At 47.9% G+C, this 144,179-nt stretch overlaps 3 protein-coding genes across 3 annotated transcripts; all 3 read right to left on the bottom strand.

The window, feature by feature from the left end:
- Nucleotides 1-35,020: 35,020 nt before the first annotated feature.
- LOC137677096 (multicilin-like) lies at nt 35,021-90,539 on the bottom strand. Its single transcript, XM_068424278.1, is given in 6 exon segments — nt 35,021-35,126; nt 40,098-40,149; nt 88,990-89,278; nt 89,281-89,384; nt 89,840-89,954; nt 90,483-90,539. Coding segments are annotated over 6 exon segments (723 nt in total).
- A 5,311-nt stretch (nt 90,540-95,850) lies between these two features.
- On the bottom strand, nt 95,851-100,962 carry LOC137677112 (dynactin subunit 3-like). Its single transcript, XM_068424302.1, has 7 exons — nt 100,855-100,962; nt 100,653-100,737; nt 99,608-99,694; nt 98,630-98,713; nt 97,806-97,864; nt 96,996-97,055; nt 95,851-96,260 (listed from the first exon to the last, which is right to left on the bottom strand). The coding sequence occupies exons 1-7, from the start codon at nt 100,945-100,947 to the stop codon at nt 96,171-96,173; spliced, it is 558 nt and encodes a 185-aa protein (XP_068280403.1). The 5' UTR covers nt 100,948-100,962; the 3' UTR covers nt 95,851-96,170.
- Nucleotides 100,963-105,738: 4,776 nt separating this feature from the next.
- LOC137677128 (AT-rich interactive domain-containing protein 3A-like) lies at nt 105,739-139,552 on the bottom strand. Its single transcript, XM_068424315.1, is given in 7 exon segments — nt 105,739-105,881; nt 106,686-106,775; nt 106,953-107,217; nt 107,522-107,768; nt 107,977-108,160; nt 112,013-112,085; nt 139,274-139,552. Coding segments are annotated over 7 exon segments (1,266 nt in total). The 5' UTR covers nt 139,538-139,552.
- Nucleotides 139,553-144,179: the final 4,627 nt, after the last annotated feature.

The following is a 144,179-nucleotide window of genomic DNA, read 5'->3' as shown; positions in this document are numbered from 1 at the left end:
GCCTATGGTGACGTGACTGACATCGGGGGAAGCTCGATCTTGGTTTTGTATATATTTGTATATATTTAATTATTCTATTATTATACTCTTTTTCATTATTATAGTTTATTAAAACTGTTTTAACTTTCCAACCCATAAGTCTCTTTCCCTTTTCCTTTCCCTTTCCCTTCCCTTTCCCTTTCCTTTCTGGAAGGGGGGGGGAAGGAGGATTAATAGAGAGCATCTGCCACCAGTTTAATAGCCAGCCCAGCTTTAAACTGTGACAGATATAGAATACACCTGTGGGCCAGCCAGGGTCAGCTGCCCCAGATTTAACTGCTGAGGGCCTTGATCACCATGGCTGGCCACAAACTGAAGCCAAATCCCAATAAAACCAGGACAATGATCCAATTCCTTAAACCAGTATTACAATAAAAAACTAAAAATATATACAGGGTGTCTCAGAGAGATAACATTTTTTTAAATTAGATTATCATTTCCTTGGTGTCAAAGAAACAGATGATGCAGCAGACAAAGATAAGCAAAGGGAGATCTGAATTGTTATTAGAACTTTTTCTTTCTTAAAAAAAAATTAGCTTAGGCCTTTGGCCAAGATACAGGCAAAGGCTCAGATCAGCTCACACAGGATATGAATCTCTTCACCAATCCCTAATAATATGCATTTCTTCACAATGTTCACTGAGTTGAATGCTCTGATGCCAGTTTTCTGTTTGGTTTGTAATTCTTTATTTACAGTCAGGTGGAAATGCAGCTGATTTTTTTACCAGCCACTCAAGATTATTATGTTCTTCTTCCAATGTCTGTGAAATCTATCCTTCCAAACACACCCAGTGTTACTCTTCTTCAAAACTCTGTTGCAATAATGATAAGAAATGTCTTACAAAAACATAACTGGAAAAAACTGTTCCTCCTTTACATATCCCAGCTGTTCTACAGCAGGCCTTCAGCTTTGAGAGGCACTTTCTGCATGATTTATATAGACAGCTTGACAGAAAGCTAATCAGATCGCTTGGATCTGTGTCCATCTAAAATAAGTGCAGATATTTCTATGGAAAACCAGATGTGTATACAGGGAAGTAATCTTTTGGCTCACAAAGAGACCACACACATTCACTGGAACATGAGAAGATTTTATTTTCAATGCATCCCATCCCTTTATGCTACTAGGCAGTGCAAGTTAGTCATCAATTACTATATCTAAGAAGATTACTAGATTTTCATATGGTTTTAGCCAGGACTGACCATTCCAAATGGTTTTAGGAAGGACTTGGGTTTTGGTCATCCCACAATGTTATCTCAAAGACTCCCACTTACAGGAAGTTGTTGTGGTCCTTGATGTAGAACTCTGAATATCTTAGTTCTAACTCAACTCCTGCTTGTAAATTACAGTGTAATTATAGGTAAGAGACTTCACTGTAGAGATGAAAGACTGATACATGAAAGAGTGAAGACAATAACGTACTCATCTTTTAAAAGATGTTACATTTTAAGGAAGGAAGGATGTTTTACATATATTACTTCATAGGAAGTTCTTATCACCTCACAAAAAGATTTTATTAAGTTTCTCTGTGGGGTAGATTCAGCTAAGATTACTAAACCGATTGAGCTGTGTATTTTAACAATCCTAAAATTTACAGACTCTCCAATGAGACTGGGGGGGGCAGGGGGGAAGAAAGCACTGTTGTTGAAAGGAGGATTTTCCAGACTGTTTTGCTTATTTAGAAAGGAAAGTGATTGCCCCAAGGACCAGGTTTCCCAGAATGATGTAAAAGCATGGTCTTTTTGCAACATCCAATGACCTTCAAAAATACAATTATTAAAAGATATCAACCAACAAGCCTGTTAGCCCAGCTGTCCTGATACTACCTCCTTTTATTAGAAGTTGAGCTTGGTACCCTCACAGAAAATTCTCAGTAATATTAATTAAGGATTATAAACCAGTATAGGCAAGGGCATTGAGTATGCATCTGTGAAGCATCCTTACTTAACAGTTATGGTCAAAAAAGTAATCACGTGAAAACAGCTATTGGCATCTTCATTACTGACCTTGCATCTGGTGCAATCAAGGAAAGGAGAGCATAAGAAAAAGCATAGTCACTAACAAACTTTACAACTTAATATATGAACAGTCACAATGAGATAGCACTAAAATAGGGAGGTGTTTTTGACTGTAATGTTATAGTAATAACTTTTACTAATACAGACAAGTATCACCATGCTTCACATGAGAAGTCAATTTTCAAGAAGTTAGTGAACAGAAACAGGTGAGTGACTGGTGCCTAGGTTTATTTAAGATGACCAAAAAGCAATGGATAAAGCCAAAAAAAGAAAAAAACTGGTGTGTCGGTGTCCACTAGCAAAAATGAAGGGATAAAGCATACAGTGATAAAAAACAGCACCTAAATGGGAAGTGATCTGAAGTCTTTGTTTCACGTTAGACAGATTCCATGTGTTCTTTCATCCTTGGCCAAGAATCTGACCTTCTATTGTCATGACAAAAAATTTTATTCTCAGAAAGCTACTTTTTGGCAAATTTTTCATAGCACCTCATTCTGTCTACATGACAAAATGAACAGCTACATCCTACACAACTGGAGAAATTATCTTCTTCACACATGGTGTTAAAGAAAGTGGAAAATGGAGTCATTCACGCTTTTCATACGTATTTTTTATAATATACATTTTCCTTCAGAGGTAACATGCATCTTGAGGGCTTCATTAGCTTGGTTTTGATTTTATTTTGCAGCTTGAAGGAAAGGGAGAGAAGCTGAATCAAGTAAATGATAAAGCAATTGCTCCTGACATTTCTCTAGCAGAGATTTCCTAAACGGACCTCCTCTTGTTACTGTTCTCCATGTCAATAAGGTAGTATCCACATAACAGATTCCAGGCCAAAGATATGGTAACGGAATACATCAGGAAAGTAAATATCCTACCTGTGCATTTGAATGTTGCATTACTCACCTGTTTCTTTCCCACTTCAGCTCTCCTGTTATTCCTCCCTTCCAAGCCTGCTGCAGCATGACTGCTAGGTACAGTGACAACAGTTTTCGTGATGGAGAGTTTCTTAGGCACCTGCGGTGTCACTGAAAAAAAAAACAATTTTAATGGAAACAATTCCTTTAAAAAACATACATGTTGCCACTTGTCTGCGGCAAGCTCCGTTCGGTTGCTGGCTGGCCTGAGGCTATCCGCACCCCAGGGCCATTGAGCACTGACACCAATGTAAGGATGCAACAAATGGCGTTTATTTAACTGCGCAACAGCCTTATATAGTCGTCTTGTCCCGTACGAACTCGCACGATACTTGCACATCCTGCTCCTTTCGCCACGCCTACCTTCCGTTACAGCCCGAGATTTTCCGGTCGCCGTACCCTAATCTACCTACATTTCCCCCTCCCCATGCTTCAAGTCATGCGAAGTAAAGAGTATCGCTGATTCTGGAGCCTTGCGTCAAAGCGTAAGTGTAGCTGGCGGATACAACATCCCGAGCCCAGGTTCTCCAGTAAGATTCCCCTGCAACTCCTGAGATGCAAAGCAAAAGCAAGCTAATCATGAGCGCATTGTTCAAAGCTTTTGTTTCACTCAGCAACGGTCGCCGTTCCTCATCTTTCTTGGCGCCCCGCCGCTTTACCAGACTCTCTGTACTGTCATGACTCCTCACGTCTGAAGGTCGAGGCTGGTGCTGTTTCGGCTTCCCCCACAGGTACTCCTGCAAAACATAAAGCTCGGACAGCGTACATATTACTTCGGGTTAGGATTTTGTTTTAAATCAGGGCGCAAACAGCGTGTAGGGACCCACTGTATAACATCATCCCGTTTGATGGCGGCATACCCCCTCCCGTGATGTAGCAGCTCCCAACCTGTTTCCCACTCCGCTGTCCCAGGGAACCGAACCTTGACTGGGGGGCCCACTTCTGGCACCCCTGGACCCCAATGTCGCTCAATTGGGGCACGCTCTTGGTCTCCCCAGGCAAAATGATTTAAAGAATAAAGAGGGCGATGTAAAATGTGAGATTGGTAGTTGACAGGAATTACGTCTGGGAATCCTTCCCCCTCCCCAAGAATCTTAATTCTGTGTTTTTGTTTCTTACTTAAACCTGGTTCCCTGTGTCTCGCAGAGCCCAGTCAGAGAATCCCAGCCTTGGTTACCCATAAATCCTGCTCTCTGTTGTTGAGCCACAAAGGTTGTATTGACCATTCGTTGCACAGTTTTCTGCAAACATGCAAACAAACAGGGTAACACAAGTAGGATAATGCCTATTATAAACATTCCCATAAGCAGACTCTATCTACAAAACATGCAGTTTACTTCAGAACATACTGTTATTCTCTGTTATTCTAGCTGAAAGGAAAACTACTGACAGGAAAGCTGATTCTGTTTAAAGGTAACACAGATCAGGCCTTTTAGAGCCTACTCTGAGGCCTACTCTTGCTAAACCGTTGCTAAACCATCCGGTATCAATTTCCCCCTTTGGAAGTAGTTAGATTTATTATCTCACTACTTCCATATACTATTCTCAATGATTGCCTCAACACAACCCACGCAGATCCCTATGATAATTATAATCACAACTATATAAACTATTCCCTCTAATAATGTGGCTAACCATCCTTTTAGAGACAATCCACCGTACTCCTGCGCCTGTAGAGACAGAAACATAACCTCGACCCATTAGTAATAGTTCCCCTGGTCCCAACCACTCGTTAGTACCTGGTTCCCTATACCACACTTTGCCTTTGTTTTTCACATAGCTTGCTCCCTGTCGAACTGCCACCCAATGTATTACAATTGGGGGTCGCTCCTTATCTCCTGCTAAAGTTAAATGGTTAAGTACATAAACAGCTTTTGCAAGTCTCTCAGAAGGTTCAGTCACCTCTCCCCCTTTTTGTTTTTGCAGAAGCTGTTTCAATGTACTATGAGCACGTTCCACAATCGCCTGACCCGCAGGCGAATGAGGAATCCCGGTGACATGTGCAATACCCCATAGTTGACAAAATTGACGAAAAATCTGTGAACAGTACGCTGGTCCATTATCAGTCTTAAGTTGTTGTGGAACCCCAAGACTTGTAAAGCAAGCAAGTAAATGTCATTTGACATGACGACCTGTTTCCCCAGTTTGTGCTGTTGCCCATATTATATGTGAAAACGTATCAACAGATACATGAACATATTTGAGCCTTCCAAATTCTGCAATGTGAGTAACGTCCATTTGCCACAGTTGCAACGCACTCAGTCCTCGAGGATTTACCCCTATTCCAATTCCCATGCCAATTTTCTGACAACTAGGACAAGCACTAACTAATTCACGTGCTTGTGCCATGGTGAGGTGAAATTGTTTCGCTAACATTTTCGCTGATTGATGAAAGAATTGATGGGATAGGTGTATTTGTTCAAATAAATTTGGTGATATTTGCGTATAGGATACAAGTGTGTCTGCTTTATTATTTCCAATGCTCAAATTTTGATCAAATTGATGACTACGACTGTGGGTGACAAAATAAGGTATCTCTCTGAGGTTTATTGCTTGATGCAACTGTAGCAAAATAGTGTAAAGTCACATATTTCTTATTGGTCCATTTTACAAAAACCTGATATATCTCAAAAAATTCAAGTGTCTGCAATGAGTCCTCAGTAAATTCCTGAGAATTTACAATGTTTCTATTGTCCATCCTCTTGCCAGGTAATAACTGCTGAATGTGATCGCTTTCCTGCATCAGTAAAAACAGTTAGTCCAGTCATAGGTATCTCTGATCTGATAGGTTTTTCTTCCCAATCCTGTTTGCAAATAAACTGTAGCTTTTTATCTTTTGGCAAATGTGTTAACAATTGTCCAGTAAAGTCCTGTAAGGCCATTTGAAAAAGAGTTGACTGATTTGTTAACCACTGTAGATATTCCTTTCTGATAGGTAAATAGATAGCATCTGAGTCTAGTCCGGTAATGTCTGTAATCCTTTTATGCACTTTGACAAGCAATTGTGCTATTGCTTCCACTCTGGTACAAATTGTTGTTTTAGGATGAAAAACCAAAGAGTCCACTCGAGCATTGCCTTCTGCAATAAACCCAGGCAAATTAGTATGATTTCTTACATATAAAACATAAAACAATGCAGTTCGGATTTGAATTTCTTGCCACAGAGCTCGCAGCAATTCAAAAACACACTGATTACATATATGCTCTATAACAGATCTATCCAATTGCTTTATAATGCCAGCTACATATGCTGAATCAGCAATCAAATTAAAGGGAATGGGAAAATTCTGAAATATTTTTAATACAGCTCGTAATTCTACCACCTGAGGTGAACCCTTTTGTTGTATTACCATAGATTCCCACTTGCCATCAGAATACCAGACAAGGCCCGCCTTGCCTCTGTTCCCAGATCCATCCGTAAAAATGGTAGTTCCATCCACAGGAGTGTCTGCGCACCACACTCCTGTGGCAATTGGAAGTTCCACACTCAATTTTATAACAGGATGGGAGGGCAAGTGGTAAACAACCTGTCCCGAGAAATTCTCCATAGCTGTTTGCAAAGCAAAGCTATTAGCCATACACCACTCAAAATATTGAGCTGCAAAATAGGAACGGTTAGTGATGCAGGGATCTCTGGCCACAAGCTCCCGACATCGCATCCGTCCTTTGATGAATAATCTGTGCCAATAGCTCTGTAACGAATCTGATCATTCTGAATTCCATTGACCACTTATTGCATACGGAATTTGCCTATCAAACAAAGTGATAATTTGTATTTCCTGATTCAAATCAATACGATGTACAAATTTGGAATGTAGCCTGCTTTCTATTTCTGTAATCAGTTGCTGTATCTCTGAAGTAGTGTGTCGTGGCGCTGTTAAAGTTGTGTCCCCTGCTAACAATTGGAATAGAGACTGCAATTGTGACGACGTAAGCCCCAAGTACGGCCGCAGCCATAACTTGAGCCTTATGTTCCACAGTACCCACTTTTGCACATGCCTTTATCATAGCATTCAAATCTGTTTTTCCAGGTAAAGCTTCAATGATCTTTTGACAATCAGCATTAGCATTATCCCTGTTTGCCACAGGTCCAAGGCTTGGCAGCCGCACAGGTTAACCCCGTGTGGAAACACCAGTCCTGCGCTCCCTGCGGTTTGGGCTGCGAGTTAACTGCATAGGCCTGGAACTGGTTGGGAAGATTCATTTGTGTCAGCATACGGTTCCCCCCCCGCATTCTTTCTCCAGTTTCCCTGCATTCTGCAGCTGGTTGTTATCAGCTGACCTTGAGCATTATACTGAGACCTGCACAGCTTCACAAAATGCCCTAGCTTCCCACAGCAATGACACATCAAAACAGAGTTATCTCTCCCACTCAGCTTCAACTTCTTAAGGCAGTTTTTCTTAAAGTGACCTTCCTGTTCGCATGTATAACAACGATGAACTACCTTAATTGCCGCCGCAAAAGTTTTTGCTAAATGCTCCATCTGAAACGTGGTGGTTCCTACTTTCTCACAAGCATCCATTAGCTCAGTTAAGGTGGCATTACTATTTGCCATCCCTGCAACAACTTTTCTGCAGTCCTCACCTGTGTTGTCTTTCGCTAACTATAGTGGTAATGCTTCTTTTACAATTTTCCAATCTAACAGTTGCCAAATATTTCTTCCCTCAGGACCCGCACCCACAATCACCGGATATGCCCGTGGAATCACAACTCCTTCTAATAACACATCTCGAATGACCCCTTTCCATTTCACTCCTCCCTCACCTCCCCCTCTTCCCCTGTATACGCGGGCGGACGCTGACCCTCTCCCTCACCTCCCACATTACCAGATGGACGCAAACCTCCCCCCCCGCCCTGATCTAAAGGTGGAGTAGGGAGTTGTAAAGGAGGTTGAGGTGGCCCTAATACTTGTCTCGAACACAGAGGGGGGTTTTTGGGGGAGACATAGTCACGTGTCCCGAGGCGTTGGCTGAACGATGCTGCTGCAATTCCGTCTTTAATTCTTCCAGTCGTCTACCAAGCTCTGTCATGTCAAGTTCGTGTCCATTTCGTGATGGTAACAGTCCTTTAAGTCCTTGTGACTCTGGTACTGCTGACTCTGTAAATGGCGAATCCGGTAAAGGTGGGTACAAAGCATGTTTACCCTCCTTCTTGTCCTCCTGCTCAGCCTCATCCGTAGAGAGATCAATGAGAGGGAGGGGGTTTCGGAGGGGGTTTCTGCCAAGTCTCCTGTTCAGCGTCTGAATCAATTAGTTCAAATCGAGTTCGTGTTTTAGGGCGCACTACCGGTTCTGATGGATCTGTATCTATTTTTCTCACTTCCCGCTCCTCAGCTTTTTTCGGAGCCGTCCGTACCCACGGTGATAAAGGAGCTGCCACCGGTACAGCCACCGGGGCCGTGGGAGGTGTTGGTCCCGCAAACAGTGAGGGGGTAGTAGGCGCCTGTGGTCCTAAAGCCATAAAAGCTGTATGTGTGACTTCTCTCTCTGCTTTTATTCCTTTTAACGCTTCACTAACCAGCCTCCATGTAGCAGACAATTTAAAGGCTTCCTTATCACCACTTGACACCGCATTCCAGAGAGAGTCACCAATCTTCTCCCATAAAGGCACTTCAAAGACATCATTAAAGGTTGTAAAATGTCCTTTATCTTTTGCCCAAAACAGTAACTGCTTTAACGCAGCTTCGTCATATTTAATTCCTCTCTCAGAGAGTATATGTTGGAGGAGTTTCATCACTGCCACTTCTGTCTTAGTCAGGGTAGACCCCATGTAAACACGTCCGAGCCGCATCCCATGTCGCCCAGTCCTCCCGCGCAGTCCGTAGCAGCCACAAGATAACTCCCCATGTTTTTAATTCTTTGGCAGAACCCGCTGCCATAGCTCGCTCAGCGAGCTGCATCGAGCACCGCTCCCAGGTATTCGGCTGTAAACAATCAGCCGGTCCTGCCACCGCCCCCCCCCTTTAACGAGACGGTCCACACACTGGGCTACGTCTTTCGATTTCACAGAAATCTTAAATTCCCCGCCCAGTAACGAAATCACCTTTATCAAGGTTTCCATGGTTCGCGAACCCACTCCGACCGCCTGCGGTCCGCCAGTCCAGCAATCACGTCGGGGTCACCACTTGTTGCCGCTTGTCTGCGGCAAGCTCCGTTCGGTTGCTGGCTGGCCTGAGGCTATCCGCACCCCAGGGCCATTGAGCACTGACACCAATGTGAGGATGCAACAAATGGCGTTTATTTAACTGCGCAACAGCCTTATATAGTCGTCTTGTCCCGTACGAACTCGCACGATACTTGCACATCCTGCTCCTTTCGCCACGCCTACCTTCCATTACAGCCCGAGATTTTCCGGTCGCCGTACCCTAATCTACCTACACATACACAGGGATATTTGTTAAGTACTTTTCAGAATAGCACTGATTTCTTAGTAGCAGTACTCTAAAAGCAGATCTGACACACTAAGTGGTACAATACAAATACTGACATTTGAGCTAGTCACCCTGCTTTCCCTTTATTGTCAGTGGAGAGAAAGAGTCATTGCTACAGCACTATTAATCTCATCCTAAAAAGAGATATCTAAAAAAGGTCAGACTTATCAGTCCCTTTATAAAGAGTCCGTATTTACTACTGCAGCTCAGATCCAGCCTTAGATTTATTGACTGGTTGCACAAGATCCTACCCCATAGGAAATCAGTATCTGATTTCCCAGAACCATGCAGGCTTTCATCACTACTGGTGGAGACAGCATGCGGGACTTTCTGTTCTAGAAACTGAAGTAGGGAAGACTTCATCTTGGTTTAGAACCTGAATTTCCTAGAGCTGAGCATGCAGCTGCGGTATTCTCCTTAGCAGAAGATAGAATTGCACTTTGTGCCCAACAGCCATGGCATCGTAGGACCGCATCCTGAACACTAAACAGCATCTTTTATTTGCTGTCTAAAAATTTCAATTATTAACCAAGAAATGAGCCTTGTTTAGTTCCCTAGATCTTCCAGGAAGCTCTTGTACATGCAGCATGTAAACCCTTCCCCACTTTCCTCTAGCACTGCTGGAAATAGGAGTCAGTGAGTTCAAAGGCTCATTTAGCCTTTCCTCAGCTCCCTCTGTTGTTGATGGAGAGAAACAGCCTCCTCTACAGTCAGTTCTCCAGACCAAGTGAGAGTACTGAAAGTTTTATCTGTGCTCTGAGTGGCCGTCAGATAAGTCTCACCCTAAGGTGAGTGTCCCTTGGCCGCTGTCCCTTTGTCAATACCTGAAGCCTTACACATTAGAGGGGAGACAACAACACAGAGCAAGCTTCTCCTTCAGCGAGTCATCTCTAAGTGTACGCTACACCACATCCAGGCATGCAGACTGATCCAAGTTCTGCAGTTATGGATGGGTCTGCGGTAGCTGTGCATAAGGCAAAGGAGAAGCAGAAGGAAGGGAAGGAGAGAGGTCTGCATGAATTCTCCTACTGTCCTGTCAGTTATTGTTAACTATTCCAGATATGAAGGTGCAGCAACAAACCCTGTGCACTGTTACCAGCCCAGCGCAACTTAAACCCAGTCCAATACAGCCCTCATCATAGAGGCAAAAAGGTTGGTCTGCAACAGACATTACTTGGTTGGAGATGAGACTTTCTTTTCTCTCTTTTCTTTCACCCCCTCTTGATGTCAGCTGTCTGTATGACCTGCTGTCCTAGACTGTCTGCACACTGGTAACAGGAACCTTGGGCCCAGCTTTCCTCTCATGACAGCAGTGTAATTCTGATGAGAGGAAGCTGGCCCTGTGCTTGCTCTGCCTGTGAAGGTCTGCACAGACTGCTGCTGCTGCACACTGCCATAGCCAGAGAATGGGACATGGGGGAACACCAACTCACACCTTACACTAATTCCCTGCTCCGGGTTATTTCAGAAGTCCCTGCATGAGGCCTGCTTTTCACAATATGCTAAAAATACTTATCTGGTTGTTTGGAAAAGAGTTCTGTTCTATTTTATCCCCATTAGGACCTAATTCTCACAATTTGCACACTTGGAAAAGAAATGTTTGCTGCCTTATTTGCTGGTGTGCTCTGCTTGTTTAACATCAGATTTTATTGGTAAACCTTGCTGCTTGTGAAACATGTTATAAAAACAAAAAAGGGGGAAATGTGGGAAGCCACGCAGCTGTGTCCTAGCAATCAAGAGATAAAACGTCTCCAGGCTCAAGGAAAAAATGGACTGCTAATGGTTCCAGAGCAGCGGCCACGACATCAACCTTCTCAGATACTGTGGCGAATTAACAACTCTGCAACATTCCTCAGCTACTCCATCATACAGCAGGACCCTTCAAGAAGGTGTTTAGCTGGATTTGTGTTCCCTCAGAACAAGCAGGCATAGATTGTGAAAACTAATCAGCGCCTGAGCTCCATCCAGCCCGCATCAACATTGGGAAGCAGTCCGCGGCAGCCATCCACTATATGAAAGTGTTCCTTTGCATCCTGTCTGACCTGGAGTCTTCCCAGGTGTGCTGATGAGCTGGAGCCGCCCGAAGGCACAAAGATCGGTCATGCAGTAGGCCCTGTGCGGCTCCTCTGTGCCGCCTCTCACGTGCAGCTGCTGCCATCTTGTGACAATAGGGCTGCTTGCCACCGGAGCCCTGGCTGCCTGCTTCCTTTTAATGGAGCTCTTAAACCTGTAGTACGTGGTCCTTCCTGAGTCTGGGACCTGCACAAGTGAAGGGACACAAACCACCAAAATTAGTCATAACTTAATATAGTTCTGTCCCTTCACGCTGTTTCAAGTTTTCCTCTGCCACTCCACGTGGGCTCGGTCTACCTCAGAGCAGTATGACATGGAAATGGATGTTGGGCTGAAGATGGCTCCAGCAGTCAGTCACCTGGGTGAAGAAAGAGTGAGGGAAGATAAAAGGAAAAAAAAACCCAAAAAAACCCAGAAAGAAACAAATGTTCCTGGTCAGGTAAGTACCCCTGAATCAACTGGCAATGACATCAGGTGAAGGCAATAGACAGAAACATAAATTAAGGAAGGTGAAATTTCAGGTAAAACTTGGGAAGCCTCAAGATCAACTAAGACAAGGACATAACAAGTGGCATTGTTACCGAAAAATAATAACCAAGAAAACTCTAAACCAAATGATAGTTTAGAAAGCCGACATTGGTTTATTGCAGCTGGGTGCATGGGGGATCTCTCCTCCTAGCATGCACACCTAGGAACAAAAGCTTGCTCATTATATGCATTACAAATGTGAATATTCATATAATTCCAAGAAAAGCCCACCTATTCCAAGAAACTTATGCATATGCTAATACATTATGTAATGCATTACGTAATGTCTTTACACATGCGTACTAAATTGGGGAAGGGGTCTTGGGTGGTCTCTGGGGGTCTCTGGTGGTCGCAATCCCCATTAATTGTGCTTCTGTGCAAGCGTGGTCGAGGCCTTCTTGTTTACAAGTACATGTGTTCTCAAGAAGAAGATATCGTTTTGGACTTCTCTCTCCTCTGACACAAGAGTTTGTGAATCAAGTTAATTTAGACATCACAAAGTTGTTCTTTGCAGTCTTGTTTTGTCTTTTGGCCTTATAGAATTAGCAGAGACCTTTGTTTTTCTAAGACTAAGCGTAAACAGCATGAATCATTGTCTACTAGAACATTGTTATCAGTCCCATAAGCAGACTCTATCTACAAAACATGTAGTTTGCTTCAGAACCTATTGTTATTCTCTATTATTCTAGCTAAAAGGAAAATTATTGACAGGAAAGTTTGTTCTGTGTAAAGGTAACACAGAGCAGGCCTTTTAGAGCCTACTCTGAGGCCTACTCTTGCTAAACTGTTGCTAACTCTGAGGCCTACTCTTGCTAAACTGTTGCTAAATTGAACCGTCTGGTATCAATTCCCCCCTTTGGAAGTAGTTAGATTTATTATCTCACTACTTCCATATACTTTTCTCAATGATTCTCTTAACACAACCCACGCAGATCCCTATGATAACTATAATCACAACTACATAAACTATTCCCTCTAATAATGTGGCTAACCATCCTTTTAGAGACAATCCAACTAATTCTTGCAGGATTTTGTTGAGCCAACTATTTTCTGCTGCATCCCTGATTGCCCTGCTGTCTTTTGCTACTCTCTTCATTTTATCCAATTGCTCTTGCAGGTTATCAGTGATGTTTGGGATGTGGATGCAGCAGTGCTCTTTGTCTAACTTAAGATATCCACACACTCCTTGTTCTTTGACTGATAGCAAGTCTAAGGCCAGTCTATTTTGCAGAGTCATTTTAGTATTGGCTTGGATCTATTTGTTAACAATTTGGAATCCCTTTTGAGTGGCTCTTGATAAAGATTCTACTTGCCATGTTTAGATTTTCTATTAGCATCTGATTTTCTAAAGCCTTCAGTCCTGGTAAAAGGCAACTTTGAAATCCCCATTCAAGTTGTGACGCCAGGGGACAGGCTGACTGGCTGAATGAGGAATTGGGATGCATGCTGTTACACTAGTAAGATTGCGCATTCTACCAAACCCTTGTATCAGAGTTCTCATTTATATCTGTATATATATAATATATATATATTAAGTTCTCATTTATGTCTGTATTGGCCTCTCCATCTGTATCAATTTCTGCATTTCCGAACATCACTGCAAGGGAGATAACCCAGAACCTTGTGATCCCCGGGTTAATCTTAAACGTAAAGGTCCCTCTTGTTTTACAGTCCATTCTGGTGATGAGGCTGGTTTGTTCCTGCTGTGATGTATCCACAGAGTGACTCCTTCGAGCTTGACAGCTGTGTAGGTGGTGATCAAAATCTGGAAAGGTCCTTTCCACTTCTCTTTTAGCGGTTCATCTGACCATGCCCTCAGGTATACCCAGTCTCCAGGTTGGTATTGATGCACAGGCACGTCCAGGGATAATGGTGCGCTCGCAGTGATGTACCTGTGGAGAGAGGACAAAACCTTTCCTAGAGAGATAACATATTCTTTCGGATAATGTTTCCCCATGATCTCAGGATCAACTCCTGTTTCTGTCACCTGATAGGGTTTACCATAAATGATTTCAAAAGGACTAACCTTTTCTTTAGTTTTAGGATTTGTAGCAAAGCTAAGGGTAAAGCACCGGACCATTTTATCTGAGCCTCTTGGCAAATTTTTACTCATATGTTTATTTAAGCTATGATTCATTTTTTTTTCTACTTTTGCACTTGATTGAGGTCTCCATGGGGTATGGAGGTCCCTTTTTACCCCTAACACTTTAGCCAAACTTTGAACAGCTTCTGATACAAAGTGTGGGCCCCTGTCTGAAGATAGTCCCATAGGTACCCCAAATCTTGGTATTATTTGCTTAAGTAATATTTTTGTTACTTCTCTTGCCTTGTTGGTGCGACAAGGGAAAGCTTCTAGCCAGCCTGAAAAAGTATCTATCATTACTAAAAGATACCGATACCCATTTTGCCGCAGTAATTCGGAAAAGTCTATTTGCCAGTAGTCTTCTGGATTGTTTCTTCTCTTTTTTACTCCTGATAAAGGTCTCTGCTGGAGTATGTTTGTTCCATCGCCTGCAAACAGTCGTGTTAATTTTTCCTACCAGAATCTGTAGTTAGAAAGGTTGCTGGATTCAGGATGCTGGTTACTTCCAGTTCCACATCATCTTGTTCCAGAAGGACAGCTTGATATTTCAGCATCCGGCTCGGTGACAGCCAGTGTCCTCCTTTTTGTTCTAGAACAGTTGTAACTACATGGGGCACAAACACAGTTAGCTTTTGCCTGAGCGTCAATTTTCAGGCCTCTTGGATCAGTAGTACTGTAGCTGCCACTGCTCGGAGGCATGCTGGCCATCCCTTACTGACATTGTCTTGTTGTTTTGAAAAGTATCCCACAGGTCTTTTCCATGATCCTAGTTTCTGGGCCAACACTCCTAGGGCAATATGCAGTCTTTCATGTACAAATAGTTCAAATGGTTTTTCTAAGTTCGGGAGGCCCAGAGCTGGAGCACTCATTAAAGTCTGTTTTAGTTTTGCAAATGCACCTCTGAGTGCAAACAAGGAGGTTTCCTTTCCCTTGTACAGCTTCATATAAGGGTTTGGCAATGAGTCCAAAATTCATTATCCACAGGCAATATTATCTGGCCATCCCGAGAAATGCTCTAAGCTCTTGTTTCATTTGCTTTCATCTTACCGGTCCGGCATCTGGTTTTGACTGGATGGTTACCGGTCCTGCCGCTCGGGATCGTCCTGGTGTTCCTGAAGCCCATATGAGAGGTGTCACAGCATCTTCTGGTATCTCCTGTAACTCGTCTTCCTTCTGTAATATAAAAACTTGAGCATCCAAAGCTTTATTTTCAGGGATATGGTTTTGGATTTTTCCTTTTGTAAAAGTAATTTGTGCATTCAATTTACTTAGCATATCTCATCCTAACAGCGGCATGGGGCAATCTGGTATGTAGAGAAATTGATGGGTTAACACCCTTTTCTCAATTCCAAATTTTAAAGGCTGGAAAAATGACCGATCTTCTTTCTGCCCTGTGGCACCAATAATTGGCATGCTTTGATCACTCAAATTACCCTTGCATGTATTTAATACTGAATAGATAGTTCCCACGTCTACAAAAAATTTTACTTTCTCATTTTCCAACCTTACTATAACCAGGGGTTCTGTTGGGGAGGGTTTCGATTCTTCCCCTGGTCCTCCTCAGTCTGAATCTAAAGTTATCATGTTAGCATCTTTCCTTGGCATTTCCCCAAGGCCTCGCTGACCTAATTGCGGACACTCCTTTTTCCAGTGCCCTTTCTGCTTGCAGAAAGCACACTGTGTTTTGTTTTTTTTTTTTAATTGCTTTGCAGCACCTGGTACTTCATCGGAAGATTTTTCTTCCCTTTGGCCTCCCCCGATAATTCCGTTCTCTAACCCTATTATTTTCCTGGGCTATAGCTGCTGCCAGTTGCTGGTTGTTTTTAAACACTTTTTTCTTTCTTTCTTCTTCTACCTTTTCTCTGTTGTTATACACTTTCCAGGCATTTTCTAACATTTTGTCTAGTGAGCGGGCATCTGCCCCCTCCATTTTCTGCAGTTTCCATTTTATATCTGCACTAGATTGTCCCGTAAAAATGTGTATTAAAGAGACAGCATCTACATCATTTTCTGGATTCCGATCGGTGTATTTTCTTGCAGTCTCTGTTAGTCTTTCAAGGAAAGAGGAGGGATCCTTATCCTTTCCCTGAATGACCTGATACAATTTAGACCAATTCTTTGACTTTGGAATAGCATTCCGAACACCATGCAAAATTCGGTCAATAACAACCTCTGAGCAGGAACGTTGGGGTCCCAATTAGGGTTATTGGGAGAAAAATGTTCATCTAGCCGTCCTGCTTGTGCAGCTTGAACATGCACTCGTTCAGCCTCCTCTCTGGCCTTGGCCAAAATAAGTCGTTTTTCCTCGAAAATCACTAAGTTATTCAAAATAATTTGCAAATCTTTCCAATCTGGATCATGATTTTCAATTATAGTTTCCATAACCTTTGCTACCCTTTCAGGGTCCTCCCTATATACTCCTGCTATCTTCCTCCAGGATTTTAAATCCGATACAGAAAACGGCACTTTCACCCAAACTGGCCCCTCCTGGTCCTACTGCTTTGTCTGAGAGGGGCTTGTATATTCAGCATTTCTCTGCCTAGTCCTACCTGCTACCAGGACTGAAACCTGCTTCACCTTCACCATCGGTACTAGTCCTGAATCACTCTGTTCATTATCCCTTCATCCCTTCTCAGGTCCAACTAACATTTGAACATCCTCCTCGTTCTCCTCCTCCTCTCTTTCTTCTTATACTTGTTGCACCGCTTGCCGATGCTGCATGCTGAACAACAACGCTTAGGCACTTTCTTTTTCCTTGCCTCTAACGCCTATACTTCACCTTCGCTTACAATCAAACCACATTCCTTTCGCACATCGTAATCATCCCGTAATTGGAAGAACAAATTCACATACGGCATCTCATCACACTTTCCCTCTCGTCTACAGAACAGCATTAATTGCAGTATTGTGTTGTAACTTATGCTCCCGTTCTTAGGCCATTTCTCCTTATCATCTAGGATATACAAAGGCCACCAGTGGTTACAATATTCTACAAGCTGCCTCTGGATGAGAGAGTCTCCCCCCACACACCTTTTTCCAATGTTTCAATATACATCCTAGAGGAGATTTTTCAGAATCCCCCTTCCACCAAGGGTTTGTTACCCATTGCAAAATAATATCAGAACACAAAAGCAGTGTTAAAACACAGAGACGGAAAAGCAACGACTTAACACAGACACAAAACCAACGACTTAACACACAATAACAAGATGCTGGGGACTCAAACCCCTTATACCATTTTCAGGTGACTCGAATCCCTTATACCACTTTCAGTGGGACTCTAATCCACCCCTTCAGTAGACTGTTTGTTTCCCATTTTACAAAGTTTCAAAATTAACACGAATACACGAACAAAGTTATACAAGTACCACAATTACCACAATTACAAATAAATCTGTCACAGTTCAAAGCCAGACTGGCTGTTAAACTGATAGCAAACAGTAAACGGCAAACACCGCTCGCCCCCCCCTTTTCTCCTTTCCCTCCCCCGAAGGGGAAGGAACGGAGAACACAGAGAGAGACTTGCAAGCTGAAAGTCAAAAGCAGTTTTGCTAAACAGCAATGAATATATGAATATATACAAATATACAAAATCAATATTCAACCCAAAATCCGGACTCTAGGCATCCCCGTAGTAACGTACGGATTATCACAGTTGTGCACACCAATACCAATAGTTTAACAACGAGCACTTAATTCAGGTATGACTTATTTGTAAGCAACCAAGTTAAAATACCGGTATCAATACTCACAACCAATGTCGTTAATATCCCAGACAGCTGTTAGCTGTCTCGGAAACTCACCCGACCAGGGAATCGGAGGCTTCCCGAAAATACTCCGGTGCGCGCTGGAGTCCTCACGATTCCTCTGGTCTGTGGAGACTCTGGAGAGCTTGTCCCATATGGGTTGCCAAATTCTGTTACGGGAAAGTAGTAACCAAGGGAGATCCCCCTTGCACCAAGCGCTGTAATAAACATACCTGCTTTATAACCCTTTAATGAGTTATAGAGTTTGATTCCGCGTTTCAGGAGAGCAGTGGATGTTGTCTACCTTGACTTCAGCAAGGCTTTTGACACTGTTGTTACCGGAAAATAGTAACCAAGAAAACTCTCTAAACCAAATGATAGTTTAGAAAGCCGACATTGGTTTATTGTAGCGCTGGGTGCATGGGGGATCTCTCCTCCTAGCATGCACACCTAGGAACAAAAGCTTGCTCATTATATACATCACAAATATGAATATTCATATAATTCCAAGAAAAGCCCACCTATTTCAAGAAATTTATGCATACGCTAATACATTATGTAATGCATTACGTAATGTCTTTACGCATGCGTACTAAATTGGGGAAGGGGTCTTGGGTGGTCTCTGGGGATCTCTGGTGGTCACAATCCCCCTTAATTGTGCTTCTATGCAAGCGTGGTTGAGGCCTTCTTGTTTACAAGTACATGTGTTCTCAAGAAGAAGATATCGTTTTGGACTTATCTCTCCTTTGACACAAGAGTTTATGAATCAAGTTAATTTAGAAATTACAAAATTTGTTCTTTACAGTCTTGTTTTGTCTTTTGGCCCTTTTATAATTAGCAAAGAACTTAACAGAGACCTTTGTTTTTCTAAGACTAAGCGTAAACAGCATGAATCATTGTCTACTAGAACATTGTTATCAGTCCCATAAGCAGACTCTATCTACAAAACATGTAGTTTGCTTCAGAACCTATTGTTATTCTCTATTATTCTAGCTAAAAGGAAAATTATTGACAGGAAAGTTTGTTCTGTGTAAAGGTAACACAGAGCAGGCCTTTTAGAGCCTACTCTGAGGCCTACTCTTGCTAAACCGTTGCTAACTCTGAGGCCTACTCTTGCTAAACCATTGCTGAACCAAACCGTCTGGTATCACTGTCTCCCACAACACCATCATAGGAAAGCTCAGGAAGTGTGGGTTAGATGAGTGGACAGTGAGGTGGATTGAGAACTGGCTGAATGGCAGAGCTCAGAGGGTTGTGATCAGCGGTGCTGAGTCTAGTTGGAGGTCTGTGGCTAGCGGTGTTCCCCAGGGGTCAGTACTGGGTCCAGTCCTGTTCAACTTATTCATCAGTGACCTGGATGAAGGGACAGAGTGTACACTCAGCAACTTTGCTGATGACACAAAACTGGGCGGAGTGACCAATACACCAGCAGGCTGTGCTGCCATTTAGTGAGACCTGGACAGGCTAGAGAGTTGGGCAGAGAGGAACCTCATGAAGTCCAACAAAGGCAAGTGTAGAGTCCTGCACCTAGGGAGGAATAACCCCGTGCACCAGTAGAGGTTGGGGGATGACCTGCTGGAAAGCAGCTCTATGGAGAAGGACATGGGAGTTCTGGTGGACAAGCAGCTCACCATGAGCCAGCAATGTGCCCTTGTGGCCAGGAAGGCCAATGGTATCCTGGGGTGAGTGTGGCCAGCAGGTCGAGGGAGGTTCTTCTCCCCCTCTACACTGCCCTAGTGAGGCCACACCTGGAGTACTGTGTCCAGTTCTGGGCCCCCCAGTTCAAGACAGACAAGGAACTACTGGAGAGAGTCCAGCGGAGGGCTACAAAGATGATCAGAGGACTGGAGCATCTCCCTTATGAGGAGAGGCTGAGGGAGCTGGGTCTGTTTAGCCTGGAGAAGAGAAGACTGAGAGGGGATCTTATCAATACTTACAAATGCCTTAAGGGTGAGTGTCAAGACGACAGGGCCAGACTCTTCTCAGTGGTGCCCAGTGACAGGACAAGGGGCAATGGGCACAAGCTGAAACATGGGAAGTTCCATCTAAATATGAGGAAAAACTTCTTTACTTTGAGGATGACAGAGCACTGGAACAGGCTGACCAGGGAGGTTGTGGAGTCTCCTTCTCTGGAGATATTCAAAACCCGCCTGGACATGACCCTGTGCAATATGCTCTAGGGGAACCTGCTTTGGCAGGGGGTTGGACTAGATGATCTGCAGAGGTCCCTTCCAACCCTAACCATTCTGTGATTCTGTGGTGCCAGCCCCGCCGCCACACACCCCCACACCGCTCCCCGGCGGCCGTCGGCGCTCTTTAAGCAGCCCGCAGGCGCAGCCGGTGAGGTGGGAATTCGCAGGCGGCACCGCGGTCCGGTCCGGCCCGGCCCGGCCCGCCCCGCCGGCGGAACACAGCGCTCCCGGGCTGCGCGGCGGCCCCAAGGAGCGGCGGCGGCTGGCGGCAAAGCATCGTGGCGCGGCGGGTCCCACAGCCCGCGGGGAAGGAGGAGAGGTGGGGGATGACTGCGGCGGCCGGTGCCAAACGGCCCTGGTTCGTCCCCGGGGACGGGCAGGCCGCGAGGACATCACCCCGTTCAGCCGCTCTCCTGCCCCTGCCGGGGCCGGTGGGTCGTCTCCACAGGACTGTGCAGTGTGGGGCTCTCGGGGTAGCACCGCCTGGTCCCCTTCCATTTGCTTTAACGTGATAGGCAAAGGCAGAAATTGTAGGAGAAAGTGTGAAGAATCATTTTATCCCAGCAGATGAGTTGCTTATGCGCTTTTTTAATGGAGTGCAGATGACAGGAGGATTGTACACAAGGAGCCAAAGGGTCTGAAGGCGATAACAGACGCTCGTATATCTCGTACATCCTTGACTGATTAAGATAGTCCCCAAAACTAATTAACACATCAGCAAAAAGAGTGATAAAGCGAACTTTGAATGGACTAGTCTCATTAGCATAGTAAAACCACACCTCTAGAGGAGAAAAAGCCCCCTACCCACATAAACCCACCCCTCGTGGAGCATTCGTGGTAAATTTAAAGAATACTGTACCTTTAAGCAACGTAAAAACTAAACTAACCAATGATTATAGGGTAGGTGTTACCAGTAGGCATTACTAACCATTTGTAACTGTATAACTGTGTACCCCAATTGCATTCGGGTGTGCTAGCTTTGTGGAATTACCACCTAGTACCCACCTCTGCGCAGACGTGGAATAAAAGAAATACCTCGACCTTGTGTGTATTGGCTTGCATACCGGGTGAAGATCCCACTTTTTGGGCAACAAAATGATGGAGGAGAATATTTTTATTGATGCTGGAATTATAGTCAATACTTAAATATCAGATGATAGAGCTGTTTTGCCAAATCAAAGTAAAACTATTTCAAAAGTGTCATTTTATTATGTCACTATGTATTGGTAAGGACACAGCTAAGCACATCCAGGCTATGAAGTGGCTGAGTCACTCAACATCATTTTAATGCTTTCTGTCAAACAAACAAACACAAGGCATTGCTAGAGTACCATCACAAAGGATTGTTTGCAAGGCTTCAGATGTTTGTTTAACTGAATATGAACTCTTCCTACAAGAGTACCGTTAAGCAAATGTGGCCAACTAGCATTACCCTACCTAACAGCAGCTGCTGGCATGTGCTGCAAAGCCAGCTCACTTTAATACTCAATGAATCAGCAACACTCAAGCAAAGTGTACTGTTACCTATCAGACCAGTGTTTGGGCCTCTTTCATTGCTTTTGCTCACACTGAAATTTTCTTTCACATGAGCAAACCTGTAACTATGCAATTTTACATGAGACTAATTTGTTTGATAGTGGGAGGAAAGGGGTCACAATCTGAGAGCTATATGGTTATAAACTGGAATAAAAGCCAGAAGCCTTTCAAAGTCAACAAGCTTTTATATGAGTGAATTAGAATTAGAATTAATTAAGCTTCAGTGGAGAAAATATGCAGCCCCTTAATGCAAAATAATTATTATTCAAAAGTTGTCCAACAGCAAATTCATTAAAAATATTTTTGCAAGAATATAACAAAATAAAGTGAAAGGGTTGGGGCCCCAAGAACAAGGAGGCTGTTGTAAATGCCTTAATTACTCAGCTATCCTGGGTGCTCAACTAAACAAAGGAAAGCCTTTGCAATTTGGAGAGCAATAATGGCTGTAAGATAAGGAGGCTCCAGGATGTTCTCACTTCAGATGGCTGGGCCTTGGGAGGGGTGAATGCACAGGAACATAGAGAGAAGGGAGTTGCAACAGCTGCCTCGAAGGACATGGCCTACGTGATTCCAGGGCTGAGTTTGCGCAGAAGCGAAGGCCAGTCAGAAGACACAAGCCTTCATCTGAAGACCCCCCCGACGACCACCAGGGAAGATGACTGCGCATGTGGAGTGGACATTTGCATATCTCATGGTTATATAAACGAGTTCTCAGAAATCCTATGACTATGTATGACTTTATGGTATATAGTCTCTGAAAATCTGACAAATTGGCAGAGCACTCATGGTGGATAATCCCCAGTGCTGCCCGGCGCTGCAATAAAGAATGCCTGCTTAATAACACTCCAGTGTTATTGAGTTTTCTTTTGGACTCTTTACCCAGCCGCACCTAGCTTCCCACTTCGGTGAGGAAAGTTAGAAAGCAAGGGGGTTTGGAGATCTCCGATTTTTGTATCAAAAGCATGCTAATTATATATATATTCACCTGTCTCAAAGTCAAGTAAAATATTTGTGAGAAACGAGCCTCAGTCTGAAACGCCAATCATAATTTCGGTTTATTGTAAAGCAAAGGCAAAACAGCGCTGGGCAGCACGGGGGGTAATCCCACCAAAATCGTGCGCGCCTTTCACAGTAATTCATTTTGTATTTATGTGGTAAAGTGTTACATATTCATCATAATTTTAAGGACGCCTATACATATTCATGACTGTCCCGGAAAGGTGGTCTTTATTATAGCGAGCCCCAGGAAATCATTTCCATAGTCTCCACCTTTAATTCCTCCTGGTTGCGCACGCGCAGTTTCTCCTGGTGGTCGTGGGCCGGGGTCTCAGGGATGAAGGCCTTATGTCTTCCTCGCTGTGCACTTTTTACCCCAGCTGCAAAACCTGCTGAGATCAGCTTTCTTTTGACAGCAGTTATGTGATTTCCTTGACAGGTCCCTTCCTTGTATACATTCTACTCTATCTTATCTTATTTTTTTCCTGTGGTTAGTAGTTAGTTCCTATCTAGGGTCTGAGACTATAGATTTATAGCTTAAGCTAAACAATGGTCCTGATGGTCCTGTTATTAACCCTTAAGTGTTAGTTTCTCCTCATCACAGTGGCTTAGTATTTTGTGGTCACTTACTTATACATTGCCAAGAAGTCTCTACTTTTTCCTCTTTATTCTGACACGAGTCATTTTTCACTTCTCACAATCCCTCCCCCTTTTTTATTATCTCATTGACTCGTGTCTTTCTTTCAAATTTGTTTAAAATTAAACTTAGAGTTTCATCTTGGTTTGGTTCCGGTAACATCTTCCGTAGTACCATGATTTTATTAGCGTTTCCTTTGCTGACTTGTTTTGGATTTATAGGTATGCTCACAACCTGCATCCCTTGAACTACAGAAACAATCAATCGAATAAAACATGGAATCATACACGGTAAAAAGATCAACCCTGCAACAGTAGAAAGAATCCCACCTTTTTCCACCACGCCTTTCCCAATAGATTATCCCACCAGTTGTTGTCCAGCATTGATTCCCATTTTTGTACAGGTACATGAGCTAGTTTCCGGATATCTTTAGCTAATTCGGTTACAGCCTGTCCGTTATCATCAATTTGTACACAGCAATCTGAAGAATTAAATTTTCCACAGATTCCCCCTTCTTCAGCCAATAGATAGTCTATAGCAAGTCTGTTTTGATAAACTACTGCTCTAGTTTGAGACTGTTGTTTCGTTATTAATTCCAAAGCCTGGGCAGTTTTATTGGTAATAATTTCTACTACAGCCTGTAACCGGATTATTCTATTTAACATGTAAATAGGGGTGCAATAACCCCAGCTTCCATCCTGAGCCCAAGTAGCCGGCCCATAGGTTTGAATAATTCTTTCAGGTGGCCATTCATCTCCTCCCCAAGTCTGGGCTCCCCCAATAGCATCCCTCTTTCCCCTTTTTAGGGTGCCGAGGTCTTCATAGACGGGGACACCTAATTTGGTTCCTTGTTGTAATGGTAATAAGAAGAATCCTGGTTGAATTATTCTGATTGTACAACTTCCTTTCCAGTCTTTAGGTAGTTCGGTATATGCTCGTTTCCCGCATATCCAGAACATACCATCTGGGGCTCTCCAATTTATACTTGTATCACTTACATTGTTCCAGTATGTTCTCAAACTTTCTACTCCTGCAAAGGGGTTAGGTCTCTGTGTTTTATTACACCAGAAGAGGCTGGAATCGTTATCAATCGTACAGTCATCCTGATTCCTTAGTGACCAGTATCCCGAAGGTGGTTCTGGCCACCATGATTCACTGGAACCATTTGTAGTCTTTATTCTTTTACATGGGGTTTCTCCCATCCTTGTTTTGAATTTGTTTCCCACCCGCCTTATACATTCCTCCCCGATTACCTCTGAACTCAATATCCAACCCTCCGGTCTATGTTCTCTGGAGATTTCAGTGTTATTCCATTTTAATATATCTGACACACATAGGCTACTTCCTTTCCATGGCCATTCTTCGGTCATTAGGGCTCCCCCACAAATCCAACATTTACTTATGTTTAGAGCCTGGCTTATCCTTTCCATTAAGTCGATAAACAAGTTTTTCCCCAAACCAGGGAGTTGGAGTTCCCTTTCTAATTTCTCCTTTATTCCAGTGTACAAATCACTATATTTGGGAAGGGAATTAGAGTGAATAAGTTCTTTCACTCGTGTTTTAATATTTTCCTCCTTTTTTTTGGTCCTGGACACCACCACCGTCAGAAATGTCCCAATGTCCTGTTTTTGTAAAACAAATCCATTCTTCTCCCCTCGGACAACCCAACCCCAATTTAGTTCCCCCTTTTCCTAGATTCTGTCCTACCCAAATTTCCAAATTTCCAAATTTCCAATTTTACAAGTTTCTAGTCTCCTCTGGTCGTAGCATTGTTTGTTTATGTGAGTATGATAAGACATGGTCGGGGTCGGTTTTTTTCTCCAAGTCGGACTGGCGTCACACATTTATGACAATTATTGCTCCAGCCAACTGGGATGTGTATTAGGATCAGCAAAAGGGGTCCGGTATAACATATGCTCCCACGCCTCGTGCCCTACGGGGGTGCTGCCCGCGGCCGGCTTTCCCATGGCGAGAATAGAGGTTAACCCGGTCTTGCCCCCTTATGCCTGATATTTCCTTTGAGCTTGTTTCCACACAAACTCCTTGGCGCAATATAGTAACGTCCTGTACCAGTCTTTATCGAACACTTCCCAAGTTTCTGGAATTAACAGTTCCCACCCACAAAATAGTTGTTTAATTTGTACTTGTTTCAATGGGTCCCTAATCCAGTAATTAGGTCCGGGTTGGTGTCTGCAACATTTCCTGCAGTAGGGGTGTCAATTGTAAGATACACAGGACCACCTGATGCTACACCCTATGCATTCACATGTAACCCAACATATGTGTCCTGTCTCCGGATGTTCTATGCAAGGAATTCGATATGGTTGTGGGGGTATTAAAGGATCGCCCTTCTCAAGGTCACAAGCTAGGGTAAAATTCTAGTAAAAGGGATGGTCCTATAAAGTCCCGAGCCCCTGGTTTGAAGAGGAATTTCTTCCCCTTCCAAGGAGCAAATTCTGTTCTCCTTAGAGTTTTGTTCAGGTGGAATTTGGAACCTGGAGTATAGGCTGGGTTAACTCCGTGGCTTAATCTCTTGGATCCCTTTGTTCAGGATCCTGTATCTCCCACCTTTTGAAGTTTCTCTTGACAGCAGGGAGTTAGTTCATACAGGTTGCTTATTCAATTTAAGCTTTAAATCTCCTGGGGTTGATGTTAACGTCCACTCTTGCGGTGGGTCCACAGGTCCTTTCAGTCTAGTTGCGTGAGTCCATCCTCGCTCAGCCGTACGCACTGCAGTTTCCATAGTTAGCAGTACCTGAAAAGGACCTTCCCATTGTGGGGTTAAAGTAGTTTCTTTCCAGGTCTTTATCAATACCCAATCTCCTGGATTTAATTGGTGTATCTTAAAGTCCAAGGGTGTTGACTGAGCTATCCTGCCTTGTTCTCTCATACATTGTAATCTTTTTGCTATGGTCTGGATATATGTTCTAATGTTTTTATCGATTCCATCATAATTATCTTGTCCTCGGTTGGTAGCCAAATAAGGCCTTCCAAACAACATTTCATATGGGGATAGCCCTGTGTCCGTTCGAGGTTTTGTCCTTATCCTTAATAGTGCTAGTGGTAGACATTTTACCCCTGACAACTGCGTTTCCAACATCAATTTTGTCAAAGTCTGTTTTATGGTTTGGTTCATTCTTTCTACTCGGCCCGAGCTCTGGGGATGCCACGGGGTATGTAATTCCCATTTGATCCCCAAGTTTGCTGTTATCGTCTGTATTATTCGGGAGGAGAAATGAGTCCCTCTATCCGAGTCAATGGAGTTCACAAGGCCGTATCGGGGAATTATTTCCTCCAACAATACTTTAGCTACTACATTTGCAGTCGCTCGTGCTACTGGGGTTGCCTCTACCCAATGTGTTAGGTGGTCTACTATCACCAATAGGTATTTCCACCTATTTACTCTGGGCAGTTCTGTAAAATCTATCTGGATTTTTTTCAAACGGCCTAAAGGCAATGGATCTGCCTCCAGGAGGTGTGCGCCGCATCACCTTTTTATTTACCTTTTGGTATGTAAGACATCTGTTTGTTACTTGTTTAGCTATCTCAAATATTTCTATACATCCATAGTCCTGTAAAAATTGGTCACATAAAGCCTGTGTTCCCCGATGTGTATGATAGTGGAGTTTAGTTAAAACTTCTCTCGCTAGTGGTTTTGACAGCATCTGTCTCCCATCTGCCAGGGTCCATTTCCCTTGTTCATCCTTTGTTCCTCCCAATTTTAGAATTTCTTGTTCTTCCTTATCTGTAAATTTTGGCATCACCTCAGGTTCTACATTCTCCATGATTATCATGATCTTTTCCTCTCCGTGGTTTGCTGCCTCTTTTGCGATCTGATCAGCTAAATTGTTTCCTCTTATTAAGTAGGAGGTTCCTTTCTGGTGTCCCTTTACATGTACTACCACTATTTCCTCAGGTAACTTTAAGGCTTCTAGTATTTCTTTCACTAAACCCTCGTGTATCAGCGCCTTCCCTTTTGAGTTCAACAGTCCTCGTTCTTTCCAAATCTTCCCAAATGTGTGTACAACCCCATAAGCATATTTCGAATCAGTATATATAGTCCCTTTCTCTCTGGCCAGTAAAAGAAGAGCTCGATATAGAGCGTACAATTCACAAGACTGAGCCGACCAGCTGGCAGGTAACTTTCCCTTTTCAATCGCTATCATCCTGTTTCCATCTATTATTGCATACCCCGCTATTCTTTTTCCTTCTATACACCTACTGGATCCATCAATAAAATATTTCTTCCCTTCATCCAATTCAGTATCTATTAGGTCCTCCCTTATTTTTGTCTGATAATCTATTAATTCTAAACAGTTATGGATAATTTGTTCTTCAGCTTTCCCAAATAGGAATTGAGCCAGATTCTGACTACTTGTTACAGCCATTTCCAAACCAGGGCTATGAATCAGAATGGCTTCATATTTCAGTATTCTGGCATCTGTCAGCCATTTTTCTACTTTCTGATTTAGTATGTTTCGAACCGCATGAGGGGTATAAACTATCAATTTCCCTCCAAAGGTAATTTTTCGACTTTCCTCCACTAACACGGCAGTGGCGGCTATTGCCTGGAGGCACACTGGCCAACTTCAACTTACTGGGTCCAGTAGTTTTGATAGATATGCTACAGGTTTTCGCATTCCAGCCCATTCCTGGGTGAGCACCCCATGAGCAGCCCCATCCTCTACGTTTACAAACAATTGGAACGGATGGTCTAACGAGGGGAGGCTTAGAACCGGAGCATTTATTAAAGTCTCCCGGATCTTCATCAAGTGTTTATCATCTTCCTCATCCCATCCCACAGGTTCTTCCTCTGTAAGTTTTTTATATAAGAATTTAACCAATCCACTATATCCTTCTATCCAGATTCGACAGTATCCTAATAGACCCAATAGTTTTCTAATTTCCCGTTTTGACGTCGGGGTGGGAAGAGATAATATTCCATTGATTCTTTCAGGGTCCAACCTTTTTGTTCCTCTATCCAGCCAGTGCCCCAAATATTTTACTTCCTGCTCCACAAATTGAAGTTTCGTCTTTGTCACGGTTTAAAGCTGGGCCAGCTATTAACCAGGTGGCAGATGCTCTCTGTTAACCCTCTCCCCCCCCCACCCTAAGGGAAAGGGAAAAGGGAGAGAGACTTATGGGTTCGAAAGTTAAAACAGTTTTAATAAACTATAATAATGAAAAAGAGTATAATAACAATAATAATAATCAAATATATACAAATATATACAAAGCCAAGATTGAGAGCTTGGAAATCCTCCTCAGGCAGAGTTGCTCCCCCCAGCACGGGCAGAGGGGAAAATGCAGTACCTCCCCCCAGCACAGGCAGAAAGGAAAAGGCAGTAGCTCCCCTGCCATCACACCTGCAGGCTTTTAACTGGAGAATTGGCAAAGCTGGTACCAATCAGTGGGAGACAGGAGGGCCCCTCCCTCCTGGGCCCCACCTCCAGGAGGCAGTGGGTTAGTGATAAATAGGAAAGTGAGAATGACATGTATGGGATGGAATACCTCGTTGGTCAATCTTGGGTCACCTGCCCTGTCTGCTCCCCCCTGCAGCTGTGACCCCCCTTTGGCTCTTCACTCATAAGCAGTGAGGAATTTAGCAGTGACCTTGGTTTCTCTAAGACTAATGGGCCTGGTTTGGGCCAAACCAGGACATTCCACCCCTTATTCCATACCATTCACGTCATACTCAGATCACCACTACCTTTTCATTTTCAAATATATATACACATATCACTAGTTTATGATTCATCTCTATACAAAATGTCCATTAAGTTCATTTGGTTCAGGATTGTGGGTTTCCATCTGGCTAGCAGTCTCTCTTTTGTCAAAAACTTCTGCTACTGTATCACCCCACACAATGATGTCATCAATGTATTGCAAATGTTCTGGAGCTCCACCCTTTTCTAGTGCAGTCTGGATCAGTCCGTGGCAAATAGTAGGACTGTGTTTCCACCCCTGGGGCAGTCGATTCCAGGTGTACTGGATACCTCTCCAGGTAAAAGCAAACTGCGGCCTGCACTTTGGTGCCAAGGGAATAGAGAAAAATGCATTAGCAATGTCTATGGTGGCATACCACTTGGCTGCCTTTGACTCCAGTTCGTATTGAAGTTCTAGCATGTCTGGCACAGCAGCACTCAGCGGTGGCGTAACCTCATTTAGGCCACGATAGTCCACAGTTAATCTCCATTCTCCATCAGACTTTCGCACTGGCCATATAGGACTATTAAAGGGTGAGCGAGTCTTGCCAATCACTCCTTGATTTTCTAATTGTCTAATCAGTTTATGAATGGGGATCAGGGAGTCTCGATTGGTGCGATATTGTCGTCGGTGCACCGTGGTAGTAGCAATTGGCACCTGTTGTTCTTCAACCTTCAGCAACCCCACAACAGAAGGATCTTCTGAGAGGCCAGGCAAGGTAGACAGCTGTTTAATGTCCTCAGTCTCTACAGCTGCTATACCAAAGGCCCATCTATACCCTTTTGGGTCCTTGAAATACCCTCTCTTGAGGTAGTCTATGCCAAGGATGCACGGAGCATCTGGGCCAGTCACAATGGGGTGCTTTTTCCATTTATTTTTAGTTAGGCTCACTTTGGCCTCCAATACAGATAACACTTGAGATCCTCCTGTTACTCCTGAAATACTGATAGATTCTGCCCCTTTATGATCCGATGGCATTAGGGTGCACTGTGCACCAGTGTCTACCAGGGCTCGATACCTTTGTGGTTCTAATGTGCCAGGCCATCGAATCCACACAGTCCAATAAACTCGGTTGTCCCTCTCCTCCTCCTGGCTGGAGGCAGGGCCCCCCTAATTAAGAAATGGATTCGTGCTGCTCACAGGGACTGGACCTTCATTTCTCCTATTCACACTTGGGAAAAAGGGATTTGAGGCCCATCTCCCCTGACTGGGGTCCTGCTCACTGGTAACTGGAGCAGCCATCCTCCTAGAAAAATTCTCTCTGGTATTTCTTTTAGCTTGCAACTCACGTACTCGTGCCTGTAGGGTACTGGTAGGTTGTCCATGCCATCTGCTCATGTCCTCCCCATAACCACGCAGGGCAAACCACAGGATACCTCGTGACGTGTTCCGTTTCCTTTGAGCTGGTCCTGTAGGAGAGCGTTTTCTCTTAACAGCTGCAACGCGGGCCTGTGTAGGTAGAGAGTCAAGTTTATTCTCTATCCTGGACAGTTTGTCTGACAGTTGTTTAAATGAGTCCTTGTTTTCCTTAGTCAGTTTTTCCACAGCCGAGACACGGGCCTGCAGTGGGGAAGAAATACTATCTTCATACTGTCGCATACAGTTAGCCATTTCGCCCACACTAGATCGTGCCATAGCATCTTCTCCCCATACTAATATTGACAATGTATGGATATGTGTTGGTGGAGCACTCTTCACAACCTTACAGAACATGGATCGGTTGCATTCCACTTCATCAGGATCTACAGGATCTACAATGTCCCGTGGGTGTCTATAAATGATCTCTTGCACAGCCAGTTCTCTAAGGTAGTTAATACCTTTTTCTATAGTGGTCCATTTGCTTAGGTGGCTCATAACATCATCTTTATAGGGATACCTGCTCTTTACAGCTGACAAGAGTCGCCTCCAGAGACTGATAGTGTTTGACTTTCTTGCGAGCGCCTTATCAATACCACCATCTCTGGACAGGGATCCCAACTGTCTGGCTTCTCTGCCATCCAATTGCATGCTGTCTGCCCCATTATCCCAGCATCGGAGCAACCAGGTAATAATAGGTTCACTGTCATAACGGCTGAAGTCTTTCCTTATATTTCTCAGGTCCTTCAGGGATAAGGAGTGGTAGGTTATCTCTATGTCCGAGTCCTCTTGTGATAGTTCTGCTTTAGAAGGACCTTTCTTCTGTGATGGGTCTGCTTTAAAAGGACGATCGAGGAAACCCCCATCTGTGTCAGGCCCTAACTCTGCCTGAGAAGGGCCCTCACCTGGGTCATATGATGGCTCTGCCTTAGGAAGCTCCGAGTCATCATCCTTCTCTTCACGAGCTGATTTCTTTTGGTATTTCTTCCTGGTTACAGGAGCAATTGGTACAGATTCGATAGATGCTGGGGTCTGAGTAGATGCAGTGGCTGTCGTGGGAGTGCTGAGAGTCTGAGTAGCTGCAGTGGCCATCTTGGGGGGTGTAGCAGCTGTGGTACAGGCTGCCGAGGTTTCAGTGGGTTTAGTGGCTGTAGCGGCAGTACACACTGTAGGATCTGAGGCTGTAGCGGCAGTACACACTGTAGGATCTGAGGTGGCTGCATAACACCTACAACTGTCCCTGCACCGATATTTAATCTTATCCCACATCAGAAACACATTCAGGACAACCAAAAATAAAAACATGCCACCTAGACAGCACCATCCTAATTTCGCAAAATCTAGTGGAATCAGCTTGGCAGAAAAGGAGAAGGTACTATTTCCCAAAGTAAAACTGGAAGTGTAATCATTAACAGAATCAGCTAAAGGACGCCTGGAGCATGCAGATGAAGTTGCTGCTACTGATTCGCGATTAAAGCTGCCCATCATTGTGTCATAGAGATAAGAGATCGGAATATTAACTGCCCAGTTTATCACAGCATAAATCAGTATCAAGCCCCATACCAAAACAATACATTTCGACCAGCACCCACTGCTAAACTGCATGTAAACATTCATAAGAAGCAAGCAATAACACAGTGCCCATGGCAGGTAAGGCATCATTGCAATACTCAACTGTGAAAGAAACTCCATAAAAAGATGAGATAACACAGCATTCAAAAATGACATCACCATCTTCACTATCTGTTTTAACTTTCCAACCCCTCGTAAATCTCAAAGGAAGAAATGTGATATTCTCTCAGCTGAGCTCTCCGGGTCTCCTCCCCCCAGAGCCAGGATTCAACTTATCAGAGCAACCTGTTGGAGCTTCTCTCGAGCCCCAAGTTGGGCACCAATAAATCTGTCACTGTTTAAAGCTGGGCCAGCTATTAACCAGGTGGCAGATGCTCTCTGTTAACCCTCTCCGCCCCCCACCCTAAGGGAAAGGGAAAAGGGAGAGAGACTTATGGGTTCGAAAGTTAAAACAGTTTTAATAAACTATAATAATGAAAAAAAAAAGAGTATAATAACAATAATAATAATCAAATATATACAAATATATACAAAGCCAAGACTGAGAGCTGGGAAATCCTCCTCAGGCAGAGTTGCTCCCCCCAGCACAGGCAGAGGGGAAAATGCAGTACCTCCCCCCAGCACAGGCAGAGGGGAAAATGCAGTACCTCCCCCCAGCACAGGCAGAGGGGAAAATGCAGTACCTCCCCCCAGCACAGGCAGAAGGGAAAAGGCAGTAGCTCCCCCTGCCATCACACCTGCAGGCTTTTAACTGGAGAATTGGCAAAGCTGGTACCAATCAGTGGGAGACAGGAGGGCCCCTCCCTCCTGGGCCCCACCTCCAGGAGGCAGTGGGTTAGTGATAAATAGGAAAGTGAGAATGACGTGTGTGGGATGGAATACCTTGTTGGTCAATCTTGGGTCACCTGCCCTGTCTGCTCCCCCCTGCAGCTGTGACCCCCCTTTGGCTCTTCACTCATAAGCAGTGAGGAATTTAGCAGTGACCTTGGTTTCTCTAAGACTAATGGGCCTGGTTTGGGCCAAACCAGGACAGTCTTTGACACTTTTAAACCCTTTTGACCTAGAAAATTTAATAAGCCTATGGTAGCAATTCTGACCCTTTCTTCTTCGGTTCCTGTGATTAATAAGTCATCTATATATTGGATAACCTCAATCCCTTCTGGCTTGTCAAATCCTAATAATATTTTCTCTAGGGCTTGTCCGAACAAGTTCGGAGACTCTGTAAACCCCTGGGGAAGGACAGTCCATCTTAATTGCTGTTTCCTTCTAGTGTCAGGGTCCTCCCATTCAAAAGCCAAAATGTCCCGACTCTCCTCTGCTAATGGACAAGCCCAAAAGGCATCTTTTAAGTCTATCACACTATACCATATGTGGGAGGGGGGTATATGATTCAGTAACATATAGGGGTTGGATACTACAGGGAATCTTGTAATAGTCTGCTTATTCACTTCCCTTAGGTCCTGTACCAATCGAAAGGTACCATCTGACTTCCTAACCGGTAAGATAGGGGTGTTGTGGGGAGACATACAAGGTTCCAGGGTGCCATCTCTGATTAGCTTATCTATGATTGGTTTCAATCCTTGTCTTCCTTCTCTCGAGATAGGATACTGTCTAACTCATATGGGGTCATTTGGACGATCTATTTTTACCTTAATTGGTTCTATGTCTAACTTCCCTTTCTCTCCCTCAGTTGCCCATACCTCTGAATTTATTAACTCTTCATCCTCCATTCTTAAGGTCATCAACCTGACCTGCATCTTTCCTTCCTCCGGGAATATCCCTATTCCTAGTTGAACTTGGAGATCTCTTCCCAAAAGATTATATCCTGCCTCGGGAACCAATAATATGTCTCCTATTGTAATTTTAGTCTCACTCTCTATTTGTATCTGCTTTATTATTGGTACCTGAAACCCCTCCCCTTTTGCCCCTATTACTTGGATTCTATCTTTGCTAATTTCACATCCTTTTGGAGCTCTCATAACACATGTTCGTTCTGCCCCTGTATCTACTAAAAACTCGTAGATTTCCTCCTGGGGTCCGATTTTTAGTTTTATCAAGGGCTCCATTTTATGTTCTTTCCCCAGGAGGAAGAGCCCCTGACACCCCTAATCCTGTTCAGCCTCTTCGAATATCTTTCTATCTTCGTCTTTCTTTCTTTTTGGGCAATCCCTCCTAAAATGTCCAGGTTTGTTACAATAAAAACATTCCCTAACGCTTCTTGTTGACCTTTCCCTTTGTCCGTTGTCCTGACCACTTTGTGCCTTATCTCTCAGCGTTCCCTGATTCCTTCTGCCTTCCTTTGGTGGATCCCTAGGATTCTGGGATCCCATTATCTCACTAGATTCTCTCATAGTAGCAACTAATATTTTAGCCTTCGCCTTTGCCTTCTCCGTATCCCTCCGGACATATACCCTCTGTGCTTCTCTCAGTAGTTCCTGTAATTCTCTATCTTGCCAATCTTCCAATTTTTCTAACTTCTTCCTTATGTCCTGCCACGCGTGTGTTACAAAATTTACCCGTAACAACATTCGTCCCGCTTGGCTATCCGGATCTATCCCAGAATACTGCTGCATGTTCCTCCTTAACCGTTCTAACCAATCCGTAGGGGTTTCATCTTTTTCCTGGTGACTATCGAATGCTTTATTTACATTCTGCCCTCTGGGCACCGCTTCCTTGATTCCCCTAATTATCAGGGTACGATAATCTGCCATGTATTGTCTATCTGCTGTGGCATTGTGATTCCAATTAGGGTTCACCATAGGCATCTTTTGATCCCCGGGTGGGCCCTGCTGGTTCTCTCGTTCCCAAATCCTCATTCCCGCAACCCTTATCATTTGTCTTTCCTCCACCGAAAACAAAATACCCATTATTGATTGCATTTCCTCCCAAGTATATATATTCGGTCCTAAGAACTGGTCTAACTGTTCTGCCAGTCCTAAGGGATCTTCTAATAATTTCTTTATCTCTTTCCTAAAATTTCGTACCTCTGTGGAGCTTAGAGGGGCATTTACATATCCTATGCCCCCTTGGGCCCCTCCCAGAGGGACCTCTCTCAACGGATAGATTAAAGCCTGATTATTTACAGTGTTTCCTTCTGGTTGCTCTGTTTCTGTTTCCGACAGACCCTCGTGTTCTTCTATCACTAATATATTCGCATTTCCTCCTTGTCTGTTCCTCCTTGGTCGGGTGTTATGTGACATAGGAGGTGCCGCCGGGATCGGGGCCGGAGACGCCGCTGCCGGGGCCGGAGCCGCCAGGATCGGGGCCGGAGCCGCCGCTGCCGGGGCCGCTGTGGCTGGGTTGTAAGGGGGGGGTAAGTGATTGAGAGGGTCCCATTTTGATTCCTCAGATTCTGGTTTTTCCTTGAGTTTATATATGCCGGCTTGTTTTGGCCAAATTTCCCCCTTCCAGCACGCGGCGTAATCACTTTCTTCCTGACTGAAGGGTTCTTTACTGTTTACATGTAAATTAAGAGCCTGACAGATCCACCCTTCAAAGGATCCGTACTGAGGCCAGTATAAATCATCTGATCTTATTTTCTCTCTGGCCCATGCTATCATACAATACTGTATCATTTTAACTTTATCCTTATCCCAGGTACTGGCTTCGTTGTCCCAGTTTGCAAGTTTTACCCCCAATGGACTGTCTGGGGGTATGTCTGGTATATTTTTGCTCCCTTTCTTCCGGGGATTCCCCCGCATGGGATTTGTTCCTCTACTAGAACTCTGTCCCATTATTCCCGAGGTCCCTTCTTATCCACCCGTCCCGGCACCGACCTTTTCCCAAGGTCCTAGAGGAGAGGAGTGAGTGGAGGCAAGTCTATGGCCGTGGCAAAAGGCGAGTGCCCTCCTTGCCTACCTTGCCTCCACAGGTGCCTCTGAGCAATAGATATGAAGCCCTAGTGGAATACAGCTGGTCCAATGGGGATGTGGTGGAGAGGCAACCTATATCAGAGGTCCCACCACAGTCAGAAAAACCTGACGGGCGTATAGCTACCTCCTTCACAAGGAAGAAGAGAAGAGTTTTAGTGGTTGGAGACTCCTTCCTAAAGGGATCTGAGGGCCCAATATGCAGAGCTGACCCCCATCACAGGGAGGTCTGCAGCCTGCCTGGAGCCCGAATCAGGGATATCACCAGGAAACTCCCCAACCTGGTGAAGGCCACAGACTACTACCCCCTGCTGATCTTCCAGACAGGTGGGGAAGAAGCTGCATCCCGTAGTCTGAGGGGGATGAAGAAAGACTTCAAGGCCCTAGGACAGTTGGTGAAAGAGTCTGGGGCACAAGTTGTTTTCTCCTCCCTCCTTCCATTTTCAGGTGATGACGTGGGATGGAATAGTAGGATTCTCTCTATTAATGCCTGGCTACGAGACTGGTGCTACAGGCAGGGCTTTGGGTTCTTTGATAATGGCTGGTTTTATAAGACACCAGGCGTGACCGTAATACATGGGAAAGGTTTATGCCGTAGGGGCAAAAGGGTTCTGGGACAGGAATTAGCAGGGCTCGTTCAGAGAGCCTTAAACTAGATTCGAAGGGGGATGGGGTAGTAGCTGGGCTTGCACCACTGGGGCAACGCTCTAGTGTTGAGGTAGACCAGGAGGCCTCCCATCCCCCTGGGGTGAAATCAGTGTGCTCAGCTCGCTCCCTGAAATGCCTATACACCAATGCACGCAGCATGGGGAATAAACAGGAGGAGTTGGAAATCCGTGTTCGGTCGGGGGGCTATGATCTAGTGGCAATTACAGAGACTTGGTGGGACAACTCGCATGACTGGAATGTGGTCATGGATGGCTATGTCTTGTTCAGGAAAGACAGGCCACTAAGGAGAGGTGGTGGAGTTGCTCTTTATGTGAGTGAGCAGCTAGAATGTATTGAGTTCTGTCCAGGGGCGGATCAGGAGCGAGTTGAGAGTTTGTGGGTGCAAATTAAGGGGCAGGCTGGCAGGGGTGATACTGTTGTGGGTGTCTATTACAGGCCACCAGATCAGGATGAGGAGGGTGATGAGGCCTTCTACAGGCAGCTGAGAGCAGTCTGTCAATTACAGGGCCTGGTTGTTGTGGGGGATTTCAACTACCCTGATATTTGCTGGGAGGCCTACTCATCCAGCCATCCTCAGTCCAGGAGGTTCCTCCAGTGCATTGATGATAACTTTCTGATGCAAATGGTGGATGAGCCAACTAGGAGAGGAGCGCTGCTGGATCTGATCCTCACTAACAAGGAGGGTCTGGTTGAAGAGGTGAAGGTTGAGGGCAGCCTTGGTTGTAGTGAACATGAGATGGTAGAGTTCAGGATCTCATGTGGCAGGAACAGAATAGCTAGCAGAATCACAACCCTGGACTTCAGGAGGGCCAACTTTGGCCTTTTCAAGCAATTGCTAGGGGAAATCCCATGGGACAGGGTACTAGAAGGTAAGGGGGCCCAAGATAGTTGGTTAGCATTCAAGGACTGCTTCTTCCGAGCTCAAGATCAGAGCATCCCAACAAGTAGGAAGTCAAGGAAGGGTACCAGGAGACCTGCATGGTTAAACAGGGAACTGCTGGGCAAACTCAAGTGGAAGAAGAGAGTGTACAGATCATGGAAGGAGGGGCTGGCCACTTGGGAGGAATATAAGTCTGTTGTCAGAGGATGTAGGGAGGCAACTAGGAAAGCTAAGGCCTCCTTGGAATTAAACCTTGCAAGAGAGGTCAAGGACAACAGAAAGGGCTTCTTCAAATACATTGCAGGTAAAGCCAACACTAGAGGCAATGTAGGCCCACTGATGAATGAGGTGGGGGCCCTGGAGACAGAGGATAAAAATCTTCTGCTCCCCAAGTAAAGCACAGCTGTTTGCAGGCCGAGGGTCTTCCACAGCAGCAGCTGCTGAATCACTGAAAGTGCATTTAAAGGACCAAGGCTGGGCAATTATACAGGGCCCTAGTACCACCATACAATTTTTGGGAATAGATTGGCATGTACTTCTCCTCTTATTTTACATCTTTTGTTAATATTGGATTCTCGAGTTCTTGTATTTCAGGCATCTTTGATGACTACCTGTACCTTCTCTAGAGGAGATAGCATTGGAACGGTTTTATTGCTGTCACAAACTCAACATCGAACTGAAGTTCAATCTGAAAAAAGCACATGCCCTGGATACATTTCTGCAAGGCCAACATGTAAATACTTAGATTTTGTGTAACTAACTCATCTGCTTTTTATATTAAGGGAAGATCAACAGCTGCAGATCTTTTAACGATGTGTCTCATTAGCATGCCAGTAGCTGTATTATACAATTATATTATGCTAAGTGATTGTGATATTAATGTTTTTCCTTTGCTATTTTTTCTGAGTAGGTAACGACTGTATGCCAATGAACATTACAACATTGATTGACAATGGACTATTTCCTCCTCCAACACCATAAATGCAACCTCAACATCACTGATGAACCAGCCAGCACAGAGGACAACATTCAACATCTCCAGGACTTATAGCATCCAATGGAACAATCTACTGATTATGCCTGGCTGGCTGAGTGGTTTCATTCCCTGACAGGATGATTGGGACACTTGATTTACAGTATTATTCTATAGATATATATGTCTATTCCTTTTCCTATATGTAACCCGGTGGATAGATGATGGTAAAGCTGTGGATGTGGTCTATCTTGATTTCAGTAAAGCGTTTGACACGGTCTCCCACAGCATCCTCGCAGCTAAACTGAGGAAGTGTGGTCTGAATGATCGGGTAGTGAGGTGGATTGTGAACTGGCTGAAGGAAAGAAGCCAGAGAGTGGTGATCAATGGGACAGAGTCCAGTTGGAGGCCTGTGTCTAGCGGAGTCCCTCAAGGGTCGGTACTGGGACCAGTTCTATTCAATATATTCATTAATCACAGAATCACAGAATCACAGAATCACAGAATGGTAGGGATTGGAAGGGACCTCGAAAGATCATCTAGTCCAATCCCCCTGCCGGAGCAGGATTGCCTAGACCATATCACACAGGAACGCGTCCAGGCGGGTTTTGAATGTCTCCAGAGAAGGAGACTCCACAACCTCTCTGGGCAGCCTGTTCCAGTGTTCAGTCACCCTCACCGTAAAGAAGTTTTTCCTCAAATTTAAGTGGAACCTTCTGTGCTCCAGCTTGCACCCATTGCCCCTTGTCCTGTCAAGGGATGTCACTGAGAAGAGCCTGGCTCCATCCTCTTGACACTTGCCCTTTACATATTTATAAACATTAATGAGGTCACCCCTCAGTCTCCTCTTCTCTAAGCTAAAGAGACCCAGCTCCCTCAGCCTCTCCTCATAAGGGAGATGTTCCACTCCCTTAATCATCTTCGTGGCTCTGCGCTGGACTCTCTCTAGCAGTTCCCTGTCCTTCTTGAACTGAGGGGCCCAGAACTGGACACAATACTCCAGATGCGGCCTCACCAGGGCAGAGTAGAGGGGGAGGAGAACCTCTCTCGACCTGCTGACCACACCCCTTCTAATACACCCCAGGATGCCATTGGCCTTCTTGGCCACAAGGGCACACTGCTGGCTCATGGTCATCCTGTTGTCCACTAGGACCCCCAGGTCCCTTTCCCCTACGCTGCTCTCCAACAGGTCTGCCCCCAACTTGTACTGGTACATGGGGTTGTTCTTGCCCAGATGCAGGACTCTACACTTGCCCTTGTTATATTTCATTAAATTTCTCCCCGCCCAACTCTCCAGCCTGTCCAGGTCTCTCTGAATGGCTGCACAGCCTTCCGGCACATCAGCCACTCCTCCCAGTTTTGTGTCATCAGCGAACTTGCTGACAGCGCACTCTAATCCCTCATCCAAGTCATTAATGAATATATTGAATAGAACTGGTCCCAGAACCGACCCTTGCGGAACTCCGCTAGACACAGACCTCCAACTGGACTCTGTCCCGCTGACCACTACTCTCTGGCTTCTTTCCTTCAGCCAGTTCACAATCCACCTCACTACCCGATCATCCAGACCACACTTCCCCAGTTTAGCTGCGAGGATGCTGTGGGAGACCGTGTCAAACGCTTTACTGAAATCGAGATAGACCACATCCACAGCTTTACCATCATCTATCCACCGGGTAACATCCTCATAAAAGGCTATCAAGTTGGTTGAGCAAGACTTCATTGAGTTGACATTGAGAGTTGAAACTCTCGCTTCGTCCCTTCGCCGGCCGATCTCCTCGCGGAGGGACGGAACCGCGGCTAGAAGGACTCCACTCTCGCTTCGTAGATTTCGGACTGACCGATTTACGTCTCACACACACACCACGCACTGACCTCTTTATCCGCCCAACCGAATAATAGTTACAGTCCTTTTTCTTATTCGGGTCTTCATGCACAAGAATTATGGGCCAAGCTGCAGCATCCGGGAGCTCCAACCTTGCCTTTGCCTTGCAATTATTGTGTTCTATTATCCGCACCACGTTAGGATCCCAGGGTCCGAGCCGGGCCACCAAAATCGGCGGGGCGCCTCCCGTATGTGGTCTCCGGGAACCCACCGTAGTGGGGTAATCACGTCGGGGTCACCAAATTTGTGAGAAACGAGCCTCAGTCTGAAACGCCAATCATAATTTCGGTTTATTGTAAAGCAAAGGCAAAACAGCGCTGGGCAGCACGGGGGGTAATCCCACCAAAATCGTGCGCGCCTTTCACAGTAATTCATTTTGTATTTATGTGGTAAAGTGTTACATATTCATCATAATTTTAAGGACGCCTATACATATTCATGACTGTCCCGGAAAGGTGGTCTTTATTATAGTGAGCCCCAGGAAATCATTTCCATAGTCTCCACCTTTAATTCCTCCTGGTTGCGCACGCAGTTTCTCCTGGTGGTCGTGGGCCGGGGTCTCAAGGATGAAGGCCTTATGTCTTCCTCGCTGTGCACTTTTTACCCCAACTGCAAAACTTGCTGAGATCAGCTTTCTTTTGACAGCAGTTATGTGATTTCCTTGACGGGTCCCTTCCTTGTATACATTCTACTCTATCTTATCTTATGTTTTTCCTGTGGTTAGTAGTTAGTTCCTATCTAGGGTCTGAGACTATAGATTTATAGCTTAAGCTAAACAATGGTCCTGATGGTCCTGTTATTAACCCTTAAGTGTTAGTTTCTCCTCATCACAGTGGCTTAGTATTTTGTGGTCACTTACTTATACATTGCCAAGAAGTCTCTACTTTTTCCTCTTTATTCTGACACGAGTCATTTTTCACTTCTCACATTATCTATTTGCTAGTAGCCTTAAAATAACTAGGATCCTGAGATTAAGTCAGTGGTAAATAAAATCGAGAAATAAACAGAAGTGCCATGGGGAAGTCTGAATTGCTTTGTGTTTGCTAAGAAGGATGCATTGGATTGTTAGACAGATATTATAACATCAAGGATATCTTTAAAACTCACTTCTTCACTTGAAGTGCCTGGTATTTTGGAAATTATGTGATAGGTAAAAGCTCTGTTGTCACTTAAAAATTGTAACTGAATTTTAAACAAAGGAGTTTTGTTTTAGAAAAGCTGTCCATGGCTGAACATATTGCTTCTGAGTATCTTCAGTGAAATGAAAAGGTCATCTTGGTTAAGTGTCTTAATTTCTCTCTCACTGCAGACTCATTTTAGGCTCCACATTATGGAACCTATGCAGCCAATTGCTCAGTTATTTCACTTAGGTACCAGAAACGCAGGTGAATTTTCATAGCTCACTGTAAAAATATTCCCAAGACAGTATGTAGAAACTGTGAAGTTTGTCCCTTCTGGCAGTAGATTGTGCTGATATGTTGTGCTTGGTACATCCTTGAAAACCAGGATGCATGTTCTCAATCCCATAGTAACTTATTTTTTTCTCATCTATTATCCTTGAGGTCTTTTCATTCTAATTTGTCATCATTGGCAGACTTCAGAATTTATCAAGATAAAATACCAGTTTATAGTTTGAAGGTGAGATTTGGGCATCAATAGTGAGCCTCACGTTATCAGAGAATTAAGCACTGACTGAAATAACACATTTCAGGAAAAGTTGGATTCATCACATACAGAGTGCTGAACAAGCACCACTAATACTTGTAGGGCCCAGATATCTCAGGACATGATAATGAGGGTGCCCCTTGCCAAATGATTGCTGACAAGAGGTGATACTAGCTTACACCAAGTTCTGGCAAGTAAAAAAATCACAAGAGCTGGTCATAGAAAATTGTCTTAAAGCAATAGATCACAGGTTGTCTCCGTTTCAGTGAAAGAGAGAGGTAAACAAAACTACTGTTTAGATAAGTTTCTAGATTACCAACAGGAAACTTTTACTTAAACCAAAAGCCTAGTTAGAGAAACCTTCCTGGCTAAGGAGCACAGACCTGAACAACTCTGTTTTAGTTTGCTGCCAGCCATGGTATGTGGGTTTCCATGGTGATCAAGGCCATTAGCAGTTTCAAGTTAGCCAGGTGCTTAAACTAGGAGGAGCGAAAGCCAGGGCAGCTGGCCCAGGCTGGCCAATGGCAGTATTCTATAACATAAACGTCATGTTCACTATAAACTGGAAAGTTTGCTGGGGATGGCTCTCTCCTCAATGGTTGCCATCCCTGCAGGGTCTCGCCTGTCACTCTGCTCCCTAGGCCTACTCTCCCGTTCGTTGTGACCGTCGTGCTTTCGCTGGAGCTGTGGTGCTCGCAGTGTTTGACATCTGGTATTCACTGATGGGAGTGCGCAGCTCACGAACACTGTATGGGCTGAGTATAACCCTATGTATTTTATATTAGCATTAGTATCAATATTGGTTTTCTTATTTTATTAAATCTGTTTCCATTTCAACCCACGATTCTCCTTCCTTTTCCTGATTCCCTTTCTTGGCTGGGGAGGGGTCATTGGGTGATAGAACAGCTGGTTATTGTTTAGTCCTGGATGCAGGCTAAATGGAGACAACTACCTACAGGGGCCTCAAGGTTAAAGCACTTCCCCGCAAAGTGGGAGATCCAGGAGTCCTGCATCCTAAATTGAGGCATTGCAATGCCTCAACCCCCACTGGGTTGTTACCTCCCCATGTAACATTGACACTTGGACACTGGTTGTCAGGTGTGTGGTTATGTTTTGGAGCATTGATTGCTATGATCTGATCTCTTTCCCCATGGATTTGTGAAAGCAGTTGTGAGCAGTCTGTCTCTATTATAATGGAAATACAACCTTGTGTGCTACTGATTGCCTTCTCATTTGTCCCTAACTTCTGCCTTCACCTTTTTTGCCTTGACTGTAAATACTACTGCTATATTTCTTGCTTTTTGTGTGTCATCTCTCTTTGCTACTAATTTTTTGTTCTATGATTTTAGTATTTTCTCATTGAAAAATCTTGAATATGAGCATTAAAAAACAGTGCAAATCCTTCAGTACTTTTCTCCATATCCTGTTTTTTCGGTCTTGATTCTCACTGAAGAACTTGTCCTTGCCATCATAATCACTTCTAAATCTAGACCATGTGTATTTACTGAAATGTAAACATAATTGACACACATTCATTATTTTGAAATTATGACCTACTTGTTAATTTGCACTGTACTGAACGTTAGTAAAATGCCCCCTTTGTTACATACGTATATTTGCTTTGCAATAAAGCATTCTGGGAAGTGTTTAATTTAAACAAAGTTATTTGGTTAGATTATGGGGCAGTTTTCCAAAGCATCTGACACCTCTAAGATTCATTTGATTCACTAATTCTTTCCATACGTTGCTTAAGGCTTGGAAGAAGCAGCATCCTGTCAAACAGAAAACCTTACTCATTGATCTGGAAGAAGAACATAGGCAATTCCACAGATGCCAATAGAGTTTCACATGTTTACAACCAAGGCTCCCTCTGTAATAGCAGATGGGTGAGGACTTAGGCCAACAAGCAGACAAAATTCAGGACTAAAACCCATTTCTAGTCCTCTCTAGATGGATCCACTAGTTGGCAGCAAAAATTCAGGTCTGATATCTGCTGGCTCTTTGTTTATTTTATTAAAGTAAGTCAGACCGATGTGTTTGCTTGCTTGTTGGTGTGTGTGTGTGTGTGTATGCAGAAGGGAAGGAAGGTCTATAAAAAGGTTCAAACTGGCTGAGGTGCACCTCCATTTTCCAGTTCCTTTCAGCTTCATGCACTAAGGTGAGTTCTGTCACTCATGTATTTGGTTACTTTCATTCCTGAAAACATTGTGTTGGCTGCTCTGATATTGTTTGACACCTTCCTGGGAGGTACCAGTGCAATAGTTATGATCTTGTTTTGCTGTCACAACTGTACTACCATAACCAGTAGAAGTTACACACAATATATGAGAGTCCCCCATCTTCTACAAGACATGCTCCAGGAAAGTTGCATAGAATGTCCTTACCTATGTCTGCAGTAGCAAGTAGTGAGGAGTGGCTTGAGTGGACCTGGGAAGTGAACCAGCTGATGCTGAGATCCAGGGTCCACTCTGTACACACTTGAGGGGAGAGTAACTGAGAACCAGCTCTATCCCAGCCATCTGGACTAAATGCCCATTAGCAGTTGAGGCAAATTAGATGAGCTCCTGGAGGACATCTTTGGTTTCATTTCCAGGAATCCAGTTGACAAGCTTCAAGATTACTGTGCAATATGAAACCAAGGTAGGGAAGATGGGATCAAGGATGAGACTTATTTCAAAGATGCATTCTTCAGCTGGACTAAAGTGATAATGTTGTTGTAGCCCTTATACAGATGAATACTGTCAGTGAAGAGCTTTTGAAGTGCCATCTCCTGTACAGCTGCCCTTCTTCCCCAGATAGGTACCCTGCAGAGTGAAACAGGGGAGACAGCAGAGGAGGAAAAACAGAGTCCAGCTTTCTCTATGCCTGATTTCCTACTGGTGCAAATTAGACCTTCATGCAGAAAAGCTACTGAGTATCAGTGAATAAGGACCCACCGCTCCCTCTGTATGCTTCAATAGACTGGAGCCAAAGTGAACAGAGAAACTCTTCTATCAAGATTTAGTTTATTCCCCAAGTGATTTTGATACAGTCACTCCCCCCAAAAAAATCAGTGTCACGGTTTAAAGCTGGGCTGGCTATTAACCCAGTGGCAGATGCTCTCTGTTAACCCTCTCCCCCCCCACCCTAAGGGAAAGGGAAAAGGGAGAGAGACTTATGGGTTGGAAAGTTAGAACAGTTTTAATAAACTATAATAATGAAAAAAGAGTATAATAACAATAATAGTAATAATCAAATATATACAAATATATACAAAACCAAGATCAAGAGCTTGGAAATCCTCCTCGGGCAGAGTTGCTCCCTCAGCACGGGCAGAGGGGAAAATGCAGTAGCTCCACCTAGCACAGGCAGAGGACAAAATGCAATAGCTCCCCCTGCCATCACACCTGCAGGCTTTTAACTGGAGAATTGGCAAAGCTGGTACCAATCAGTGGGAGACAGGAGGGCCCCTCCCTCCTGGGCCCCACCTCCAGGAGGCAGTGGGTTAGTGATAAATAGGAAAGTGAGAATGACGTGTGTGGGATGGAATATCTTGTTGGTCAATTCTGGGCCACCTGCTCCATCTGCTCCCCCCTGCAGGCGCGACCCCCCCCTCAGCTCCTCACCCACAAGCAGTGAGGAATTCAGCAGCGATCCTGGTTTCTCTAAGACTAATGGGTCTGGTTTGGGCCAAACCAGGACAATCAGAAAAAATAAGATCAAAATGCCAAGTAACAAATGCCCACCATAGCTGACTCCAACAACTCATGGAAAGTTGTTTAATCAGTATAACCAAGGAAAACAGCCTGGTGTACTCGAGAAGTTCATGCCTTCCCATCCTGCATAGCCTGATTCAAAGTCCACAGAAGGAAGTGACAGCCCCATTTATTGTTTTGAAGGGGCTGTGACAAATATGAACAATCCAGCAAGAATATTAGAGAACTTCTGAAGAGATTCAACTGGACCATGGAGATTTCCAAGATAATATCTTAGTAACTAATGAGGAAACAAACAGCTGAGACATTAATTATTTCATAATCTTCAGGCTTAACCTCAGATGCTGAACTTAATATATGCACTAACCAGCAGTGTTATAAGTATTTGAAATTAAATGAAATTTAATATAAAATCATAAGAAGATAAGTTTAATAGAATAGGTATAATAATAGAAGAAGTGCTGTGTTCTGCTTTAGAATCTATAGAGTGAGCTATAGGATTGTTAAATTTTAAACAGGTAACCATAGACACCCCACTAGGTAAGTTACTGGACTTTTTGTTTTGTTAGGAGACCGACATGGATGCTAGTTAAATACAATGAACACCAGTAATGCTACTTGGAAATCCCCTTACCCTTCCTATCTTGATTTAAATATTAAGGATATCGGCCAGTAGAGCTAAGCAATGATTATAATAAAATTAAAATATTGATGTGATTGTATGATGGGTGAAACCAATCAATGTAGAGGTTATGTAACAATGACTTGACTGAAAAAGTATATAAAAATCCTTAAATTTTGATGCTAAGGTGGACATGTAAGGTGGAGCTATCCCCTGTGTCCCCAGCGCTGCAATAAAGGTGTGCCTGCTTCTTAATACTACATTGATGTTAAGAGGTTTTATTCCCGATTTCGGTGACAGTTTTGGCGACCCAGATGGGACCTTGCGAGTGAGACTGAAGGAGATCGAGTGCTGATCAAGCTCCAGCCGGCACCGAGGAATTCTCAGAGGAGAAGCATCACCCTCGACTCACGATAGCTCCTCGCAATGTCCCTTGGAAAGGTGAGGCACATCTTTACAAATTCTGGTCTGGTTCTGGATAGCCTGCCCGTAAGGCGCGGTGAAAGCTTCACAGGGTTGGGGCTCAGGGCGCCCGCTTTGGGTCTAATCAGCTGTTGCTGAATTAGATGTTGGTAGTCTGCCCGTCAGTCATAAGCGAAAGCTATTGCAGGGTTGGACATTTGGTTTTGGTTTTGGTTGCCTAGGCATTTGGAATTTGGGAAACTCGAGTTTTGGTTTTTCTGTCGGGTGATTGTGTAATTGTGAATTTTATTGAGTGTGTGAGTGTGTGACTGAGACGTGCATATAAGCACGAAGCGAGTGCGGAGTCCCAATCCGCAGTTCCAACGTCCCGCGAGGGGCTTGGTCGGAGACAGACGAAGCGTTTGATTTGGGTTTTAAAAAAAAAAAAAAAAAAAAAAAGAAAAAAAAGAAAAAAAAAGAAAAAAAATTGGTAACATGGCATCAGGATTTGTAAAATTGTTTAAGAGTAAAAGTGCAGGAAATTTAATATTGGATGAAAAATACCAAAAACCTCACCGTTAGGATGTTTGCTATCACACTGGGGAGAGTTACATGAGGACTTGCGTAAAAGCCAAATGACAGAGTATTGTAATAATTGGTGGCCATTGTATGTTTTGGAAGATCAGGAAAAGTGGCCAAGGAATGGAACATTGAAATATAACACTATACTACAATTAATGCTGTTTTGCAGGAGGGAAGGAAAGTGAAGTACCGTATGTAGATTTGTTCTTTTATTTGAGACAAGGAACTGATTGGCAAAATGAATGTAAATTAATTAATCGGGACAATCTAGTAATGACACTAGCCTCAGAAAAAAGGAAAATTAAAAGTTGTTGTTCTGCTTGTGATATTGGCAAGAGATGTATTAGGTGTACTGTACCGAGAGAAGATGAAGTGGAATTAGAAATAGCACCCACGGGGAGGAATGCAGATAGAATAGAACAAAGGGTAGATGAACCCGATAGCACAGGATGAGAGGAGGAAGATCCTGGAGAAGGTTCGTCAGGAATTTATTCACCAATAGCCTGACGTGCGGAAAACAGACTCCACAACCGGCAAGGTTGTAAAGTAGGCATGTTTATTCAGCGCTGGGCAGCACGGGGGGTAGACCCACCAAAATCGTGTGCACCTTCGTGGTAATTCAGCTTGTATTTATGTGGCAAAGTGTTACATATTCATCATAATTTCAAGGACGCCTATACATATTCATGACTTTCCCCGAGAAGGCAGTCTTTATTATAATAAGTTCCTCCTGGTGGTCGTGGGCCGGGGTCTCAGGGATGAAGGCCGTATGTCTTCCTCGCTGTGCACTTCTCACCTTTTCTTCTTGCACGGGCGTGGTAACATCTTGGCTCAAACCGCAAGACCAGTTCTCGATGGGTTTTGTATAACCTTAATGTTCTGCAACTTGTTCTATTGAGATACGCTTAGGCAGTTAATTTTCACATCAGGCTGATAAGATAAAGAATTAAAGAGTTCCTCAACCCCTAGGACAGCTCACAGGCAAAGAATTTCTCAACCCCCAGGACAGCTCACACCCAGATCAAATAGCAAGTAAAAAAAAAAGGAAAAGGAGTTATGTCCCTTATCAAGCCCGAAGAACTAGGCAACAATCCCAATTAATAGCTCCTTTAAGACAGGGAGTAGGGCAGCAGGGGCCAGTGTATGTAAAAGTGCCGTTTTCTGTTATGGATTTGATGGCATGGAAACAGGCAGCAGGAATGTATAGGGAGGATCCAGAAAGGGTAGGAAGGGTCGTAGAAACAATTATTAAGACACAGGATCCTGATTGGAATGATATACAAGTGATATAGGATAATTTATTGGATATTACAGAAAAACAGATGGTGTTAAAAACTGGAAAGGCACAGGCAGAAGCTGCACACACAAATGGCTTGCTTACCGGAACACTGGAGCAAAATTTTCCTACAGGAAACCCTCAATGGGATCCGAATGTAACAGAGAACAGGAGGAAGCTAAGTCAGTACCAAAAGTGGGTGCTGTATGGGGTGAAACATGCAATGCCAAGAGCTTTAAATTGGTCTCAATTATATGAGGTGAAACAAGACAAAAATGAATCACCCTCAGTGTTTTTAGAGACTGAAAGAAATGGCCAGGAAGTTTACTGATTTGAAATTAGAGACAGAAGCAGAACAACAACAATTGGCTTTAATATTCATGGGACAATCAGCGCCAGTTATAAAGAGGAAACTGCAAAAATTAGAGAGGGAGGATTCGAGAAGTTTAAATGAAATGCTTGAAACAGCTTGGAAGGTATATAATAACCGAGAAAAGGAGGAAGAACAGAGAAAGGAAAAGAAAGAAAGGATTAAAGAAAGCAGACTGATAGCTGCATTAACAGGAAATGTTACAAGAGGCAGAGATCGAGCTAGGGGAAGAGGAGGCTTTAGAAACTGGAGAACGAGGGTCAAATACCCTCGGGATTAATCAGTGTGCGTATTGCAAAGAGGAGGGGCACCAGAAAAGAGAATGACAAGATCAAGAAGCAAATAAAAGAGAGGCAAGGAGAATGATGACTTTAGATGAATGAGGAGGACAGGAGGGGAACCCAGCTGAACCTCTGGTTACAATTAAGCTGGGAAATGAAGGAGTCAAATTTCTGGTGGACACTGGGGCAACATATTCTGTTCTAAATGTTTGTAAAGGAAAGTTGGGAAATAAATCTGCTAAAATAATTGGTGCCACAGGGAAAGAAGAAAACAAGCCATTCCTACAACCCCTAGACTTAAAATTTGGAAGTAAAATTATCACACACGAATTCTTGTATATACCAGATTGTCCGATACCTTTGCTAGGATGAGATTTGTTATCTAAATTAAACGCACAAATAGTTTTTGAGGAAGGTGAAGTCTTTCTGAAAATTCCAGAATCAAAGACAGGAGAAATATTGATGATACAAGAAAGGGTAAAAGAATTAGAAATACCCCAGGAAATAGATGAGGCTGTTATACCAACAGTCTGGAATACAGACATACCTGGGAAGTCTAAGGTAGCACAGCCTGTAAAAACAGAATTAAAGGATCAAGCAAAACCAGTAAGGATTAAACAATATCCAATTAAACCAGAGGTGAGACAGGGAGTTAAAAGAATAATTGACAAGTTTTTAAAATACGGAATTCTAGAAGAATGTGAATCAGAATATAACACTCCAATCTTATCAGTAAAGAAACCTTCAGGTGAATACAGGTTAGTTCAGGATTTGAGAGCTGTTAAAGACATACATCCTGTCGTGGCAAACCCGTACACACTCTTAACTGCATTAAGAGAAAATTATCGGTGGTTTACAGTGCTTGATTTAAAGGATGCTTTCTTTTGCATACCCTTGAAGAAGGAAAGTCGAAAACTGTTTGCTTTTGAATGGGAAAATCTGCAGACAGGACGGAAGATGCAACTGACATGGACAAGGTTACCCCAAGGATTTAAAAACAGTCCGACGATCTTTGGTAACCAGTTAGCAAAGGAGCTTGAACAGTGGAAACAAAGTGATTCAGAACTAAAACCTGGACATTTACTTCTACAATATGTAGATGACATCCTGATTGCTACAGAAACAAGATCCACTTGTGTAAAGGTAACAATAGACCTTTTAAACTTTCTTGGACTAAGTGGGTACAAAGTATCTAGAAATAAGGCTCAAATAGCGAGCCAGACTGTAATTTATTTAGGATTTGAGATCACTCAAGGACAGAGGCAATTGGGAACGGACCGTAAAGAGGCAATTTGTGGCATCCCTGAACCTAGAAATGTGCATGAACTGAGAGCTTTTCTAGGAATGACGGGGTGGTGTCGACTTTGGATAATGAATTACGGTCTGTTAGCAAAACCGTTATATGAAGCTCAGAAAGTTGTACCGTTTGTGTGGGGCCCAGAACAACAAAGAGCCTTTCAGGATTTAAAACGGGCCCTGATGACTGCACCAGCACTAGGACTTCCAGATTTGACTAAGGACTTCCAACTGTTTGTTCATGAGAGACAACGTCTTGCACTTGGAGTGTTAACTCAGAGGATGGGAAGCTGGAAGAGACCGGTAGGATACTTCTCCAAACAACTGGACACTGTAAGTAAAGGATGGACAAGTTGCCTTCGAGCAGTTGCAGCCACGGTAATGCTAATACAAGAGGCACGAAAATTGACTTTGGGGAGAATGATAACAGTATATGTACCACATATGGTAATCACCATTTTAGAACAAAAGGGGGGTCACTGGCTATCCCCTAGCAGAATGATGAAGTACCAAGTGATTTTAACAGAACAGGATGATGTGATTCTGAAAATTACTAACCTTGTCAATCCTGCAGTCTTTTTGAGTGCTGTACAGGAAGAAGGGCAACTAAACCATGACTGTCTAACGATCATAGAACATGCATACTCCAGTCGGGAGGATCTAAAGGATACACCGTTGGAGGATCCTGACTGGGAACTGTATACAGATGGCAGCAGCTTTGTGGAAGATGGAATTCGATACGCAGGATATGCGGTGACAACTGAAAACTCTGTCATAGAAGCAAATTCTTTACCTTGCACAATCTCAGCTCAAAAGGCAGAATTGATAGCCTTGACAAGGGCGTTAGAATTGAGCAAAGAAAAGAGAGTAAATATCTGGACTGATTCAAAATATGCCTTTGGTGTAGTATATGTCCATGGAATTCTGTGGAAAGGAAGAGGATTACTATCTTCCAAGGGAACAAGTATAAAATACAAAGAAGAAATTTTGAAATTAATACAAGCAGTTCAGAAGCCAGCTAATGTAGCAATCATGCATAAAGCCCACCAGACAGGAAACTCAAAAGAAACAATAGGAAATAAACTAGCTGACAGAATGGCTAAAAGAGTAGCAAAGAAAGATGCCTTTCAAATGGCATTAATTCCTACTAAGACTATTACCCTACCTAGAGAAGAACCTAAATATTCACAAGAAGATGAGAAGTTAACAAATTTATTGAATGCAAGGAAAAATTTAGCTGGATGGTGGGTGACAGCAACAGGTCAAGTGGTGATTCCACCACTTTTGATGAGGGAAATAATACAGACAAAACATAGGGAATGTCATTGGGGAGCAGAAGCATTACTAACTTCCCTAAAGAGACAAATTGTATCAGTAAAGATGCTAGAAATGGCAAGGAAGACGATTGCTAAATGTGAGGTTTGTTTAAAGAACAAGCCATTAGTGAAAAAGAAACTTCCAATGGGAGTGTTAAAATCAGGAATGGAACCAGGAGATTATTGGCAAATAGATTTTTCGGAATTACCTAGACAAAATGGGTATCGATACATTCTGGTAGGGGTTGATACTTTTTCAGGATGGCCAGAAGCCTTTCCCTGTCGGACAAATCAAGCAAAATAAGTTATTAAATGGTTGTTACAAGAAATCTTTCCGAGATTTGGAGTACCTATTGGAATTTCCTCAGATAGAGGTCCACATTTTATTGCAGAGGTAGTGCAAAATATCAGTAAGGTGTTGGGAATTACTTGGGATTTACATATACCTTGGAGGCCACAATCTAGTGGAAAGGTAGAAAGAATGGATCAAACAATAAAGAGACAAATCAGTAAAATATGTCAAGAAACCAATTTGAAATGGCCTCAGGCTCTTCCATTAGCCCTGTTACAGATACGGATCCAACCAAAAGGTGAAACATCAATTAGTCCGTATGAACTGTTGTATGGAAAACCTTATGAATCTCCTGAACCAAATGTAAATATGTATTTAAAAGGGAAACAAGATGTATATAACTATTTGCTTTCTTTAGGAAAATATCTAACTGCGCTTCAGAGTGTGATTGTGTGGAACAGACCTCTGTCTAGAAAATCCTGTACGTGATTTTCAACCGGGAGATTACGTTTATATAAAGATATGGACTTCTGAACCTCTTCAGGAAAGTTGGAAAGGACCTTTCCAGGTGTTGCTGACTACATTCATCGCCATAAAAATCGCTGAATCAAATGCGTGGATACATTATACCAGAGTGAAGAAAGCTCCGCCGGCGTGGAGGATTGTTAAAAGGGATGCTGAAACTTCAAAATTGACTCTGAAATATGCCTAACTTTGGATATCAGTTTGTAATACTTGTGAAATTAATATTGATTTGGGAATTATTGTTAGTGGGAGCCTGGTTTGAGATAAAAATTGGACAACATGGTGTAACAAAAGGGTATGGGGACACAGACCTTCAAACAGAAACAGATCAATTGATATATCTCCCAAGGAAAACTCAGGAAAAAAATTTGATGTTAGGATTAATCAAGGAGTTTGCCAACTTACAAAATGTGTCACAGATTACAGCTTGTTTACCAATACCAAGGGCAGTGGGTGAACGAATTCCATGGGAAATTTTAACTATGAATTTGACTAACTTAGAATACAAAAATGGGACAATGACTTGTAGACAGGAACCTAGGGAGACTTGGGAATTACAAAAGGTTAAAACTGGGGAAGAAGCACCAGTATATTCAACCATTTGGGAATGTAAAGGACGATTTGTAGCACAACCCGGATTATATGGAGATTTAGCAAATAAGGGATGGTGTTATTACCCTAAAATGGATACAAGAAACACCAGTGTATGGATATCAGAAACAAAATGTGAAAAGAATAATCAAACTCAACAAAGAAAAGGAATAGTTTGGGATTCAATCTGGTCTATGACCATACTATCCCAATTCCAATATATGGCAAATGCTTCCTGGTGCTTTGTTTGGGATGGATCGATTTTTACAATATGGCCATCAGTGGATAATAAGGGAAGTTCTATTCGGGAACAGGAAGGTTTTCCACCCTGGTGGAATTGCAAAAAGGTTTACAACTGTAGCACAATAGACTGGGCAATCCAGGAAGTTCCCCCTTTAGCAGCAGCTTTAAAATATGGGTGTCTATGTCGAGGCCTTAAGAATGACCTCCTATTGACTGATGCATATACTCCATTAAGAGCCAAGAGATTTAGTTGTAGAAAAGATACAATTCAGAGCCCAGGACATTTAGTTTGGGCGATGAGTGATGGAACTTGGACAACCCACTTACCTTTAGATGGGAAAGTAAAATAACAATAGGCATGCCAACATTATGCCCAATTTGGAAAAAGTCTCCCTTTAAGGGAGCACTTGAAAATTTGAAACTAAAACGTGTAAAAAGGTCAGAAGAAGAAAATAAATGGAATGAACCATCAACTGGGGTAAAAGTGAGCTGGTTTTTGGAATCTCTGTTAACTCCTTTATCAACATACAGGAATAGAGAATGGATATATCAGTTAACAGGACAGGTAGAGAAATTGGCAAATGTGACCAGAAAAGGATTTAAAGACTTAAATTTACAATTACAGGCAACATCTAGAATGACTTTACAAAATAGAATGGCATTGGATATGCTCTTACTTAAAGAACATGGGGTTTGTGGATATCTGAAAGATAGAGTAGACCACTGCTGCATACATATCCCAAATGTGACTCAAGATGTGGAATATGATTTAGATCTATTGGAGAAAATAAAAACTCATAGCCAAAAACTTCAACAGGACATGCAAGAAAATTGGATAGACAGAATTTTCAGTGGATTGGGATGGAAATTGAGTTCATGGGCTAAATCATTGATTAGCACTGCATTAGTTTTGCTAATAGTCTTTATGACGATTTTTCTGATCTATTATTGCCTAAAGAAACAAATAAACAACAAGACTGCCTTTAATCGGATGATTATCCAAGCAGTGACCAGACCACAAGATGAAAGATAAATTATTTTAAGGCTCCCACCAACAAAATTGAATGAAAATGTATTAATAGGTAAACTCTAGAGATAAAGGTGAAAGTCTTGAAATGATTTTCAAAACTTTCAAAGGGGGGAAATGTTATAAATATTTGAAATTAAATGAAATTTAATATAAAATCATAAGAAGATAAGTTTAATAGAATAGGTATAATAATAGAAGAAGTGCTGTGTTCTGCTTTAGAATCTATAGAGTGAGCTATAGGATTGTTAAATTTTAAACCGGTAACCATAGACACCCCACTAGGTAAGTTACTGGACTTTTTGTTTTGTTAGAGACCATCATGGACACTAGTTGAATACAATGGAGTTACTGGACTTTTTGTTTTGTTAGGAGACCGACATGGATGCTAGTTAAATACAATGAACACCAGTAATGCTACTTGGAAATCCCCTTACCCTTCCTATCTTGATTTAAATATTAAGGATATTGGCCAGTAGAGCTAAGCAATGATTATAATAAAATTAAAATATTGATGTGATTGTATGATGGGTGAAACCAATCAATGTAGAGGTTATGTAACAATGACTTGACTGAAAAAGTATATAAAAATCCTTAAATTTTGATGCTAAGGTGGACATGTAAGGTGGAGCTATCCCCCGTGTCCCCAGCACTGCAATAAAGGTGTGCCTGCTTCTTAATACTACATTGATGTTAAGAGGTTTTATTCCCGATTTCAGTGACAGCAGTAACACTGTTTCATGTACTTTGCGACTGGGGACTGAATAAACCAAATTAAAGCTTAGCTCCTAGGACTGTGTTCACCTAATTCAATGTGATTACATAAAGCTGCATCTCTCTCTGTCTAAACTACTTCAGAGATACCCATCACCATCATAATCTAGGAGCTCTCAAAAAATTGCAATTACAAGTACCCTCCTATCCCCTCCCTTCTTATTGAAAAGAGACAAGTTTATGGCCACTGTCCTTGTCAGAGAACAGCTGGGAGCAAATCTGAATAGAGGTGGGTTCCACACTTAGTTCTGAAAGTCACACAGGGAATAATTGTGCTTTTTCTTTTACCACCTAAATCTATGGCCCAATTTGCCTCCATTAATAGTTCTGTCCTCATGGATCCTCCATCAGTGAGTTGTCAATTTCCTTCTTCTGCTGAAAGCAGCTTTCATGGGAAACTATGATTGCAGATAGAGAAACAATGTCTTGGGTAATCAAGATTATTTCTAATTAGGCTTTCTAAATCAGGAAAAAGACAATGAGTGAGGTACATGTTCAATGGAAATCCTGTGCAGAGAGATACTGTTCTGGGAGATTTGGTGGTTGTTTTCCTGTCAAGCTGAATCATTTCAAAAATTGTGGTAAATGAGACTAAAGTTACAAATGCAGGGTCAGATACTGGATGTGCAGTGAGGGGCAGATGTTTTGGGTTTTGCCAACAGGCCCATTGGACCTTCAGTGGCAGTTTGTAATCTGGCAGATCCCAGGGCTGCAGCCCAGTCTAAGGTACAGAATGGAGCACCTATACATGGATGAGGCTGTGATTCACCCATTTTTCTAACATTTTTGTCCCCTGTCAGAGACAAAGTCCATGCTTTTGAAGTTTTCATGTTTTTAATTTTGCAAAGTTTTTGGTGGTACAAATCTGTCCTGGTTTGGACTAGGACAGACTTTTCAGTTAAGTTTCTTTTAAGTGAGTCTACTTTCTGAAGTTGACTACAAGGGCCTGTTGCCGTGGGAACTAGGGTCCCTGTTGGGTCTCTTTGTCCCACAGAGGAAAGGACTGTAAAAGTGTCACACCTGCGGGGAGGAGCAGACAGGACAGGTGACCCAAACCTGACCAACAGGGTATTCCATCCCACCCACGTGATATACTCAGTTAAAAGCTGAGGGACCACGAGGGTCGTGCTCTCTTCCCCTATGGCCAGCATCCGGAGAGGACCCTGCCCACACTCCTGCCTTCACTCCTGAATCCAGTTCCCGCCTACTGCCATGTCTGGTTTGGGACTCCCCAGCGCCTGCCCTGCAGCGTCAGCAGTGACATGATCATCATGGGGGGAGCTCAGTAGTGGTTTTGTATATAGTTCATTGTTTATTATGCTCTTTTTCCTTGTTATTGTTTATTAAAACTGTTTTAACTTCCCAACCCATAAGTCTCTCTCCCTTTTCTCTTTTTCTTTTCCCCTCTGGGGAAGGAAAATATTAATAAACAGCATCTGCCGTCCGCTTAACAGCCTGTCCAGCCTTAAACTGTGATAAATTCAAAACAGAACAGAGTTTTCTACATTTGAATCAAGCCTTGATTTGCATTTTTGAAGTGCTTCTACTTCTTCCAGGAAGAAAAGCATATGCAAGTGAGATGAACTTTACTTATTTGATAACTCCACACATGCCAGAAGCGGCAATTTAAGCTTCAAAACTTTGATTGAGTGTCTGTCCTTTGTTGGACATTTGTTCAAATGCATTCGTAAGCTCTCAGGGTCTGTGTTGTAGCTGTTGACTGAAAATAGTGTAACAATATACTGAGGTGTGTCTTTGGTACAATAAACAGGTTAATCTGTCTAAATCTTTTGTTAACATGGAAAGAGTTTAGGGCTGTAATGTAATTTTTTATCACTTTATTTAAACAGCTGTATACTGTTCAATAAATTGTAAAGAATGCTTTTGTACTGTTTAGTTTAGTTTAAACATATTAAATATCTTTTTTTACAGTAAAAAAAATCACCTTACATAACCTTAGTGATTATTAATATACCTTAACAAATCTTTGAGCACATGAAACTACAGCTCAGTTTTCTATTGCAGCCACTGAAAGTATCATGACAGTAGTGGAAACTGAATTTAGTATCCTGTTGGGGGATATTATTGCAGCTAAGGGAAAGAATCAAGAGCTGAAGTCAACAAGCTCTCCAAGCAAGGCCACAGGCCTATCTCCTGTGTGCTTCCCACAGAGCCTCTGCATACTTGACAGTAAACATCACTGTGAACAGTGCTGGACTTGGCACCTGCAGGATCACGTTAGAGCACAGGGGGATGGTGAAAGGACTGACCAATGGGAGGTTGCAAGGGGGCGCGTGGACAGCGTGTGGCAGAAGCAGGGTGACCAATCAGGTTTTGCATGGACAGTGCCTGGCTGCATGTACTGCAAAAAAAAAAGGGGACTTTTTTTTGTAATAAACGGCTTATGCTTGATTCACATTGGATCGTGTGCTGAGTCCTTTTCTCCACAACTGGTGACCCCGACGTGATCGGCCGGCCGGCGAGACACGTTCGGAAGAAGGTTTTTTGCTGGTGGATCAGCAGCGGGCAGAGCTGCTTACCTGGGAACTTAGTAAGGAGACACCGTGGAATCGGTGAGCCACCAGGGGCACGATGGGGGGTACTATAACTAAGGAAGAGAGTACCGTTTTATCTATGTGGCAGTCAGTTTTAAAACAACGGGGGGTAAGTCTCCCGGACCCATCGTTGCGAAAAATGTTGTTGTGGGGGAAAAAGCATGGATGTGATACATCTGCTACTACTGCCTTTAGTTTAAGAGTATGGGAAGGATTAGGATCTGCCCTTTTTGAGGCAGCGACAAAGGGAGATAAATCTGCCACGGAACTGTTAACGACATGGAGTGTAATGAAAGAGACTGTACAAAAAGTAAAGCAACAGCAAGACAAGGAGGAAAAAGGAGAAAATACGGAGTCTTCTAATCCTCCTGTGCCATGTATCAGTGGCGTTGGTGCCTCCGCAGGCGAGAGGCGAAAACAAACAGACACGGCGCTGGTAAAAGTAAAGACGCCTGTACCTACTGCTCCCCATGCAGTAGCGGAATACTACAAGAATTTAGAGCAACCATCTCCTTCTAATCTGCCGCAACTGCTCAGCGAAATAATATCAGAAGCTGTCGACAATGGTCACCCTCCCTCCCTCCGCTTCCGACTTCTTCTCATCCGACACCGGCTGCGCCTCAGACTGGCAGCGCTTCATCCCCCTCCCTCCCGCCCTCTGCACCTCCGCTCTCCACAGAAGGCTCCTCTGCTAGAGAAGAAGAATTATCACAGGCACTCAATCGGCTAAGTATCACAGAGGGCCTCTCTTGTAGACCTAAGATTAATGCCCCTCCAGATAAACTCTTTAGCGTGCCGGGAATTACTGTGTTCCCTCGGGACCCTGGGAAATTTTGGGAGGCTGTAAAATCATCGGCAGCTCAGAAGGGGGAGTGGGAGGTGGTAGAGAAACTGGGAGGCGTGGGAGGTGATGCGGGTGGATCTGCGTCTGGTCCTTCTGTTTATCCTGTGATTTTTAATGATCCTGCCACGGGTGAGCCTCATACGCACGCTCCTTTTTCGTGGAAAGTTGTACAAGATTTGCAAAAGAGTGTAGCTCAATATGGTATAAATTCTCCTCCAAGTATGCAAATGTTAAGGTTGTTGACAATGGAGACTTTGACTCCTTGGGGTTTTAAGCAGCTGGGAAGGATAATTTTCCAGCCTGTGCAATTTGCAGTGTTTATGTCAAATTGGAGAAGTGCTTCTGAAGCTCAGGCGCTGGTAAATTTGCGATACAGTCAAGATGATCCTCAGTATGGTAATGGAGTAGATGTCTTAATGGGAGGGGGGTCAGTCGGGTTAGAGCCCCCCCCCCGCCCTCCGTGCCGCCAGAGCCCCCTCCCACCGCCCAGGGAACAGCAACAGCACATTGATCCTTCTACCGTCCCGTTACCCGAATCTGAGACTGAGCCACCCTTAACAGACCTTTCTGAAGAGGTGGAAGTGGGACATAATTGCTGCAGAGCCCGAGGGTCAGGAAAGTCAGGCGGTAGCGTGGAGGAGTTGTTCGCGCTGTGGCCAGTCGAGGTTACTGTGTCTGGCCCGGACCCAGCCAAGTTCTGGAGAAAATTAAGAGAGCACGCACTTGCGGACAGTGATTTCAGGGCCGCGGCTGCTATGGGTGGTGGGGTATTGGCTTGCTCGGTATATCGAGGGGACAGAAGCGGCCCACCCGAGTGGGAGCCATTCAATTGGGGAGTGATTTGCCTTAGACAAACGAATACAAAACGGGGCTGCTAAAGAAGCGTTGTTGTTACAGTTAGTGAAGGACAACGCAAATGAGGATTGCAGGAAAGTTATTGCAGGGATGGAAAATTGTAACCCCACCTTAACCGAGCTAATGGATGCTTGCGGGAAAGTAGGAACCACCACATTTCAGATGGAGCATTTAACAAAAACATTTGCGGCAGCAGTTAAGGTAGCTCATCGTTGTTATACATGCGGGCAAGAAGGTCACTTTAAGAAAAACTGCCTTAAGAAGTCGAAGCTGAGTGGGAGAGATAACTCTGTTTTGATGTGTCATTGCTGTGGGAAGCTGGAGCATCTTGTGAAGCAGTGCAGCTCTAAGTATAATGCTCAAGGTCAGCTGATAACAACCAGCTGCAGAGTGCAGGGAAACTGGAAAAAGCGTGCTGGGTATGAATGCAATTATATACTACTGTAAGACAAGGACCCAAGGAGCTCTTTTTATCCTTTGTTGAGAGGCTACAAGAAGCAGTTGAAAAGCAAGTTTTTGATGTTGGTTTACGAGATACTCTAGTTACGCAATTAGCTAGGGATAATGCTAATGCTGATTGTCAAAAGATCATTGAAGCTTTACCTGGAAAAACAGATTTGAATGCTATGATAAAGGCATGTGCAAAAGTGGGTACTGTGGAACATAAGGCTCAAGTTATGGCTGCGGCCGTACTTGGGGCTTACGTCGTCACAACTGCAGCCTCTATTCCAATTGTTAGCAGGGGACACAAATTTAACAGCACCACGACAGACTACTGCAGAGGTACAGCAACTGATTGCAGAAATAGAAAGCAGGCTACATTCCAAATTTATACATCGTATTGATTTGAATCAGGAAATACAAATTATCACTTTGTTTGATAGGCAAATTCTGTATGCAATAATTGGTCAATGGAATTCAGAATAATCAAATTTGTTACATATATTGGAATGGTTGTTTCTACCTTCAAGAACAGAGAAAACTGTCCCCATGATTGCAGAGCTATTGGCACAGATTATCATCAAAGGACAGATGCGATGTCGGGAGCTTGTGGCCAGAGATCCCTGCATCACTAACCGTTCCTATTGCAGCTCAATACTTTGAGTGGTGTATGACTAATAGCTTTGCTTTGCAAACAGCCATGGAGAATTTCTCGGGACAGGTTGTTTACCACTTGCCCTCCCATACTGTTATAAAATTGAGTGCAGAACTTCCAATTGCCACAGGAGTGTGGTGCGCAGACACTCCTGTGGATGGAATTACCATTTTTACGGATGGATCTGGGAAAACAGGCAAGGCGGGCCTTGTCTGGTATTCTGATGGCAAGTGGGAATCTATGGTAGTACAACAAAAGGGTTCACCTCAGGTGGTAGAATTACGAGCTGTATTAGAAGTATTTCAGAATTTTCCCATTCCCTTTAATTTGGTTACTGATTCAGCATATGTAGCTGTCATAGTAAAGCAATTGGATAGATCTGTCATAGAGCATATATGTAATCAGTGTGTTTTTGAATTGCTGCGAGCTCTGTGGCAAGAAATTCAAATCCGAACTGCATTGTTTTATGTTTTATATGTAAGAAATCATACTAATTTGCCTGGGTTTATTGCAGAAGGCAACGCCCGAGTGGACTCTTTGGTTTCTGACCCCACAAATTCTACTGCAATGACTGTACAGGTGCTGGACATTAAACAGCAGGCACATATCTCACATGAGTTTTTTCATCAAGGACATCGGGCACTGCGACGACAATTTCATTTGTCACACAGTGATGCTCGGAATATCGTGGCTATGTGTCCTGATTGTCAACAACTACCATGACCTATGCAGATACAAGGAACTAATCCTCGTGGACTGCAGGCCTTGGACATTTGGCAAACAGATGTAACTCACATTGCTGAATTTGTCAGGTTAAAATATGTTCATGTAACAATTAACACTTTTTCTTCTTTGATTATAGCTACAGCGCAAACAGGCGAAAATGCTGGTCACATTATTTGACACTGGCGGAAAGCTTTTGCAACTGCGGGCATCCCTAAACAGATAAAAACTGATAATGGGCCTGCCTATCATTCTGCTAAGGTGCAAGATTTCTTACAGGTTTGGGGTGTTACTCACGTTACTGGCATCCCTCATTCTCCCACGGGACAAGCAATCATCGAGCGAGCACATCAGACCCTGAAACGCATGCTTTTAAAACAAAAAGGGGGAATGAGTGGTGAGACACCTGAGGAAGTTGATGTCACAGACTGGGTTGATATCACAGCATATAACCAAAACTATGCTCTTTGTTTAAACATAATGAATAATCACAACTCGGAAGGATGCATGCTACAGGGTTTTCCCTCTATGCATGGCTCGTGTTGGCAAAGGGCAGTTATTGAGACTTTGAACTACCCTGCACCTGGATACGTACAAGAATTAGATCTCGCAGGCAGTGTTGCTCCATGGACCCTGAGTAATGTAACTCACTTAAAGAACTGCAATAATGTCCGCCCACAATTACTGCCTTATAATGGCACCGGTGGTGTGGCTTTTGGGGATCCATGGTACCAGTGGTTTGTTGCCCAAGGAGAGAAGGACATGTGGTTCACGGGACATCAAAACATTACAGGGGAAATGTTAGGCTGGCCTAAGACTAACACAGGTTATTTAATGTCTGATAGCACAGGGGGTCATCAACTACCCCCAGGCATTTTTCTCATTTGCGGAGATAGAGCATGGGATGGCATACCTCGATGGCCTGTAGGAGGACCGTGCTATCTGGGAAGACTTACCTTAATCACACCACACATGCGAGACTTGATAAACCAGACACAAGCTCGCCGCCAGAAAAGGGCTACCACAAGGTTTGATGCAGAGTGTAATGACAAAGTAGAAATACCATCTGTGGCGGCAACCATAGCTTTAGCTTTCTTCATGCCAGGTGGAGGGGTAGCAGTAAATGCAAAAAATATAAAGAGGCTTGCATGTTGGGGAGAAAAGCAATTTAATTTAACGTCAGCTATGCTATCAGAGATGCTGCAGGATGTGAATAGTGTTAGACACGCAACATTGCAGAATAGAGCAGCCATTGACTTTTTGTTACTAGCCCAAGGCCATGGTTGTGAAGATTTTGAGGGAATGTGCTGCTTTAACTTATCCGACCACTCAGAGAGTATACACAAACAATTGGCCCAAATGAAAGAAAACATGAAACATATCACAAAGGAGACAGATCCATTATCCGAGTGGTTAGAGGGCCTGGGACTAGGAGGGTGGCTTGCTAGATTGATTAAAATACTATTGATGGGCTTGCTTATGCTTTGCGTTATCACACTTGTAGTACCATGTATCCTTAAGTGTGTCGGGCATGATAGAATCAGCAGTGAAAAAGGTATGGATGGTTCAAGAACTTACAGGATCTGCTGATCCTATGATGCCTGAGGAAATGGTGGGAATGAAGGAAATACGGATGTATCCATGATCTTTTTAAAACAAAAAGGGGGAATTGTTGGGGGATATTATTGCAGCTAAGGGAAAGAATCAAGAGCTGAAGTCAACAAGCTCTCCAAGCAAGGCCACAGGCCTATCTCCTATGTGCTTCCCACAGAGCCTCTGCCAGACTTAGCACCTGCAAGGCCACAGGCCAATCATCTCCTGTGTGCTTCCCACAGAGCCTCTGCATACTTGACAGTAAACATCACTGTGAACAGTGCTGGACTTGGCACCTGCAGGATCACGTTAGAGCACAGGGGGATGGTGAAAGGACTGACCAATGGGAGGTTGCAGGGGGGTGCGTGGACAGCGTGTGGCAGAAGCAGGGCGACCAATCGGGTTTTGCATGGACAGTGCCTGGCTGCATGTACAGAAGCAAATATGTTATATAAGTGAAGAAAAGGGGGAGTCGAGGGCGCGGCTCTTGGGTGCTGGGTGACGGTCCCAGAGTAACGACACAATCCCAATATGAGTATGGAAGTTCTCCGTTTAATGATTATACGTACAGGATATATATAGACTCTAAGCAGAGAGCATGCTGATCACGCACCAAAGCCCGCGTTTCCATTGGTAAAGCCTTGCTGTCCACGCGTACTAGTAGCATATACGATTGGTCTATAATTTTAGATACACGGAGCGATGAGCACCCCCTCCCCTTTTCCTGTTTCTCTTATCTGTTTGTTACAACTGCCAAGTTCTTGTTTTGTTGCATTTTTGCAGCGTTCAAGGAGAGTCCAAGGTGACTCGCTCCAGGCCTAACTCTTGCTCAGAGCCTGGATTGCTCAGACTGCTCAGAAGCATGAAATCATGCCCCCTCTCACTTAACCAAGCCTCCACAATTCCCCCTTCTTGTTTTTGAGCAAGCCAGGCCTGATTAACAATTTTCGTTACAGATTGCTGCAAGCAGGAAAATAAGCAAGGCACTATTAGCAAAATAACCATGATTATAAGCGCTCCCATAATAAGCATTTTTATCAAATCCATCAACCACCCTTCAATTCCAAAACTACCAAGCCAATTATCCACAAACCCATGACGTTCCTGTAATTTGCTCGTCGAGCTCATCAAGTCTTGAATCTGTCTGTGAATGGACTGCGAAGAGTCATTCAAATCCATGCAACACATCCCATCAAAATCCTGATAGCCATGTCCATGCATAAGCAAAAGAAAGTCTATGGCAGCTCTATTTTGCAAAGTGGCATGCCTAACACTATCGACATCATTTGCCAAGGCTCCTAAGACCTTGGAAGTCTCATTGACCCTTTTTCCACTCCAACAAGTTAGCCTTCTTAACTGCGCTATGGCATGCGCCGAAGCAACCCCCGGTGCAAGGAAAGACGCGAAGATTGCTTCCGTTTTTGACCATAACTCTACCTCCTCCTGGCAGTCCTCACGAAATGAGGACGTGCTCCGCCTTTGTCTAAGGCGGTGTAATTGAGTGTGATTTAATATCAATTTTTGAGAGGGCATTAGTAGGCTTAACTTACCCAATGTGCATGGACCTCCTATCTTTTTGCTGGGTAGACCAGGCCAGGCTCTATCTCCACAAATTAGGAATAGGCCTTTTGGTAGCTTTCTAGGAAATTTAATGTCTGGAATCTGCCACTGAGTGCCTGGGTTTGGTCCTTCCCCCTCTTTTCCATAGGTCCGGTGACACCAGACAGTGTCATTTCTCCATACTTCACCACTAGGGGTTACATTTTGTTTCCCAGTGACGTTGTTCCAGTCCGTATAGTTACGACCTTCAGAATAATTAAAAAAGACACAAGCCTCTGCCCCTAGAGTCCCCAATATATCCAATTCTTGGGGCTCTAGTGGACTGACTGGTAATAAGTCATCCCGTACATCCCAACTGTTGATGCATTTTACTGCTGTCTTACACTTTGTTTGTAAAGCCTCACTTCGTCCTGACAACACCTCTTTACTCTCTGATCCGTTTAGGGGCATCCCCACTAAACAGGTGTGGAAGGGTTGTTCGGGTTGAGCTAAAGAGGCACAAAATTGCGTTTGATTCAGTGTTTTCATTAGTGTAACCCAGATATTGTTACTGCCTTCCCAAGGTGTTTTGGGATGATACACAGTATCATGTGCCACTGCCAGCGGTAACAGGATTAAGAGGGACCAGACCAGTCTGAATTTCTTTTGGCCCATCTTGTCCTTCGCTTCTTACACTCCTTTTTCGTCTTCTCCCACTTCCTTCTTTCAACTTCCCACTCCACTGGTATACAATTACCGTTACTACATTCAATAGCCACCAGTAAGACTACTTCCCCAAATTAAACCACCCTGCTTGACAGAATTGATATTCTTCCTCGGTCAACGGTTCTGTACCTGCTTTTAGCACTTCGTTTCCCAACTGTATCTGTTCTTTCAGACACTTCCTACACCATCGACATGCATATGACGCTCTCTTCCAAAACCTCTTATCACATGTAAAACACCTAAGCAGAACCCATGGATCACATTCAATACCCCATATGTTATTGAGACACACTAGACACTTGATTTCCCTCCTGTTTGTAAATAAACCGTAGCTTTTTATCTTTTGGTAGATGCGTTAACAATTGTTCAGTAAAGTCCTATAAGGCCATACACCACTCAAAGTATTGAGCTGCAATAAGAACGGTTAGTAATGCAGGATCTGTGGCCACAAGCTCTCGACATCGCATCCGATCTTTGATGATAATCTGTGCCAATAGCTCTGTAACGAATCTGATCATTCTGAATTCCATTGACCAATTATTGCATACGGAATTTGCCTATCAAACAAAGTGATAATTTGTATTTCCTGATTCAATTCAATATGATGAACGAATTTGGAATGTAGCCTGTTTTCTATTTCTGTAATCAGTTGCTGTACCTCTGCGTTTCACTGTGGTTCGGGTTGCGAGCTGACTGCTTAAGCCTGGCCTTTTTCCAGTTTCCCTGTATTCTGCAGCTGGTTGTTATCAGCTGACCTTGAGCCTTGTACTTGGATCTGTACAGTTTCACAAAATGCCTCAGCTTCCCACAGCAATGATACATCAAAACACAGTTATCTCTCCCACTCAGCTTCGACTTCTCAAGGCAGTTTTTCTTAAAGTGACCTTCTTGTTCGCATGTATAACAACAATGAACTATCTTAACTGCCGCCGCAAAAGTTTTTGCTAAATGCTCCATCTGAAATGTGGTGTTTCCTACTTTCCCGCACGCATCCATTAGCTCAGTTAAAGTGGGGTCACGATTCGCCATCCCTGTAATAATTTTCCTGCAGTCCTCATCTGTGTTGTCCCTCGCTAACTGTAGTAACAATGCTTCTTTTACAATTTTCCAATCTAACAGTTGCCAAATATTTCTTCCCTCAGGACCTGCACCCACAATCACCAGATACGCTTGTGGAATTATAACTCCTTCTAATAACGCATCTCGAATGCTCCCTTTCCATTTCATTCCTCCCCCCTTTTCCCCTGTATACGCGGGCGGACGCTGACCCTCTCCCTCACCTCCCACATTACCAGATGGACGCAAACCTCCCCCCCACCCTGATCTAAAGGTGGAGTAGGGATTTGCAAAGGAGGTTGAGGTGGCCCTAATACTTGTCCCGAACACGGAGGGGGGTTTGGGGGAGACAGAGTCACATGTCCCGAGGCGTTGGCTGAATGATGTTGCTGCAATTCCGTCTTTAATTCTTCCAGTCGTCTACCAAGCTCTGTCATGTCAAGTTCGTGTCCATTTCGTGATGGTAACAGTCCTTTAAGTCCTTGTGATTCTGGTACTGTTGGCTCCATAACTGGAGACCTTAACAGTGGTCGTTTAGTGCCGGAATGTAAACTTTGTTCAACAGACCCAGGAAACGGCGAATCCGGTAAAGGTGGATACGAAGCAGGTTTACCCTCCTTCTTGTCCTCCTGTTCAGTCTCAACTGAGGAATAATTCCCCTGTCCTGTAAGAATGTCCATAGTTACACCATGCAAGGGGTCATTTGGATCAGTCATTCTCCGTGCAGCTTCATTGACTGCTCGTTGTGCCCATTCCGACCCCCACAAAAGGAATTGGGTAAGTGTTAGCAACAGTTTCATTAAATTCCGGGAGTCGTGTGGGCACAAAAGATCAGCAGAAAAAATCCAGGAAACTATATTCCTTGTAGCATCTGATTTCACTCCATATTGTGTAACTGCCGCCTTTGCTTGTTGAAGGATTTTCCAATCAATCGGTTCCCAGGTAGCTGCTCCATTCTGCTGTACCACAGGGAATGCTCCTATTCCACCCAAATCAGCTACTGCGCTCCACTGTCCCTCCAGGATGGCATCACGAATCACTCCGCTCCACCTTGGTGCATGCGGTGCAGGTGGGGGTGGGGCATTGTTGGTATTGTCCCTGTTTTGTAATCCTGGAGCAAATGCTCCCGATTGTTGCAGCTGTATCTTTAAATCTTTCAGTCCCTCCGTTAGTTGTTGCAATGCTTTAGCAATGTCCGTTTCCGGGTTCCCACGGTCATGTGGCGGTGGCGTTGCAGACCGTGATGAGTCAGAGGATGAGGGGGGTGGAGGAATTAGCGGGGGCGCGGAAGGAGGGGGCCTGTCTTTCTCTCCTCCCAGACCCAGCAACTGGGCAGGGTCAGGAGGAGCCGGCCACTCCTCCCTCTCCTCCTCCTCTTGCACTTCCTTCTTTCTTTCAGTTGAGCTGCTGGCTCTCTGAGCACTAACTTCCTCTTTCTCCTGAACTTCTGCTTTCAGAGTGCTGCTGCGTAGCTGCTCAGTGCTAAATCCCGGTTCTATTGCTGCCCGAGCCGCAGCGACAGATGGCTGAATCAGGGCCGACATACCTTTAACCACTGGTAGCCCAAAAAATCGCGCTACAGCCCCAGGAACTTTCACCTTCTTTATAGGGGGAGTAGGGACTGCCAGCATCTGAGCTGCTGCACAGGCAACCTCCCTCTCTGCCTTCATGCTTTTAAGAGTCTCTATCACATTCTGCCACAATCTGCTCACTTTCTTCACCTCCTTTTCTTCAGGATCTTTATCAATAGTCTTTTTCCACATCACATCCCCCATTTCTTTCCATTCCTCCACAGAGAATACAAGCGCCGTGTCCTTAAAACGCACCCAGCGCTGTCACAGCTTTATCAATTTAATTAGTTGTTTTATCGTTGTCTCATTTCCTCTCTTAGAGAGATACTAATGAGCAACGTGGAGGCAGCGTCTATCTCCATATCTGCCCCCCGTTTTGGTGTCTGTCTGCCGGCACAGCACCAACCAGTGTCTGCTCTACCTTTTCTTTCAAGCAGCACCTATTCCTGGGAGTGGAGTGATCAGCTCTTCCAGTGTCTGCTCTGCCTTATAGACTCAAGCAGCACCCTCCCAGCCGTTCTTTCCCAGCACCCTCCAAAAAATTCTGCCTACCGCAGTTATGAAATTGAGCTCACGGCGAGAAGGACGTCCTTTTGCTCCGTGGTAACCATCCTCTGCTACCAGTTGAAGAAAAGGGGGAGTCGAGGGCGCGGCTCTTGGGTGCTGGGCGACGGTCCCAGAGTAACGACACAATCCCAATATGAGTATGGAAGTTCTCCGTTTAATGATTATACGTACAGGATATATATAGACTCTAAGCAGAGAGCACGCTGATCACGCACCAAAGCCCACGTTTCCATTGGTAAAGCCTTGCTGTCCACGCGTACTAGTAGCATATATGATTGGTCTATAATTTTAGATACACGGAGCGATGAGCACCCCCTCCCCTTTTCCTGTTTCTCTTATCTGTTTGTTACAACTGCCAAGTTCTTGTTTTGTTGCATTTTTGCAGCGTTCAAGGAGAGTCCAAGGTGACTCGCTCCAGGCCTAACTCTTGCTCAGAGCCTGGATTGCTCAGACTGCTCAGAAGCATGAAATCATGCCCCCTCTCACTTAACCAAGCCTCCACATATAAGGGGACTTTTTCTTGTAATAAACGGCTTATGCTTGATCCACATTGGATCATGTGCTGAGTCCTTTTCTCCGCAGTTTCCCATGTCTGTTCCACCTGTGCTAAAAGAAGATGAATCATAAGGAGTAAATTTGCTAATTCATGTTGTATTTGTTGCCACAATAGTAGACAACTGAGCATCTGCAAAAAAAAAAAAAAAAAAAAAAAAAAAAAAAAGAAAAAATCCCAAAGGAGCTATGAGTCAAAGTTGAATTGTTTGGATAACATCCAGTGGAAAGTAATCAGACATAGAGAGGCTACAATATTTCAGAGCATCTGCTAAACAAATAAATATAAATTATGATAATCCTTCTAGTTTTGAGCATTTACAACAATAAACAAATGTTTTCAGCCAGATTTTTTTTTCTGATGACATATTCATATGCTCAACGTTTTTATTTTCCTAAATCAAGGTTGTGTAAGAGTTCATACAAAAGTAACAGCATAGTATTTAGAAATACTTTCTGCAGGTTCATAGTTCTTCTTGTAGGTGTTTATTTTGGCCTTAACCCAAAACCCCAAAATGAGAGGTAAAAAGAGTTAATTTTGAGGATGTTGAATCTCTTGCTGACAGGGAATTCTACTTATGGCAAGTATTTAATGTAAAACAAATATTTAGCTACAGATCTTGATTCCACCTGCTCTGAGACTTATTCAAATTTAAAAGGGATTGTCCTGGTTTCATTGGGATTTGGTTTCAGTTTGTGGCCAGCCATGGTGATCAAGGCCCTCAGCAGTTAAATCCAGAGCAGCTGACCCTGGCTGCCCCACAGGTGTATTCTGTATCATTGACATCAAGTTCACTATGAAAGGGAAAGCTTGCTAGGAAGAGGTGGGGCTCTTCTCCCTGCTCCTAAATGAAGACAGGGATTTTTTTGTGTTGTGTAAAAAATTGGATGTATTCTATTTAATCATTTCAAAAGGCAGCACTGAACTTTAGGGGTGAAAACTAACATTATAATTGTACACTGCCTCAGTTTTAATGCTGTACAATCCATACTGAAAACACTAGAAAGCTTTACAGTTCACAGTTATTTCACCCATTTTTCATTTCCCTCCTTCATTTTTATTCCCAGCAGTTGCCTCTACCACCATGCTAGGCTTGTAGGATTTGGAGGGAGGGGGCAGGAGCTGAACATGGGGTTACAGTGTCTGACCCACCAGTTCTGGGTCTGTTCTGGGCCACGGTGTAAGAACACAAGATGAGACGACCAAGGAGCGGGCAGAGTAGGCTGCCTGAGACTAACTGCTAGCACAAAGGGACTGAAAGCCTAGAAATGGTTGGCAAATGAAATGCGTTATGAATTCTTTTAGCAATAAAGTCACCTGCTTGGTATCTTTCCTTCAGAAAATGATTCTCTTAAAAATGCGGTATATTATTCACAGTGCTATGAACCCAAAGGTCCCTGCTAACCAATTTGGAGTATAACACAATAGGAATTTAAAACCCCAAAACCTGCAAGGGATTCCTTAGAAATACCTTTCTTTTTTTTACTAGAGAACTGAACATAAATGCATTTTTCTGGAAGAGTTCAGTGATTTGAATTACGTTTTTAATGTGCAGATTCTGACCAACTTCTAAAGCTTTTTCAACCAAAAAAAAAATTTGCTACAAAACCTACAATTTGTTTTGCAACATGCTTTCTTTCCTCCTTCTCTTTCTCACACGCCTCTCCTTACCCTTAGCTCCAATATTGGCTGGTTACAGTCCTCCAAGAAGCAGGATGAGTTCAGGGCACAGAGAGGAGACAATACATGGTTATGAAGAGTGACCTGAGCAGGTTGCAGGAGACCAGGATTCTGTCTCTTATTTTGTCACAGACACGAGCAGTGACCTATGTTAAATCATGTTGCACCTCTGTGCCTCAGTTTCCCAACTGTAACCTGGGTATAAGATGGTCCCCTTTGCATTACTCCTATTTTTTTTGAATCAAAGAGTCTCCAGGCTTTCTTTCACTATGTGCACGTGCAGGGCACCGTGGCCTCTGCATGGTATTGTGGCATAGCTTAAAAGAATGGCAATCACATGGGTTAGAGGAGAAAAGTGTCTCTAATAGGTCTCTGGCTATACTCCTTCAGCACTATCATACATGGGAGCTCACCTGATGTCTGGGGCAATTCAGCTGTCACCACAAATCCCCAAGCAGTAACTATTAATCATTCACATTGCAAAGTGCTGAAAAAGGGGCTGTGTTTTAAGGTACCGAACCAGCTGTACGCATCACTACAAAAAGGCTTAAGAGTACATTTCTACTGTTCAAGGATATAGAAGAGAGAATTAGAATTGTTAATATTTACTTACATTAAATGCCTGCAAATGTGGTCAACCAGAGTTGAGATTTCCCTGCAATTCCTCCAGGGTGTGGAGGCTCTCTGCTGAGTCAATGTGCCATCAGTGTGCCCCCCTCTGAAAGCTGGAGCAGTCCACTCAGAGGGATTCAGGGAGATCCCAGGTACATGGGCTAAAGCTGTTTGAAATTGTAAAGCATCTTCTGAGGTGAGCTTTGTGCAAATAGAAATATGAGTTTCAATACAGGAGTCACTGCCTGAAATCCTGAGACCATTAAAAATGTAACCATCTTCTGCGGGCTTGGTGTCTGTCAACCTGTGACAGAGAAACGTACATGGAGGATGTCTGGGACATACCCTCACAGGCCATTGCAACAACAATATACTGGGTGAAAAAGAGAATAAGCTTCAAAATTTCCAGCTACTCCATTTTAACAAGTGAGTTTTAATTATAACTGCATTATCCATGCAAGAAATCCTGAGACTTTACCAAAAGTGATCACAATGTGTGAATAAACTTGAAGACATTTATTAATTTGGGGATTTTTCATAGTATTTTCTTGAAGAGTATGAAGTAAATATTGAACATAAATAGTCACTTCCTATCAGAGTTTGAACAGGTGCTAGGTGCAAGGTAGACTTTAAGACTGTTTCCAATACACCTATGAAATAGTTGTGCCAAAGCAAACTACAGCCTCTTTTGACCTCATTAGCTTTAGTTGTTCGTTAAGACTGTGCAATGCAAATGTAAATAACGACCACTGACCAGAAGTAAGTCAATGTTTAGAAAAGATGAAGAGGGCTGCTGCTGTCATATAAAACTGACTGTAAAATGTTTGTCTTTACCCTGAAGTTAGATATAGGGGGAATTTTCTTTAGAAAAATATTCAAGAAAACAAGGGGAGAAAAGTCAGTGTCCTGCTTTGACCTAAAACAGAAGCAATTTTCCTTTCAGAGACTTTTCCTTTCAGCTAAGCTGCTTCTAAGTAACTGCACTTTCTGAAACTAACTGCATGTTTTGCAGACAGTGTCTGCTCCTAGGACTGATAACGATCAAAGTTTATAGTTATCACTGAGGTACCGGTAGGGATGTTATGCAGAAAGGCTTTTGCTTCTACTTATTCCTAGAGAAACCAAGGTCACTGCTAAATTCCTCACTGCTTACGAGTGAAGAGCCGAAGGGGGGTCGCACCTGCAATGAGGAGCAGACAGGGCAGGTGACCCAAAATTGACCAACAAGGGTATTCCATCCCATACACGTCATTCTCGGTATAAAGCTGGGGGATGACGAGTGTCTCGCTCTCTTCTGCTATGGCCGGCATCTGAAGAGGACTTTGTCCATTTTTCTCCTGCCCTCGATCCTAATCCATGCGTTCCTGAATCCAGTTCCTGTCCATTGCTTAGCCCAGTCTGGGCCTTCCCAGAGCCTGCCCTGCAGCACTGGTGGTGACATGATCATCATCAGGGGAGCTCGGTCTTGGTTTTCTCTATATTTGCATATATTTAATAATTTCCATTATTATTATTATTATACTCTTCTATATTGTTATAGCCTGTTAAAACTGTTTTAACTTTCCAACCCATAAGTCCCCCTCCCTTTTCTCTTTTCCTTCCCCTTCTGATGGGGGGAAGGAGTTAATAGAGAGCGTCTGCCATCAGTTTAATAGCCAGCCCAACCTTAAACTGTGACAGATTTATTGGCTCCCAACGTGGGGCTCGAGAGAAGCTCTGACAGGCTGCTCTGATAAGTTCAAATCCCAACTCCGGTGGTAGGAGACCCGGATAGCTTAGTCGAGGGAGTATCAGATTTCTTCCTTTGAGAATCTTGAGGGGTTGGAAATTAAACCAGACAGCTCACATCATGTCGTTTTTTAGCAAAGTGTTATCTCGTGTCTTTATAGAGCTTTTTACAGAGTTGAGTATTGTAATGCTGCCTTACCTGCCGCATGTGCTGTGTTGTTGGTTATTCCTGGCTAAAGTTTACGTGTGGTTTAGCAGTAGGTGCTGGTCAAAATGCATTGGTTTTGGGGTTTGATACTGATTTATGCCGTGATAAACTGGGCCATTACTATTCTGATCTCTTATCTCTATGACACAATGATGGGCAGCTTTAACTGCAGATCAGTAGCAGCGACTTCATCTGAGTACTCTGGGCGTCCTTTAGCTGATTCTGTTAATAATTACACTTTGAATTTTACTTTGGGAAATAGTACTGTTCCCTTTTCTGCCAAGCTGTTTCTGGTAGATTTTGAGAATGGTTGGGGCTATCCAAATGGCATGATCCTATTTTTGATTTTTTATTAATGTGTTTCAGGTGTGGTATAAAATTAAATATCGATGCAGGTGTAGGTGTTATCTAGGCATCTCAGCCGCTGCAGCCCCCATGATGGCCACTACATCTACTCAAACCCCGGCAAGGACGAGGGCCAGGCCCTTGCCCCCCAGCGAGCCTCAGCACTCCCACGACAACCACTGCACCCCCCACAACAGCCACTGCCGCTGCATCTACTCGACCTCCAACAACAGGCACTGTGGCTGCTGCAACTCCAATGACGGGCACCGCAGCTATGCCAGCCTTGGCAACTTGCACTGCAGCCGCTGCAGCCCCTGTGATGGCCACGGCATCCACCCTACCCTGACAACAGGCACCGTAGTCACACCAACTCCGACAACAGATCCTGCAGTCACTCCAACTCTGACAATGGGCACTGTAGTTACTTTAACCTCGACGATGGGCACTGCAGCTACACCAACCCCAGTGTTTGCCACGGTGATTCTACCCCCATCTGCTACTAGTGCTCAGTGCAGATGCAGGTGCTCTGTGGCTACTACAACCCCGTTGGGAAGTGCCACAGATGGAACACAGAACCAATCCAGGCCAGTATTAGTTGCCCCTGTAACCAGGAAGAAATACCAGAAGAAATCAGTTTGTTTAGTGATGGACGACGATGGAGATGAGGGTCCTTCTCAAGCAGAGCCATCCCAGGGGGAAGACTCAGAATCAGAGGTAACTGTCCACTCCTTATCCCTGAAGGAGTTGCGAAATATGAGAGAAGATTTTAGCCGCCATGAAGGTGAGCCACTTATCACCTGGTTGCTCCGACGCTGGGATAATGGGGCCAATAGCTTGGACTTGGAGGGTAGAGAAGCCAGACAGTTGGGATCCCTGGCCAGAGACGGTGGTATTGCTAAGGCAATTGGGAGAAAGACAAACACTCTCAGCCTCTGAAGATGACTCTTATTAGCCATAAAGAGCAGGTGTCCCTTTAAGGACGATATTGTATGCTGCCGAAGTGGACCACTATGGAAAAAGGTATTAAGTACCTGAGAGAATTAGCTGTGCGAGAGATCATTTATAGTGACCCAGAGAGAACTGTAGATCCTGATGCAGTGCAATGTGACCAACCTATGTTGCGGAAGTTTGTGCAGAGTGCACCATTGACATATGACCACACGTTATTGACAGTATTGATCTGGGGAGGAGACGAAGAGACAGTAACTACTATGGGTGAGGTGGCTAACAAAATGCGACAGTATGAAGACAGTCTTTCTTCCCCAATGCAGGCCTGCATTTCAGCTGTGAAACAAGTGACTGAGAAAAACAAGAGCTTATTTGAAAAACTGTTGGACAAACTGTCCATCAAACTGTCAGACTGTCCTGGTTTGGCCTAAAACAGACCAATTTTCCTTTCAGTGATTTTTACTTTCAGCTAAGTCTCTTCTAAGTAACTGCACTTTCTGAAACTAACTGCATGTTTTGCAGACAGTGTCTGCTTCTAGGACTGATAACGCTCGAAGTTTGTAGTTATCACTGAGGCACCGGTAGGGATGTTATGCAGAAAGGCTCTTGCTGTACTTATTCTTAGAGAAACCAAGGTCACTGCTAAATTCCTTACTAATTACGAGGGAAGAGCCGCAGAAGGGTCGCACCTGCAGGGAAGAGCGGACAGGACAGGTGACCCAAAATTGACCAACAAGGTATTCCATCCCACACACATCATTCTCAGTATAAAGCTGGGGGGACCATGAGGGTCTCACCCCTTCTTCTTCTGGTATGGCTGGTGTCTGAAAAGGACTCTGTCCGTTTTCCTGCTGCCCCTGATCCGTGCATTCCTTGAATCCAGTTCCTGTCTGTTGCTGGGCCCAGCCTGGGCCTTCTCGGAGCCTGCCCTGCAGTGCCTATGGTGACGTGACTGACATCGGGGGAGCTCGATCTTGGTTTTGTATATATTTGTATACATTTAATTATTTCCATTATTATTATTATACTCTCTTTCATTTTTATTGTTTATTAAAACTGTTTTAACTTTCCAACCTGTAAGTCTCTCTAGCTTTTATCTTTCCCTTTCCCTTCTGGGGTGGGGGGGGAGGAGGGTTAATAGAGAGCGTCTGCCACTGGTTTAATAGCCAGAACAGCTTTAAACCGTGACACAGACAAACTGACCAAGATGATAGAGAATAAACTTGACTCTCCACCTGCACGGGCCCGCATCGTAGCCATTAAGAGAAGGCGCCCTCCTACAATACCGGCTCGAGGGAAACGGACTGTGCCATCAGGTACCCTGTGGTTTCCCTGCGTGATTATGGAGAGGACATGAGAAGATGGGATGGAAAACCTACTACTGCCCTGCAGGCACGAGTACGTGAGTTGCAAGGTAAAAGAAATACCAGAGAGAGTTTTCCTAGGAGGATGGCTGCTCCAGTTTCCAATGAGCAGTTCTCCAGTCAGGGTAGATTGGCCTCAGATCCCTATGTACCAGATGTGAATAAGGGGAATGAAGGCCTAATCCACGTGAGCCACATGAATCCATTCCTTGATTAGAGGGGCCCTGCCTCCAGCCAGGTGGAGGAGAGGGACAACCGAGTTTATTGGACTCTGTGGATTCGATGGCTTGGCACATTAAAACCACAAAGGTATCGAGCCCTGGTAGACACTGGTGCACAGTGCACCCTAATGCCATCGAATCACATGGGGACCGAATCCATCAGCACTTCTGGAGTGATGGGAGGATCTCAAGAGTTATCTGTATTGGAGGCCAAAGTGAGCCTAACTAAAAATGAATGGAAAAAGCACCCCATTGTGACAGGCCCAGATGCTCCGTGCATCCTTGGCATGGACTACCTCAGGAGAGGGTATTTCAAGGACCCAAAAGGGTATAGATGGGCCTTTGGTATAGTAGCTGTAGAGACTGAGGACATTAAACAGCTGTCTACCTTGCCTGGCCTCTCAGAGGATCCTTCTGTTGTGGGGTTGCTGAAGGTTGAAGAACAACAGGTGCCAATTGCTACTACCACGGTGCACCGACGACAATATCGCACCAGTCGAGACTCCCTGATCCCCATTCATAAACTGATTAGACAATTGGAAAATCAAGGAGTGATTAGCAAGACTCGCTCCCCCTTTAATAGTCCTATATGGCCAGTGCGAAAGTCTAATGGAGAATGGAGATTAACTGTAGTCTTTTGTGGCCTAAATGAAGTCACACCACTGCTGGGTGCTGCCGTGCCAGACATGCTAGAACTTCAATATGAACTGGAGTCAAAGGCAGCCAAGTGGTACGCTGTGGGGTTCCCACAGGACAATGGTGGGAACGAGGTATTGAACGAGCTATGTCCAGGCATGTCCAGGGGGTGGTAATGGGGTGGTAATGAACTAGCCAATCATAATAAAGAACAAGGACTTTGGCTATGAGAAAAATAAGATATGGGGAAGTTGAAAAATAAGAAAGAATGCTGCACCTGCAAGATATAGCTTTTTAGCATAAACCAATCAGAACTAATACAGAGGCGTGTGAACAAAGCATACTAACCAATCATAATAGAAATGACATGTACACAGAGTGTGTACAAAAACAGAATAGTATAAATGTAACCTCAGATACGTAAATAAACGAGATCTGCTTAACGATCATATTGGTCTGCATGCATTTACTCCGTGCCCTCTCAACAGTACGCCACCATGGCCATTGCTAATGCGTTTTTCTCTATTCCCTTGGCACCAAAGTACAGGCCACAGTTTGCTTTTACCTGGAGAGGTATCCAGTACACCTGGAATCGACTGCCCCAGGGGTGGAAACACAGCCCTACTATTTGCCATGGACTGATCCAGACTGCACTAGAAAAGGGTGGAGCTCCAGAACATTTGCAATACATGGATGGCATCATTGTATGGGGTGATACAGCAGCAGAAGTTTGAGAAAGGGGAGAAAAGAATCCAAATTCCCTGCAAGCTGGTTTTGCCATAAAAAGAGGCAAGGTCAAGGGACCTGCCCGGGAGATCCAGTTTTTAGGGATTAAATGGCAAGATGGGCGTCGCCAGATCCCAATAGAGGTGATCAACAAAATAACAGCTATGTCCCCACCAACTAACAAAAAGGAAACACAAGCCTTCTTAGGCGTTGTGGGTTTCTGGAGAATGCATATTCCAGATTACAGCCAGATTGTACGCCCTCTTTATCAAGTGACCAGAAAGAAGAATGATTTTCAGTGGGGCCCTGAACAACGACAGGCTTTTGAACAGATTAAACAAGAGATTGTGCATGCAGTAGCCCTTGGACCAGTCCGTACGGGACAAGATGTTAAAAATGTGCTCTACACCGCAGCTGGGGACAATGGTCCTACCTGGAGCCTCTGGCAGAAAGTGCCAGGGGAGAATCGAGGTCAACCCCTAGGATTTTGGAGTCGAGGATACAAAGGCTCAGAGGCCAACTACACTCCAACTGAAAAAGAAATATTGGCAGCATATGAAGGAGTTAGAGCTGCTTCAGAAGTAATTGGTACTGAAGCACAGCTTCTCCTGGCACCCCGATTACCAGTACTAGGCTGGATGTTCAAGGGTAAGGTTCCTACTACTCATCATGCAACTGATGCTACATGGAGTAAGTGGGTTGCATTAATGACACAGAGGGCTCGAGTAGGAAACCCTAATCGCCCAGGAATCTTAGAAGTGATCATGGACTGGCCAGAAGGCAAAGACTTCGGAATGCCACCAGAAAAGGAGGTGACACGTGCTGAAGAAGCCCCACCATATAATGAACTACCAGAGGATGAGAAGCAGTATGCCCTGTTCACCGATGGATCCTGCCGTCTTGTAGGAAAGCATCGGAAGTGGAAAGCTGCTGTATGGAGTCCCATACGACGAGTCACAGAAGCCACAGAAGGACAAAGTGAATTGAGTCAATTCGCAGAGGTAAAAGCCATCCAGCTGGCTTTAGACATTGCTGAATGAGGAAAGTGGCCAAGGCTGTATCTCTATACTGACTCATGGATGGTAGCAAATGCCTTGTGGCGGTGGTTAAAGCAGTGGAAGCAGAGCAACTGGCAGTGCAGAGGTAAACATATTTGGGCTGCTGAACTGTGGCAAGATATTGCTGCTCGGCTAGAGAAAGTAGTCGTGAAGGTACGTCATGTAGATGCTCACGTACCTAAAAGTCGGCCCACTGAGGAACATCGAAACAACCAACAAGCAGATCAGGCTGCTAAAGTGTTCCAAATAGATTTGGACTGGGAACATAAAGGTGAGAGATGTAACATAAAGATGGGCTCGTGACCGAGGGGTGGGCTTAACCATGGACTCTATTGCACAGGCTATCCACGTCTTTGAAACGTGCGCCGCAATTAAGCAAGCCAAACGGTTAAAACCTTTGTGGTATGGGGGGCAGTGGTTGAAATATAAATATGGGGAGGCCTGGCAGATGGACTGTATCACACTCCCTCAAACCCGCCAGGGTAAACGCTATGTGCTTGCAATGCTGAAAGCAACCACCGTATGGCTGGAAACATACTCTGTGCCCCATGCCACTGCCCAGAACACTATTCTGGGCCTCGAAAAGCAGATCTTATGGTGACATGGCACGCCAGAGAGAACCGAGTCAGACAATGGGACTCATTTTAAAAACAGTCTCATAGATAACTGGACCAAAGAGCATGGCATCGAACGGGTATATCATATCCCCTATCATGCACCAGCTTCTGGGAAAATTGAACGATACAATGGGCTGTTAAAAACTACCCTGAAAGCAATGGGGAGTGGAACCTTTAAAAATTGGGATAAGCATTTGGCCCAAGCCACCTGGTTAGTTAACACTAGTCCCCGTGGTGCATGAAAGGAATTTGTTGGGAAAAACTGTCTGGGTTCTTCCTGCTTTGGGCAAGGGCAAACCCATTCATGGGATTGCTTTTGCTCAAGGACCTGGATGTACTTGGTGGGTGATGCTGCAGGATGGTGAAGTCCGATGTGTCCCTGAAGGTGACCTAATTCTGGGTGAGAATACTTAATTCTGAACTATATGATGTTAATTGCTACATAATATTAACAGTGTTCAATAAGTGTCTTTCAGGTTAAGGCAGTGGTGATGAGCTCGCTTCATCAAGTAGCATCCAGTAACCTCCTTGAGATTGACATCTTTATCCTGCAACGCATGGGCATGAACCACAACAAATCTCATATCATGTCTCCTGCCCTGAGAGACTGCTATCACAGATGGAAACCCACAATCCTGAACTAAATGAACCTAACAAACTTTTTGTATAGAGATGAATCATAAACTAGTGATATCTGTATATATTTGAAGACAAAAATCAGTAGTGACCAAAAAGCAGCCTTAAACCGTAACAGTCGGTGAAATTCCATTTCTCTGCAATCACTGAAGAGAAGAGCCAAAACTAATAGGAGTACTTTATTACTGCTGCTACAGCATCGTAGCTGTGTTAGTCTGCTCTCTACACTATTACCAAGTGTCCGAGCCACCTCGGCGCCTGCCTGCTGCCACCTAGGGTCTGTGGCAAACTGACAGGAGCACCAGCTGGATATTTCTTATGGACGTTAGCTTCATATGAATGGAAGTTGTAGGAACCCATGTGGTTCAAAAATGGTAGTCAGACCAATTAAATATCACCAAATACATGCCTGTGTTTATGTACAAGTTGATATGAATACTAAAGCAAGGGCATTTTTATTACAAACACGTGGTGAGTAGCTCAGAACCATGATTAGGCAATGTTTTCTCTTTATGACCCATTGAACAACCTTGGCAACCCCCACAGGAAAATGCCATGCCGACACTCAGCCTTGGGTATTGCCTCTAGACCCAGAAACGGGCAATATTGCTGATAAGCTTTCACAAGCTATAATTATACCAAAAGCTCTATGGCTTTTCTAAATACATCCATCCAGGTCCCTTTTGCATTTGCCATCTTGAAGAGACCTAAAATTACTGAGTTAATATACAACTATTTACTAAAAGATAGTTCCTCTTTTTAGTATTTCTTTTTAATCAAGCTTTATCTTGAGGTCTGGTATAATTTTTTAATTAGAACTAAAGATTTTATCTAATGAAAAACCCAAATGCCCAGAACAAGGCTTATGTGGAACTGAGGTGCTTATATTCAAAACATGATCACTAAACCCTTCCCCTGCCACCCACCCAAATTAAAAGGTATTTTTCTGTTTCACCTCAAAGTGTCCCAGTTGTCCACAGTTCTGCACCACCACACGTCTGCAGCCACCCATCCCTGTGGTCTGGCACCTTGCTCCTGACAAAGCGTGCCAGGCAGTGGAAACCAGCAGGGCAGGGAAAGGCGGAGGAAGCTTACTTATGACCACGAATAAGGTTCACAAAATGTCATTGCATCTACTTTATTTCAAAAACATCACTACGGATCCCAGACATGCCTTTTACATGTCATCATAAGGGTCAAAACACTTTTTTTTAACGTTTTCCTAGTTAACCATTGTCCTGGTTTCCTGGGGATAAAATTTATAGAATCAAGTTTCTGTTACATTTTGTTTCAGTTTGTGGCCAGCCATGGTGATCAAGGCCATTAGCAGTTAAATCCAGGGCAGCTGACCCAGGCTGGCCCACAGGTCTATTCTATAACATTAACATCATGTTCACTGTAAAAGGGAAAGCTTGCTGGAAAGGGGTGGGGTTCTTTCTTCTCTCCTCCCTTCTCTCCTCCCTCTTTCTCATTCTTAATGATTGCTATTCCTGGAACAACTTGCTGCAACTCTGTAGCTAAGTATACTTTTGTGTGTTCTGTATTATCATTGAAATTGGTTTCTTCATTTTATTAAATCTGTTTAACTTTAACCCACGAGTCTCCCTCCTTTTCCCAATTCCCTTCCTCGGTCAGGGAAGGGACATTGGGTGAGAGAGCAACTGTTATTGTTTAGCCCTGGGTGCGGGCTAAACGAAGACAGTTTATTTGGTGCCCAATGTGGTGGTCAAATAGGGAACCACAATTGCCCAGGAATTCTGGAAGTTATCATGGACTGGCCAGAAGGCAAAGATTTTGGAATGTTGCCAGAGGAGGAGGTGACACTTGCTGAAGAGGCCCCACCATACTATAGACTATCAGAGAATGAGAAGCATCGTGCCTTGTTCACTGATGGATCTTGCCACATTGTAGGCAAACAGCGAAAGGGGAAAGCTGCTGTGTGGAGTCCTATGCGACGAGTGGCAGAAGCGGCTGAGGGAGAAGGTGAGTGGAGTCACTTTGCAGAAGTAAAAGCCATCCAGCTGGCTCTAGACATTGCTGAGTGAGAAAAATGGCCAGTACTCTCCCTGTATACTGACTCGTGGATGGTAGCAAATGCCCTGTGGGGATGGCTGAAGCAATGGAAGAAAAACAAATGGCAGCACAGAGGCAAACCCATCTGGGCAGCCAAATTGTGGCAGGATATTGCTGCCCAATTAGAGGAGCTGGTTGTGAAGGTATGTCATGTAGATGCCCATGTATCCAAGAGCAGAGCCAATGAGGAAGAACAAAACAACCAGCAGGTGGATCAAGCTGCTAAGATCAAAGTGTCCCAAGTAGATCTGGACTGGCAGCATAAAGGTGAATTATTTTTAGCTCGGTGGGCCCATAATACATCGGGCCATCAAGGCAGAGATGCCACATACAGATGGGCCCGTGACCGAGGGGTGGATTTGACCATGGACACTATCGCACAGGTCATCCACGAATGTGAAACATGCGCTGCAATTAAACAAGCCAAACGGCTAAAACCCCTGTGGTATGGAGGACAATGGCTGAAATATAAATATGGAGAGTGTTATAGAAATTTTCACACGATTAATGAAAAAGTTCTTATGAGTTAGAGAGACAAGAATCAATAGGGGTGAAATAGAATAGTGAATAGAATAATTAATATAAGTCTATCTGAATGCACACAGGTGGGCTTTCACAATCCATGAATATTGTTCTCAAAGCTCCTTGTGTAATCCTGACCTAGGACTGAACAAATCATCAATCAAAGCTTAATGAGTAGCTAAGCAGGAGTAGGCCTAGAAGTATTACCTTCTGATGATTTTAGTCAAGGGGATGTATGGTTAACCTTTTCTTTACCTTAAAAGAAATATAGGACACTTAGAAATAAAAATTAGTATAGATAAGGTTTTAAATATAACTTTAGTTGTTTTTAAGGTTGAATGTTTAGGAGACACTGGCGGTGGGAACCGAACTCTGATCAACCTGGATCAGGACGGGACACTGATCACGGCAAGAACATTAAGGACGCCGATCACAGCAAGAACATCGAGGACGGGGTGTCGACCGGAGTCAGAGCGGAACCAGAACATAAAGATCAGCTAAACAATGGAAAAGAATGGACTTTTGTGGACTCTTGATGAAGGAAGAAAGAGGAATTGAAATAGTTAGTGGATTATTAACAGAAGCTTATGAAATGTTTATGATGTAATTGATTATTAGTTTCTATATAAACCGATAGTGAATTTGAGTCAGGTACCATTCACTGCGGTGGTGGTCCAACTCTGAGTTGTTTAATAAAACCAGCAAACCTAGAGACCCGGACTCTACCAATTTTCTTTAACAGAGAGGCCTGGCAGATTGATTACATCTCGCTTCCATGAACCCGCCAAGGCAAGTGCTATGTGCTCACAATGGTGGAAGCAAGTACCGGCTGGTTGAAAACATACCCCGTGCCTCATGCCACTGCCCGTAACACTATTCTGGGCCTCGAAAAGCAGATTTTGTGGTGACATGGCACTCTGGAAAGAATCGAGTCAGACAATGGGACTAATTTCTGAAATAGCCTCATAGACACCTGGGCTAAAGAGCATGGTGTTGAATGGATATATCACATCCCCTACCATGCACCCGCCGCTGGGAAAGTGGAACGATGTAATGGACTGTTGAAGATGATGCTGAAAGCGATGGGTGATGGGACATTCAAAAATTGGGATGAACACTTAGCAAAGGCCACCTGGTTAGTTAATAGCAGGGGATCTGTCAATCGGGCTGGTCCTGCTCAATCCGAACTGTTGTGCACTATAGAGGGGGATAAAGTCCCTGTGGTTCATGCAAGAAATATGTTGGGGAAACCAGTTTGGATTACTCCTGCCTCAAGCAAAGGCAAACCCATGTGTGGAATTGCTTTTGCTCAGGGACCTGAGTGCACCTGGTGGATGATGCAGGAGGATGGGAATGTTAGATGTGTACTTCAAGGAGACTTGATTTTGAATGAGAATAGCCAATAACTTGAACTGTATGATGCTAAGTGTCATTTATTTCGGTAAGAATCACCCCAGACTGAACATGGGCTTCACCAGACACAACAGCTGCAAGCTCCAGATGCAATACATCATCTTGCAGTGCCCAACTTCAACACTCCATCACACAGTATTGAGGCCTGGTCCCGATCTGCCAACTGAGTGAATCCCACACCAATGTTTTTCCTGCCCTGAGAGACTATTATGAGAAATGGAACCCACGGATTTGGACTGAATTGATTCAATGGACTTCTTGGAGAGATGGCCCATAGCCTAAAGAGAATGATATCTGTTTGTATATATGGATATATATATATGTTGTGAGATAGGGAAAATAGTAGTGACTTGATGTAAATGATATAGAATAAGGGGTGGAACCCTGTCCTGGTTTCCTGGGGATAAAATTTATAGAATCAAGTTTCTGTTACATTTTGTTTCAGTTTGTGGCCAGCCATGGTGATCAAGGCCATTAGCAGTTAAATCCAGGGCAGCTGACCCAGGCTGGCCTACAGCTGTATTCTATATCATTAACATCAAGTTCACTATAAAAGGGAAAGCTTGGTGGGAAGGGGTGGGTTGTGTGTTTTGTGTTTTTTTTTTTTTATTTTTTTTTTTGCTCTTCTTCCTTCTCTCCTCACTTCTTTCTCATTCTCAGTGATTGCTAGTCCTGGAACAGCTTGTTGCAACTCTGTAGCTAAGTATAATTTTGTGTGTTCTGTATTATCATTGATACTGGTTTCTTTATTTTATTAAATGTGTTTAACTTTAACCCACGAGTCTCCCTCCTGTTCCCAATTCCCTTCCTTGGTCAGGGAAGGGACATTGGGTGAGAGAGCAACTGTTATTGTTTAGCCCCGGGTGCAGGCTAAACAAAGACAACCATGAGGCATCCAAGGTAGGTAGGCTTCTGTTAGGGGCTTGTCTAGCTCCCTTCACCCATTCATTGCGTGGACCATGCACCACCAGGAAAAGAAAATCACATTGAGCATAAACCACAGACCAACATATTCTTCAGTCCATCATGCCTGCACATTTGGGAGCTCTGCCCTGAGCCTTATGGCACAGATCCTCCCCCATACAGTAAGCATAAAGCCAATTCTGTTAGGACATAAGGTTTCCTAGGCATATGTTAACCTTCTTTGGTTTCAGATCCCGAGTGGTGGTGGAATTCCAGCTTCTCCAGGGATCAGCATCTGATGGAACAACTATGAAGCATGAGTGTGCATCAAGGGGGCAAGCTTCATCCCCTGTTTATCCCACCAACTCCTGCCTGATAAAAGGGCTCCCAGCGCTTTTTGTCTTTCTAAGTTACTGTTGACAAAAGCAGTTGTCTGGCTGCTTTAATCTGTGCAAGAGATTTGTCCATTTTTTATGAAGTTCCTGTATGGAAGTGGATGGATAAGTGCAAATTTAAAATACACCTTTATAGTTTAAAGGAGATGTTTATAGTGCACCACTATAACTATATAACTATGTTTATAGCATAACACTATAACATAGTGTTGCATAGCAAACAACTTTTCCTTTTACTAGTTATGTCTGTGTGATGATGCTCCTGTGAGTCTCAGTGAGAAGCAGCTTGATCTGATTAGCCAATTTTCAGCCTGTCCAATTAACAGGGATGAAAATTAAATAAATTTAAAAAGACATCTATGATCATTTTCTATTACTTTTAGATCACAACTCAAAATTAATCAAGGATACTTTTAACATAGAAACACTATGAGTAAGAGTAATCATTGGAATCTTTTTAGCAGGTTAACTGCAAAAGTAAGTGCATAAACATGTATTTGTAATTCTGAAAAGACTTGAAATAGTAGCAAAAACAACACTAGTGACAATCCCACAGGTTGATTACTTTATTGTTGCATCCTATGAGAAGTCTACATTTTTCATGTGTCACTTTATTTCTGAGGAATCAATATGCTTATGAGCATTACAAAGTTGTACACACTATACGTTTTGTGTTTAACTTCATAAAACATGGGGAGAGGAACTGTAGTTATCTATACAAGCTGCCTTATGTTATCAGTTTATTCCCTGCTGAATTCAGCGCAGCCGGGCAGGTTTTGTCTCTCCTGGCCACTGCAGAACCAGCACTTTCACACAGCATTTTGGCCAAAGCAGCAAAGGTCTTCTCCTGAAATATGAACAGCTCTGGAATCATTCCAGGGTTGAGCCCTTGGCATCCCAGAAAGTGCTTCAGCATCTCCCCTGCTAGAAAATGTCAGTGCTGCAGACATGAAGGACCACCGGTACTGAAGGACCACCTTTGCAGTCTCCTAGGAGCCACATAACTACATGTCATGCTGGTGATAAGAACCATTCTCCTTCCTAATACAGTCTCTCCTTGCCAAAAGCACAACACTACGTGCAGGGTTGCAGCTCCCCTAAGAAACCTGCCACTGAGATGACGACATGGTGCTGTCACCTTAACTGTCACACAAGTGTGTTACAGTTGGATTGCTGTTAATGTGCATGGACCCATGCAAGAATACTGGAAAATCTGAGTATTGAAAAGTAGAAAAACTGATAACTTCACAGTTATAAAAATCTCTATCCTGGGTAGAGCACAGTGCCTTCATTCACTTATGTGCCACAGAAAAAGAAACTTCAGGTACCATTTCACGTGTACTGTTGTCCAAAAAGCGGATCCGTGTCCGGCGTGCAATAAACCAATCTCACGTTCAGGAGAGATATTGTATTTATTCTGTGCAGAGTGCTCGGTGGAATCATCTACAAATCAAGCACACCTACTGCGAATCCCAGTACCTTTTTTTATACACAAAGAATTACATGAAATCATCCCTCTATTTGCATAACATACTTTTCATTGGTTACTATATCTGATTATAATTAACATAAATGCTTAGTCATTCTTATACTATCTACACATGCTCAGGGGAAGGGTCTTCACCTGGGCAAGGGTCTTTTTGACCTGTGGGCGTGATTTTTAGTATTATAATGAGCATAGTTTACTTCAGGACATCTTAAAACTCATATTTCGGCCAAGGTTGATTTACATTAAACAAGAGTTAGTAGTTTGCTTTAAACAGACCACTGATTAAAGTCCTTATGTTCCAGGATACTCCTTTCTTCTTCTCCTTCTGGCTAGCATCCCAAGATGTAGATAAGGACAATATCTCCTTTCCCTCCAGATGGACCCAGGTGTATCCTGACAAAATGTATCCTGCATGCATCTTTAAGCAGTTAGCAAGTACACTAAGTAAATGTTCAAACACAAATACAAATGTTACTATATCACTGTCAGTGGTTTAGCTTTCAAACCAGTGGGTGCAAGTGAAATGTATCCATTCAGAACACTTAAATGTCATTCACCCTTCTCTCTACTTGAGATAATATCACTGAATGTTAACAGCAGCATGTTTTATTCTAAAAGTTTCTGCTTGAGCACATCAAGCAAAGTAAACTTTGTGTAGATGCTCAGCTTTCTGCTATTTTTGTTCCAATGAAAGCAAATATGCATACTGGATGCAAAACACTGTGTTTACATTAAATCAGTACAAATAAATGGCAATTTTAAACACTATTTAATCATCACACCGAGTGCAAATATACACCTACAGCTGCACACATGAACAACACAAATGCAATTTGTAAACATTGTATATTTAAAATTCCGTTATTGCGAAGGTGTATCGTGTTTAAAGTACTTTGGCTGGTGTGTTCTTTTTCACACAGGCCAACCATAGTCACTATTCTGTAAGTTACATTTTTCTGTTCAACTCCGGATAAAACCGGGCAGATCTTCATTTAAAGGTATCTCTACATTCATTACATTAATTAGCAAACTACTGAGGGTGAGTTGCCGACTCGAAAACCACAGCTCTGTGTAAAGCTTGGCGACGACTGCAGCGCTCGACAGAGGCTCGCTGCCCTCGCTGCTTGTGGTGCGGCCGCCTCTGCCGCGCTTCTCTTCTCCAGCCTCCAGAAACGGAAAAAAAAAACCCGCTAATACCCCTTTTCAAAGAGAAAAAGGAGAGCGTGCCGCTGGGCGGGGGTGCCCTGCCAGCCTCACGCTGCGGCTGGCACCGCTCTGCCTTGCACAGAATCACAGAATCAACCAGGTTGGAAGAGACCTCAGGGATCATCGAGTCCGACCGTTGCCCTGACACCACCCTGTCAACTAGACCAGGGCACTAAGTGCCATGTCCAGTCTTGTCTTAAACACCTCCAGAGATGGTGACTCCACCACCTCCCTGGGCAGCCCATTCCAATGGCTAATAACCCTTTCTGAAAAGAAATTCTTCCTAATGTCCAACCTGAACCTCCCCTGGTGAAGCTTGAGGCTGTGTCCTCTTGTCCTATCGCTAGTTGCCTGGGAGAAGAGGCCAACTCCCACTTCACTACAACCTCCCTTCAGGTAGTTGTAGAGAGTAATAAGGTCACCCCTGAGTCTCCTCTTCTCCAGGCTAAACAACCCCAGCTCCCTCAGCCGTTCCTCGTAGGTCAGACCCTCCAGACCCTTCACCAGCTTGGTCGCCCTCCTCTGGACTCGCTCCAACACCTCAACATCTTTCTTGAAGTGCGGGGCCCAGAACTGGACACAGTACTCAAGGTGCGGCCTCACCAGTGCCGAGTACAGAGGGACGATCACTTCCCTAGACCGGCTGGCTACACTATTCCTAATAGAGGCCAGGATGCCATTGGCCTTCTTGGCCACCTGGGCACACTGCTGGCTCATGTTTAGGCGGCTGTCGATCAGCACCCCCAGGTCTCTTTCCGCTGGGCTGCTTTCTAACCACTCTTCCCCCAGCCTGTAGCGCTGCATGGGGTTGTTGTGGCCGAAGTGTAAGACCCGGCACTTGTTCTTGTTGAACCTCATGCCGTTGGTCTCGGCCCATCCATCTAACCTGTCCAGATCCCTCTGTAAGGCCTTCCTACCCTCCAGCAGATCGACACTCCCACCCAGCTTGGGGTCATCTGCAAATTTGCAGAGGGTGCACTCAATCCCTACGTCTAGATCATCTATAAAGATATTGAACAGCACCGGCCCCAGAACTGAGCCCTGGGGAACACCGCTAGTGACCGGCCGCCAGTTGGACTTTGCCCCATTCACCACCACTCTCTGGGCTTGGCCATCCAGCCAGTTTTTAACCCATTGAAGAGTCCACCCATCCAAGCCCCGGGCAGCCAGTTTGTCTAGGAGGATGCTGTGGGAGACAGTGTCGAATGCCTTACCGAAGTCTAGATAGACTACATCCACAGCCCTGCCCTCATCTACTAAGCGGGTCACTTTGTCATAGAAGGAGACCAGGTTGGTCAAGCAGGACCTGCCTTTCATGAATCCATGTTGGCTGGCCCCGATGCCCCGATTGTCCTGCATGTGCCGTGTAATGGCACTCAGGATGATCTGTTCCATCACACGGGACACGCGTGGCCGGGGTCGCGGGGGGTGCGGGGGTCTCAGCACGGCACCTAGCAGAAGCGGTACCTGCCGCGGCGGTGCAGAGGGTGAAGGCGTTGCCCTGCGGGAAGGCCAGGGTGCGGATGCCGCTCGCCTCCCCCAGCGCTGCCCGCAGGCTGCCGCCCCCCTCCAGCCCCCCGCCGCCCGCGCGTGGGACGGCACGGCCGGTGTGCAGCCCGCGGAAGGTGCCGAGCAGGCGCGGGGTCGGCCGCGGGCGCTTAGCCATGGGGCTGCCTCCCAGGCTCCGCAGGGCGGCGCGGCACTTCTCCGACACCTCCTGCAGCACGGCGTCCACGCCCGTCGCCTCCTCCCACGGATCCGACCGTCCGCGCCTGCCCCAGCTGCCGGCCGGGGCGGCGGCGGCGGGAGAAGAGGAAGAGGAGGAAGGGCCGCCCCGTCGGCGCACTGCGGGAGCAGCGCGACTTCCACGGACTGCGCCGCACCGCGCGTCCCCGGGGGCCTGCGCCGCGCCCCTCCGCACCGCACCATCCCGCACCGTCCTGCACCACTCTGCCCCGAACCAAACCACCCCATCCCACACCTCACTGCTCTGCTCCACACTGCCCCATCCCGCACCGCCCTGCCCCAAACCAAATCATGCTGTCCTCCACTGCCCTGCTCCATCCCACACTGCTTTACCTCACACCACCCGGATCCACACTGCCCTAATTCACCCCACACTGCACTGCCCTGCCCTGCCCCACACCACCCCGTCCTGCACCACCTCGACCCACCCCACACCTCCTTACTCCTGCCCTGCATGGCCCACCCTACCCTGCATTGCTTGGCCTCACCCCGCACCCTGTCCCCCACATTGCACTGTCCCCCAGGGACCAGCTGGGCCATGGGGCAGCCAGGCCAGGTGGGGCGGCAGCACTCATGTCAAGGACAGCGGCCAGCTGCCTGGCCCAGCTCACCAGCTCCTTCAGCTGCATGTTGCTCTCTTGCAGTGTCACCAGCTCTTCCTGCCTCTGCGTGAGGGTCTCCTGCAGCTGTGAAGGACAAGTGGGGACAGGGCAGTCAGGACAGCCCCACCGCCTGGGGGATGCTCACACCGGGGCTGCATGTGGGAATATAACGGAAGATTGGCGAGGAGGATTGTAAACACGCTCAAGTGACTTGCACCTGGGGTGTCGAAAAACACATATATTATACTAGTAACTGTTGTTTAGTCTTGTGTGCTGGACAAGTAGAGCATCTTCATTCAGATAACATAGGCCTGTGATAAGACTCAGAGCACCTAATTGTTCATGCCTGAGATTCCTGCCCTGCTGTGAGAAAGATCAAAGCGCAGTGGAAAAATGCCGCCTGCAAGAAACCCCTGATATACAGGCGAAAGCAGCAGGCCCGGAATCTCTCGCTCTCTGTCTAGCAGGAACCGAGCTCCGCGGTGCCTGCGTCCCCGCTTGCGTGCCTTTGCCCCGGGTGCTGCTTCGGAGATCCCCCGGTTTGCGAGGTAACGGGAATAAATTTGCTCTTTGTATTTTATCCGTGGTCTTGTGGCTGTTCCTGCGTCCTGCCTGTGGCGGCTCACACATTTTGGCGTAGTCGGCAGGATCCAGGAACAGCCATGCCATGGCTGAAAAGGAAGTCGAGGACTGGGGAGGCCGTGACGGTGACTCCCTGCATTCCGGGATGGCCCAGTACTGAGGAATGGGCCCCCGTGGCCACTTTCCTGGCTACGCTGGCTCCGCCAGAAGCATGGCCTGAAATATATGACAGGGTGGCGATGACCCCCCAGGCAATTGACACGGCTGTGCGTGGGTTGCTATGGAAAAGAGCATCAGATTCTTCTCGCAAATTAGCGGGGAGATTGGGATGGTTGTTAGCTACTGGTCTTAGAGCTTTTCACCGTGAAAATGTTGCATTACGGAGTAGAGTGAGAGAATTAGAGAAGGAAGTCCGGACTTTACAGGATGCAAAGGTGATTGCACATGAAGTAATTACTATTCAAGCAGAACGGTGCTATGAGTTGCAAGATAATGTAGAGCGGTTGGTAGCGCGTATTGCTAATAAACGAAGGGATAAATATGGAAATATTGAGAGTGAATCCTCGGACTCTGAGATTGAGTTTGAATTTGATCCGGACTTAAAAGGCAGGGAGGTGGTGGAAGCACGACCCCTCATACAAATGATGGGGCAGCAGGAACAAGCGGACGGGGGAGTGCAGGTCACATGTACTTACACTCCGAAAGAATTAAGGGAGTTTTTAGAGATCTATCAGCAGAAGAGCGGGGAAGGCATACTGGCATGGATTTTGCAAGCTTGGGACAGTGAGGCTGCCTCTATTCATTTATTAGCAGGTGAAAAAGATTTATTAAGCCCTATAGCCCATGATGATCAGATACAGCGGGGATATGCTCAGTTGCAAAGTGTCAGGGGCCCTGATGGGCGAGCCATTATTGCACCTCCGCTGTATCAGTGGTTGTGTGCAGCAGTTTTAACAGCATATGCAGAACCTGTTGAATTAGTGTCGTCCCTTGTAAGCTGGTGCACATTGGAAGAAGGTATTAATTTGGTGCGGCAGATGGGGATGGCTCATGCATTAGTTATGGGATCTAGTCCAGACAGTATACTCGTAACAAGAAGTATCAAAAAGCAGTTCTTGAGAGGAGTGCCTGCCTCACTAAAGCCCCTCATTATATCATCAGTGACAAATGCTACGAGTAATATAGGCGCCCTAGCAGATACCTTAAGGGAAATTGGGGCTGTACTTTCAGGGCCATCTATTCGGGTGGTGAATAAAGGAAAGCCGGCAAAAGCAAAGGGGGTTACAGCACAGGTGACAAGAAAACAAATGTGGAATGATCTTATACAAGCTGGCATCCCACGATCAGAAATAGACGGGATCACAACATCAGAAATGTTCCGCAAATGGTAAAAGTTAGCATTTACGTGAAAAAGCCGATCACCCCCAGCCCCACCACCAACTCTGCGCCCACCCTCCGCCCCTCCTGCCACCGCAATGCACGACACTACTTGGCAAATGAACTATAAAGTGGCTGTCTTGGGGCGGGGGGGGGGTTTACATGTATTAGCTCTGGTGAATACTGGAGCTGAAGTTACTGTATTGCATAGTATTGTTAATAATAAAGATGCCACATCACAGATCTGTGGATTGGGGGGAAATCTGACCCCCGCCCTCCAAGCTAAGGTGACCTTAACAATAGAAAATGCTACACCGTTTACTGCGACTATGTTAATTGCCCCAATTAAAGAATATTTCTTGAGTATTGATATGTTGACAGGATGAACAGTTGAAACTTTAAATGGTTGCTTCTGCTTTGGAACTTCGCAAGCAGGATTTGCTATTCGATCTATAACTGTCTTGCGTGCATTCCTGAAGTGGGATCCTGTTGTGCTGCCTGTGCCTGCCAAGGTGATAGCAGTAAAAACAGTATCGTATTCTAGGGGGGGAGGAGGAAATTACCCAAACCAGATGGCACTTGGAGAATGACTGTATATTACAGAGAATTGCCCTATGGTCAGGTACTGTTACTGTTTATCATTATATTGATAATCTATTGATTATGGCAGAGTCATAACAAGAAATCGCAGCTGCGGCGGGCAGAAAAGGCGGCACAGACTCTGAGATCGAGGATGCAAGGGCCTGAAGCCGAAAGGCCTACTTTTTTTTTGTTATTCTACTACCCTATTTAACTGCTGTAATGCAGGAGCCAGACTATGCAGTTCAAGATAACAACAACCATTCCCTGTTTTCAGCTCTGTGTTCAGAACTGACCTTCAACACATGTTTACTTCTTTCATGCCTCAAAAGGCCCTGTGAACTGGTCTCGGCTCCTTTATCTCAGAAGCAAGCAAAAACTATTCTCAATGCAGTGTTCCCAAGCAAATCTTCTGCTCCCCAAGTAAAGCACAGCTGTTTGCAGGCCGAGGGTCTTCCACAGCAGCAGCTGCTGAATCACTGAAAGTGCATTTAAAGGACCAAGGCTGGGCAATTAATTCAAAGAAAATACAGGGCCCTAGTACCACCATACAATTTTTGGGAATAGATTGGCATGTACTTCTCCTCTTATTTTACATCTTTTGTTAATATTGGATTCTCGAGTTCTTGTATTTCAGGCATCTTTGATGACTACCTGTACCTTATCTAGAGGAGATAGCATTGGAACGGTTTTATTGCTGTCACAAACCCAACATCAGATTGAAGTTCAATCTGAAAAAAGCACATGCCCTGGATACATTTCTGCAAGGCCAACATGTAAATACTTAGGTTTTGTGTAACTATCTCATCTGCTTTTTATATTAAGGGAAGATCAACAGCTGCAGATCTTTTAACGATGTGTCTCATTAGCATGCCAGTAGCTGTATTATACAATTATATTATGCTAAGTGATTGTGATATTAATGTTTTTCCTTTGCTATTTTTTCTGAGTAGGTAACGACTGTATGCCAATGAACATTACAACATTGATTGACAATGGACTATTTCCTCCTCCAACACCATAAATGCAACCTCAACATCACTGATGAACCAGCCAGCACAGAGGACAACATTCAACATCTCCAGGACTTATAGCATCCAATGGAACAATCTACTGATTATGCCTGGCTGGCTGAGTGGTTTCATTCCCTGACAGGATGATTGGGACACTTGATTTACAGTATTATTCTATAGATATATATGTCTATTCCTTTTCCTATATGTAACCCGGTGGATAGATGATGGTAAAGCTGTGGATGTGGTCTATCTTGATTTCAGTAAAGCGTTTGACACGGTCTCCCACAGCATCCTCGCAGCTAAACTGAGGAAGTGTGGTCTGAATGATCGGGTAGTGAGGTGGATTGTGAACTGGCTGAAGGAAAGAAGCCAGAGAGTGGTGATCAATGGGACAGAGTCCAGTTGGAGGCCTGTGTCTAGCGGAGTCCCTCAAGGGTCGGTACTGGGACCAGTTCTATTCAATATATTCATTAATCACAGAATCACAGAATCACAGAATCACAGAATCACAGAATGTTAGGGATTGGAAGGGACCTCGAAAGATCATCTAGTCCAATCCCCCTGCCGGGGCAGGATTGCCTACACCATATCACACAGGAACGCGTCCAGGCGGGTTTTGAATGTCTCCAGAGAAGGAGACTCCACAACCTCTCTGGGCAGCCTGTTCCAGTGTTCAGTCACCCTTACAGTAAAGAAGTTTTTCCTCAAATTTAAGTGGAACCTCCTGTGCTCCAGCTTGCACCCATTGCCCCTTGTCCTGTCAAGGGATGTCACTGAGAAGAGCCTGGCTCCATCCTCATGACACTTGCCCTTTACATATTTATAAACATTAATGAGGTCACCCCTCAGTCTCCTCTTCTCTAAGCTAAAGAGACCCAGCTCCCTCAGCCTCTCCTCATAAGGGAGATGTTCCACTCCCTTAATCATCTTCGTGGCTCTGCGCTGGACTCTCTCTAGCAGTTCCCTGTCCTTCTTGAACTGAGGGGCCCAGAACTGGACACAATATTCCAGATGCGGCCTCACCAGGGCAGAGTAGAGGGGGAGGAGAACCTCTCTCGACCTGCTGACCACACCCCTTCTAATACACCCCAGGATGCCATTGGCCTTCTTGGCCACAAGGGCACACTGCTGGCTCATGGTCATCCTGTTGTCCACTAGGACCCCCAGGTCCCTTTCCCCTACGCTGCTCTCCAACAGGTCTGCCCCCAACTTGTACTGGTACATGGGGTTGTTCTTGCCCAGATGCAGGACTCTACACTTGCCCTTGTTATATTTCATTAAATTTCTCCCCGCCCAACTCTCCAGCCTGTCCAGGTCTCTCTGAATGGCTGCACAGCCTTCCGGTGTGTCAGCCACTCCTCCCAGTTTTGTGTCATCAGCGAACTTGCTGACAGCGCACTCTAATCCCTCATCCAAGTCATTAATGAATATATTGAATAGAACTGGTCCCAGTACCGACCCTTGAGGGACTCCGCTAGACACAGGCCTCCAACTGGACTCTGTCCCGCTGACCACTACTCTCTGGCTTCTTTCCTTCAGCCAGTTCACAATCCACCTCACTACCCGATCATCCAGACCACACTTCCCCAGTTTAGCTGCGAGGATGCTGTGGGAGACCGTGTCAAACGCTTTACTGAAATCGAGATAGACCACATCCACAGCTTTACCATCATCTATCCACCGGGTTATGTCCTCATAAAAGGCTATCAAGTTGGTTGAGCATGACTTCCCCTTGGTGAAGCCATGCTGAGTGCCCCTAATGATCCCCCTATCCTTGATGTGCCTAGAGACAGCACCAAGAACAAGTTGCTCCATCACCTTTCCGGGGATGGAGGTGAGGCTGACCGGTCTATAGTTCCCCGGGTCCTCCTTCTTGCCCTTTTTGAAGACTGGAGTGACATTCGCTTTTCTCCAGTCCTCAGGCACCTCTCCCGTTGCCCACAACTTAGCAAAGATGATGGAGAGTGGCCTAGCAATGACCTCCGCCAGCTCCCTCAGCACCCGGGGGTGCATCCCATCAGGGCCCATGGATTTATGGACGTCCAGGTTGCTTAATTGGTCCCTGACCCAGCCCTCATCAACCAAGACAGATTCCTCCTCTATCCTGACTTCTTCTGGGGCCTCAGGGGTCCGGGGCTCCTCAGTACAGCCTCCAACAGTATAGACAGAGGCAAAGAAGGCATTCAGTAACTCCGCCTTCTTTTTATCCTCTGTCTCCAGGACCCCCACCTCATTCATCAGTGGGCCTACATTGCCTCTAGTGTTGGCTTTACCTGCAATGTATTTGAAGAAGCCCTTTCTGCTGTCCTTGACCTCTCTTGCAAGGTTTAATTCCAAGGAGGCCTTAGCTTTCCTAGTTGCCTCCCTACATCCTCTGACAACAGACTTAAAGGAAGAGAGGAGAGAGGGAGGAAGAGACAACCCAGTTAGCGTTTCAGGACTTTACTATGGTCCACGGTTAGAGCAGAAAGGTATTTTTAAATATGTTACAAACAGAAACATATTTCATGGAAGTGCAAGATTTGCAAACAGTGGCATATTAAGGAGTAGTGTGGCTTCGATTTGGGGCTGACACAGTGCAGCCACGGAGCCAGGGTGCCCCCAAGAGCCTGCGATGTCACTTGCAGCACGCTCACGACCAGTGGGAAGATGCCGAGACAGCAGGGTGCAAGCTGTGCTGCAGCCTCTCCTGAAATGCGCAAGGCCAGCAGGGTCCCCGGGGTTCTCTGCACTCCGGGCTCCGCCATCACTCTGCCACAGGTTTTGTTTCCTTGGCCATTTCCAGCCATGTCAGTATTTCATTCCACTGGATGAACTGCTTGGAGAGATGCATGGTCTGGACATGGCTCTTAAGGAGAGTTGTGGAAACTTCAGGGAAGAAACCAAGGTCAGAGCACAGCCTGAGACTGCCTTGGCAGCCCAATAGCACTGTTACAATCCCGATTCCTTGGGAGAGGAAGAGACCTGGGGTACCAGGCTGTAGAAAGCCTGCACAGACTCAAACCGTACAGGCCTTGAGCCACTGCACAGCACCAAACACCGATGGGAGCCCAGGAAGCACTTCTGAACACTGCGTAGCACTGCATTTCGAGGGGCTTTCTACAGAAAAGAGCAGAGCTCCCTACTCACTGTGGTTTTCAGATGTGTGTCAGCACTGGGATCCTAACATGGCCAGGATTAGCCACTGTTTGGCTCAGGCAGGTCACAGAGACCAGCAGTCACCTGACAGAGATGCCAACATCCAGCTGGCCAGCACAAGCTCTGCACCAGCACACAGGCTGCCGCCGCTCCTTCGTGCCAAGCTGCACTGTGAGCGGATTCAGCACAGAGGTTCTGGATCACAGGTGGCACCCTGCCCTTCCCATCTCAGAAAGGCAGGCAGTTCTGGCCCTCATCTCTGCTCCCAAGAGGAGTATATGACAGGGACACAGGCATCACCATGCCAGAAAGGGCACTGGCCATTAAACCCAGGGCTGGGGATTGCCTGCTTCCAACAATATCTGATGGGATGAGGCAGCCCAGGAGACAAGTAGGCAGTTCAGTTGTGTCATGCCCAAGGCTCAAAGGATACCATTTTGTTGTAGTCTTCAAGAAGCGTCTTGACACTGTCGGTGAGATCTTGATGCCGTTCCTGTGAAGAGGGGAGCCTCAGTGAGTGAGCAATAAATAAGCTGAAGGACATCTGTCCTCCCAGTCCCTGACAGCACAGGGGGAAACTCATCCAAGGCCAGTACTGAGATTAGAGCTCAGGCCCTGGCTGTGGCCATTCACTGCAGCTGGAAGGGTTTCAACAGTCAAGAGAAAGGTTACAGAGAAACACCCAAGCTCATGAAGCACCAAAGTCATGGGCTTTGCACTACTGCCTGCCTCTCCTCAGCACCCATACTTTGCTTGCCCCAGAATGGAAACTCACAGCAAAATGCTGAAAAGGGGCATTAGGCGCTGCCCAGGCGTGCCCAAATGGGAAAGGAAAGGGCAGAGAGACCAGGTGACAGTATCAACAGCCTTCCAGAGACTGGGATGCTGGAGGAGTGCAATGCTTTACCTCAGTTTCTCAGTGAGAGGGGGAATGCAAGCTGGTTAAACCCACCACTGCTTATTAAGTGTCACTCAAACCTCTTGTTTTGAGCAGGCTTATGGTAGGCAAAGCGCTTTTCCAACTCAGACTCAGTTTTCAGAAATCCTGGCTAGTTCTCCCCCCCCCCCAAATTGCTTAAGCCTCTTTAAAACCACAGCATGAATATCCTGGACAAGATGGAAAAAAAAAACCCTGCTATAAATGAGCAATTCAAATAATTGCAAATACAGGGGTGTCAGTACAGCCATTAACAAGTGGTTCCTTCTCCCTGCTAGTCAAGACTGTCAAGAATATTCACGCTACCTGCTGCTGTATGTGGATTTGAGAGAGTTGCTGTAGTTTGGCTGCATGGTCAGGAACCGCTGAAAGCACAGAAGAAAAATCCATTTTGTTTGTTTTACATCACATGGGATTAGTTACCAAAATAAAGACCATTCCTTCTCCATGAGCACATCACAACAGAACTCCACTCACTGAATGCAAGTGTCACATGCCACAAACACACCTTTTATACCATAAAAAGACCCTAGCTACACTGTACATTAAATATCAAATTTATTTGTTAACTGCTTCTGAATGGCATGAGTTAGGGGATGCCTGCACTGAGGGCTACTCAAGAGCTACATCAGAGTAAACTACTTGGATAAATGTTATGGCAAGCAATTAAAAAGGCATCTCTGCCTACACCAGGAGCAGGGATGTTCTGGACATAAAACATCTCATAAGCAGTAGGTAGGAGTGGCTCCGCAGCCTGGTGACCGTACACAGTATTTATTCTTTGCCAAGCCACAGGTCTCTAACCTGCTTCCTAACCTACTCTATCACCTCCTTGGCCTTTGGTGCAGGAGCCACATTTCCACCCCACCAGTGCTGGGTGACAGCTACAGCACTCAGCAGTGCTCTGCATGACATTGCACACTTCTGACAGAGATCAGGCATGGGATGTTAGAGCAGCACGAGGGAGGAGCAGACGTACCGCTAAGTTTGTACCTACTTTACTCACACCAGGTTGCGTGCTTAGCTGTCCTCTCAAGTCTGAGGCTCAAGAAGAAAAAAAAACCCAACAGGATAGGCAGCAGCTTGGGGGGTGGCATTTGCAGCTTAAACTTGCAGAAGAACATGCGTACCTTGGATACTAGCACTTTCCAAGATGGGCTGGAGGTTCTTCACCTGCTCCAGAAGGGCTGCTTGGGAAGGAATAACCTGCTTCTCTGATTGGGGAGGGACAAGAAGGAACATCAGTAAATACAAGACACTGCTTTGGCTTTTCACAAAGACTGGTGAGGTAACTTTGGATTAATGGGTACGAATCAGTTTTCTAAACCATTCACACCTAACACACCAGAGAACAGCTTGGCAAATATAAAGCATCTCGTAGCCAAAGCTAGAACAAAGTCACAAAAACCTCCAACTGCAGACTCTAAAGTCTCCAAGGGGCAAGTGCTCTTAAACAGATCAACCGTAGCCCACCCCTCAAGGGTGGCTTGTCCAACTCCAAACTGATGATCAAAGAGCTGGGACTGACATTTGTATTCCAGCTTCCCTTTTCCAGCTGATCTAGCTATACAGAAAGGGGTTTTTTTTATTATTTTATTTAGACTTTCGTGTTGTTCACCACTGGATTCTCATTCACACCAACTTAAGGCAGGAGAAGCTCCAAGTTTCATTTGCAGACTATACCAATACAAGGCTGAACCAAATTCTTTGGGGCAAAAGAGGATAAGGCTATAAAGTGGTTAATATACATCCAAAGGTCTTCAATTTTTGTCACAGCCTAGAGAGCATTAGAAATGGGGTGAGGAAAACTGTTCTAGCTCCAGTTTTTCTTTTCAAGCTTTTATTAATTCAGGGTTAAACTGATCAATACTAGAAAGATCAGAACTGATAAAACTGCAGCATGGACACACACAGGGGAGCACTAAGGGTGACAGACATCCTTGTACAAACCATCTCTGAGAGCTCTAAAGAGGGTGCCTTGCCATATCTTTACAATTAAAGAAAAGAAATCCATCCCAACCCAGCTTACGTAAAAGACAACTTTTGCAGTACTAAAAAAAAAAAACAAACCAAAAAACCATCATGTCTCCTCTCATTTCGTGCCATACCTGCCAAGATGAACTGCAACTTCATGGCATCTGGAACAGCCATCCTATCAATGTACTGAGGATCAAGGTATTTTGTTACATCTTCAACTAGAGTGAAAAATAGGTTTGGAGACAAGTAGTAGGAGAGATGTTATCACCTTCAGAGGTGAAATTCCCTCCCATGCTATACATCAGGTTGTTTGTAAACACTGCCCATTTAGGGTCATTTTTGTTCAGATTCATTAATTTCTACAGCACTCGAAAACAGGTGACTTTGGAACACTGTGACCAAGAACTTACAAATGGCTCAAGCCAAGTAACTGCTTCGTTACAGACACCTGCAACACTTGCTTTTTATTTGGCTAACAATATTAGAGGTGAGTGAAGTCTGCTTCTTCCTGCCCTTGAAACAAAACCAGGAAATCACCCTCCATCCTTAAAATTATCTACAAATACACAGTTTACATGTTTATACCAAACAGTCACCACAGCTTTGGACCACAACAACCCTCCCTACACAGCCTGTTCCTTCTGTGATACCAGACAGCAAAATTTGGCCAAAAGACAGCTTTGCAAGACAAAGCACCACTCTGGTGTCTGCTCCTGATATTCCCCAGTTCAGAGTCGGCTCCCCAGATCCATCCACCAGTGGCTGTGTGTGATCCTTATCGCTCTCACCACATACCCAGGGGAGAGCTGCTCTACCGTGCCTGAGAAGTCCAAGCATGCAAGAAGCCATTTCAGGAGCTTATGTTCCAACAACCCTTGAGGTCTGCATTTCAGGTAGAGCAAATCACTGTGCCGATGTAGGCTGACATAAAGCAAATAATAGGTTGCAGCAGCCCATTTCCCACCCCCAACAGCTGAGTGGGAGAAGTGCAAGCAGAAATACAACCCACTTGCTTACTTCTCTGCCAAACACACAAAACAAGACCCGAAAATCAAAGGTGCTCACACAGGGAGCGTGGAAAGGATTTTTTTAGAGGAGCAAACACAGGGGTTTCAAGCTTCCCTGCCCCCCCCCCCGACCCAGTTCCCCCTGGGGCCCTTCCCCGAGGCCGCTCACTTTTCTTAAACAGGATTTTGATCCTCTCCCTCTTGCCGACGATATTGCTCAGCGTCACCTGCACCTTCACCAGCTCGTCCACCACCTGCAGGGGCACAAATAAAGGGGACGGGCCCGTTAGATCCCGCCGGGCCGAGGCACCTCGCGCCGGGCCCTCGGGGAGCCAGAGCCGTTCCCCGAGCGCTGCGGGACCTCCCGGCACCTTGCGCGGCCCGCAGGTCCCGTCACCAACACGCTGCTCCAGCTCCTCCAATCGCCACTGCAGCCGCCACAACCCCACCACTCCCGCCGCCATCTTGCCGCCGGCCAGAAAGAGCCGCGCGCCGCTTCCGCCTCGCCCCTCCCTTCCCCGTTATCATGGCTAGGGGCCCCGTTGCTAGGGGCCGCCGTTGCCGTGGAGACGGAGTTCCCCGGGCCGGGAAGGGGTGATGGAGCCGGGAGGGTGGGAAGGGGGAGGTGGCTCTCGGGGAAGGGGGCGGGAGGTGCGAAGCCCCTGTCAGAGGCAAGGAGGGGCGGCTGCAGCTGGACGATGGTGATTTGCACTGCAGAGGGAGACGTGCAGGCTTCCCACTGCCCAGGTGTTTGATCGCTGCTTCATTCCAGCATGATCCCTCAGGAAAGAGGCACTCGGATGTATTAAAAGAAATAGCTATAGCAATCTATGGGCTGTGTGGATGCAGGGCCTTTGAAATCCAGGAGGCTGCTGCAGGCTTTCCCCCAGGCCTCAGTCTGCCTGGGTTCACCTTTCTCCTATCGACCACCACAGATGATGCTCACTAAAAAGCAAGATGCTAATGAATGCAGCAGCCAACCCCAGCCCCACTGCTGCCTGCAATTGGCACTCACAACTACAAGGAGCCCTCAAAGGGATGAGATGAATTCTTGGTAGCAGCATCCATCACAGAGGAAAGTCCAGAGACTTTCCAAACTGTGGAGGGAGAAGTTCAGGAGCCTCCAAAGCACCTTGCAATGTTCCCTGCACCCCGGGGCTCAGCCTGCCGCTGCCCCATCGTGCCCATGTAGCCTCAGCAGTGACAGAGCTGCCCCAGGCTGGAGGGCAGTCTCTGTCCCTCTTGGGCTGCAAGCATGGGGCTGGGTGTTGCACCACCATGCCCCAGGCACCAGGGAACCCCCAGCAGGGGTCCCAGGTCAGGCTCTTAGGTCAAAACCATCTGCTAATAGCAAATATTTCATTAGCATGTCTGGCGATGTCAGCTGCATGACTTTGGGGACCCTCTCTGTGCCCCTTGCCGAGAGCAAAACCCACTGTGCCCTGAAAAAGCATCGTCCTTCTAGATATGTTCCTGCAGGGACTTGTACAGGGCTGCCACGCTGTAGGAGGGAGCTGTGGGGTGACCCAGGGCCCCAGCAACCCCTATGGGCCCCCAAATCTCTCTGGAGGAGCTGTGCAGAGCATTCAGGCAGAAGGAGCAGGCTGAAGCCTCGCGCACTCTGCCTTTCTTTCCAGGGATCAATAGCTGGGCTGTGGGAGAGGCATCCTCAGAGGGGAAGAGCTGTGCTTTGTTCCACAAAGGAGACAATTAGAAACAGCCTTGTTAGCAGAAGTGGCTGGGGGCTGCAGCAGGGGCTGGGGGCTGCGCACAGTGCTGCTCTGTGTTTAGAGGGTACTGGCTCTACTGTGGCCTGTGCCCAGAGTGGTGGGAGATGCCCACAAATACGCAAATCCCCGTGCTAGAGAGTTACAGATAACCCACCCCCCCCCAAGGTGAGAAATTCAGGCAGTCCTGGGACTCAGGCACTCGGAAGGGCTTTAGGGTTGGAGGACATCCACCCTTTAGGGTCCCATCCATCCCGCAAGCCTTGGAGCAGGGCTGAAGCCACAGCACTGGCTGCCCGCAGCCCAGCATGGTGCATGGCAAATCTGCCTCCTGCTCCTTGGGGCTGAGAGGAGGGCTCTGACCCCGTCCCCATCCCTGGAGCCTGCAGTGGCATGCTTATGCCATGGACACCTGCCCCCAGCCTGGTGCTGTGGCCAGATCCAGTGCTTCTGCTAGGCTGGATCGTTCCTGCATCCCTCTGTCTCCTCCCTCACGCTCAATTACAGTCCCTGCAGAGTGCAGGAAGCCGGCATCGATCAGGGCTGATTACTCAGGTGACAGCAGCTGTGTCCTCGAGCCCCCTGGGGAGCATGGCAACACACATCACCCCCTGAGCTGCGTAACAAGTGGGGACGCGGGTCTGTATGTGCCCTCCCAGCTCCCTGGGGCCCTGGTGCTAGATGAGCTGTGGCCAGTGCTGCCCGGCAGTGACAGGGGACACGAGACCCCAGTTAAGGCTGCATTGATCCCACTCCAGCTCCACTTGGTGGGCTGTGCCGGGGCTGCAGGAGCTCTGCACTGGGGCTTAGCTGTCTCGCACACGTACAGCCCTGGCACCCCTACCCCAGGGCCTGGTGCAAACACCCCGGGCCCCCCTTGCAACCTGGGGTGCACACAGACACACTCACAAACACAGACACACAGGGAACCCCACTGCAGCCTGATACACATATGCATTCACACTCATACACAGAGGGAACTTCACTGCAGCCTGGTGCACACACTCACAATCATGTGCACACACACACACACGGGGAACCCCACTGCAGCCCAATGTGCATACACACACACACAGGGAACCCCATTGCAGCCTGGTGTGCACACACACACACTCACACACAGCTCCCTCCTACGTTCACACCCCCCCTCACCCTCATACCCACGTACAGGGCCTCACTGGCCGGACCCGGCCCGGGGCAGCCCTAGGGCGGGCGGCCCCGCTCCTCTGCACGGCCCCCGTGTCCCCCCCGTGTCTCTGCCACGAGGCCGGGTCCCGGGTCGGGCAGCACCGCGCTGCAGCACCCTGGACAGCGCCCGCGCCGTCCGGCTTGGCTCGGGGGTCCCGGGGTCAGGGCTGGGGCTGTCCCCGGGGATCTGGGGCTGTCCCCAGAGGGCTGGGGAGTGTCCTCATGAGCGACCCCTGAAACAGGAGGTTCTGTCCCCTTGGGTGCCAGGGACCTGTTCTCATGGTTGCCATTAGCGAGGGTGTCTGTCCCCATGGGAGACCCCTGTGCCTCCTCATACGTATGGGTGGCTGCATGTGTGTGCAAATGCATGTGCATGTGTGAGTGATGGAATGTGTGTGCAAGTGTGACTGTGTGTGAGTGTGCATGCATGAATGCATGCCACTGAGTTTGTGTGAGGGAGCACAAGTGATCTGTGTGTATGTGTGAAGACTTAGCTGCTTGCATGCTTCCATGCTTCCCCATGTGCACCTATATACACATCCGTGAGCACCCATGTGTGTGCCTGTGTCTCCCTTCCAGCTCCAGTTGGGTCATCTGTGCCCTCTGTGGGTGCTGCCTGGGTGCCAGGCTGGCCCAGCACCTCTTGCATCTCACCTGGTGCAACCTCACAGCTCCATGACCATGGTCTTAGTGGCCCTGCAGCCATGTCCCTTGCCCCATGTCTGGCACAGGCAGCCTAACGGTGTCCCCCACCCATGGCTGAGCTGCTGCTGGGCAGCTTGTGGGGCCAAGCAGCCCCACGGCCTGGCTGGCATGGCTGGATTTGGTGCTCAATCTGCTCCAGCCCAAGCTTGAGGGTTTTGGTGGGTGCAGGGCACCTGTTTGCACTCCAGAGCCCCCAGAAACTGGGTGACCCTGTGCTGGAGGCAAAGGTGAGGCAGGCTGTGAAACCTCAGGCACTATAGCTGCTACCCCAGGGTGTCACAGGCTGTGGGGGTGTCCTGCACCCCCAAACTGTCCCCAGTCTGGGCACTGGAACTTGGCGGGTAGCACCATGTCACACATACCACCCTCAACACCAGTTTGGTTCAGCAGTTCATTTCCTTTAATAGATACACAGAGTCACATGGCCGCGGTGGGAGTGCCGGGGGGAGCCTGGTGGCACCAAGCCCTGGCCCCCCATGCTGAGGTAGAGGTGAGCTCGCCTGCTTTGTCACCCAGGGGTGCGAGTGGGTGGGGGAGGTGCTCACCCAGCCCCAGTGAGGTAGTTTGGAGTGCCTGGCACAGTGCCCCGCACAGAGCACTCCATCTCCCTGCCCCCTGGCTGGGGACCCTGGCATCTGGGTGGTCTTTGGTGGTGGGGGGCACTGCTGGGCCTCCCTGCCCTGCCCCCACCAACAAGCTCCTCCCAGTGCACAAACACCACCCTTTGGCATTAAGCCTCACCCCCAGCCCCACCCCAATAAGCTCCACCCCCACTTAATAACCTGTCACATCTCACCACCTACCAGTCCCACCAGTTTCCCCAGTATCTGCCCCTCAGGGTGACCCCCCTGAGCTGGGGACCTGGGGGGGCTGAGGTGCCCCCAGCGCAGGGTGGCTGGGGGGCACCCAGGACCCTGGGGGTGTCTCAGGGTGGGGGCAGTGAGCCCAGGCAATGCAGAAGGGCTGCGTAGGGGGATCTGCAGTGTGTAGAGGATGCAGTGTATAGGGGATACAGTCTATAGGGGCTGCACTGTGTAGGGGCCACAGTGTTTGCACTGAGGGTGTGCAAGGGGATGTATATGTGGGCACCAAGGGTGTGTATAGGGAATGCAGTGTGTGCATTGGGGGTGCATATAGGGGATGCAGTGTGTAGGGGATGCAGCATATGCACTGAGAGCATGTATAGGGAATGCAGTGTGCATAGAGATGTCTATAGGGGAGGCAGTGTGTAAGAGATGCAATGTGTGCATTGAAAGTGTGGCAATGTGGAGGATGCAGTGTGTGTATCGAGGTGTGTATAGGGGCTGCAGTGTGTAGGGGATGCAGCATGTGGGGCCCGGGGGTGTCCCAGGCAGCAGGGCAGGCAGGAGCTGTACAGGGGAGTCACTTGGGGCAATGCCTGGGAAGGATGGTGCATGTGTTAGAGGGCACGTGTGGGGAAGGGGCCCCATGCACGGGAGTAAGGGACGAAAGGACCCACATGGGTGCTCACAGCCTTGCACGGACACAGCTCAGTATTGCAGCAAGAGGCATCTTCAGGTTCCCCATCCTGCCTTGGTGGCCCAGCTGGGTCCCATGGCTCAGCCTCCCAGGCCCTGGGGACCCCCAGCTGCTTTCGGGGTGGGGGCATCTCCCCTATGGTGAGGTGCTGGTGAGAGTGTGGTTGTGCGAGGGGGCTGGGAGCAGGGGGTTCGGGGCAGGCACAGGGTTTGGCCGGCTCTGGGTGCTCCTTCCACCGGGCGCCAGGGAGGCCGGGGGCCGGTGGGCGAACAGGATGCCTGGGGAGCAAGAGCAAGGGGGTTAGGGCAAACCCAGGATTTGGGGTTCTGCTCACCTGGCCCCCAGCACCCAGGCTAGGGAGGGTGGGACCAGCATCCCTGGGGGCTCCAGCCCCCTGGGCCGCCCTCCCCATCACCCTCAGTGCCTCGCTCAGCCCAGCTGCTCTCACTCACTTGGGGCAGTCCACAGGGTGGCCTGGGACCATTTGGCTGGCAGCCCCACATGATGATTATCCCTGACCTTTCCAACTTGTTAAATATTTACGTCCTGAAGGAAAAGCCATTTATTTTAACTGGGGATGTCTCAGCGAGGCAGGCAGGGAGCTGGGGGGCACGCGGTGAGCTGCTTAGCCAAGTAGGTGCACGCCAGCACCCCAAAGGAGCCTCTGCTTCAGCAAAGCACCCCAACATCTTCCCCTGCTCCCAATGCTCCGCTCTGCACCCAGCCAACCCCTGTACTCATCCAGAGACCCTCTGGGCACACCGGCATCGGGGTGACCCCTAATTCAAGCCCTGTTTGCAGGACCCCATGGAGGGGGATGACCCCAGGTGCCTTTTTGCACCTCAGCCTGAGTCAGTCCGTCCATCCATCCATCCCCCACTTTGGTCCTCCTGGGGGCCAATTTCCAGCCTCGACGACCCCCTCCTTCACCTGCTCCCTTTCCCCAGGCCCTGCCACTTCATTACGATGGATTTTATAGTAAAGACATCAGATTGAAGGAAGGACTTGCTGGCCAGGCAGTGGCTATAAGTTATTGGATTTCCTGGCCACAATTACACAGGCCAAGCAGCCCTTCTATTTACCTGTGTAGACAACTCCATTTATTTCTATTGACATGTTGATACTGCTAATGCCGTTGGTGGACAGGTTCAATGCGGTCTCCTGTCTGTCATCTGGGGAAAGGAAATACCAATATGAGCGTTAAGAGAAACAGAAACAAGAACCTGTCTGAGAGAGAGAAGTGGGGCCCTGGCCTCTCTGGGCAGCCCTGCTCCTCTCTGGCTGTGGCAGCTCCCTCCTGGGGTGCCAAGGGATGGGGTGACCCAAGCTGGAGAGTTGCATCCCGCTACCTCAGTTGGAGACCTTGATGTTCATGGGGAACTGGGAGGCCACGGCCAGGAGGTTGTGCTGCAGCGCAAGTTGCACCAGCCGCTGCTGCTCCTCTGCCGTCAGGGCCACCTTCTCTGGGAGTTCCCCTGCCTCCAGCTTCTCCTGCAGCTGCTCCAGCACCGCCGCCTGCGAGGCGGCTGCCACTTGGGCTGCTGCAAGGTGGTGGCTGGCCAGTCCCACCAGGATAGCAATGCTCCCCGGCACTGGTGCCGCCAGCACGCTGTCCTCCACAACAACTGGGAGAGCTCAGTGGGTCTCCCCGTCACCACCCCACCTCGCCGTCCCCAGCCGGTGCCACCTCCATCCCAGTAGCAGGGGTGGGCTACCACCCCCAGCATCTGGGCTTGGTTATTCTCCAAAGTCAGGAGAAATAAAGCTTTCTCAGTCCCAGAGAGGGACTAAATGTACAAAATTGTTCCTTTTTTCCCCAAGCAAAAAGGGCAAGAGCAGCTGGGGAACATCCCTGCTGCTGGAGTGGTGCCCATCCCTGGGGGAGACGCCCGCTGTGGGGCAGCCATGGTCCTCACACACCTTTCTTAATTGCATGCACTTGGCCAAGCTGGCCGCAGATGTGCGTGGAGATGCTAAGAGCCGGCAAAGGCATTTTGGGGGAGCCCAGCAGGGTTGGGGTACCAGCCGGCGAGTAGTTGAAGAGTGCCGTGCTGAAAGTCTGCCTCCGTCCCTCCCGCCGGTTGCTGTCGATGGCAGCTTGGAGCTCCCTGGGAGAGCTGAGTGCCCGCTTCTCACATTCGTAGGGGTACAGGTACTTCATGTATCTGCACAGGGAGAGAGCCAGGATGAGACCCAACATCATGTGCCTCCCAGCCATCCCTGCGCTGAGCAGGGACTGGGGTGAGGATGGCATCTGGGAAGGGGCAGAGCTCTCCATCCCCCTTTGGGGCATCCCATGCTGCACCCCGGTGGGGGCTCTGGGACATCTGAGCCAGCAGGTGCCCCAGGGTGCCGCCACCGCCAGGCTCTCACTGCGTGCGGAGGGTGAAGGCGGCGCTGGTGATGGAGGTAGGTAGGTTGAGGCCCTTGGTGATCTCCCGCCAGATCTTCTTGTTGATGACTTCAACCAGGCCACCCTTGTCCGTCACCAGCCGGTAGAGTGTGTACAGGTCCAGCACTTGCTTTGCCATGATGGGGATGCGGTTCACGGGTGTCCCTTCCAGCCACACACAGGAGAGAGAAAAGGGTGCAGGGTGAGTCCACGAGGTCCCTCACTCCCTGGGAACACAGCCCCTACCTTGTCCCCACCGCCACTGCAGGTACCAGCTGCCCCCCAAGGGGAGACCCATCTCTCTGTGCCCGGGTAAGCACCCATGGACACAGGGGGTGCAGGTAGCACCCCAGGGTACATGGGAGAGCAGCGCCGTGCCTGTGAACGGGGCAGACCCCAGCATGCTGGCACAGGGTCCCCATCAATGGAGCTATCGGTGGGGCAGGGGGCCAGGTACGCTCTCAGCTGGGATGTGGAGGCTCGGCAGGCCAGGCAAAGGGCCTCCTCCAGAGGCCCTTAGAGAGGGTCTCCCCCCCAACTCTTAGAGCTCCCTATAGAGAATCTCCCCCCAAAATCTCTCAAAAGCATCCTAGAAGGATTCTCTCTGTTATCCCCTTTCAGAGTTCCATAAAGAGAGACCACCCCCTAAAGTTTATAGAGGGACTCACCCTATAACCCTCTCTGAAGAGGGACTCCTCCCATAACCCTTCTGGAGAGACTCACCCTATAACCTCCCCATGGAGAAATTCTCTCACTTAAAAATCCCCCTCAGAGACCCATAGAGAGGGACTCCCCCATGAGTCCCCAGAGAGACTCCCCACCCCACAGATCCCCCCAGCAGCCCCCTGACTTCTTAAAGGCCTTTGGCACCTCCTCCCAAATTCCCTTCAAGTGCCCCCAATAGAGATCCTGACCCCTGGCCCCCCAGCATCACCCCCCACACCGAGGTCATGGGGCAAGGGGACATGGGATCATCAGGGCTCTGTGAGCCCAGCATGGACCAGCATGGTCCCCACAGCCACTGGGTCCTTTTACAACCCCCTCCCCACTTTCCCAGCACCCCCAAATAGCCCCATAGCCTTGCTCTGCCCCACAGCACCTTGGGGCAATGGTCCAGGCAGCGGCTGGGGGCTGCAGCAGGGCAGAGGAGGGACGAGCATCCCATCCCATCCTGTCCCACCCTGTATTTATTCCTCCTGCAGGGCAGCAGGGTATGGGCAGTATCAGAAAGCTATCCATTTGGCTGGGGGAGGCTGTCACGGCCACGCTTCGTCCCTCAAATGAAGCCGTCACTCACTGCTGTCCTCCAGCATCCCTAATTTATGGCCCCGATATTGGCTTAGCTTCTTTGCATAAGCCTGAAAAATGAGCTCTTTTTATTCCTTTACTGAGTTTATTTAACTTTTTTTTTTTTTTGTGTCTGTGTTGTTCACCCAGTCGGGAAGGGGAAGAGTTTATCCTCCTGGGAAAAAGGCAGAGATATCGACTAAATATCTGTCAGCAGTCCCTCACCAGCCCTGCCCAGGGGCTACTGGCACTGGCTCCCCATCACCCCAGCAGCTGCTGACAAGTTTGCAGGATCTCAGTCCCCGATCAATGGCTCACGGACTTCTTTTCTCTTCCCCCCTCCCCCTGGCCATGGCAGCTAATGAAAGCAGCTTGCCATTAATCTCGGGGCCACATGGGGCAGGCAGACAGTGCCCATCCTGCTGACAAAGGGACCTGTCTGTGTCCCTGCAGAGTGATGGCCCCAGCCCTGGCCAGAGCGAGAGGCACAAAAGCCCAGGGAGATGCTGTGACCGTTGTGGTGCTGCAATTAGCTCCTTGATTGATTAATGGCCCCGTGTTATCGGCAGGGCCCTTGGCTCAATGAGGGGATGAGGGGGCCCTGCAGACTCCTGGCAAGCAAATGCAGAAATAGTCCCCCTACATCCCAGCTCGCCACTTTCGGGAGTGCCACAGAGGTTGGGGCATGGGGACAATGTGCCCCACTACCTGCACCTCATGTCTGTCCTGGCGATGACATCACCCCCATCTCATCCCTGCTCCCCCAGATCCCTTCCAGCAGTCACCTCCATGTGCCACTGGGGCCGAGTGTCTCAGTGCCATGCCATGGGGTCCCCAATGTTCCCCCCAGTGGGGCTGTCCCCAACCCATTTTTCAGTCCCGCTAATTTTCCATCCCGCTGACAAATGCCAGTGCCAAAACTGCCCTGACAGACAGCAGGGGGGACGTGGCCCCTTTCATTAGGGCTCACCCCGGAGGCATCGATCCCCCCTGGCCTGCTGCCACCCCAGGGACACAGCCCAGCAGCACCCGCGCTAGCTCGTGGGTTCTGCTTCTCATCCAGCTTCCGATGGCCCCTGTCACCCCAAGGACCCCCGGGATGCTGTCCCTGTCCTGCAGCCCCCCCCCCATCCCCTTTCTCTTTGCTACCCGTCTCAAAAATCCCTCACTCCTCCAACAGGCACGTACACACCTGACTGCCCTCCCCTGGGGGAGGCATAAGGCAGAGAGGATAGGAGCAGGACAGCTGGGTGCAGAAGGGTGAGGAGCAGCATTGCAGGGAAGCATTGGACTCCCTCCCTCCTCCCCAAACCACCAGGCACTCGCTTAATTAGCCCCAGCCCCAATGGTGAGGGAGTTAATTAGCTCTGGAGAGAGAGATAATGAAGCTGCTCTGCATGAATCTTGTAGCTGATGGATGTTGGGCGGGGCCAAGGCAGCACTGATGATCCTGCCTGTTCCCTCCAGCCCCTCACTGGGGCCAGGGGGACCGGGGGGGGGGGCACCTGTGGGGCAGTACCCAGCCCCCCACCTCCAGCCAGGCTCCAGCATGAGCCCCACAGCCACACCAGCCCCTGTGGTACAGCCTCAGGTGACATGAGTTTGTGGAGTCTCAACCCAACCCGAAAGCCGGTCACTGCTGCCCTGTGGGTGGGTGGGCACCCTCACCACCCTTCCCATGGGCATGGCTTGGGGGCAACTGCCCCTTTCTGCCCACCCTCGCCCCGCACACAGCCAGCCCTGCTGCTCCCACACCCCCCCAGCCTTCTCCCATTAATTAGCTCAGCATTAACCTCTGCCTAGGGTTTATTGGCTATCGAGTGGCATGTTCATTAATTTACACACCGGCAAAAGGCTCTAATTAATCCAGCCAGCCACACGCCCACGCTTGGCAACTTTTAATTGTCGCAAGCCCGGCTGGGGAGGGCCAACGTTAAAGCATTTATCGAGTCCCTGGGAGCTGGTTTGGCCCCCATGCTGATAGCAAAGATTTCCAATGCATCTGGGCCAGCTGGTGAGCCCTTAACCCCTGGGTGCCCGTCACTGGCCAGATCGCTGACCCCGCTCCTGCAGCATCAAGGGCATTGCTAAGAGGATCCTCTAATGGGCATCCCCACCAGGCACTGCTAATGGCCAGTGCTAACAGGCATAGCTAATGGGCACTGCTAAGGGCATCCCCATCAGGCATCACTAAAAGGCCCTGGAAATGGGCACTGCTAATGGGCATCATTAATGGGCATCCCTGCTGGGTACTGCTAACAGACATCACTAATGGGTTTTGCTAACAGTCATCGCTAAGGGGCATCCCCACTGGGCACTGCTAGTGAGCATCCCTGCTGGGCATCACTAATGGGCATCACTAACAGGCATCAGCAATGGACATCACCACCAGCCCCATCTCGAGGGGCCCAGGGAAGCCCCTCCAGCCAGCAGGCACCCCGTGGGGGGGGTCTGCCTGGGGCAACAGGGGACAAATCTGCAGGGTGTGAGTTTGTGTGAGTGTATGCATGTGTGCGTGCACACTGACCCAGGTGTGCACGTGTGTGTGGGATGTGGTGTGTGCATTTGAAGGCACCCATAAGGACAGGGAGGGGGGAGGCCCTGCAGGACCTGCCTGGGGGGCTCACAGAGACCTGCAGCAGCTCGATGCCCAAGTGGCCCTGCTGTCAGCCCCCTCAAGCAGCTGGGGCAAGGGTGCCAGCAGCGCCCACCCCAGCCACCAACCTTTACCTCTCTTTTTCATGAAGCCGAAGAGGTCGTCCAGGAACTCCTTGCGTTTCGGGTCCTCATCCAGTTCATAGAGCTGGGGGTGGGAGAAAGAGGGGTTAGCGCTGCCGGCACATGTGGGCACGTGAGGCGGAGGGGGTCAATGCCAGGATCAGGGCCCCTGCTTGTGCCAGGACCCGGCATCACCCCTGGCCTCACCTGCCCACTCAGCCAGCAACAAGAGGCTCTCCCTGCACCACAGATGGGACCCCCCAGCACACCTTCTGTGCTGGCAGCGCTGGGCTCTCCCTGTGCCCGGGGGCTGGTGTGGGCTGCCCATGCACCACTCACTATTTTGCAGCCTTGCTGCGGAAATGCTGCGTCTGTGCCTCAGTTTCCCTGCCCCTCGCCTTGCTAGGTGAAGGGACGATGGCGTTTCAGCCAGGAAGATGATGCCAATGTAGATGGAGCAGCAGCAAATCCCAGGCCCCCAGGTAGATACCCGGGACCGGGATGCTCAACCCTGCTCTGGCTCAGCAGCCTCCTGGCACTGCCCAGTGCCGGTTTTCACCAGGTCCCAGCATGGGCTCAGCATCCTCAACCACAGGGATGCGCATCCACCCATGCGGGGGAGATGCTGGTCCCTTCCTGGGGCAGGGCGAGCTGGCAAGGCCATGGTGCTGGGTGCTGGCGAGGGAGCCATGTGCGACGGGGCTGCCCCACGTGACAGGAGTGACAGGGCTATTGATGACCTGATAAGCACGGCCTGAGCCGTGTCACCATGAGATGGGGCGTAATCGATGGCCAGGGAAAGCTCAAGGCACCTCCACAAAGGGACATGCTGCCAGATCCTCCTCCCTTGGCCGGGCATGGTGTGGGAATATAATGGAAGATTGGTGAGGAGGATTGTAAACACACTCAAGTGACTTGCACCTGAGGTGTCAAAAACCACATATATCATACTAGTAACTGTTGTTTAGTCTTGTGTGCTGGACAAATAGAACATCTGCATTCAGATAACATAGGCCTGTGATAAGACTCAGAGCACCTAATTGTTCATGCCTGAGATTCCTGCCCTGCTGTGAGAAAGATCAAAGCGCAGTGGAAAACTGCCGCCTGCAAGAAACCCCTAATATACAGGCAAAGGCAGCAGGCCCGGAATCTCTCGCTCTCTCTCTAGCAGGAACTAAGCTCCGTGGTGCCTGTGTCCCTGCTTGCGTGCCTTTGCCCCGGGTGCTGCTTCGGAGATCCCCCGGTTTGCGAGGTAACGGGAATAAATTTGCTCTTTGCATTTTATCCGTGGTCTTGTGGCTGTTCCTGAGTCCTGCCTGTGTCGGCTCACACACATGGGGACCCCAAATCCATCTTCCTCGGCTGTGCACGGGGACCAGGGTGTGAGCATGGCAGTGACACATCCCTGCAAGGCACAAGGACTTCCCACAGCGGGATACATGTGCATGCGTGCAAAGCCAGATGTGCGTGCACTGTGTGCAAGTGCATGAGCACGAAACCACGTGTGCAGCACCGTGTGTGCAGACATTGGTGCATGTATGTCCCAGCAAGTCTGTGGGTGCACCAACGCGTGTGCAAGCCAGTGAGCATGCACATGGTTGCACAGATGCACACGTATGGCTGTGTGGATACTTATGTGTGTTGGATGGACGCAGCTCCAGACACACGGACACGACCTCCCAGGCTGAGCTGAGGGATGGCACCGGGGAGGTGAGCACAGCCCCTACACCAGGGACATGAAGCGCCAGCTCTGTGTGAAAGCTGGGGCTCTCCTGATTCCAGCACAGCGCCTGGGTGATCATGACAAATTGGAGCCTGCCAGATCGATGGCCCAGCAGTAAAAGTCAGAGCATATGAAGGAAAATTTAGCACCAATTGAAGGTGCTATAGACACATATTCGTCCCAGCCAGCCTGTCAAGAATTTAAAGCCATTGAAAAGAAACAAAACTCAGCAGTCCAGAATGGATTTCCAAAACATATACAAAGACATGCAAGTTGGAAAACAAAGTCAGGCACAAAATAGAGATCGTTTAAAAACAATTGTGCTGGGAAAGGCCGTTAAAAACCAACAGAAAGGGTGCTCCACACAGCACATCCTTCACCAGGCAGATAAAGGGAGCTGGGCTGTGGGGATGTGTCAGGCTGTGGGGATGTGGGGATGAGGGGACATGGGGACGCACAGGGATGCGGGGATGTAGGGATGCTCCAATAGACACCCCATGGTGTGTCAGACAGACACATCTAACACATCTAACACAGTCCCTCATCTAACCCATGGGTGCCAGCTGCAGGTCCCTCATCTAACACAAGGGTGCTAACTGCCTGTCCCCTAACCTAGTCCACAGGTGCTACTGGCCTGTCTCCCACCACACCCATGGGTGCTGACTGTCCAGCTATGAGCCGCTCCATGGTGCTCCCTGTCTCTTCTTCTCACTGCAGGTGCAATCTACCCATCCCCTCCTTGCAGCAGGGTGGTCTCAGGGTGCACTGACCCCTGGGTGCCAGTGCCCTGTCTCTCCCCTCCACCACAGTGCCCCCTGCCCTGCTCTGCACCCCCTCCCCATCATCCGCCCTTTCCCAGGAGTTCCTCAAGCCATCGATTATGGTAACTAGGTCAGGCTCAGAGCAGAGCTCCAAGGGGGGGGCTGCTTTGATTTCTGCCACAGGAAGGCTGTATGAGCCAGGCTTTGCCTGCATTTCCCTGCCTGTCCCTGCCTGCAGCAGGGCTCCCACCCCCACTGCTCCATGCCAAGCCATTTCCATCCCTGTACAATCTCCTGGCTTGGGAAAGCAGAAGCAAACCCCTCAAAACTGGCAAATGCTGCCCATTCCAAGGCAGGGTGAAGCTACCACCTTCCTGGGGGATCAACCCAGTGGGTGGGCTCCTGCACCCTGAGCTCAGCAGCACCCAAATCTCCGCCGGGCCCCCAGGTGCTGCTCACATTTCTGCTCCCACCAAGGCAGGCAGGATCCCACCCAGCACGTACCGCCACCGACTCCAGCCCCCAAAACAGGTGAGACCTCCAAGTGCAGGGATCTGTTTTTCCACCATTTATTAACCTCTAACCTTTTACCTGCAGGGCACCGAGATGCAAAAACACATTACATCAAATGGGGAACAAAGGTCGACTTTTAAGCAGAGACAAGAATGGAGCCAAGTAACAGAGGACACGCCAGCAGGACCCTCGGGTGCACTGGGGACACAACAGGCATCCAATGAGATTTGGGGATGCTCAGGCTAGAGAGGAGGTGGGTTTAGGGGATTCTTGCTGATGGGGGATGGGCTGGGTCCCAGCAAAGGCTGGCTATGGGATCCAGGCGTCACAGCTTCACAGGGGTGGCACGGGGGTGGCATGGGGGGTGGCATGGGGGGTGGCCTGTCACAGCCTCCAGGCATGGAGAGACCCCCCCAGACACCCCCAGCCCTGGGGAAGGAGCCAGCTCCATCCCCTACCCAGGTCTCCTGGCCCTGCCACTCACCCTCCTCCTCCTCCTGCAGGGTGGGCACTGCGGTACCTTCCTCCCTTGCTTGGGGACACACAACCCCACATGAGTGTGCACAACCTTGTGTGAGTACACAAAACGTGATGTGATGAGTCAATGGCTCCATGTCTGGATGGAGATCAGTGACAAGTGGTGTCCCTCAGGGGTCCGTAGTGGGACCAGTACTGTTAAATATCACACAGAATCACACAGAATGTTAGGGATTGGAAGGGACCTCGAAAGATCATCTAGTCCAATCCCCCTGCCGGAGCAGGATTACCTAGACCATATCACACAGGAAGGTGTCCAGGCGGGTTTTGAATGTCTCCAGAGAAGGAGACTCCACAACCTCTCTGGGCAGCCTGTTCCAGTGTTCGGTCACCCTCACCGTAAAGAAGTTTTTCCTCATATTTATGTGGAACCTCCTGTGTTCCAGCTTGCACCCATTGCCCCTTGTCCTGTCAAGGGATGTCACTGAGAAGAGCCTGGCTCCATCCTCATGACACTTGTCCTTTACATATTTGTAAACATTAATGAGGTCACCCCTCAGTCTCCTCTTCTCTAAGCTAAAGAGACCCAGCTCCCTCAGCCTCTCCTCATAAGGGAGATGTTCCACCCCCTTAATCATCTTCATGGCTCTGCGCTGGACTCTCTCTAGCAGTTCCCTGTCCTTCTTGAACTGAGGGGCCCAGAACTGGACACAATATTCCAGATGCGGCCTCACCAGGGCAGAATAGAGGGGGAGGAGAACCTCTCTTGACCTACTAACCACACCCCTTCTAATACACCCCAGGATGCCATTGGCCTTCTTGGCCACAAGGGCACACTGCTGGCTCATGGTCATCCTGCTGTCCACTAGGACCCCCAGGTCCCTTTCCCCTACACTGCTCTCCAACAGGTCTGTCCCCAACTTGTACTGGTACATGGGGTTGTTCTTGCCCAGATGCAGGACTCTACACTTGCCCTTGTTATATTTCATTAAATTTCTCCCCGCCCAACTCTCCAGCCTGTCCAGGTCTCTCTGAATGGCTGCGCAGCCTTCCGGTGTGTCAGCCACTCCTCCCAGTTTGGTGTCATCAGCGAACTTGCTGACAGTGCATTCTATTCCCTCATCCAAGTCATTAATGAATATATTGAATAGTACTGGTCCCAGTACCGACCCTTGAGGGACTCCACTAGATACAGGCCTCCAACTGGACTCTGTCCCATTGACCACCACTCTCTGGCTTCTTTCTTTCAGCCAGTTCACAATCCACCTCACTACCCAATCATCCAGACCACACTTCCTCAGTTTAGCTGCGAGGATGCTGTGGGAGACCGTGTCAAACGCTTTACTGAAATCAAGATAGACCACATCCACAGCTTTACCATCATCTATCCACCGGGTTATGTCCTCATAAAAGGCTATCAGGTTGGTTAAGCATGACTTCCCCTTGGTGAAGCCATGTTGACTGCCCCTAATGATCCTCCTATCCTTGATGTGTCTAGAGACAGCACCAAGGACAAGTTGTTCCATCACCTTTCCGGGGATGGAGGTGAGGCTGACCAGTCTATATAGTTCCCCGGGTCCTCCTTCTTGCCCTTTTTGAAGACTGGAGTGACATTTGCTTTCCTCCCGTCCTCAGGCACCTCTCCCGTTCCCCACGACTTAGCAAAGATGATGGAGAGTGGCCTAGCAATGACTTCCGCCAGCTCCCTCAGCACCCGCGGGTGCATCCCATCAGGGCCCATGGATTTATGGATGTCTAGATTGCTTAATTGGTCCCTGACCCAGCCCTCATCAACCAAGACAGACTCCTCCTCTATCCTGACTTCCTCTGGGGCCTCAGGGGTCCAGGGCTCCTCAGGACAGCCTCCAGCAGTATAGACAGAGGCAAAGAAGGCATTCAGTAACTCCGCCTTCTTTTTATCCTCTGTCTCCAGGGCACCCACCTCATTCATCAGTGGGCCTACATTGCCTCTAGTGTTGGCTTTACCTGCAATGTATTTGAAGAAGCCCTTTCTGTTGTCCTTGACCTCTCTTGCAAGGTTTAATTCCAAGGAGGCCTTAGCTTTCCTAGTTGCCTCCCTACATCCTCTGACAACAGACTTATATTCCTCCCAAGTGGCCAGCCCCTCCTTCCATGATCTGTACACTCTCTTCTTCCACTTGAGTTTGCCCAGCAGTTCCCTGTTTAACCATGCAGGTCTCCTGGTACCCTTCCTTGACTTCCTACCTGTTGGGAATGCTCTGCTCTTGAGCTCGGAAGAAGCAGTCCTTGAATGCTAACCAACTATCTTGGGCCCCCTTACCTTCTAGTACCCTGTCCCATGGGATTTCCCCTAGCAATTGCTTGAAAAGGCCAAAGTTGGCCCTCCTGAAGTCCAGGGTTGTGATTCTGCTAGCTGTTCTGGTCCTGCCACATGAGATCCTGAACTCCACCATCTCATGGTCACTACAACCAAGGCTGCCCTCAAGCTTCACCGCTTCAACCAGACCCTCCTTGTTAGTGAGGATAAGATCCAGCAGCGCTCCTCTCCTAGTTGGCTCATCCACCATTTGCATCAGAAAGTTATCATCAATGCACTGGAGGAACCTCCTGGACTGAGGATGGCTGACTGAGTAGGCCTTCCAGCAAATATCAGGGTAGTTGAAATCCCCCACAACAACCAGGCCCTGTAATTGTGAGACTGCTCTCAGCTGCCTGTAGAAGGCCTCATCAACCTCCTCATCCTGATCTGGTGGCCTGTAATAGACACCCACAACAGTATCACCCCTGCCAGCCTGCCCCTTAATTCGCACCCACAAACTCTCAACTCGCTCCTGATCCGCCCCTGGATAGAACTCAATACATTCTAGCTGCTCACTCACATAAAGAGCAACTCCACCACCTCTCCTTACTGGCCTGTCTTTCCTGAACAAGACATAGCCATCCATGACCACATTCCAGTCATGCGAGGTGTCCCACCAAGTCTCTGTAATTGCCACTAGATCATAACCCCCTGACCGAACACAGGTTTCTAACTCATCCTGTTTATTCCCCATGCTGCGTGCATTGGTGTACAGGCATTTCAGGGAGCGAGCTGAGCACACCGATTTCACCCCAGGGGGATGGGAGGCCTCCTGGTCTACATCAATACTAGAGCATTGCCCCAGTGGTGCAAGCCCAGCTACTACCCCATCCCCCTTCGAATCTAGTTTAAAGCTCTCCGAATGAGCCCTGCTAATTCCTGTCCCAGATCCCTTTTGCCCCTACGGCATAAACCTTTCCCATGTATTACGGTCACGCCTGGTGTCTTATAAAACCAGGCATTATCAAAGAACCCAAAGCCCTGCCTGTAGCACCAGTCTCGTAGCCAGGCATTTATGGAGAGAACCCTACTATTCCATCCCACATCATCACCCAAAAATGGAAGGAAGGAGGAGAAAACAACTTGCGCCCCAGACTCTTTCACCAACCGTCCTAGGGCCTTGAAGTCTTTCTTCATCCCCCTCAGACTATGGGATGCAGCTTCTTCCCCACCTGTCTGGAAGATCAGCAGGGGGTAGTAGTCTGTGGCCTTCACCAGGTTGGGGAGTTCCCTGGTGATATCCCTGATTCGGGCTGGCTCCAGGTAGACTGCAGACCTCCCTGTGATGAGGGTCAGCTCTGCATATTGGGCCCTCAGTTCCCTTTAGGAGCGAGTCTCCAACCACTAAAACTCTTCTCTTCTTCCTTGTGGAAGAGGTTGCTATATGCCTGTCAGGTTTTTCTGACTGTGGTGGGACCTCTGATATAGGTTGCCTCTCCACCACATCCCCATTGGACTGGCTGTATTCCACCAGGGCCTCATATCTATTTCTCAGAGGCACCTGGGGAGGCGAGGTAGGCAAGGAGGGCATTCACCTTTTGCCATGACCATAAACTTGCCTCCACTCACTCCTTTCATTTAGGTTATTGTTTTCCACCTGAGAGGGGCAGAGTACAGGGGTCCCTCGATCCTGGGAGCTATCTGGCAGGTGCTCCCATTTTTGTTGCAGGGAGGGCAGAGCCTGGCTCCACCAGTCTATCTCCATTTCAGCCTCCCTAATGCTCCTAAGCCTTTCTACTTCGGCTTGAAGCCTTTCAACCTGGCTTTGCAGCTGTGCCGCTCGGCCGAGCAGATCATCTACCTGCTCACAGCGCACACAGCCCCCTGTTACCAGGGAGACGCTGTGGCATTCCCTGCAGCCTGTGACTTGCACAATTGCCTCCTTCCGTGGGAGCTCTGTCTGGGTTCCCACATCCATTTTGGTCTTCTTCTGATGGGTGGAGACCATTGTTCTTTCACTGAGCTGGTAAATACCTCCTGGTGACACCCCTGGTTCACAGCTCCTTGGCGCCTTCCTTGCCTGCCCTGCTCGTGCGAACTGCCCTGTCATCAATGACATAGACAGTGGGATTGAGTACACCCTCAGCAAGTTTGCAGATGACACTAAGCTGAGTGGTGCAGTTGACACACCTGAGGGATGGGATGCCATTCAGAGGGACCTTGACAGGCTTGAGAAGTGGGCCCATGTGAACATCATGAGGCTCAACAAGGCCAAGTGCAAGGTCCTGCACCTGGGTCAGGGCAATCCCTGGTATCAGTACAGGCTGGGGGATGAAGGGATTGAGAGCAGCCCTGTGGAGAAGGACTTGGGGGTACTGGTGGATGAATAGGTGGACATGAGCTGGAAATGTGTGCTCGCAGCCCAGAAAGCCAACCATATCCTGGGCTGCATCACAAGCAGTGTGGCCAGCAGGTCAAGGGAGGTGATTCTGCCCCTCTACTCCATGCTGGTGAGACCCCACCTGGAGTACTGTGTCTAGCTCTGGAGTCCTCAGCACAGGAAAGACATGGACCTGTTGGAGAAGTTCCAGAGGAGGACCACAAAAATGATCAGAGGGATGGAACACCTCTCCTATGAGTAAAGGCTGAGAGAGTTGGGGTTGTGCAGCCTGAGGAAGAAGAGAAGATTCTGGGGAGACCTTATTGTGGCCTTTCAATACTTAAAGGGGGCTTATAAGGAAGATGGGGACAGACTTTTTGATAGGGCCTGTTGCGATAGGACAAGGGTGTCCTGGTTTGGACTAGGACAGACTTTTCAGTTAAGTTTCTTTTAAGTGACTGTACTTTCTGAAGTTGACTACACACGCTTGTGGCCGTGGAAACTAGGGTCCCTGTTGGGTCTATTAGAATCATAGAATCATAGAATTGTTTTGGTTGGAAAGGACCTTTAAGATCATCAAGTCCAACCATTAACACAGCACTGCCGAGCCCACCACTAAACCATACAGAATCAATCAGGTTGGAAGAGACGCCCTGACACCACCCTGTCAACTAGACCATGGCACTAAGTGCCATGTCCAGTCTTGTCTTAAACACCTCCAGAGATGGTGACTCCACCACCTCCCTGGGCAGCCTGTTCCAATGTCTAATAACCCTTTCTGAAAAGAAATTCTTCCTAATGTCCAACCTGAACCTCCCCTGGTGAAGCTTGAGGCTATGTCCTCTTGTCCTATCGCTAGTTGCCTGGGAGAAGAGGCCAACTCCCACTTCACTACAACCTCCCTTCAGGTAGTTGTAGACTGCAATAAGGTCACCTCTGAGCCTCCTCTTCTCCAGGCTAAACAACCCCAGCTCCCTCAGCCATTCCTCATAGGTCATACCCTCCAGACCCTTCACCAGCTTGGTCGCCCTCCTCTGGACTCGCTCCAACACCTCAACATCTTTCTTGAAGTGAGGGGCCCAGAACTGGACACAGTATTCAAGGTGCGGCCTCACCAGTGCCGAGTACAGAGGGACGATCACTTCCCTAGACCGGCTGGCTACACTATTCCTAATAGAGGCCAGGATGCCATTGGCCTTCTTGGCCACCTGGGCGCACTGCTGGCTCATGTTTAGCCAGCTGTCGATCAGCACCCCCAGGTCTCTTTCCACCGGGCCGCTTTCTAACCACTCTTCCCCCAGCCTGTAGCGCTGCATGGGGTTGTTGTGGCCGAAGTGTAAGACCCGGCATTTGTTCTTGTTGAACCTCATGCCGTTGGTCTCGGCCCATCAATCTCACCTGTCCAGATCCCTCTGTAGGGCCTTCCTACCCTCCAGCAGATCGACACTCCCACCCAGCTTGGTGTCATCTGCAAATTTGCTGAGGGTGCACTCAATCCCTACGTCTAGATCATCTATAAAGATATTGAACAGCACCGGCCCCAGAACTGAGCCCTGGGGAACACTGCTGGTGACCGGCCGCCAGTTGGCCTTTGCCCCATTCACCACCACTCTCTGGGCTTGGCCATCCAGCCAGTTTTTAACCCATTGAAGAGTCCACCCATCCAAGCCCTGGGCAGCCAGTTTGTCTAGGAGGATGCTGTGGGAGACAGTGTCGAATGCCTTACCGAAGTCTAGATAGACTACATCCACAGCCCTGCCCTCATCTACTAAGCGGGTCACTTTGTCATAGAAGGAGACCAGGTTGGTCAAGCAGGACCTGACTTTCATGAATACATGTTGGCTGGCCCCGATGCCCCAATTGTCCTGCACGTGCCGTGTAATGGCACTCAGGATGATCTGTTCCATCACCTTGCCTGGCACTGAGGTCAGGCTGACAGGCCTATAGTTCCCTGGATCATCCTTCCGGCCCTTCTTGTAGATGGGCGTTACATTTGCTAATTTCAGTCCCTAACTTCAGGCTCTGGGGGCTGAGTCTCCTGAGGACAACCGATCCTGATATTAAAGACCGAGGCAAAGAAGGCATTTGTCCTACAGAGGAAGGGACTGTAAAATGTTGCGCCTGCGGGGAGGGGCGAACAGGACAGGTGATCCAAACCTGACCAACAGGGTATTCCATCCCACCCATGTGATATACTCAGTATAAAGCTGAGGGACCATGAGGGTCATGCTCTCTTCCCCTATGGCCAACATCCAGGGAGGACCCTGCCTGTGCTCCTGCCTTTGCTCCTGAATCCAGTTGCCGCCTGCTGCCGCGTCTGGTTTGGAACTCCCCAGCGCCTGCCCTGCAGCATCTGCGGGGACGTGATCGTCATCGGGGGGAGCTCAGTAGTGGTTTTATATACAGTTCATTTATTATACTCTTTCTTTTCCTTGTTATTGTTTCTTAAAACTGTTTTAACTTTCCAACCCATAAGTCTCTCTCCTTTTCTATTTTCCTTTTCCCTCTGGGGAAGGGGAAGGACAAGGTTAATAGAGAGCGTCTGTCCTCCGCTTAACCACCCGCCCAACCTTAAATGGTGACAAAGGGGTAACAGTTTTAAACTAAAAGAGGGTAGATTCAGACTAGATATAAGGAAGAATTTTTTACGATGAGGGGGGTGAGACACTGGAACAGGTTGCCCAGAGAGGTGATAGGTGCCCCATCCCTGGAAACATTCAAGGTCAGGTTGGACGGGGCTCTGAGCAACCTGATCTAGCTGAAGATGTCCCTGCTCATTGCAAGGGGTTGGACTAGATGACCTTTAAATGTCCCTTCCAACCCAAACTATTCTATAATTCTATGTGAGTATGCACAACCCCTCATGGGCATGCACAACTCCATACAAGTGTGCACCCTGTAAATGCACACACATCCTCCCAGGGGCACACACAAGCTTGCATGGGCATGCACAACCCTGCATTGCTGTGCACAACCCTGCACGGGCACTCACAGCCCTGTACGGGCACACACAACTCCACATGAGTGTGCACAACCTTGTACACACACATACTCCCCGCTCAGGCACACATCCCGAGACAGGCACATACAATGGCATCTGGATGTGCACAGCTTCCTACGGGCACGCACAATCCCAGGTGAGCACGCACAACCTTTCATGGGTGCACACAACTTTGCATGAGCATGCACAACTCTGTATGTGCACGCACCCCAGACGGACACACACAACCCCAGATGGGCACAAACAACCCCAGAAGGGCACGTACAATGCCAGACATGCATGCATAACCCTAAATGGGAATACACAACCCCAAACGGGCACACCCCTTCCCCCAGATGATCACCCCCTCATCCCGCAGGGGCACACACCACCCCACCATGCACCTTGGAGCAGCCGGGAAGGCCTTGCCCAGGGGCAGTTGTGCAACAAAAGCAGTGGCTCCTGCTTGCGGTGACCTATGAGCAAGGACCCTTTTAATCATGTTTGCATTGATATAATCAGTAACTCATTTAATGCCATCAATGTAACTATATTCCTCTATAAACAGAAGTATTAAACTGTCAAGCCCAGAGATCAATATCCCACCAGTGCGCAGTGCAGCTCCGCTCTGCTGACTTCGGGGATCCCGTCCATGGGGCTCGGCTTCCCCCAAAAGCTGTGGCACCCAGTGCCACCCTGCCTCCGCCTGGCACAGCCACTTGGGTGCTGGTGTGGGGCCAGAGCAGTGTGTCCTCATCCCCACCCTGGGTGCAGCTCAGGGGACCCTGCTCCCTCCCATCATCCCATTGCCATGGCAATGTCTTTATTCCTTAAGGGATGGGGATAACAGGGCTTGTCAGGCAGGTTAAAGGTCAGCAGGTCAAACATGGTTTATTAAAGGGACACGAATAGACCTTGTGCCTCCCCTGCCCCCTCACGACAATTAAATAACATCATTAGCACCTCTCACTCACCCGGGGAGAGGCGCCTCTCCCCGTCTCCTGGAGGCTTGTAGGACTGGAGCTGGAGTCCCTGGCACCCCATGGCCCAGCTGATCCCCTAAACAGAGGAGGGATGTGGTGAGGTGCTAAGCCACCCCCAGGCATCTCCAGGCTGCCCTGCCCTGCCCTGGTGAACATCTCCATGGTCCCCCCCCCAGCCCTGCTGCCAAGGGAAGCGATCACAACAGGATCCCCCACAGCCCCTGCTCGGATGCCACCTCCTGCTGGTAGCAAGGGCTCATATTGGCAACCAGTGTTTAATCCACTTAATATGATCTGTATCAATCCCAGACCCTGCTCGGCTCCCCCTTGCCTTGTACCCACCCCCCCCAACCCCGAGCTGCTTAATATGCACCACATTGATTACCCACGCTGCTAATTTTTCCATTTGGCTGCTGTTCACACAGGGAGCTCGGGCGATGCTCATCCCTGTGCCCCCCCCCCAGCCTCCGGGGTGCAGCTGCATGCCACAGGTGGCCAACCACCAGATGGGCTATTTTGGGCCCCTCCAGAACATCACTGCCACCTCCAAGCTGGGGATCCCTGGCTCCTTCCTCAGGGAGATGGTACACAGACAGGCACTTGGACACTGGGGTGTCCCCCTCGGTGTCCTGAAGGGATGGAGGGGGAACAGGAAAGCTGTTGGTGCCTCAGTTTACCCCGCAGGCTTGCAACCACAGGGACTGGCCATTCCCAGTGGATGCACAGCCCTGTGCACCCCAGGGTGCAGGGACCCCAAGAACGGCCACAGCCAGAGCTCCACACCACTCCCCCTACCATGGGGCACACACAAAGGAACCGAGGGCTCGTGGGTTCCTCCTCCCATCCCCATGCCTGGAGCTGGGGGGCAGCTCACTCCCTGACGGGCACAAACCACCCCTGACCTTGCAAGCCACCGCTCGCCTCCACCGCCAGCTGTTAATAAGTTAATGGCTACAGGATGGCTTTGCCTGGATGCTGGATGCATTTGAAGGCACTGCCAGCTCACGGGGGGGGGAACTGTTCCCCTGAACCCACAGCCCTGATGGGCACTGGGGGGCTCGCTCGCCTCGGCATCCCCAGCCTCGACAGTCACCCCACCAGTGCAGCTGGACACCCCTGGCCGAAGCCCTCTCCCAGCGCTGCAGCTAACCCCCCCCAAACCTTTCAACGTGCTTAATATTTAACGGTGCTTTATAGAGCAGTAGGCTTAATCAGCACTGATTGATAATGCAGCGGATCCAGCAGGTTATTAAAATCCCCCTCTCCCAGGAGAGCTGCCTGCTGCAAACATTAACCTGGCTTCATGCAAGGTGAGGTGCTGGCAGCACTGGCCTTGGGACAGCAGCCTCCCGCCCACAGCCCAGCCCCGGGGTGAAGGGGGGGCTCGCAGGGTCCCCAGCCTCCTCCTCAACCTGTTTTGCAGGAGGGGAAACTGAGGCACAGGGTGCTGGCATGGCTCACCCAAGGGTTGGCACCATGTATCTGGAGGAAACGTGCTGTGTGGTGCCATCGTGGGCACCGTCCATGGCCCCATCCCGCCATCCTACATCCGTCCATCTGGGGGCTGTGGTGCAGGGGGTGGGTCCCAGCTCCCAGTGAGTGCGCATCCCCCCCACATTCGGCCCCTTATTACTCAGTCATGATTAAACAGGCAGGGAGTCAATGAGGGAGTTTGTTTGGGTTAACCTTCCTGACCCGCTGGCACTTGCCATGCCACCATCTCCCCCTCCACCCCTCCCAGGGTGACTGGAGCTGGGGGACCCCCCTCCAGCACCAGCACCACCCAAAAGACATGCATGCACACACCCACTATACGTGCATAGGTGTGTGCACAGGGACGTGCTTGCACATGCGGGGGTTTGCGCATGCACACACCCGCTATAGGGCTGGGCGAGTATGGGGTTGCACACCTGGGGGAGCTGTGTGCATGCCCGAAATGTGCGTTGGGTGCTCAGTGACACCCCCTGTGGGGTTCCCACGGGACAATGGTGGGAACGAGGTACTGAACGAGCTATGTCCAGGCATGTCCAGGGGGTGGTAATGGGGTGGTGATGAACTAGCCAATCATAGTACAGAACAAGGGCCTTAGCTATGAGACCAACAAGATATGGGGGAAGTTGAGGACCTTGGCTATGAGAAAAATAAGATATGGGGAAGTTGAAAAATAAGAAAGAATGCAGCACCTGCAAGATATAACTTTTTAGCATAAGCCAATCAGAACTAATATAGAGGTGTGTGAACAAGGCATACTAACCAATCATAATAGAAATGACACGTACACAGAGTGTGTACAAAAATAGAATAATATAAATGTACCCTCAATAGAATAGTATAAATGTACCCTCAGATACGTAAATAAATGAGATCTGCTTAACGATCATATTGGTCTGCGTGCGGTGTCTCCGTGCCCTCTCGCGAACACAGATAAGTGGCGCCCGGGACAGGGACTCTTCGGCCCGGAGACTGCGGAGAAGCAGCGGACAGCGGACCGAAAGGGGGATGAGAGGAAGCCAGCTGTAGAGTGCTGCCCCGGCACTGGATTTTCGCACCGGCAGGAACGGATGCGGTAAGCCCGAGTGTTGCTAGCAAAGGAAAACCTGGGTAGGGCTTCCCAGGCAGCTGGGGGAGGAATGTGGTCTACCCTGACCAAGACAGAAGTGGCAGTGGTGAAACTCCTCCAACATATACTCTCTGAGAGAGGAATTAAATATGACGAAGCTGCGTTAAAGCAGTTACTCCTTTGGGCAAAAGACAAAGGACATTTTACGACCTTTAATGATGTCTTTGAAGTGCCTTTATGGGAGAAGATTGGTGACTCTCTCTGGAATGCGGTGTCAAGTGGTGATAAGGAAGCCTTTAAATTGTCTGCTACATGGAAGCTGGTTAGTGAAGCGTTAAAAGGAATAAAAGCAGAGAGAGAAGTTACACATTCAGCTTTTATGGCTTTAGGACCGCAGACGTCTACTACCCCCTCACTGTTTGCGGGACCAACACCTCCCACGGCCCCGGTGGCTGTACCGGTGGCAGCTCCTTTATCGCCGTCGGTACAGACGGCTCTGAAAAAAGCTGAGGAGTGGGGAGCGAGTAAAATAGATAGAGATCTATCAAAAACGGTAGTGCGCCCTACAAATCCATCAGAACCGGTAGTGCGCCCTAAAACACGAACTCGATTTGGACTAATTGATTCAGACGCTGAACAAGAGAATTGGCCAAAACCCCCTCCTCCTCTCACTGATCTCTCTACGGATGAGGCTGATAAGGAGGACAAGAAGGAGGGTAAAACTGTTTCGTATCCACCTTTACCGGATTCACCGTTTCCTGAGTCTGTTGAACAAAGTTTACATTCCGGCGCTAAACAACCACCGTTAAAGTCTCCAGTTACGGAGTCAGCAGTACCAGAGTCACAAGGACTTAAAGGACTGTTACCATCACGACATGGACATGAACTTGACATGACAGAGCTTGGTAGACGACTGGAAGAATTAAAGACGGAATTGCAGCAGCATCGTACAGCCAACGCCTCGGGACACGTGACTATGTCTCCCCAAAACTCCCCTCTGTGTTCGGGACAAGCATTAGGGCCACCTCAACCTCCTTTGCAAATCCCTACTCCACCTTTAGATCAGGGCGGGGGGGGAGGTTTGCGTCCATCTGGTAATGTGGGAGGTGGCGGAGAGGGTCAGCGTCTGCCCGCGTATACAGGAGAGGGGGGGGGAGGAGTGAAATGGAAAGGGATCATTCGAGATGCGTTATTAGAAGGAGTTATAATTCCGCAAGCATATCCTGTGATTGTGGGTGCGGGTCCTGAGGGAAAAAATCTTTGGCAACCGTTAGATTGGAAAATTATAAAAGAAACACGCCAGTCTATACAGACAAATGGCTTGGGCTCTCAGTATACACAGGCTTTGCTTAAACATAGTTTTGCAACTAACCTTTTCACGGCAAATGACATTCGACAACTAACATCCGTGCTGCTGTCTCCTTCTCAAGTTCTACATTTTCTTAATGCCTGGAATAGTGCTTGTCATAGAATAGCTAATACACCTAGGGGTCGGGATGATCCTCTCTTTAACATCACGGCACAAATGCTGTTAGGAGAGGGTCCTTTTTCAACTGTACAGTGGCAAGCGCAGTTTCGTGTTGAGGCATTAGCGGCAGCTCAAGACAGTGCATTTCAAGCATTAATATCAGTTCCTAGTGAAGGTGTTCAACAAGCGTATACCAGAGTTTTTCAACAGATAGGAGAACCATATGGTAAATTTATAGATCGTCTGTATGCAGCTTTGCGAAGCACGCCTGATTTAGATGGAAGTACTAGAGACAAATTACTGGATGTTCTTGCTTTTGATAATGCTAATGAGACAACTAGAAAAGCATTGGCACATTTACCGAGAGGTGCGGGGGTGGCGGCTATGCTGGAAGCAGTAGAAAGAATGTTAGGAATGGAACAGGCTCAAGTTATGGCAGCTGCAGTCGGAGCAGCAGTGAGACCTTTGCTGCGAGTGAAGGATAGAGATAGGAAATGTTTCAACTGCGGACAGACAGGGCATTTTAGAAAAGATTGCAAAAAAGAATTAAGGAGGTGGTGTGTTCACTGCCGACGATCAAATCACTATACAGCAGAGTGTAAACGATTACAGGGAAACTCCCGGCTGAGCGCGCTGCACCCGCGCGCGCAGACAACAAGTCAGGGTGCTTGGACCGCCACTCCGCAGCTACAAGAGGAAGTGCCGGAGTGGATGTGGAAACAAAATTAGACATATACTTAACGGACAAACAAGTAACTGTAGTTGAAACTAACATGAAAGGACCTTTAGGACATGGTTTGAGTGCGTTACTTCTTGGGCGATCATCTATTTCCAAGCAGGGAATAATTGTACTGCCAGGGGTTATTGATGCAGATTATACAGGTCAAATATGTGCTATGGTATACACCCTATCCCCGCCTGTATTTATTCCGAAGGGCCAAAAGATTGCTCAGTTAGTTCCCTTTAAGGGCTGTGTTCCGAACGCAGAAAACAAAGACGGGGGGAGGGTTGTTTCGGATCGACGGGACAAGCATTGGTTAATCTTGCTATTGACATCACTAGAAACCAACCGCGTGAAAGAGTAGCATTGCGGAATCAGAATGGGGAAGAAAGACAGATCTCTATGCTAATCGATACAGGAGCTGATGTTACGATCATTGCACAGCAACACTGGCCCTCTGCTTGGCCTGTGCAAGCGGCTCCAGTAACGATAGCAGGAGTTGGAGGCTGTACTTTGCCAATGATGAGTCAACAACCGATACAGCTGCAATTTGCAGATGGAGCCTGTGTAAATGTTAGACCCTATGTCATGAAAGTGCCAGTATCGCTTGTGGGACGAGATGTCTTAACACAATTAGGTGCACGATTCATAACGCCTTTTTAGGAGCGGTCACTGAAAAAGGGCCTGTCCTACCTTTAAAATGGAAATCAGAAACACCGGTATGGGTGGATCAGTGGCCGCTTAGATCAGACAGGCTGGAACAGATTAAACTGTTAGTCCAAGAACAGCTAGAAGCAGGTCATATCAGACCGTCCACAAGCCCCTACAATACTCCAATTTTCACGATTCCGAAAAAATCAGGCAAATGGCGATTGCTTCATGATTTGCGGGCCATAAACGATGTTATGGAAGATATGGGAGCATTACAGCCTGGACTACCCACTCCTACCATGATTCCAGAAGGGTGGCAAATTTTAGTAATTGATCTAAAAGATTGTTTTTTCACGATATTTTTACATGACAGAGATTGTGCCACATTTGCGTTCACAGTTCCGAGTATTAACAAGCAGGAACCTGCTAAAAGGTATGAGTGGATAGTCTTACCTCAGGGTATGAAAAATTCTCCTACATTATGTCAATTATATGTTGCATGGGCCTTACAACCTTTTCGTCAAAAGTTTCCTAATCTTTTGATTTATCATTATATGGATGATATTCTGATTGCTGGACAGGATTTAAAGGTGGAATTTGTGTTACCATTGTTAGAAAAAATGCTAGAACAGAGAGGACTGAAAATTGCCCCTGAAAAAATACAAAGATCAGAGCCTTGGAGATACTTAGGCTGGGAGGTAACTAAGCAAACCATTCGACCTCAAAAAATCACCCTGAAAGTTGATATATCCACATTGGCTGATGCTCAGAAATTGTTAGGAGAATTACAGTGGGTTCGGAATACTTGTGGCATTACAAATGATGATATTGCACCGTTAATGCCATTGCTTGGACAGAACCCTGATGTCACTGTGAGCCGTACACTCACTGCAGACCAACAAGCAGCTATAAACAAAATTGCACACAAGGTGGCTACACAGGATGTGGCTCGAATTACTGCGAATGAGCCTCTTTCAGCAATTATTGCTAATACATCAATGGAAAATAAACATTTGAAAGCATTAATAGTTCAGTTAAAACCAACTCTCAGAATTATTGAATGGGTTTTTCCACCTTTTCATCCTAAAACAACAATTTGTACCAGAGTGGAAGCAATAGCACAATTGCTTATCAAAGTACGTAAAAGGATTACAGACATTACTGGACTAGACTCAGATGCTATCTATTTACCTATCAGAAAGGAATATCTACAGTGGTTAACAAATCAGTCAACTCTTTTTCAAATGGCCTTACAGGACTTTACTGGACAATTGGTAACACATTTGCCAAGAGATAAAAAGCTACAGTTTATTTGCAAACAGGACTGGGAAGAAAAACCTATCAGATCAGAGATACCTGTGACTGGACTAACTGTTTTTACTGATGCAGGAAAGCGATCACATTCAGCAGTTATTACCTGGCAAGAGGATGGACAATAGAAACATTACAAATTCTCAGGGCAAACTGAGGACTCATTGCAGACACTTGAACTTTTTGCAATATACCAGGTCTTTTTAAATTGGAAGGACTTACCCGTAAATATTGTAACAGACTCTCTTTATGCAGCAGACATTGTAAATCGAATTGAGAAAGCTTTTATACGACCAGTGAAGAATATACGACTTTACACCATTTTGCTACAGTTGCATCAGGCAATAAACCTCAGAGAGGTACCTTATTTTGTTACTCACATTCGTAGTCATCAATTTGATCAAGGTTTGAGCATTGGAAATAATAAAACAGACACACTTGTGTCCTATACGCAAATATTACCAAATTTATTTGAACAAGTGCGCCTATCCCATCAATTCTTTCATCAATCAGCGAAAATGTTAGCGAAACAATTTCACCTCACCATGGCACAAGCACGCGAATTAGTTAGTGCTTGTCCTAGTTGTCAGAAAATTGGCATGGGAATTGGGATAGGGGTAAATCCTCGAGGGTTGTGTGCGTTGCAACTGTGGCAAATGGATGTTACTCACATTGCAGAATTTGGAAGGCTCAAATATGTTCATGTATCTGTTGATACGTTTTCACATATAATATGGGCAACAGCACAAACTGGGGAAACAGGTCGTCATGTCAAATGACATTTACTTGCTTGCTTTACAAGTCTTGGGGTTCCACAACAACTTAAGACTGATAATGGACCAGCATACTGTTCATAAATTTTTCGTCAATTTTGTCAACTATGGGGTATTACACATGTCACTGGGATTCCTCATTCGCCTACGGGTCAGGCGATTGTGGAACGTGCTCATAGTACATTGAAACAGCTTCTGCAAAAACAAAAAGGGGGAGAGGTGACTGAACCTTCTGAGAGACTTGCAAAAGCTGTTTATGTACTTAACCATTTAACTTTAGCAGGAGATAAGGAGCGACCCCCAATTGTAATACATTGGGAGGCAGTTCGACAGGGAGCAAGCTATGTGCAAAACAAAGGCAAAGTGTGGTATAGGGAACCAGGTACTAATGAGTGGTTAGGACCAGGGGAACTATTACTAATGGGTCGAGGTTATGCTTCTGTCTCTACAGGCACAGGAGTACGGTGGTTTCCGATCAAGTGTATTAAACCATATGTGGAGGTGGAATCTAGATCCGGAGATCCGACAGAGAGAGCAGCACCGAGCACTGAGGATCTTGGCCCCGTACCTAAAGACTCTGGGGATTGCAACGCCATCGATAAGCCACCTTGAGGATCCTTTTACGTCATTACCACCTTTACATGCAACAGCTGAAGTAGAAGAAAAATTGGCACGTGGTTGTGATGGACATGGACATTGTTGCGAACCATGGTTTCTAAAAAACTGTAATGTATGTGGGGAAAGTAAACGGCGGGTTATTCGACAATCTGAGCCGTGGTGGAGACATGTCGGGTGTGTACCGTGTGTAAGACAGTGGGTAACAGAAAATTCGCTAGAGAGACAGGCAATTCAATTATTAGGGAGAGAGGCTAACTCGCTTGGGAGATTTGATATTCCAGCACTTAATGTGGCAAATAGAATTGGTGACTGTCAACAAATTCATATAGCTGAAATAGATAGTTCATTACAAAGACGTGTGCTGGAGCAGCAAATTATATTGGCAGGCAGTGTGGTGAAGGTACAGTGTGGGGAGCAAATTAACATACCACGATCATGGGAAGTTTCTCCCGAGGATTGGGAGCGACAGCAATCGCAATGGTCTTATGTATCACAACCATTGGGCAGGCAGTGATAGATATCAGACAAAATATCTGGGTTACCATCGCAAATGCGACCGGACAAGAATCATTTTGCTTGTCCATGGCAACCCCTGGAGATCCTTTTCGTACTTGCCTGATAGGAGTTCCTGTTTTCGATCCAATTAGTTTTCAAGGTTACATACAAAACCCTGCCCTTGCCACAATGACTGCAACAACAGCTAGTCAATGTGCAAATTCCATGAATCCAGGTGTCAACTATACTGCATGGTGGCAGGGACAGATAATCATGTCACTTAATCACACTATGATAGAACCACAGGAGCTAGATTTGTTAGGTGCCTTAGGACCTACCTATGGGGCAGTTATGTTTAAAAGTGACAAAGCAACTGATCACGCCCTCATTAACGACAATACACTACTATATGCTGTACAAGATGTATCTCCAAAAAATGAATTGTATACAGGAATAAGGGAAAATGACTTTTGTCCATTAGGGTGTCGATATTCTGACACGAAGGGAAACAACATACTAGGCCGGAAGTTACCAGAAGGCTTGTTTTTAATTTGTGGTGATCGGGCCTGGCCAGGGATTCCTAGTAGGCCAATTGGAGGTCCATGTTACCTAGGGAAACTTACCTTGTTTCGACCTTCAGTGGGGGAATTGCTAAACAAAACATTATGGAATTACATGGCCTCTCGAAAAAAGCGTGCCGTATTACCGCTAGGACCAGAATGCGATGATCATGTACGGTTCTGGAACAAACCTACTAATTTTATTGCTGCTTTGTTTGCGCCAGTAGGAATTGCAAAAGCATTACAACTAACAAAAACATTAGGGTGCTGGACAGCGAAGCAATTAAATCTAACTTCTGAGATACTTTCAACTTTAGCTACTGATGTTAATAGCATTAGACATGCAGTATTACAAAATAGGGCTGCAATTGATTTTTTGCTTTTAGCTCAAGGGCATGGATGTGAGGATGTGGAAGGAATGTGTTGCATGAATCTTTCAGATCATTCTGTTTCTGTTCATCAGCATCTTCGTCAACTGAAGGATAACATGCGCAAACTTACTGTATCAACATCACCTTTCCTGGACTGTCTACAATCTATTGGCATCACAGGATGGATACAGGACTTGTTAGTACAAGGAATGACTGTGTTGGTTGTTGTAATAATTGTCTTGCTAATAATGGGATGTATGATGAGTTGTATCAAGCAGGCGTTGCTGAAAATGTTCCATCAGACCTGGCTTGTTCAAAAACAAAAAGCAGGATTTATGGGTAACCAAGGCTGGGATTCTTTGACTGGGCTCTGCGAGACACAGGGAATCAGGGTTAAGTAAAAAACAAAGACAAAACAGGACATAGCTCGTTCAAAAACAAAAAGGGGGATTTGTGGGGTTCCCACGGGACAATGGTGGGAACGAGGTACTGAACGAGCTATGTCCAGGCATGTCCAGGGGGTGGTAATGGGGTGGTGATGAAGTAGCCAATCATAATACAGAACAAGGGCCTTAGCTATGAGACCAACAAGATATGGGGGAAGTTGAGGACCTTGGCTATGAGAAAAATAAGATATGGGGAAGTTGAAAAATAAGAAAGAATGCAGCACCTGCAAGATATAACTTTTTAGCATAAGCCAATCAGAACTAATATAGAGGTGTGTGAACAAGGCATACTAACCAATCATAATAGAAATGACATGTACACAGAGTGTGTACAAAAATAGAATAATATAAATGTACCCTCAATAGAATAGTATAAATGTACCCTCAGATACGTAAATAAATGAGATCTGCTTAACGATCATATTGGTCTGCGTGCGGTGTCTCCGTGCCCTCTCGCGAACACTGATAACCCCCCCCCCCCCCCCGTGCACCTCCAGCCCCATCCGCTTCCTCTGGCCACTTTGAAGAGACAATGGGGAAGGAAGGGCTAGTGGTCTCCCCTGCACCGGCGATCCTGGTCCCTGCTGCCAGAAGAGCTGCAGCTAGTACTCGTTCCTGCCCCACCACTGGACACAGGATGTGGGTGATGGATCCGGGATGGAACAGCTCCAAGCTGCAGCCCATGGTGAGGGAACATGGCCCTGCCAACACAGGCATCCCTAGTGGGTACCCTGTGTCCCAGGGGATGGGTCCCCACAGCCCCAATGTACAGTGCCCAGCACGCTCGCCCTGTGCATGCTCACACACCCAGCACACCCCTACCTGCACACTCACCCAGCCCCCAGCTTGCTCTGCACATGCACATGCACATCATGTGCACGCTCTCCTTGTGCACACTCACCCCTAGGCATGCTCTCCTTGGGCAAACAAACCCCCCCATGCACACTCACACAGCCCCTAGACATGCTCTCCCTCTGCACACACAGCACCCTGTGCATGCTCATGCATCTTCTATACACTCTCCCTGTGCACACTCACCCATCCCCTTTACACTTTCCCTGTGCACACATACTCACCTGCTGTGCATGCTCACCCATCCCCTACATGTTCCCCTTGTGCACACACCCCACCTGTGCATGCTCACACATCCCCTATGCATTCCTCTTGTGCACACACCCACCCCCCCCCACACCCTGTGCATGCTTATGCATCCCCTATACACACTGGGACACTACACGTGTCCCTATACATATACACAGGTGTGTTCAGACATGCATGGGCACAGCATACGCATGTGGACAGACACATGGGCCCATACACACCCCTACACTCAGGGCACACACATATGGGTCCATACACACTTGGCAACATCCATACACATGTGGGCACTCATATAGATCCATATACATACACCAGCACTCACACGGGTTCATACACACTTGGGCACTTATATATCCACACACACACAGGGTCTCCCAGGAACCCCTACACATGTGAGCACACATGCATCAGCACTCACACGGGTTCAAACACACACAGACACACCCCTACACTTATATGGGCATTTATATGCATCCATACACTCATGTCGGTCCATACGCATGCACACACACATGCCCAGAACATCCCCGTGTGCACTCCCATACCACATCCGTACACACCCCCAGCCATATCCCAGCAGTCCCCCGCTCCTGCCCTGTGCACCTGCACTCCTGCTGGGCTGCCGGAGCTTCCGGAGCTGCTGCTGCCAGGGATTAGTGCACTGACCCCTGCTACTGCTGCCTCCCTGCTGTAGGTGGTCCCCGACCTGGGGCAGAGCTCTGCCCACAGGTTTGCCAGCGAGAAGCCTCCAGGCAGCCGCAGCCAGAAACAACCACCACATCCATCCGTGCCCTCCCCCTGCCGCGGTGTAACCCTCTAATTTAGCCCCAGGAGCCCTGCAGTTGTTGTTCTTGCACCTGGGATAAAGATGCGCCGGAGATGGAGGGCTAGGGCAGGGAGACCACCTCCTTCCCCCTGGGATCCCCCTCCTGAACCGCCTTTGTCCCCCCAGCCCCACAGGAGAAAGCAATGGGGATGAAGGCAGGAGGGCGAATGCTGCACAGCCTTGCTTCCCCACTTTGGGATGATCCCGAGGCATGGCAAGGGGAACGGATGGAGCAGGATGTCTGTGGAGGGGAGGGCTGCAACCATCTCCGAGCACTTTCTTCCAGGCTTTGAGACACCAGTGCATCTGTTCATGGCCGGCGAGCCCCCCCCAAAATGCACGGAAAGGGTAGGTGGGTGCAAGAGGCGACTGCTGGCAGCGGGGACAGACGGGGCAGGAGCAGCACCACGGCGGGAAGAGGAATGGCCGTTCCAGGGATGGCTGAGGATGATGGCAAACAGCTGCTGGCAAAGCCAGCCATCCCCAAATTAACTGCTGAGGCTACCAGACACCTGAGAATCCCCAAAGGACTGGCTGGGGCTGACCTCCCCCAGATGCTCCCAGGCATGGAGGAAGGAGCTCCAGGGGGGTCCTGATCCCCCCAACTGCAACCAGAGGGGTCTGAATGCGCTGGCAGGGCCCTGGCAGGGAGGGCATCCTCCTGCCAGCAAACACTCCGCTGCTGGAGGGCTGAGCACAAAATCCAGGCGTTTGAGTCCCTCCTGCCCAGGGCCTTCCTGCGGTGCCACCTCCAGGAAGAGCCAGGGCATGGAGAGGGAAGACCCGTGTCCTGGTGCTGCTCTTCCATCACTTGGAGGAAACCAGGGTGCCTGTCCCCACTTGTGTGCATGGCTCCCCGGGGGCAAAAGCTGAATTCATGGGGCTGAGCTGGCTCCCAGCAATGCCAGGCTCTTCCCGGTGCCCTCCAAATCAAACGTGTGATGCAGCACCACAGCATCGCAACTTGGTGGCATTCCCATCCCCAGGGAAGGGGAACTTGTTGGTAGTGCATGGTCAGACCCCACTCAGTGCCCCCTGCCCTGAGACCAGGGGTCCCTCATGGCACTGGGTGTGGGAGACTTCCCGGACCTTTGCCCAGGTCTCTACCCATGTGTCCTTATCAAGTGTACATAGACTGATGCAAGAGGCAGGGGTGAGGGGGTCTTACAGCCCTGTAACATCAGAGCGGCCCTCCCAGATCAGAGCAAAGGTCCCGCCAGACCCCCCCCAAACTGGTGCCTCGGGAAACGTATAAAACCAGGGCAAACACAGGGGATATTTCCCTGAAATGCTCCCCTGGGTGAAGCAACGTTTCCCTATTAACCCTTCATGGGTTTCTCCACCGTGACCTCATCCTCTGCTCCCATTTTTAGCACCACTGCGCTGCATGGAAAACCCCCCGTGGCTGGTCCTGCACCTACCTCCCACCCCATCCCCATCAGGGCCCCCTCCTCACTGCAGAGTGCTGGGGAAGTGGCTCCCTGCCCACCCTCCACAAACCAGCCAGGATTTAGGGATCACAGTTCACTTAGCTGTCCCCCCCCACCCAGGAGGATGACAGCAAGAACAGACCCTGAGACCCGTCCTGGGTGATGCCAGTGGTGCCATGTTGGGACGTGGAAGCTTTGAGCAGGGGGTCCCAGTGGGAGACACAGCCCCGACCTCCCCTGCGATCCATCTCCCTGGTATCCACACCGCACTGCTGGCTTTGCTCCTTCCTCGCATGGGGAGTGTGGGCAGCCCCAGCCAGGGGCAGGGCACAAGAATGAAGGATGAGGCTTTCTCTCTGTAAAGCCTTCCCAGGCCTGGGAGGGAGTAGCCACTTCCCACCTCCCAGCTGACCCCAGGAACTGGACAGTCAGCCTTTTTTTTGTGCAGCAGGGTGTAAAGTAACACTTCCCTGATGAGCTATTCGGTCTATGCAGCTCACCCACCCAAGCCCTCCCCGGGTTGCTTTCAAGGCAGCGTCTGGCACTGGCAGCCTCCCCAGGCACAGCTGTGAGGTGCGCGCTGCCCGCACCCTGCCTGCACCCATACCTGCCGCCTCATAGGTGGGCACCCAGGGAGGTGAGCTCTGGCCCTTCCGAACAACCAGAAAGGGCAATCTCCAAACAGAAAAGGCATCGTCATGGCCCCACGGCACCCAAAAGTCAGGTCCTTGCTGCTGTTCCCACCCCCTCCTGCCAGAGCCACTGTGGATGAGCCAGTAAGTCCCCTTGTCCTGCTGTCCCCTGAGCAGTGCCATCCTAAAAAGCTACACACCAGCTGCACAGGGACCAACTGCCTGCTCCAGCCCTTCGCCACATCCTCCCTGCCACCCACCCTGCCACCAGCGTCACCCCTCTCTCCCCCCACAATGAAGCCAAGCACATGGGGAGTGCAAACCCGACCTGGCGCTGTGCAGTCCACACTCATACTCGTGCACGGAGCAGCCGCATGTGAACGAGGGCTTCCACAACCCAGCAGGGACGGGATCCACACATGGGGACACGTTATTAAATATGAAGAGGCCTTTCCTCCATCCTATATATGAGCCCCGGGAGCCCTGTCCCCCCACCAGATCTCCAAGGCACATGGGGCCTCCTATGCCCATCAGGAGTGAGATGATGGGGTTGATGCGCTGCTCCCTCCAGCCAATGTAGGAAATCAATTAGTGTCATCAACCAGCCGTAATACACTCCCCCGGCCCTTGCAGAGACACAGGGGAGATCAGCTCCGCGGCCTGGTCTCCTTGAGGTGACCACGCACTGAAGCCCTCACCCTTGTCCATCTCCACAAAACCTCCATGGACAGGGGTCACCCCTTTTTACCCATCATGGAAAGCACCGGGGATGGAGTCTGCATGGGTCAGAGCAGGCACGGGAAGGGAAGATGCCTGTTGGTAGTGAGGAGCATTCAGGGGGTACCCATTTGGGGCAGGATGGGGCTCCAGGACAGGGGTGCTGGCTGGAGTGCACTGACTGCTTGCCTGGGATGTGGTTTGGGGGGCAGTGGAGGGGGAATGGGGAGGTCCCATTTAGGGTGGCATAGAGATGATGTCTGGGGGTAATGGGGGTACTGGGAATGTCTGCTTGGGGTGGGACTGGGATGGGGCTTGGGGCAGTGGGGTTGCCCAATTAGGGTGGGTCACAGAAGGGGTTTGGGGGCAGTGAGGGGCATAAGCCATATCCGTTTGGGGAGGGCTGGACCCTGAGTTTGGGGGCCGTGGGGGTACACCAGGGCTGCCCTCCTGGGGCAGCTGGTGCTGGTGCCCGGGGCAGTGGATGCCTTCTACCTGCTTGAACTGCTCCTCGTAGGTCCACTCATGGTGAGGAGGGGGCGGTGGGTCGCGGGGCTCCCCTTCTTCCTCCTCTTCCTCCTCTTCCTCCTCCTCCTCCCCCGCGGCGGCGGGCGGCGGGCGTGGGTCAGGGGCCGGGCGGCGGCGAGGGGCGGCGGGCGGCGGCCCGGGGCCGGGGCCGGGCTCGGACGGGGTCCGTCGGGGAGTGTCGTCGGGGCCACGGGCCAGGCAGGCCGTCTGCTGCCGCTGCAGGCTCTCCATCACCGCCGCCAAGCGCAGCCCCGCCGCCGCCCCCGAACCCCGCGGCGGGGCGGCCGGCTGCGGGCACAGGTCACGTCCTCAGCGCCGCCGCCGGAGGAGGAGAAGGAGGGAGGGGAAGAAGCACCCCCTAGCCCACCCGTTTTCCCCTCCCCTCCCGAGGGCCCTGCCCAAAAGTCGGCCGCGGAGCCGCCGCCGCACCGGGCGCGGCACCAATTGCCGGAGGGGCTGCCTACCCCGCCGGGACCATCCGGCACCCTCCCCGCTCCCACACGGCACTCTGCCCTACAGGGGACTCGGCCCTCCGGGACCTCATCCCCGCTCCTCCGGGGGACGCCCTCCCCGCTCCCACTGGGAACAGGTCCGACCGGGGACCCCCGTCCCTGTCTTGCGGGGAGCCTCCCTCCTCGGTCCCATAGGGACCGTGTTCTGCCGGGACCCCCCGCCCCGCTCTCACAGGGGACCGCGTCTTACCGGGGACCTCCTCTCCGGTCCCACCGGAGACCTCCGCCCCGACGGTCCCAGCGGGGATCCTGTCCTACTGGGGACCGCCCTCCTTGGTCCCACTGGGGACCGTCTCCTAACGCCCCCCCCTGCCCTGGCCCCGCCGGGGACCCCGTCCCGGTCCCGCCGGAGATCCCCTCTCGGTCCCACCGGGCTCTCTGTCCTCCCGGGACCCCCCCTCCCTTTCCCACCGGGGACCCCCCATCCAGCTCCTTGTCCTACCCTGTCCGACCGGGAGTGCCCCAACCCCGCTCCCACTGTGCACCCCCGCGCTACCGGGCCCCCCGCTCCGTCCCGTCGCGGTGCGGCCGCGCCGGCCCTCACCAGGGCGGGTTTGGCCCCCAGGCTGGGGTTTTCCACTATGCCGCCGGCTCCAAGCGCCGCCCGGGGCTCGCCCCGCCGTCCCGGGGGGCACGGCCGGCTGCTCCGCTCGGTCCCGGCCCGCCGCTCACATGGCGCCGCGCCCGCCGATATTTCTTTTATTCCGCAGCAGATGAGGGTGGGTGGGATTTTTACCTCTTTTCTTTCTTTCTCTCTTTCTTCCTTTTTTTTTTTTTTTTTTCTTGCAACAAGTGGCAGGCAGGCAGCAACACCCCTCCCGCTCCCATTTGCTAGCGCACGTCAAGGGAGTCATCCGAGGAGGGCCGGGCTTGCGGCAGCCCCTGGGGAGCGCCCCGGGACCGGCCCGCCGAGAGTCGGCCCGGGGCCGCCCTGCGCGGGGCCGCGGGAAGGGATGGGGCCGAGGGCGCAGGAGGCCAGGCGGGCCGCAGTGTGTGTGTGGGGGGGGTGGGGGCAGGGCGTGTATGCATGGAGGTGCTGGGAGAGGGGAGCGTATGGGAGGTATGTGCAAGGGGTCTGTGCACGCATACATAAGTGGGTGCTTCACCCATTGCACACATATACAGAGGGTCTGTGTATGTATAGATACCTGTGTGTGCTGGGAGAAGGTAGTGCATTGCATGTGTGTGTGTGCGTGCGAGCACAGTGGGACTGTGCTTGCATGCGTACGTGTGTGCTCACTGGGCAAGCACCACAGGAGTGCATTCAGGGTGTCTGAGCATGCATGCATTTGTGCACACCGGGAGAGGTGAGTGCATTGCATGTGTGCAGGGGAGCCTGTGCACAGCCACCGGGAGCGTGCCCTGCATGCATGTGTGTGTGCACACTGTCTAAGGTGTGCGTATGCCCTGGGGGAGTGGAGGACTTGCATACATTGTGCAGAGCCGTTTGCATGCACATGCATACGTGCAGCCGTGTGCACTGTCAGAGGGGCTGAGTGTGTGTGTACGCTGTTGGGGACGACAATAAGTGCTTATATGTGTATGCTGGCAGCTGTGTGTGTGCGTTTTGTGTGCTCACCTGTAGGTGTGTGCAGTCTGTGTTGGGAGAGGTGGCGATGTGCGCTGTGTGCACAGGCAGGCGTGTGCATGCGCATGTGTTTGGGGGAGGTGGGTGTGTGTACCCGTACTGTCAATCTGTGTGCGGGCACAAAGGGGTATTTCAGGCGACCTACAAGCACTGAGCCCTGACCTCCATCCACAAGAGCCATGGGGTCACTGCAGCACACCCCAAGCTGGGGCCTGAGACCTGCCCACAGGCTGGGGCCACCGAGGGGTCCTCCTGAGGGGTGCTGTGTGTGCCCGGACCCCAGTTAGAAGGGTCAGACTGCAACATAGCCTGGACCCCCAAACAGGCTCCCAGAGCCCTGGCCCCTGTGTGGCATGGGCAGGATGAGGCCATGCATCTCTGTCACGGGAGGGACTCATTGCTGCTGGCTTGTTCTGTGTCCCCACTTGAAGCAGGGTAAACTGAGGCACTGAGGTACCATCAAGCGTGTCTCTGGACATTAGACAAGGGTGTGAGCCAGGGTGAGCACGCAGCACCCTGGCCCCGCTGCTGCACCCACATCACCTTGCTGCCCTGGGTGGGACAGGGCCTGTGGTGAAGCACAGGGCTTCTCCCGCCAGCAGCATTCCCATGCTGTCCCCACACTCCCCCTCCGCCTGCCTGCCTGCCTGCCAGTTTTTTCCTGACCCCTCTTTTCTATGGAGGCAGCTTTAGCAGGAACAAAGGAGGCACCTGCTCTTTCCCAGGCTTTTTCGGCCGGGGCAGCTGCAGGGCTTGCACAGGTCCCTGGGGGACAAGCAGCAGCAGCAGCATCCCACAACACCAGGACACAAGGGACAGTGGCTTTGGCCCCATCCCACAGCCAGGGCAGCTTGTCACCGAGACCTCATGCTGCTGCACTGGGTGTTGGTGGCATGGGGTGATAGGAGCTCTGTGTGCCAAGGGCCGCTGGCTCTGTCCCCTCCGGGGCCACCTGTGTGCCACAGGGGCCAGGGGCAACCACCTTTCACAGCCCGACGCGAGCTGAGTCCTGTCCTTTCCCTGGAGCACCTTGCAGAAACAGCCACTGGCCACTGCTGCGGTGGGAGCTGGCTTTGCTCTCAGGCTCCACAGCACGAGCTGAACCTCTGCCACCTTCGCCGCATCTCTCTGAGAGGAAAAGCTGCTGCTACTGGTCTTTCTGGCTTTCCCACAAGCATCTCTGGAGAAACTGCCCCTCCTCCTGCCACGGTGATGGTGATCACCTGGCTCCTTGCACCTGCCCCAGGGCTGCCTGTGGCACCCAGCATGGCACAGCATCCTCGCCAGGGAAGCTCTCCTGGAAAAATGAGCCCCTTTCTTGGGAGAGCAGGGCAACTCCCAACCCCGCAGGGCCCCCGGGCGCTGTTTATCTTTGTGCAGGAGATAAAGCAGCTGTCGGCCATCCCATTTCAGGGCTAGACAGCTGTAGCTCGCCCTGGCCCATCCCATCCCACTGCAGCAAGGGTAGGGACCTTCCGGTGCTTGCCAGCCCTCCAAGCATCAGTTTGTCAGTGGCTGGTGGATGATCCTTCTGAGTTGCCCCTGGGAAGATATGACTCAGCCCCATTTCAGGGAGACCCACAGGGCCAGCTGCCCCCCAGGACTCATTCCACAGGTCCCCATAGCACAGGGCTCAAGCCTCCCCTCCTGGTGCGGGTGCATTGCAATCCAGGGTGCTGGCACCCTCTGCACTGGGCTATGCCCCATCCCCTGCACACTGGGGCAAGGAGGGAGCTGGAGCTGAAAGCTGGGATGGGTGGGACGAGTCAGACATGGTGATGGGACTTCTCTGTGGCCCAGCAGGAACCCAGGCATTCAGGGAAGCTCTCCTCCTCCAGAGCAGAGGGGTTGGGGTGCTGGGGTCAACGTGGCACCCAGGGGTGGGGGATGTGGCCAGGCTGGCTAGTGGCAGCACCGAGGTCTGCATGGGGTGCAGCATGTCCCATCGCCCTGGGCATGACCACCAAGGGACCCAGCCCAGCTGGACCAGCACGACTCAGTTCCTCCCTAAAGCCTCCACAGTGACAGCAGCAGCTCTGAGGCTCTGCACGTGTCATGAAGTGTGTCCATGCTCAGGTTCTCCCTGGGACAGCAAGCAGGGCTGTGTCCCCTCCACCCTCCCACTCAGCATCTTTGCACTGCCAGGGTCTGGTGACACTCCTAGCTGGAGAGAAAGAGAAATCCCCCAGACAAATGGCTATCGACAGCTGCAGCGGAGGCAGCACAGATAGATACTGGAGGTATAGACGGGCATGGCAGACAGCAGAGCAGATTGAGAGGGACTCTGAGCAGAGAGATACCGCAGGAGGAATCAGGAGATAGATCCTGCAGGCTGATCAATACCCACTGCATGCAGAGGGACAAGAAGATAGAGCGAGCTGCAGGGGGAAGGTGTTTGGCAGGCAGCGATGTGCATTTGTCCTGGCGATGGCTCTGAGGAGCTGCTGCTCCTGGTTGCTTCAGCTGGGGCTGGGACAGAACCAGATCTGCAGTGCAGGTGCCCATGGCTGAGTCTCCTTGTCCATCTCCGGCCACCCCGCAGGGCTTTGGTGTCCTTTGAGGTGTTCTGGGGTCCACCTGGTCTCTGGGTACCAAAGGGTGCAGATCTGTGTCCTGGTCACATCCTCTGGCCCCACAGGGATGTCTCTGCCACCTGTGGGCATCTCGGAGGGTGCTGGGCACCTATGTGCAGGCAGCCAACGGGGAGAGGGGCAGCTTGAGTGTGAGCCCTGGCCCTGGTGCAGGGGCTGTGCTGGAGCTGGGTGACTGTGGA

The sequence above is a fragment of the Nyctibius grandis genome (genome assembly GCF_013368605.1).
Source record: "Nyctibius grandis isolate bNycGra1 chromosome W unlocalized genomic scaffold, bNycGra1.pri SUPER_W_unloc_1, whole genome shotgun sequence".
NCBI classification, from domain to species: domain Eukaryota; kingdom Metazoa; phylum Chordata; class Aves; order Nyctibiiformes; family Nyctibiidae; genus Nyctibius; species Nyctibius grandis.
The sequence above is the reverse complement of the archived record's forward strand: the minus strand, read 5'-3'. Positions and strand labels throughout refer to the sequence as shown.

What these genes read in the sequence shown, in the direction of transcription:
- LOC137677112 (XM_068424302.1), bottom strand. Translation starts at nt 100,947, where the DNA reads ATGGCGGCGGGAGTGGTGGGGTTGTGGCGGCTGCAGTGGCGATTGGAG. An exon ending in GGACCTGCGGGCCGCGCAAG is followed by an intron (nt 100,738 to 100,854) that starts GTGCCGGGAGGT and finishes GTGCCCCTGCAG; the next exon opens with GTGGTGGACGAGCTGGTGAA. An exon ending in AAATCCACATACAGCAGCAG is followed by an intron (nt 97,056 to 97,805) that starts GTAGCGTGAATA and finishes CCCTCTTCACAG; the next exon opens with GAACGGCATCAAGATCTCAC.